This window comes from Dasypus novemcinctus, chromosome 19, assembly GCF_030445035.2.
Source record: "Dasypus novemcinctus isolate mDasNov1 chromosome 19, mDasNov1.1.hap2, whole genome shotgun sequence".
NCBI classification, from domain to species: Eukaryota; Metazoa; Chordata; class Mammalia; order Cingulata; family Dasypodidae; genus Dasypus; species Dasypus novemcinctus.
Genome location: NC_080691.1, coordinates 78999818 through 79134312, shown reverse-complemented (window position 1 = coordinate 79134312; position 134495 = coordinate 78999818). Strand labels below are relative to the sequence as shown.

Here is a 134495-nt window from a genome sequence, read left to right as displayed (position 1 = left end):
GTGAGGTCCCATTCAACCCCATCCCCCCACCCCCCCTTTCCCCCCCCCCAACAACACTCGTTCCCATCATCATGACACATCCATTGGATTTTGTAAGTACATCTTTGGGCACCTCTGCACCTCATATACATTGGTTCACATCATAGCCCATACTCTCCTCCATTCCATCCAGTGGGCCCTGTGAGGATTTACAATGTCCGGTGATTGCCTCTGAAGTACCATCCAGGGCAGCTCCATGTCCCAAAGACGCCTCCACCTCTCATCTCTTCCTGCCTTTCCCCATACCCTTCGTCCACTATGTCCACTTTTCCCATTCCAATGCCACCTCTTCTATGTGGACATTGGATTGGTTGTGTCCATTGCACCTCTATGTCAAGAGGAGGGTCAGATTCCATCTGGATGCTGGATGCAATCCTCCCATTTTCAGTTGTAATCACTCTAGGCTCCATGGTGTGGTGGTTGTCCTTCTTCAACTCCATCTTAGCTGAGTGTGGTAAGTCCAATAAATCAGATTGTAGGTGCTGGAGTCTGTTGAGGCTCAGGATCTGGCTATCACATTGTCAGTCCAGAGATTCAAATCCCCTAAATATATCTTAAACCCCAACATTAACTGCACCTCCAGCACATTGGCATGAAAGTCTTATGAAGGGAGATCCCATCTGAGTCCAGATTCATCACACATAAACACCATTTCCAAAGAGGGGCCATCTGCCCTGGTAGTTAACCCCATCGGCCATGACCATAACTCCCGTGGGTCTCTTTAGCCCTCAAAGGAACCAATATCTGGGGGTTGTATCTGCTTTATCTGTCTCTCTGACTCAGCTCAGTTGTGCATGAGGGCAAACCTTCTGCCAGCCTCCAGACTCTTTTTTAGAAACTCGTAGCCATATAAACTCATTTCTCCTTTCCATTTCCCCCTTACTTTAGGTCAAACAGCATTTTAAAGTCATGGTATTTTATGTAGACATGGATATTCTGCTGATCCGCATTGAACCTTCCGTATAAGGTCATTTTCCAGTTGCATCATCAGTTGGTAGTTGATAGTGGTCCCTCGTTGCCAGGGAGGCTCATCCCCGGGTGTCCAGACTCTTTTTTAGAGACTCGTAGCCATATAAACTCATTTGTCCGTGGGTCTCTTTATCCCTCAAAAGAACCAATATCTGGGGTTGTATCTAGTTTATCTGTCTCTTAGACTCTGCTCAGTTGTGCATAAGGGCATTCCTTCTGACAACCTCCAGACTCTTTTTTAGAGACTCGTAGCCATATAAACTCATTTCTCCTTTCCATTTCCCCCTTACATTAGGTCAAACAGCATTTTAAAGTCATGTTATTATATGTAGACAGGGATATTCTGCTAATCCGCATTGAACCTTTAATTCAAGGTCATTTTCTAGTTGCATCTTCAGCTGGTATGTGGTAGTGATCCCTCAGTGCCAGGGAGGCTCATCCCCGGGTGTCATGTCCCACGCTGGGGGGAATGCACTGCATCTACATGCTGAGTTTGGCTTCAAGAGTTCCAACCTCAACTCTTGTACACCTTGAGAACTTAAGCTGAACTGTGCCAAGGATCAACAAACTCCTGTCCTGTGGGCCAAATCTGGCTTACCATATTTTTCTATGGAATCAGTGTTTTTTACAGTTTTTAAATTTTCGAAGAAAATAGAAAGAAGAATGTTTTTTCTTGACATAGAATTTAAATGAAATTCAGATTTCAGTTCCACAGACAAGGTTTTGGAACACAGACATGCCACATTTGTTTATTTGTTCTCTATGGCAGCTTTCTTTCTGCTACAGCAGAGTTGAGTAGTCACAATAGACTATGTAGTCCACGAAGCTACACATTTACTATCTGTATTAGCTAGGGTTCTCCAGAGAAACAGAACTGAAAAGACACACACACACACATCTAAATATTAATGGATTTATTATAGCAATTGGCTTATGTTTTCATGGGGATTGGCAAGTCCGAATTTTGTAGGGCATGCTGAATGACACATTGCATTCCCCAAGAGAAGCTGGCTGGCTGAAGGAGAGATAGTATTTTTTCCCCTACCCCTCTGAACTGGCCCCCTCATCTGCCTACTCTCTGCTTTTGCTTATTTTCTGCTCGTGGTTTGTTTGTCTTCTTTAGGAGGTACTGGGAACTGAAGCTGAGACCTTCCATGTGGGAGGTGGGAGCTCAACTGGTTGAGCCACATCTGCTCCCCTGAAGGAGAAATAGAAATTCTTCTTTCTAACTTTTGAAATCCTCAGTTCTGGCTTTAAGATCTTTAACCAATTGGATGAAGAAAATTTCCTCATTGCTGAAGTCAATCTCCTTTGTTGACTGTAGATACAATTAGCTGTGGATGCAATCAAATGCTTAATGGTATAAATCTGTTAGCAAAAACCCTCATGTAACAATCAGACCAGAGCTTGGTTGACCAAACAACTGGACACAATAATCTAGCCAAGTTGGCACATAAAATTAAGGCCACACTATCAGAATCTCTACAGAAAAAGATTACTGACCCTTGAGCTAAGGAATAACCAAGTTGGTTTTTATTTTATTTATTTATTTATTTATTTTTTAAAAAGACATATATATTTTATTTATTTCTCTCCCCTTCCCACCCCACCCTGGTTGTCTGTTCTCTGTGTCTATTTGCTGTGTCTTCTTTTGTCCGCTTTAGTTGTCAGCGGCATGGGAATCTGTGTTTCTTTTTGCTGCAGTCATCTTGTTGTGTCATTTCTCCATGTGGGCCGCGCCATTCTTAGGCAGGCTGCACTTTCTTTCGCGCTGGGTAGCTCTCCTTATGGGTGCACTCCTTGCGTGTGGGGGGTCCCCTACGCGGGGACACCTCTGCGTGGCAGGGCACTCCTTGCGCGCATCAGCACTGTGCATGGGCCACCAAGCTGGTTTTCAGATATCCCCTTCGCAAGTCTTGCATGGGTGATATGATAAGGTATTTTAGTTTCCTTGACTGCCCAAGCAAACACCATGCAATGGGTTTGCTCAAACAATGAGAATTTATTGGCTAATGGTTTTGAGGCTAGGATAAAGTCCAAATCCAGGTATCATCAAGGTGAAGTTGTCTTCCCAAAGCCTGGTGTTCTGGACTGGCTGCTGGTGGTTCTTGGTGCTGGGCTCCTCTGTCACATGGCAATGCACATGGCAGCCTCTCCTTACCTCTCCATTCTCTTCTGGGTTCCATTGAATTTCAGGTTCTTGCTTCCTGTGGCTTTTTTCTGTCTGAATTTCATTCTGCTTATAAAACACTCCACTAATAGGATTAAAAGGCCTATCCTGACTGAGGCGAACCACACCTTTACTGAAGGAAATTCATCAAAAGGTCCTACTTACAATGCATTTACACTCACAGGGATTGATTAAGTTTAAGAACATGTTTTTCTGGAATAACTAGGTCCAAACCACCACATAAGGCTACATAGTTGCCTCTTGTTATTAAGTTCTTGGCATTTAGAGGTTACAGCCATAACTGAGAGCTACCACCCCATGGTAACATCCTGTTACAGTAATAATGTATAATAACAATGATGATAATGAAAATAATAAATGACCTATAGTTACTGAGCTCCTATTATTTTGCAAGTCAATTATATGAATTATATCACTTAATCCTCATGATAATGATGCAAAGTAATATGTATTTTTTTAAAGATTTATTTATTTTTCTCCCCTCCATCCCCCACCCCAGTTGTCTGTTCTCTGTGTCTATTTGCTGTGTCGTTTTCTTTGTCTGCTTCTGTTGTTGTCAGCGGCACAGGAATCTGTGTCTCTTTTTGTTGCGTCATCTTACTGTGTCAGCTCTCCATGTGTGCCGTGCCTTTCCTGGGCAGGCTGCGCTTTCTTTTGCGCTGGGCGGCTCTCCTTACGGGGCGCACTCCTTGCGTGTGGGGCTCCCCTACGCGGGGGACACCCCACACGGCACGGCACTCCTTGTATGCATAAGCACTGCGCATGGGCCAGCTCCACATGGGTCAAGGAGGCCAGAGGTTTGAACCGCAGACCTCCCATGTGGTAGAAGGACGCCCTAACCACTGGGCTAAGTCCGCTTCCCTGTATTTTTAATAGATGAGAAAAAGGACAGTCAAGGAAGCTATATCACAGGTCAAGGTCACAAATTAAATGGTTGGTGGAGCTGGGATGTAAAACTAGTTCTGTTTGCAAGAAAATCCAGCACTCTAAACTCACAGAATTATATCACCTCTTTTCTTTCAGTTTTAAATTTTTTTATTTAATCACCTTTTAAAAAAAGATACATAGATCATAGAAAATCTTACATTAAAAATATAAAAAGTTTCCATATACCTCATGCCCCACCCCACCCCACTCCTCCCACATCAATAACCTCTTTCATTATTGTGACACATTCATTGCATTTGGTGAATACATTTTGGAGCACTGCTGTACCACATGGATTATAGTATATATTGTAGTTTACACTCTCCCCCAGGCCACCTAGTGGGTTATGGCAGGATATATAATGTCCAGCATCTGTCCCTGCAATATCATTTAGGACAATTCCGAGTCCTGAAAATTTCCCCACATCACATCTCTTCTTCCCTCTGCCTGCCCTCAGCAACTACTGTGACCACTTTCTCCACATCAATGATACAGTTTCTTCCATTGCTAGTCACAATGGTTCTAGAGTAGAATACCAGTAAGTCCACTCTAATCTATATTTTATTCCTCCATCCTGTGGACCCTGGGATGGTGATGTCCACTCCACCTCTAAATCACCTCTTATTTGGACTGTATCCTTCTGTCGTCCTCCTACCTCTAGAACTTGCTTTCCTCTGAGTCTATGGCCTGGAAGCTCATTTTCTCTCTTCTCCGGATTCTCTGAGACTCTCATTCCTCCAGTGAAGTCCCCCATCTGCCCGGGCTCAGGAGCTCTACTCTTGGTGATCACATTATGATGATTTATTAGTTTTTTCTCTCAAAGCTTCTGAACTTGCACATCCCCTTCTGGTTCTTTTGTGATTATCTGAATGAGGTCTAACATAGAAGTTCCTCTAGCTGTTTCTTCCGCCTTTTATGAGATGGAATGATAAGCATTTGGGGAACTGGCTTGGAACTCAGCCAGAAACACTTTGCAGAAATCTGCTGCTGGGAGTTTATGTGACCCTCTATGATGTCAAACACCTAGCATCCACTCTAAGAGGAACGGATAAAAAAATTATTACACATCCACACAAGGAGATACTATGTAGATGTTCAAAAGAATATGGCCAACCTCCAAATATAGATGAGGATTTCCAAGATGTATTTCTTTTAAGTCAAGGTGCAGTTAGGAAACAGAAACCACACCAGTTATTTTGTTTTGTTGTGCTTAAACATTTTTTAAGGAAGTGTATATTTAGATTGTTGCTTAGCTTTTAAAGGTCAAATGGATATTTCATTGTGATATGCCATCAACTGTGTATGAAAACAAAACATTTCCTTGGAGACACTTAAAACACATATTCTTAGATCCTCTTATATAGCATGCACAATAAAATAATTTGGTAGACTGCTGGCTGCTTTTTACTGTAGAGTAGTTGAGCAACTTTAAAAAAGTATAATAAACTTCATTCTTAAAGAGGTTTTGGATTATAGAAAAGTTACATCAAAAGTATTAGGGATTCCCATATGCCCCTTTCCCCCTCCCACATCTAGCTCCTATTAATGACATTTTATAATTGTGTGGTACATTTGTTACAATTGAATAAATATTGAAGCATTGCTATTAACTGAGGTCTATAGTTTACATGGTGATTTACACTTAATTCCAATGCCTTAAAAATGCTCTATGTTCCAACTATTATTTCCTCCCTCTCCCTTCAGAAACTATGGTAACCATTAACTTTATGTCAGTGTTACATGGTCTTTCATTACTGGAATAATAATTTTTAGTTCATGTGTACATTCCTCTCTTATGTTTGCTCATTCCTCAGCTTTAGGATTTTGGGAAGGTGATGCCTGCTCTGCCTCAGATTAAGATGGGTCTTAGATCTTTTGGGCTGATGGAAGTAACTGTTTTGCTTGTAGTTGTAGATATTCTTTTTTGGGGGGACATGGATGCTGTCTGTCATTATCTTGTTAGTTGTCCTGGGTGAGTTCAGTGAACTGGAGAGTAGATGTTGGCTACAATTCTGCTGTTTCAGGGCTCAACTGGCATATGAACAGACTGAAGATTTAAGTCTCTGGGACATACATTGAGTGGGTATAATCTTAAATACAGGCTCAAATAAAAGGAGCAGAAGAATCATGTAGGGAAATTATAAATGAGTCACCTCTGCTACATTGGGGAAATATGTTGTCATATATTCCAAGGTAAGGCCCATCTTGCTGATTTCAAGGCGTCGTGTGTCCTGCCCATAGTGTCTGCATGGTTCTAGAGCCCTCAGGAGCATCCCTATTTGAGGCTTTTTTTTTTCCTATTTTTTTTAATTGATTTTGTAAAAATATTACATTAAAAAAAATATGAGGTCCCATTCAACCCCACCACCCCTACCCCACCACTCCCCCCCCCGCCCCCAGCAACACTCACTCCCATCATCATGACACATCCATTGCATTTGGTAAGTACATCTCTGGGCATCTCTGCACCTCATGGTCAATGGTCCACATCATGGCCCATACTCTCCCACATTCCATCCAGTGGGCCCTGGGAGGATTTACAATATCCGGTGATTGCCCCTGCAGCACCATCCAGGGCAACTCTAAGTCCAAAAGGCGCCTCCACATCTCATCTCTTCCTGCCATTCCCCATACCCATCAGCCACCATGTCCACTTTTCCCACTCCAATGCCACCTATTCTCTGTGGACCTTGGATTGGTTGTGTCCGTTGCACCTCTATGTCAAGAGGAGGCTCAGATTCCACATGAATACTGGATGCAATCCTCCTGCTTTCAGTTGTAGGCACTCTAGGCTCCATGGTGTGGTGGTTGTCCTTCTTCAACTCCATCTTAGCTGAGTGAGGTGAGTCCAATAAATCAGATTGTAGGAGCTGAAGTCTGTTGAGGCTCAGGGCCTGGCTATCATATTGTCAGTCCAGAGATTCAAATCCCCTAAATATATCTTAAACCCCAACACCAACTACAATTCCAGTAAAGTGGCATGAAAGTCTTATGAAAAGAGATCCCATCTGAGTCCAGTTTGTTCATAGTGGCAGTTAATGAGATCTGCCTGAGACATGCATAAGTGTAACCTCTGGAATGACCTTCCAACTCATTTTGAAATCTCTTAGCTGTGAAATTTTTTTGTATTTGATGTTTCCCTTTTTGGACAAGGTCTTTTTCTAAATGCACCCCTGGTTAGTGCTTGGTATTAATTCCTCAGTGCCAGGGAGGTTCAATTCTGGGAGCCATGTTTCACTCTGGGGAGAAGGTAGTACATTTATTTGCTGAGTTTGGCTTAGAGAGAGGCCACATTGAGTAATAAGGAGGTTTTCAGAAGGAACGCTTAGGAAATAGCATTATTAGTCTAAGTTTCAATTTTACAAGAATAAAGTTCATAGTTACATGAATTAATACTGGTCTGTTTTCTTTTATTAGGCACTGCCGATGTTCTCGAGATGTTTTTGCTCCTCTACTTGAGGATGTAGCAGGACTCCCCAGTATGGGAGTTTAACATTTTCTTGTTTATTGTGTGTTTCTCCACCCAGTGAGATAACACTCTGCCAAGATGAACACTTTCATATTCCAAAGAGGCATACCCTAGGTGTACCCTTCCCCACACATTCCCCGCATCACCAACACCCTACATCTATGACCCTTCTCTGCCATAGCTGCCTAGAGGACACTCCCACAGTTGTAATCTCAACCACAGTCCTCAACTTACCCAGAGCTCACCTGTTCTTTCCTCCAGCCCTAACCCCAGCTTTATGGATAGCTCAACCCACCCTCCTCAACCCTGCTCATACTCACACCCCATTCACATCCCTGCACCACCACCCCTTCCACTATCAAACCACCTCCATCCATCTTATCATAGATTCTACCCAGATTGAGTATTGGCTCAGCTCTCTCTACTTCCTTTCTATCTCCTACTAACCTATCTTCCAGACTCTACTTCTGTAAGTCTGCTCAATACTTAACATAAGGTCTTTGAGATTAACCACATTGTTGCATATGGCAATACTGCATTCCTTCTTGCAGCTGAGTAATATTCTATTATATGTATATACCACTTTTTTTGTTTACCCATTCACCTGTTCATGGACCCTCACCACCCTCTGCCACACCTCCCTTTGCCCAGGGAAGAAGACACCTGTTCCCTTCAGCCAGCTGTAGTGAGCCAGGCTGTGTGCCTTGAGGGTGGGTGGTGGGTGCCTATCCCAGCTGCCTTGGGGTTTGGTAACTCATGTTGTCATCTCAGGTTCTTTGTCTCTCTGTCCTTCTTTCTCCTGGGGGTTGTGCACCTCTTTCCTTGTCTGCTGACCCACAAAGCTGATCCTTCAGACAACTTTTTGCACTTTTTCCATTGTTCTTTTGGGAGAGTTGAGCTCTGCCTACCTACTCAAACACCATCTTTTTGGATGTCCTGTAGTGTAAAATTTGATGGGTTTTGACAATCATGGCCACAATCAAGATACAGAACATTTCCATCACGCAGTAACTTCCCACATACTCCTTTGTAATCCATCTCTTCCTCCACCCTGGTCCCTGGTAACCACTGGTGTGCTCCCCAGACCCCTTCTTTCTGTACCTATATATTGGTTTGCATTTTCTAGAATTTCACATATGTGGTTGCTTACAGTATTTACTCTTTTGTGCCTGGCTTTTTTCCTTCAGCATAATATCTTTGAGATTCATCACATTGTAGATTGTAAAAGCAGTTCATTTTTTCATTGTATAGACACATCACTTGTTGATGGACAGTTGGGTTCTTTCCAGCATTTACAATTGTGAATAAAGCCTTTGTGAATATTGTATGAGTCGTTTTGTAGATACCTTTTCATTTCTCCTGGATAAGCATCTAGGATGAGACTGGCCAAAATCTGGAAATACTTCCAATGTAGTTGGTATATAGTCATGACTCCAAACCTGTTGGAGATTTGGACCCGAAGAGTATCGGGAATGAAAGAGAGAAACAGAGAGTGAAACAAAGAAAGAAAGAAAGAGAGAGCTGGGATCAGGGGGTCTGCGAGTAGTCACTCCTCAGACAACTTTATTTTCTACATGTGGCATTATATATACTCCAACTATCGAGATAACAAGCAGTGTAACTACCCATTAACAAGACTCGTAAATTAAAGAACTTATCTCAAAGTACAAAGATTTAGTATTCCTTTCAAACTACAAAGTGTGTTTGCTCATATTTCTCCCTGGCCGGGACAGCTCTATCCTGCTGACTGGAAAGGCTTAATTGCTGCATTCCTATGTTAAAAGCGTAGCCATGGAAACAGCATGTCTCCCTTTGCGAGACCACCATGCCTCAGTTTCCAACACAAACCCACTGCACGTGCCAGCTCTACCTTGGGATCCCTAAGATATACCATGATCCAGTTACTAACGAGTCAGTGCCAGACACCTGGAAGGAGGAGGTGGCAAGGGGGCCTGGAGTGGGTGGGGTAACACTTAAGACCTTACCTTAGGACCATAACCAGTGTTTGTTCTGACTGGTCATTTCCTCACCTGTGTTAGTTCTTATACCTTTGGGTGCCACCTGTGCAGTAAAGTGTTAACATAGCATGGCTGAGGCCACTATCCTTGGAAAGTTCTGCTTACAAGTTTGGCCTTTGGCCGGGACCTGTGAACCTGGATTTTAGGATGGTTCCTCTTTGTTTTAGTTTCCTCAATACTAAAGAAAAAGTCATGCAGTGGGTTGGCTTAAATAATGGGAATTTATTGGCTTATGGTTTTGAGGGCAGGAGAAGTTGAAATCAAGGCATCATCAAGGTGATGCTTTCTTCCAAAAGACTGGTGTTCTTGGGTTGGCTGCTGGCCATCCTTGGTCCATAGCTTGTCACACAGCAGTGCACATGGTGGCCTCTCCTTTCTCTTGTAGGTTCCATTTATGTTCAGCTCTGGTTGCCCCACTCTGTGATGTTTCTTTCTCTGTGACCTTCCTTATATGCCTTTCAGTAATAGGATTAAGACTCACCTGCACCACACTTTATCTTAAGTAACCTCATTCAAAGTTTCTATTTACAGAAATGGATTAAGTTTAAGAACATGTTTTTTTGGGGTGGATAACTCCAAACCATCATGCTACCATCCAAACCATCATGCTACCCTTCCCAGAACTGTGCCTAAACTGAGTAAACAATGTGGTTTACTCTGAACACTTTACTTCTGGGAAAACCTCCGGGCACTGATCTTACGAGCTTCCTTGATAGTTAAGATTGTCATATCTCTTTCCTGGAGGGGACTTCACTGGGAAAGGATCTTGCAAGTTGGTACCTGGTTTCCTCTGGCCTTAGCCCCATGAACCTTTCCCTTTTGCTGATTGTGCTTAGTATCCTTTTGCTGTAATAAAGCATAGTTGTGAGGACAGCTGTATGCTGAGGTCTGCAAGTCTTTCCAGTGAATCATTGAAACTGGGCGTGGTCTCAGGGAACCCTGATGCACCCTGCCGCCTGCAAAGTATCTTAGGGGCTCTAGATAACTACAAACCCCTCTGAGGAAGTTGTGGTTCTGCCACTGTGCATCCCCTCCTTATCAGGAACACTTCCTCTCTGTCCAGGCAAACAAAACCCCTGCACGCAGGAAGCTCTCGGTCTTTGAGGGAAACAGAAATTCAAAGAGGTATAAATAATATGGAATATTGTAATGGGGATGGCACAAAGTAGGCTCTAACCCTGAGGTGGAGGTCAGGGAAAGCTTCCTGTATGATATTTACACAAGAAGGCTGCTTAGGAATGGAGGTGAGTAAGCGTTTCAGGTCTGGGGGTCAAGAGGCAGAGCGGTGTTTTGAAAACTTTTTGTGTTGAAAAAATCTCAAACTTAAAGAAAACTTGCAAAAATAATTCAAAACCTATACACAGAACTCTTACAAAACTCTACCCAGATACCCTAATCCACCAACTTTTAACATTTTACCACATTTGCTGTATCATTCTATCTACCTACCTCCCTACCTACCTATCTATCTATCCTATATCCACCTACCTACCTACCTGTCTCTCAATCTCTCTCCATATCTATCTTTCTGTATACATATACATATACATATACATACACATCCCTCCATCTATTTTCTAAACCTTTTGGAGTAGATTGCATACATTATGTTTCTTTTTTTAAGATTTATTTTTTATTTATTTCTCTCCCTCTCCGCCCCCATTGGGCTCTCTGTGTCCATTCGCTGTGTGTTCTTCTGTGTCTGCTTGTATTCTTGTCAGCGGCACCAGGAATCTGTCTCTTTTTGTTGCGTCGTCTTGCTGCGTCAGTTCTCTGTATGTGTGGCGCCACACCTGGGCAGGTTGCGCTTTTTTCACACAGGGTGGCTCTCCTTGTGGGGGTGCTCTCCTTACGCTTGGGACGTTCCTGTGTGGCATGGCACTCCTTGTACACATCAGCACAGCGCATGGGCCAGCTCACCACGTGGGTCAGGAGGCCCTGGGTTTGAACCCTGGTAGGTGGTTGCTCTATCAGTTGAGCCACATCCTCTTCCCACATCATGTTTCTTGAACACTTAAAACTTCCACATACATTTCCTAAGAACAAGTATATACACTTATGCAACCATTTTACGTGCAGATATCAAGTTCAAGAAATTTAAAATTGATATAAAGGTTATGGTCCATATTCCCATTTTTCCATGTGTCTCAATAATATCCTTTTGGAAGTGACAGCTTGGGTTTTAATAACCAGGAGGCATTCTTAGGTCTTCAGGAAGCAGAGCCTGAGGCAGGGATTCTTGCTCATGGGATTTATTGAAGAAAGATTCTTGGAAAACAAGTGAGGGAAGCAGAGTCTTCCGGTTATTCTACTATAGACTTACTATTGTTCTAGCAATGGAAGAATCTGTATCATCGATGTCGAAGCAGTGGCCCTGGAGGTTCTGAGGGCAGGGAAAGGAATAAAAGCAGGTGCAATATGGGGACTTTTCCAGGACACTGGAATTGTCCTGAATGAAGTTGCAATGATAGATACAGGCCTTTATATATTTTGTCACAACTTACAAAGTTGTGCCAGACAGAGTGTAAACTATAATATAAACTATAATCCACACTTAGTGGAAATGCTCCGTATGTGTCCATCAATTGAAACAAATGTATGACACTAATGAAGAAGTGGGAGCGGGGAGGAAGGGGGGTACATGGGAATCCTTTGTATTTTTAAAAATTTCTTCCCCCCTCTGGCTTTTTGCTTGTTGTCTGCTCTCTGTGTCCATTTGTTGCATGCTCTTCTGTGTTTTTTTTCTTCTTTTCTCCCTTTTTGTTGCTTCACCTTGCTGAGTCTGCTCTCTGTGGGCTTGTGGGCAAGCCTGCCTTCACAAGGAGGCCCAAGGACTCGAACCCAGGGCCTCCCATATGGTAGATGGAAACCAACTGATTGAGCCACAGCCACTTCCTAATCCCTTGTATTTTGGACATAACATTTATGTAATCTCAAGTAGTTTTCCTAAAGATTTATTCACCCCCCATTCCCCTCCTCTTGTTGTTTTTTGCTGTCTGTGTTGTCTCCTCTTCTCATTTTCTCTCCTCTAGGATTCACTGGGATTTGATCCTGGAGACCTCTGATGGGGAGAGAGGTTCCCTGTCAGTTGTGCCACCTCAGTTCCTGGTCTCTGTTGTATTTCACCTTGGCTCTCCCCTTATCTCTCTTTTGATGCATCATCATCTTGCTGTGTGACTCAGTTGCACGGGGCACTGGCTCACTACTCAGGTACTGGCTCACCGCACAGGTACTGGCTCACCGCACAGGCACTCATGTGGGCCCTGGCTCACCATGCAGGCATGCTTTCTCTTCTTCATTTTCACCAGGAGGCTCCAGAGATTGAACCCAGGCCCTCCCATATGGTAGGTGGAAGCTCTATCACTTGAGCCACATCTGCTTCCCTCAAGTACTTTTTAAAAAATAAAAAAAGTCTTAAACTGAAAAAAAGAAGGGCAGGGCAGGAGGTCTCAGCTGGAGTCAAGTCTCACCTTGACCCCATGGGAACTCTGGAGCTTGGGTTGCACTATTGAGCTGACCCACCTTGGGGTGAGGGCTGACCTTTCTGTTCAGTTAGTTATTGGCTGTGGTGGCTGTTGGGCTGAGAGCTCTGAAGACAGCGGTAGGTGTGAGCTGCTGGGAGCCAACACTCACAGCTGGGGGAGGGTGCACCAGCCGGAGAAGTGTAGCCGACCTCCAATTTATAGGGTGTTCAAGGAGTTTGGGATAAGTAGAGTGTTGGGGACAGTGGGGGGCAAGGAGGTCAAAGGGGGCAGCAGGAGTAAGACTAGGCATGGCTTTGTGCACCATGTCAAGGAGCCTGGGCTTTCTCTTGAAGGGAATCGTGAGCCATGGAAAGGTTTGGAGTCCAGGCAGTACATGGTTAGGTTAGGTATGGCTGATCAGGAGCTCCCTGGGATTCCCCAAGTTTCCTGCTCCCTTTCCTCAGTAGGAGTGTGCATGACAACCTTGGGGCTCCTCCAGGCTGACTTTAGTCTTGGGTATCCCTTTCTTTTCCCTTTTCTGGGAAAGCCACAAAAGATTAGACTCTGACAAGCAGCTTTTCTAGGATTGTGCATTTCCTCCATGCTGTTGCTCTTTTCCTTCCCTCAGTCATTGTCCCCACAAGTTGTCTGAAGTTCAGATCTGATGGCCTTGGTCATCTCTCTTGGACTTCAGAGGTGTCTTGCATCTTGTGTCTTCAATCATTCACTAGGACCCCAGACTCCACCTAGGATAAGTAGAACAATGGGCCCCTCAGGTCCCCCAAATGCCAATGCCCTAATACCCATTACCTGTGAATGTCTCCTTACATGGAAAAAGGGACTTTGCAGATTTAAGTTAAAGATCTTGAGATGGGGAGATTGTCTTGTGTTTTCTGGGTGGGCCATTTTAATCACAACAGTCCTTATAAGAGGGAGAGGGGGAGGGGGAGAGAAAGAAGAAAGAAGAGAAGAAGAAAGAAGAGGAGGAGTGTAAGGAGAAGGGGCAGGGGGAGAGATAGATTGAGGGAGAGAAGGAGGAGAAGAGAGAGACGTGGAGGGAGAGAGAGATGGAGATGAAGGAAAAGCAATTTCCTTTGTTGATTGTAGATGCAATTAGCTATAGATCCAATCACGTGATTATCAATACAAATCTATCTATGAAATGCCCTCATAGTAACATTCAGAATAGTGCTTCCTTGACCAATCAATTGGATACCATAACCTAGCCAAGGTAACTCATGGAATTAACCATCACCCATGCCTGTTGGCAAGAGGTGGTCTGTTCCTTACCATGTTGGCCTCACTATAGGGCTGTTTGAGTGCTTCAAAATATGGCAGCTGCCTTCTCCTATGGTGAAAGTTTCTAGAAAGAGACAGGAAGGAAGAAGCCACAATGCCTGGCATGATCTAGTCTTGGATGACATATAATGTCACATCCAACTTTTTCTGTTCATTAGTGGCAAGTCATTCAATCCAATCTATACCCAAAGGGAGAGGTTTTAACTCCATGTGTTTATTCTTCGTATTTAGTTCATGTTAGTGAGACTATCCAGTATTTGTCCTTGTGTGTCTGACTTATTTCACTTAGCACATGTTCTCAAGGTTCATGCGTGTTATCATACGTCCCACTTTCATTTCCTCTTACTGCAGCATAGTATTGCATTGTATGTATATACTGCATTTTGTTTATTCATTCATCAGGTGACGGACACTTGTGTTGCTTCCATCCTTTGGCAGTTGTGAATGACTCCGCTTTGAACATTGGTGTGATAATGACTGTTCACATTACTGCTTTCAGTTCTTCTGGGTATATTCTTAGCAGAGGAATTGCTGGATCACAACACCATTCTATATTTAGCTTCCTGAGCAACCCTCAAATTATCTTCCAAAGAGGCTGCATCATTTTGCATTTCTACCAACAGTGAAGGAATGTTCCTATTTCTCCACATCCTAACACTTGTTTTCTTTTTTATTAAAAAATAATGATCATTCTATGAGGTGTGAGATGATATCCCATTGGAGTTTTGATTTGGACTTTCCTTTTAGCAAATAACTTAAAAAATATTATTTATTTTGTTTTTGAAGACTGTACTTTTTTTGTTTTGCCTTCTTTTTATTGTCTTTTTAAAGTAAGATACATAGGTCACACCAAATGTTACATTAAAAAATGCAAGAGGTTCCCATATACCCACTCCTTACCTCACGCCCACTCCTCTCACATCAACAACCTCTTTCATCAATGTGGCATATTCATTGCATTGCATTTGATGAATATATTTGGCACACTGTTACACAGCATGGATTATAGTTGATGTTGTAGTTTACACTCTCTCACGGTCCATTCAGTGGGCTATGGCAGGATATATAATGTCCTGCATCTGTCCCTGCAATATCATTCAGGACAACTCCAAGTTCCAAAAATGCCCCCATATCACACTTCCTTTTCCCTCCACCTGTCCTCAGCAACTCCCGTGGCCACTGTCTCCACCTCAGTGATACAATTTTGAAGGGCTGTTGATGTATGAATATCCCAGCTCCCTGGATCTTCAGGATAACTTTGAGGAGCATGCTCTTTGCTGACCCCCCGAGGTTCGCAGTGAGATGAACCTCCAGTAACTTGCTTGAGAACACAACTATTGCAGGCAAGTTCTCTTCTCTATGTCATTTCTCCCCTTTGCAGTTGGTGTTTACGGGGGTCACCTCCCTGATAAACTACCTGTTCTCAAATCTTTGCCTCAGTGCCTGCATCTGGGGGACATTAACTAAGACACTACTGGACTCTCACATTTATGCAATTATAGGTGTGTGTGTGTGTTTGGTTTTGGGAGACATTGGTAATGGCTTGGGAATGTTGCTGTGAGTAGGAGTTAGATATAGCTGACAGGTCAAGGAAATTGAAAAGGATACAGCTCTAGACCCTTCTGTCGAAGGGTCCTGTGTTCAAATCTCAGTTCTTTAAATTTGAGTGGTCTTGGACAAGCTGCATCACCTGTCCCAGCCTCAGTTTTCTCTTTTGTAAAATGGATGGGGGAAAAATCCCTACCTCATGGGGTTGATGCAATGATTAGATAAAATTTTGTCAACAATGTGCTTAGCACAGTGTCCAGTGTGAGGTGGTTATTTTTATGGGGAAGACTAGGAAGGGGTACTTGAGTTCATCATCATAGTGGGGAGGATGGAGGGAGGGAGAAGAGGAAAGAAGAGAAGAGAAGAGAGAGTAGAAATGGAATCCTGTTTACTGGGCTCAATGAAAGAAGGTGATGATGGGGAAAGAAAAAGAGTGGGACACATACTCATACACACACACAAACCCCACACAGTGAGCAATTTCTTCTCATATTTGAGAAGGGCAAAAATCAGAGGCTTGCCACACTGTCCTTATCATTCAGTGGTGGCAACTCAGCAAAAAAAAAAAAGGCTATGATGTTCTGACAATATTGAGCAACTCTGGCTCCACCCCCCCTCCCCCTCCCTTCACATACACGCTGTTACTGAAAACGGGGGGAAAGAAGAAAAGGTTCCCGTCTTCGAAACTCAGAACCTCAGCAGGATGTGGGGCTTCTGCCTGATCCTTCTCTGTGGTGAGTATGAGCCTGAGTAGAGGGCTGGAGTTGGCCTGAGCTGGAAATAGGCTACAGGGAGAAGTGGGGGCCTTGGAGTGCCTAGTCAAGGGATCACGATTCTAGGATGGACAATGAAAACAGCTTCACCAGGGACTTTTGACAAAAATCACTCAGCAAAGGGAATTTCAGCTGTTGGGGCAGATTTTCTTTATAGTCATTCATTTGACATATATTTCGGGGGCTCCAACTGTGTGACAGGCATGGTACCAGGACCTGGGGATATAGCAGTGACAAACTTCTCACTCTCATGGGGCTGATATCCTGGGGCGGGGGGGAAGATAGAAAAGAAGCCACTGTAAATATTAATAATTACAATCATTTAGCACTGTTATAGGATCTTTAAATCTTCACAAAATTTATATGATATTGGGTCACTATTATACCCATTTTACAGAGGAGAAACCTGAGGCACAAACAGATTAAAGAAATTGCCCAAGGAAATTTAGCCGGTAAGGAGTAGAGCCAGGGTTTAAAACCAGGCAATCTGGCTCCAGAGTGCATACAGTCTAATGCTATTGACTCTGAAATAATAACCAGACAAATTTCAGGAAGGGATAGTGCTGTGAAAGCAATGATCACAGAATGATTGTAGAAGAGGGGCACTAGGTAATTCTTTTCTGAGGTAACTTGAACAATAAGATAGAACCTTCATCTGTTCTTTTATTTCTCTTTCTTCAGGTGTCAGTTTGTCCTCATCTTGTTTATCTTTTTTTAAAAAGATTTATTTTATTTATTTCTCTCCCCTTCCCCCACCCCCCTTGTCTGCTCTCTGTCCATTCGCTGTATGTTCTTCTGGATCCGTTTGCATTCTTGGTGGTACTGGGAAACTACTTCCCTTTTTTGTTGCGTCATCTTGCTGCATCAGCCCTTTGTGTGTGTGGCGCCATGCTGGGTGGGCTGTGCTTTTTTCACGTGGCTTGTCTCTCCTTGTGGGGTGCACTCCTTGTGTGTGGGGCTCCCCTATGCAGGGGTGCCCCTGCATGTCATGGCACGCCTTGCGTGCGGCAGCACTGCATATGGGCCAGCTTACCACATGGGTCAGGAGGCCCTGGGTATTGTACCCTAGACCCTCCATATGGTAGATGGATGCTCTATCAGTTGAGCCGTGTCCGTTTTCCTTGTTCATCTTTGATGTTGCTGGTTTTCTTTTTATGTCTTGCATGTCTTGGTTGTCTGTTCAAACTTAAGAACGGGGGACTTTTCTATTGCACAGTGCTGTTGTACAGTGGGTCGGTTTCCCCTAATTTGAAGAGAAGGAAATTGAGTCACAAAGGGATTAAATAACTTACCCAAGGCCAAGAGCCAGTAATTGGTGAAGCCAGATTTTAAACCCAAGCATTTTGACTCCAGGGTCTGTATGCTTAAGTGTAATTTAACACCAACTGAGAAATAACAAACTAAGCTTCAAGGCAACAAAAGTGTTTATTCGGGATATTAGAATTGAAATTTTGGGCAGCAATGCAATTGTATTCCATCTTGGCACTTCCAGGCAAGGGTTTATAATGAAAAATAATAAGATTAGATAAATTGCTTGTGATTGGTGGATATTTGGGGTAATCCAACTGTCTTTCAGCTCAGATAATTTACTGAGTTCTTTCTTTCTTTCTTTCTTTTCTTAATTTTTGATCTTGTGGTTTGTTTATGGTGTCTGGATGTCCTTATGGTTTGAGAACATTGTTGCTTGAGGCTTTGTAAATTTTGGTGGTTTGCGGTATCTGGCTGAGATTCACTAAGAGAAACCTCCAGCATGATCTCCCAACTCCATTTTAAATCTCTTAACCATAGTAACTCTATTATATTTCTTTGTACAACTCTGTGTCTCTAAAATAATTAATGTAAGAGTATTTCCACTAGGGATAACGAATGGGAATGCTCTGAGTCTGTATCTGTGGAACTTGCTGATTGTCAGGCGTCATTGGAAGGAGCACATGAGGAGATGAATTTTAGGCTTGTGGACCCTAATTGTAGGAACACAAAATTGTTACATTGAGATGTCAGCACTGGAATTAACCATTATCAGTCTTTATTCTCCTTGAAGCCTTGAAGTTGACCAGCAAAGAGTTGTGATAATGATGGTGGTGGCGGTGATGATGATAATGATGATGTAACGACGAGGGAGGAGAACTAAATGCCGAGGGTCTGTACTGCTTTATAGACATTCTTTTAGTAATGTCTTGCCTCTGATGAAATTTTAATACCAGAGACGTATCTATATCTGTCTAGATATTATATATGTGTATCTATGTTTTATATATAAAAGGGTAAGATTTTTCCACCTGCTTTAGCTTGCTAGGCTGCTGAAATGCAGATACCATGAAATGAGTCAGTTTTTAACAATGGGGATTTATTAATTTACAAGCTTACAGTTTTGAGGCTGAGAAAACGGTGTAAATCCGGCATCATTAGGCGATGCTTTTCACTGAAGCTGGCCGCTGGTGATCCTGGACTGCTCTGTCACAGGCAAGGCGCTTGGCAGCACCTGCTGGTCTCTCCCTGCTCTTCTGGGTTTGCTGTTTTCAGCTTCTTGCTTCTGTGGCTTCTCTCTCCTCCCTTTCTGAATTACAGTCTCTTATAAAGGACTCCAGTAAGAGGACTGAGACCTGCCCTGGACGATGTCTTAACTGAAATAACACAGTCAAAAGGCTTTTCTTACAACAGGTTTACACCCACAGGAATGGATTAGCTTTAAGGACATGCTTTTCTGGGGTCCATCCAGCTTCCAACCATCATACCATCTTTCCTCAAGAACCAAATTTTGCCCCCTTAGGGGAGATATTGCCTCTGTTGAAAATGCATGCTTTAATGTATATTTTTTGAAAACCAACTAGAAGTATTTTTATAATTGAAAGAAAATGAAGATAAAATAAGCCAAAAAAAAAAAAAAAGTACAGAAAAGAAAGAATGGTTGCTTTGAGGATTATATGAAATAATGTGTTTGCCCCTCCATTGGATTTTTCAACTGAGCTCATCAAATCTATTTCTCTGATGTCAGGCCAGGGATAATTTTTCAAGTTGAGCCCCATGAGCCTTTTAGTATTCTTCTCTTTTCTCTCTTCACAGGGTATTGTGGTGTGCACAGCCAGCTTGTGGTACCTATACTGGAGTCCACAACAGCAGGTAAGTTGGCTGAAGAGAATTCATATGATGGATGAGGTGGAAGAATGTTTTCTAGGAAGAAGAACTCTTCTGCCTCAGGAGGTTGAGCCACAGTTAGATGCTGACTGGGAGCTAGTTGGTGGAAGAGCAAAGATTAACTTCCAGGTCTCCTGATTCTCCCTTTTGCCTTGGACTTGCTGTGTGACCTTGGAAAATTCACATAGCCTCTCTGATCTTCAGTTACCTCAACTGGGAAATACAAATAACAATGATTACTATCTTACAGGGAAGGCTGTAAGGTAATTTTGGAAGATACCCGGGATATGGTAGGACTTAATAAATTGTAGTGTAGTGGTAATGGGGATGGAATGTACTCAAACTACAACCCAGACATGGGAAAAGGTGGCTTTATTTTTCATGCATATAATCTTCCACATAAGCTGTTCTGGTAGAGGAGGAAATACATGGCTAGTTTTTTTTATTTTTTTATTTTTATTATTAATTTTAATTTTATTTTATTTATTCATTTTTAAGAAAATATTACATTCAAAAAATATGAGGTCCCTGTTTACCCCCACCGCCCCCACCCCACCACTCCCCCCATAGTAACACTCTCCCCCATCATCATGACACATCCACTGCATCTGGTGAGTACATCTCTGGGCATCGCTGCACCCCATGGCCAGTGGTCCACACCATAGCCCACACTCTCTCTCGTTCCACCCAGTGGGCCATGGGAGGACATACAATGTCCGGCAATTGTCCCTGCAGCACCACCCAGGACAACTCCAAGTCCAGAAAATGCCTCCACATCTCATCTCTTCCTCCAATTTCCCACACCCAGCAGCCACCATGGCCACTTTTTCCACACCAATGCCACATTTTCTCGATTATTAACCACAATAGTTCATGAATAGAATATCATTAAGTCCACTCTAATCCTTACTGTATTCCTCCTTCCCGTGGACCTTGACTTGGTTGTGTCCATTCCACATCTATGTCAAGAGGGGGTTTAGATTCCACATGGATACTGGATGCAATCCTCCTGCTTTCAGTTGTGGGTACTCTAGGCTCCATGGTGCGGTGGTTGACATTCTTCAACTCCATGTTAGCTGAGTGGGGTAAGTCCAATAAATCAGAGTGTAGGAGCTGAAGTCTGTTGAGGCTCAGGGCCTGGCTATCATATTGTCAGTCCAGAGATTCAGATCCCCTAGATATATCTTAAGCCCCAGCACCAACTACAATTCCAGTAAAGTAGCATGAAAGGCCTGTGGAAAGAGATCACATCTGAGTCCAGCTCCATCATGCAGAAACACCAGCTCCAAAGAAGGGCCAACTGACATGGCAGTGAACCCCATCTGCCATGACCATAGAACCTGTGGGTCTCTTTAGCCCTCAAAAGAACCAATACCTGGGGTTGTATCTACTTTATCTGTCTCTGAGACTCTGCTCGGGTGTGCATAAGGGCAATCTTTCTGACAACCTGCAGACTCTTTTTTAGAGACTCATAGCCATATAAACTCATTTGTCCTTTCCATTTCCCCCTTACTTTAGGTCAAACAGCATTTTTAACTCCTGTGATTGTATGTAGACAGGGATGTTCTGCTGGTCCACGTTGAGCCTTTAATTCAAGGTCATTTTCTAGTTAGGTCATCAGTTGGTACTTGGTAGTGATCCCTCAGTGCCAGGGAGGCTCATCCCTGGGTGTCATGTCCCATGCTGGGAGGAAGGTATTGCATTTACATGCTGAGTTTGGCTTTGAGACTGGCTTCATTTGAGTAACACGAAGGCTGTCAGGAGGGAACTCCTAGGCACAGTGCTGCTCTAGGCCTTGTTCTTATTTCAGGTGTATAGGCTCACAAGCATAGTCATTAGTATCAGGGGCTCACTGTTGGACCCTCATTCCTTCCTGGTCCTTGCAGGCTAGTTTTAGCTCTGTCTCCTCATTTAAGCATTCTTACTGGGCAACTCAGTCTATATTGTATGAAGAGTTAATCTTACAAATACTCTCACACTTCTCTTACTCTTACCAAGATGGCATCTGGGTGTTTGGAATAGGTAGAGTTATGGGGTCTTGGAGCCTTGAGGTGGGGAGCAGCTGGGCCCTCAGTGGCTCTCTTGTCCTTCCTTTCCAGGGGTTTCTGAGGTGACCCACTTCCACCTAGGCTTAGCCCTGAGGTAAAGTGCCAGGGAGGGAGAATCTCAATGAGTCTCCTCACCTCCACTCCCTCTCCATTAGCCTTCCTTTGTGATAAAGATTTCCTCTATATTATACTCTTTGTCCTCTCTATGTTCCACTCCTCTAAGTCTGGGCTCTTGAAATGGTAAATGAAATGGGTATAAATGCTTTAAAACATCTCTTTCTCTTTTACAAGACTTTGCTTCCAAGACCATTGTCTTCTCAGGAACTCAAAAATCCAATCTGATATTTAAAAGCTGGATACCACTGCTTTGCTTTCATTGTGTGTCTGTTGTTAAAATAGTTCTTGTATCTTCCTGAGGGGGATGAGATCCTTTGGCAGAATGAAGTTGGGATTTGCATCGTTGGTAGAAAAGACAGAATCACATCAATCTATTTCCAAAAGGATCATCCCTGATAAAATAGTTATTTTTATTCACAAAACACCAGAAATGGATTGGCTTTTTTAAAGGGGATATGTTTTTTGGGGTAAAAGTTTACAATTCCAATGCCATGAAAGATCCAACTCAAGGCACAATAAGAGGCGTTTTCTCACCAAAATCTGCTGCCATGTGGTGAAGCAAGATGGCAGATGATGTCTGCCTGGTCTCTGCCTTCCCCTCTCATCTGTCTCCTAGAGCTCAGCTGTGGGCAACCAGGCATAGGGCTTGTCTCTTACCGAACCTCCTTTCTCAGGTTTGGCTACTCTACTTTTTTCCTGAGTTCCGCTGCAAGCTCTCAGGGTTCAGCTCGCCCTGGTCCTCAGCTCCCTGAGCCTCTCCTTTCTCTAACATGGCAGGATCAGATATGGTGGAGCCCCATTTTCCTGCATGTCTCTGTTCATATCAGACCCAGCAGGAAGGCAGAGGCTTACCCTGAATCATGCCTCACTGAGATAGTCCAGTGGGAAGGTCTCATACCCACAGGAATGGTCCAGCCCACAATCTATTTCTCTTCGGGATTCATAAAATAATTTCAGACTGCCACACTTGATAAACAGTTACCATTTTTAGTGAGCCCAGGAAGCCCTTGGAGGGTGAGGAATTCAAAGGGCTTAACATGTGAGAATAATTTGGCACTATCAGGATTGAAAATGCACAAAAGTGAAAGTTCACTGAACTTTATATGTATGATATGTGCACTTTTCTGTGTATATATGCATATTTACATACCTTAATAAAATGTTATAGAAATACACATACACATTGACATCACAATTCCACATTCAGAAATATATCCCAAAGAGATATATATAGAACGCACACAAATAACTTGCTATACACCCAAAGATGCACATTTTAACACTTTACTGGCAAAAACTTGGAATAAACTAAAAGTCCATCACTGGGATATTGGTCAGATGAATTGTTGTATTTGCTAGAGTAATCCTAGCTGCTGTAACAAATAAACCCCACACTGTCAGTGTCCATTTTATTTTCCTAGGGCTACGATAGCAAAATACCACAACTAGGTGGCTTAAAACAACACTTTTCTTGTCCCACAGTTCTGAAGGTTAGAAGTCTGAATTCCTGTAGAGGATAATCCTTCTTGGCTTCTAGCATCTGGTGTTTGCTGACAGTCCTTGGCATTTGTTGCCTTGTAGAAACATCACTCCAATCTCTACCTACTCCATCTTCACATGATATTCTCCCTACTGTCTGTCTGTGTTCAAGTCTCCCTTCCTATAACAACACCAATCATACTGGATTATTAGGCCCACTCTAGCTCAGTTTGGCCTCATTTCAACTAATCACATCTTCAAAGACCCTATTTCCAAATAAGGTTACAGTTATAAAAATGGGGGTTAAGAATTGAACATACCATTTTGGGGGACACAATTCAACCCATAAAGGTGGCTAAATGTGGTAGCAGGTGTAGATCAGTGGTTGAGTGCCTGCTTTCCATGATGAAGTTCTGGGTTCAATTCCCAGTATCACCTAAAAAAAATTAAAAATAAATTTAAAAAGTGGCTCAGTGAAAAGAAGTTTAGTTCTCATTCATTTATGGGGTCCAAAGCAGATGTTTCTGACCACTGGGTGTCTTTCCTCCATGTAGTAACTCAGGGACCCAGGATCGTTCTGCCTTGTGGCTCAGATGTGCTACAGCCTCAGAGTCTTCTGCAGACAGTGGACAAGACATACCTGCTTTATAAAAACCCAGGCCTGGCACTAACACATATCTTGCCACCCAAAATCAATAGCCATATCTGGATGCAAGGGGGCTGAGAAAAGAAGTACTTGGTAGGACAGTTGCCTCCTAGTGACAATTCTGCATTAAGGAAAGGAATGGATATCAACTTTTTGATTGTTCTTTTTAACCATCTCTGGCACAATTGTAGTCCATGGATACAATGGAATACTATGCAACTGTTAAAAAGCATGAGTTAAGTCTATATATACTGGCTTGGAAAGATGTCCATGACACATTCTTAACTTTACATTATAGGACTATTTTTTTCTTTGTTTCTTTATTAGAGAAATGCAGCTTTACAGAACAATGTATAAAATATTTAAACATTCAAAAGTAAAGAAAATAGTGTAATAAAACCCCAGGTACCTATTACCCTGCTTCAACACTTGACAAGTTTTGCTGCTCTTGTTTTGCAAAATAAGTAAAAAAAGCAAATAGGAGGGCAGTCCAATAGAATTTTCTACAATGATGAGAATATTCCACATCTGAGCTATCCAATTACATAGCCACTAGTCACACGTGGCTGTTGAAAAGTTGGATTATGGCTAGTATGACTGAGGAAGTGAATGCTTAATTTTTAAAAAATTTATTATATTTAAGTGTAAATAGCCATATATGCCTAGTGACTACCATATTGGACAGTACAGAAGAAAGTACATATTGCATGATCCCATTTATGTTAAGAAAATTACATGAACTTGTAAATCCTTATTTGTAATCATATATTTACCTGATTGTGTTTTAGATTAGAATCTAGCCTTGAGATATTCTAAGCTTTTGACAGTGGTTACCTCTGGGTATTAGGATGAGGTGGGGAGAATTCACTTTTAACTATCTAGATGTCTGCATTGTTTGAATCTTTTTACAATAAGCAATGATAACTTTGTAAAAAAAAGATGAAAACAAACAAGACAAAAATGCACAAAAATCAGTATTCTTAAGTGTTTTACATCAGTTTCCCTAGAAGCACTGTATGAGATGGGGATTCTAATGTGAATAATTTATTGAGGGAGGCCTTTCAGGAGATACATGTAGGGGAGAGAGGGTAGCAGAGCAGGGCAGGGGGAGAAACTAGTTTCCTAAATGTGGTTTCAGGAGAAGTTCAGGCTCAGCCTGATCCCACTGGGGAGCTCTGGAGTGGGAGTTGCAATGCAGAAATCAACCAGTTCAGAGGCAAGGGGTAAGCTGGGCGGGTATATTCCCTTATGGCTCAGTCATTGCTCCCAGACACCCAAAGCAGCTGGAGAATGGGTACGCTGGTTTAGGAAAGTGGATTGGTGTGTGTGTGTGCGTGTGTGTGTGTGTGTGTATGTGAAGAGCACCTGGTAGCCTGCCTCTTCCTTTACAGGGTGTGAGATCTCATGAGCCAAAGTAGATAAGTCTCCAGGAGGAGATAGGCCAGGTCCACACGGGTCAAGGAGGCCCGGGATTTGAACTGCCGACCTCCCATGTGGTAGGCAGACGTCCTATCCATTGGGCCAAGTCTGCTTCCCTCTCTTATAGATAGGAAGTGGCAGTCGAAATGTTCGACTGTCTCCGGTAAGACCCTCCCCAGGGCTCAAGCTCTTCATTTTCTCGTTTGATTCCTGGGCGTCTGAGAATCCTCTGACTGGATCTCCTAATGCAGGGGTTCTTAACCTTTTTTGTTCCATGGACTCCTTTGCCTGTCAGGTGAAAACCATGGATCCCTTCTCAGAATGTAGATGCAGATCGTTATTTTATTTTTTAGTTTCTCTATTTTTTAAAATTTATTTTTAATTGTCTTTTTATAAAAAAGATACATAGATCACAAAACATGTTATGTTAAAAAATATAAGAGGTTTCCATATGCCCCACACCCTACCACACCCACTCCTCCCACATCAACAACCTCTTTCATCATTGTGGCACATTCATTGCATTTGGTGAATACATTTTGGAGCACTGGTGCGTAATGCATGGATTACAGTTTACATTGTTTTATGACATTCAACATCGGCATGTCTTTAAATTAAATTTTAAGATTATTCAAAATTAGGTTTTACAACTTTCCCGTCATTTGCACACCTGAAAATCTAACACTGCCCAACATCTGTTCAAACTGTCATTTTCTGCAAGCATATAGAAATTAGTTTTCCCCCGCCATCATAAAACCATCTCCTCCATCCTTACCAACCTTTTTGCAGGCAGTTATCTACGGCACTCATAACACGTTACATTAAAATAAAAAAGTCATACTAAGTTCACACTATACTGTGCATTATTTAATAAATACATCACCCTTGCACCAACAAGTCCCCCAAGAATAATGTTGTTTTGCATTTTCAATTCAAACTCATGGACCCCCTGAAATCTCTGGTTAAGAACCCCTGTCCTAATGGGATTGTTGTGAGGATCCTACTCCGGTGGAGTTGTTGAGCGTGTGGGATTTTGTGTCCCACTTCTTCCTGGGTTCGAATCTTCCTTCTGGTACTCAGTACCACGGTGGCTGCAGGTATTGAGTAACTTTCCCAGGACCTCAGTTTCCAAAGCTAAAAATGAAGGCAAGAAGAGTTCCAACCCAATACAGGGTTTCAGCAAGGATTAAATGAGATATGAAACAGGCAGTGCTTTGAGTGGAGACCGGAGCATAGCGTCCAACGGTGTTAGCTATTATTATTATTTTTCTGGGGAGGAGAAACATGATCTGCTCTTACTGGCTGAGCCGCAGCTGAGTGGAGGCTGACAGCCAGTGAGGGACAAGGGCAATGACCAGGATTTCTAGATCGCCTCCCAGCATTCGACCCTTCTGCTCTGCCACTCGCGCCTCTGACCCTGGCAAGACCCAGGGCAAGAGACACAAGCTCTTCGGGCGTCCAGTTTCCACATCTGCAACATGAAGCCGTAACGTTTACCTGGAGGTGGGGCGACTTGCTGTCCTGCTTTGAGCAAGACTGGGAGGTTTTGCCAAGACGGGGAACTTTCGGTTCTAAAAGCAGAAGAGTCTTGGGTAATCTAGGAGCTCGCCCTACCTTGTAGGTTATCTGTGGGGACTGCAGAAAATGCGTCGAAGGAGACGGGTGCATGGGAGTTGCCTACGTAATGGAATCTTGCTATGGTTTGAAAAAAGTCACTTGCCTCTCTCAGTCTCATTTTCTGTTCAGGTTACATTGAGTGACCTTGCCCTAACTGTTTGGCTTAGGATCGAGGATTATGTGAATTCGTCTTAGAGTGGCCTGGGTCTTGGTCCCCCAGCTCCTGCCCTCGCTCCCCACAAACCGTCCTCCCCTCCGCGGCCAGAGGGCGCCTGTGAGCACCCGAGTCAGGTCCCGTCCCTCCTCCCTCCACAGCCCTCCACGGCTCTCACCGCACTAGGGATAAAGGCTCAAGTTCTCCCCTCAGCCCACTAGGCCCTGCACGATCTGTCTTGTCTCTCCTGACCCTCCCCTACTCCTGCTGCCCGCCTCACTCCCTCCTCTCCAGCTACCTGGACTTTCTCAATTCCTCCAACTCGCCAGGCAGAGTCCTGCCTCAGGGCCTTTGCACTGGCCGTGCCTGGAATGCTCTTCCCCTCCATTTGCACATGGCTCCTTGCCTTTTTTTTTTTTTTTTTAAATAGGTTTCTGCCCTTCTCCAAGAAGCCTTCTCAAAATAGAGGTATTTTAACACGGTGTCTTCTCCGCACTAACCTCCAGATTATCAACTCAGCTAGGGTAGAGACTTTTGTCTGCTTTGAACCCCAGTGCCTGGCACACAGTAGGTGCTCAATAAGTGTTCATTGAATGAATGACTGACCATTTTGAGCATGGATGACTTGGAATATTCATGTGACTTGAAATTTGGACTGAATGTCAGTTGACCTGATTTATTTCATTCTTTATATGTATGAGAGAAAAAATGTAGAGTATCTCACTTACTTCAATGGCTCAATAATCACCCCCAATCCGTTAAGTCCCCCCCTTAGTGCCAGACATTGTTCTGAGCTCTTTATTTATTTATTTATTTTAAAAGATTTTATTTTATCCCTCCTCCTCCCCTCCCCAATTGTCTGTTCTCTTGTGTCCATTCGCTGTGTGTTCTTTTGTGTCCGCTTCCATTCTCGGTGGCACCGGGAATCTCTGTCTCTTTTTTGTTGTGTCATCTCCTGTGGTGCCACTCCAGTGTGCGCTGCACTTTTTTTGCATGGGGAGGCTTTCTTTGTGGGGCACACTCCTTGCATGTGGAGGTGTCCATGGGGGACACCCCTGAGTGGCATGGCACTCCCTGCATGCACAGCACTATGCCTGGGCCAGCTCACCACATGGGCCAGGGGGCCCTGGGTTTGAACCCTGGACCTCCTATATGGTAGACAGATGCCCTATCAGTTGAGCCAAATCTGTTTTCCTGTTCTGAGCTCTTTAATTGCATCTCAGCAACCCTGCAGAGAGGGTACTATTACTGCCCTTATTTTTAAATTTTTACTGGGTTTATAAAAGTGTAACATCTTTTTGAAGGTGATCTTTGCTTTTTATTTTTTTCTTCTTTATTTTCTTTTAAATGTTACATTAAAAAAATATGAGATCCCCAAATCCCCCCATCTCCCCCTCCCACTCCTCCCACATCAGCAACCTCTTCCATCATTGTGACACATTTACTGCACCTCATTTTATAGAAGAGAAAAGTGACTCAGAAAGAGGAAGTGATATGTTCAAGGTTACACAGCTAGCAAGTGCCCAAACCCTGTACTTTCAGTACTTTCAAATGCATAGTGTTCATCTATGAGATATTGAATAAATAATAGAAGGCAGTTGGCTGGATGCTGGGATGTTTTGGATCTTGGAGACCTGGTTCCTTTTATACTCAGCTTCAGTGTCATAGCCTGTTTTAGTTTCCTAAAGCTGCTCAAAGCAGATATCATAAAATGCATTGGCTTTTATAATAACAATGGAAATTTACTTGCTTACAAGCTTACAGTTTTGAGCCGAGAAAAATGTCCAAATCAAGCCATCTTCAAGGTGATGCTTTCTTCCTGAAGACCAGCTGCCGGTGATCCTGGACTCCTCTGCCACATGGCAAGGCTCATGGCAGCATCTCCTGGTTTCTCCCCTCTTTTCCAGGTTTTGTTGCTTTCAGCTTCTTGCTTCCATGGCTTTCTCTCTCTTCGTCTGGATTTCATTCTCTTACAAAGGACTCCAGTAAGAGGTTTAAGACCCAGCTGCATGAACTAAGATCTTATTCACCAGAAATCCTACTTACAATGGGATTTTATATTATTTGTAATAGGGTCCAAACCCACAGGAATGGATTAGCTTTAAGAAGACACTTTTCTGGGGGTACATACAGCTTCAACCCATCACACAATTTTCTCCACACATGCTCAATATAATGTGTGTGTATACTCTTGTGCTTTGGTTGTAGGAATGATTGATTTATTAATTCAAAAATGTTTCTTTGGGCACCTTATATGCACCAGGGAAAAACACTAGACCCCACATGGCTGATGGATGTGATTCTTCTCCCCGCAGTTGCAGACACTCTCTGTTCCCTGTTGTGGTGGTTGACCATCCTCACCTCCCTGTCAGCTGAGAGTAGGAGCTGCAACTCTGCTGAGGCTCAGGGTCCAGCTGGCACATGGATAGTCCAGAGATTCAAGTCTCCTGAGTATACACCAACCCCAGCGCCAACCACAGGGTCAGTAAAAGTGACAGAAGAGACATGTGTAGAAAGGTCACGTCTGAGTCCAACGCCATCACAATCAGGAGGAAAAACACTACAGATAGGATTTTATGTAAGGCTCGCCTTTTCCCTGCCCTTATGAAGATGGCATTCTAATGTAAGAGGAAAAAATAAGGGAAAAAATCCTCCAGCCACAGATCTCCAATTTCTTTGGGGTGCTTAAGGAAACATTATGGCATTCTGTGGGAGTGGGCAATAAAAAGAGATTGAGTCTAAACCTGGCTAGGAACTGGAAAACATTCTTGAGGAAGTGACGCTTCAGTTGACACGTAAGGATGCCTTGACATTAGCCAGGCAAAGGAGTGCGGGTGGGAGAAGCATGCCCAGTCGCTGGCGCAGGAGGTGCAGAGGCCCTGGGGCCGAAAGGAATTTGAGGAGCTGAGAAAAGGTGGCTGATGGGTGAGTGTGGGAGATGTGCCAGAAAGGTTGGCAGAGGCCAGGGCACAAAGGGCTGGCTCGTTTTTCTGGTTTTGGGTGAATTTGAGTTATGAGCAATAGAACTAGAGGAGGAGGGTGATGGGAAGCTCGCGATGGAGAGACCACAAGCGGTCATTAGCCGGAAGCCTGCAAAGAGAAATGTTGCCTCTACAGATGAAAGAGGAACCTGGAAATGAGAAGAGAGATACAGTCTGAGCTGTTGTGAAAGAAAGGGGGATGGACACTGTGCTTGTAGGGGGAAAAGCCTGGATTACAAAACGAGAGTGAAAACTGATAACAAGGATCTCTTGCACTTTGGAGGCACTTTAGAAAGAACTTTCCCATGCTTTCCCATCCTACCAACCGCTTCTGCCAAAAATGTTGGCATTATCCTTGGATCCTCTTTTTCCTTCACACTTTGTATCCAAACCCACTGGCAAATTCTGAGACTGTTAATTTCAAAATAAAATCTACAGTCTCATTCTCTACACTGCTTTCACTTAGGTTATATTCCGCCTCTCATTCACTTGGGGAAATGCAGTCACCTCCTCCCCTGCTGTCCTGCTTCTTTCTCTCTCTAGTGTACTCTTCACCCAATGGCCAGAAAGATCCTGTTAACATCTAAGTCGTGCTGTCTTTCCTCTGCTCAAAACCATCCATGGCTTCCATCACTCTCTGATAAAAGACCAAAATCTTCAATGGTCTACCAGACTCTACGTGATCTGTCTGATTCACCTCCCTTCCCTCATCTCTTCCTGCTCTTTCCTCACCTACTCTGCTCCAACTGCGTGGGTTATTCATGAAATCACCAGGCATGGTCCTGCCCCAGGGCCTTTGCACCTGCCATTCCCCTCTTCCTGGAATGCTTTTCCCAAGATATCTTCATGGATCCCTCCTCACCTCCTTCAGATCTTTGCTTAAATGTCATCTTCTCAGCGAGGTTCTCCTGGCTGTACCTTCAGAAATTGTATTTTCTTCCGCTACCTTGCCCATGCCATGTTTAATGAAAGGTTCTGGGAATTAGGATGTGGGCATTTCGGGGGGGGGGACATTATTCTCCTTGTCACAAGAATTATATTACCCAGTGGGTCTTTCCTTTCACAACTAAGGGGCTGGCCCTGTATTCACAGAGGGCACAGTGTGGTGGAGGAGATGGCCACTGCAGGCTAATCACGCAAATAATCAATCAGTTACAATTGTGTTAAATGTCATAGGGGAGGCACATAAGGGGCTATGGGGGAGCCAGGGGAGGCTTCCTGGAGGCAGTGGCATTTAAGAAAGACCTGGAGAATGAAAAAGATCTGGACAGGTAAAGCAGAGGCAAGAGGGAACAGAATGTGCAAAGGCCCTGTGGTGGGAAAGGATAGAAAGGGAGATTGACATGAGATGGGACTTAAAGATGTGATTGGGCCTGGTGGTTGAGGGCTTTATGGGTTATATTAAGTCATTCTACTTGGGTTTTAATTCTAAGTGGAATAGGAAGCATTATATGAAGGAGTAGGTGATTGAATGTGCATTCGGAGGTGGCTGCTCTGCCAATAAGGGACTGCAGGGGAAAGCGGAGTGGGGAGTGCAGAATCCAGTGGAAGATCTTGACCAAATCATAGATATAGAGATGGGGAGAAGTGGGGTGATATTGAGGAGGGAGAATCACAGGGCTTGGGGACTTGGGGTCCAATCAGATGTGAGAGTGAGAGGTAAACAGGCAAACAGAGGTACAAAAAATGAAATCACCTGTTCAAGGGATGAATGATTTAGGATATAGTTTTGTTTTCATCTATCCTTTGGCCAATACTGTACTGTTTTTCAGTTTTTTATTGTGGTAACATATGTACAATTCATACCTTCCCATTTTAGCTATGTTTAGGTATAAAATTCAGTAGTATTAATTACGTTCACAATATAATCTTCCTATTACCAAAAATCCATTACCCGATTTTTTCATTACCTCCCACAGAAACTTTGCCTCCATTGCCATAACTCCCCATTCCCTCACCCCCTAGTATGTCTCTGTGAATTTGCTTATTTTAGGTATTTCATATAAGCAAGATCATACAATATTTGTCTTCTTGTGTTTGGCTTATTTCACTCAACATGATGTCTTCAAGTTTCATCCACACTGTCACATGGTATCAGGACTTAATTCTCTTTTATTTTTTTAAGATTTACTTTTTATTGATTTCTCTCCGTTTCCCCCCTGTTGTCTGCTATCTGTGTCCACTCACTGTGTGTTCTTCTGCATCTGCTTGTATTATCAAGTGGCACTGGGAAACTGTGTCTCTTTTTGTTGCATCATCTTGCTGTGTCAGCTCTGTGTGTGTGCAGTGTCACTCCTGGGCAGGCTGCGCTTTTCTTGCAAGGGTGGCTGTCCTTGTGAGGCACACTCCTTGTGCATGGGGCTCCCCTCTGCGGGGGTGCCTCTGCGTGGCACGGCACTCCTTGTGTGTGACAGCACGGCGCGTGGGCCAGCTAACCACACAGATCAGGAGGCCCTGGGAATAGAATCCTGGACCCTCCATATGGTAGGCAGATGGTCTATCAGTTGAGCCACGTCTACTTCTCTAATTCTCTTTTGTGACTGAATAATATTCCATTGTGTTTATATACCACATTTTATCTGGCCATCTGTTGATGGACACTTGGGTGACTTCTACCTTTTGGCTCTATAGTTTTGACTGTTTTAACAGAAATTAAATGACAATGGCTTAAATAATGAGGAAGTTTCTCTTTTCTCTCACAGCAGTCTCCAACTCCTAGGTGGAACAAGGTGGGTGAGCCTGTGAGGTCACCCTGATTCCCAGGGTCCTTCTGTCTCACTGCTTCTGCATCCCTAGTTTAAGCCTCATGCCCCTGGTGGAGGATGGCTCACCTCACTCTGTCTATATTCCAGGACAAGCAAAGGCGGAATGGAGAAGTTGGAGAGCAGCCTCCTTCATTTGAAAGCCACACATCATTTATGCTCCTTCCACTTGGCCAGAGCTTAGTCATGTGGTTATATCTGGCTGCAAGAGAAGTCAGAGAACACAGTCTTAACTGAATGACTGTGTTATTACAAGGAAAGGGAAGGTTTACTGTGGCAACCTGTCAGATCCCCTGAGATGTTCATAAGCATAACCTCTGGAATGGCCTCCTGACTCACTTCAAAATTTCCTAGCCATAAAAACTCTTTTGTGTTTAATATTTTCCCTTCTTGGTCAAGGTCTTTTTCCAAACGCATCACTAGTTGGTGCTTGGTAATAGTCCCTCAGCACCAGGGAGGCTCATTCCTAGGAGTTATGTCTCTTGCTGGGAGGGAAGGCAGTGAGCTTACATACTTAGTTCGGTTTATGGATCTGGGGGCACAGGTACCTTTGCCTGCCTTGAAGGATACTGTAAGAACTTTAACCCAGGCCTGCTTGGCTCCAAAATCTGCACTTTTGACTCGTACTATTCTGTCTGGATCTATGCTAGTGTGGTCCATCAAGCAGTAGCAGCAGTCAGGGGCTTGTCAGAAAAGGAGACTCATGGACTCCCCCTCCTCTGACCTGCTGAATCAGAGTGTGATATGCCAAGATCTCCTGGGAATCCCAGGTGAAGCAGGTGTTACTTACTGGTCTGCAGAATTGAATAGCAAGTGTCTAGGTGAGCATTTCTCAAGCTTTCAGGTGTACACACATACCCTAGGGATATTTTTTTAATTTTTAAAATTTTTCTAAAATATATTTAGATTACGTAAATGTTACATAAAAAATGCCCCCATATGCCCTTCTCCCCACACTGCCCACATTTACCCCTGCTAACAACATTCTTCATTAGTGTGGTACATTCATTGCAATCGATGAACATATTTTGGAGCATTGCCACTAAGCATGGATTATAGTTTACAATGTTGTTTACACTCCCTACCACACCATTCTGTAGATTATGGCAGGATATATATAATGGCCTGTATCTGTCATTGCAATGTCATTCAGGACAATTCCCAAGTCTTCAAAATGCCCCTACTTGTTTTCCCTCTAGCTGACCTCAGAACCTCCAGTAGTCACTGCCTCCATATCAATGATATAAATTCTTCCACTCTTAGATTCACAATGAGTCTATGGTAGAATACCTGGAGATCTTTTGAAATTGCAGAGAAGAGTGGGTGTTGCTCAGTGGTTGAGCGCCTGCTTTGCATGTATGCAGTCCTGGGTTCAATCCCTGGTACTTCCTTAAAAATTAATTAAAATATACAGATGCTGATTCAGTAGACCTGGGGCAGGGCCTGAGATTTTACGTTTCTGTCAGACTCTCACATGATGCTAACACTGCTGGTCCTTGGATGACACTGCGAGTAGCAAGTGTTGATGATCTTCAACTTCCTTGTTTAAGGACCTCAGCTGTCCTTGCTCTCAAAGGCTGGGTCCCTTTGAAGGCCCACTCTGGAGTTTTAACCTTGCCCAAATTCTCCCTTCCAGGTGTGAACGAATGTTCAGATAGCACTGTATGCCCAGCTTATGCGACCTGCACCAACACTTTTGAGAGTTACTTCTGCACTTGTAAAGAAGGCTTCCTGTCCAGCAATGGACAAAGGAACTTCAGAGGCCCAGGGGTGGAATGTAAAGGTGAGTTCATAGCCCCTCAAAAACTCCCAGCATTTGGTCGGAAAAGCAGGTGGAATCTGCTGGTAGCAGGGTTTTTTTCTTAAGAGTTTTATTTTGAGATAATTTCAAACTTACAAACTTATAGGACAGTTGCAAAATAATATAAAATCATAAAGGAAACTTCTCAATACTGCTCCCTCCAGATATCCTTATCCATCAATTTTAACATTTTGCCACTCTTGCTCTATCTATCTATCTATCTATCTATCTATCTATCTATCTATCTATCTATCTATCTATCTATCTATCTATCTGTCTGTCTATCTATATATATGTCTGTCTATTTAATCTGTCATCTAGTTATTTATCTATCAAGCTATCCATCTATCAATCCATTTATCCTATCTTTTATCAATTTTCTATCTATCTAGCTATTATCTATCATCTCTATCATCTATCTAGCCATTTAATCTGTCATCTTGCTTTATCTATTAATCTATCCATCTGTTAGTCCATCTATCCTGTCTTTCTATCAATTGTTTATCTATCTATCTATCTATCTATCTATCTATCTATCTATCTATCTATCTATCTATCTATCTATCTATCTATCTATCTATCTATCTCTCTATCTATCTGTCTGCCTGTCTGTCTAATCCATCATCATCATATTTGTACACAGACATAATTTTATTCTTTTATTTCTGAGCATGAAAATGATTCCTGGTCACTGCAAAAAAAATTCCAATGATTAAAGAATAACATTAGGATGAAAACAAAAATAAAATTCATGCTATATGTCACTATCTAGAAATAACCACTGACTTAATTTGGGGAACTTTCTTCCAGTCACCTCTCAATGAGGATAATAAGAACGTGGAACATTAATTGAGTGCCAGATCCTGTGCTAGGTCTTTAGATGCATTTCTTTTTTTTTTTTTGATTCTATGATCTCTTTATTTACTATTTTTTAAAATATTACATTAAAAATATAGCATTTTCACATTTAACTTGAATATAGGCATTGGCATTATCTCCATTGGACAGATGAGAAAACTGAGGCTTGGAGAGATGAAATGGCTTGCTCAAGGTCACACCGCTGAGCTGGACTTTAAACGCAGGCAGGTCTTTCTGACTCTGACAGCAGGTCTCTCACACATGTCACCTCTTTAGTATATTTTAATTGTGAGGCATTGGGAGAAATTTAGTTAATCTCTCTAAACCTCAAAGTTTTCATCTGTTAAATGGTTGTAGAAGGGTACTGACATCAAAGACAGTTGGGAGGATTCAATGTCAAAATGAATGCAGCATGCTAGACACATGGGCAGTCTCAAGAGCTACTATTAAGATAAATAATAGAAATTAAAATAATTCCTAGAATGAATTAAGTTCTTTGTCTGTATCTAAATTTAAATACTCCTCTTGCTGGTAAAGACCCAGTTATGTCTATGAATGAGACTGGGAGTAGCAAACATTTTGGTCAAAGGCCAGATAGTAGCTATTTGGGGTTTGTGGGCTGATGATTTCAACACTGCCATTGTAGTTTGAAATCAACCATAGATGATATGTAACTGAATGGATATGTATGTGTTCCAATAAGACTTTATTTTTAAAAATAGATGGCAGGCTGAATTTGGCCCAGAATTTCAAAAACATGGATTTGGTCCATGAATTTTGACAACCTTTGGATAAAAGAATTCATTTCTATTGTGGTGATGAAAGAGTAGCACATCTTTCATCTTTAAAAAAATTTAATGTTAAAACAATTTTTAAGCATTCATGTCAGTGGTATTTAATTAATTTCACTACATTGTGCTACCATCACCACCATCCACTACCAAGACTTCTTCATCACTCCAAACAGAAACTCTGTATCCATGAAGCATTAAGTAACCTCCCATTCCCTTCTCACTTCAGGCTCTGGTAACCTCTAATCTATCTTATGTCTCCATTAAGTTGCTTATTTTATTAATATATATTTCATATAGCTTGAATCATGCAATGTATTAGTTAGCCAAAAGGGTGCTGATGCAAAATACCAGAAATCGGTTGGTTTTTATAAAGATTATTTATGTAGGGTAAGAGCTTACAGATGCCAGGCCATAAAGCATAAGTTACTTCCCTCACCAAAGTCTATTTTTGTGTATTGGATCAAGATGGCTGCTGATGTCTGCAAGGGTTCAGGCTTCCTGGGTTCCTCTTTTCCTGGGACTTGCTTCTCTTTCCTCTGTGTGCTTACTTCCTGGGGCTCCAGCTTAAGGTTTCAGCATCAAACTCCAACATCAAAACTTCAACATCAAAAAACCTTCAACTCTGTCCTTTGCCATGCCTTTTATCTGTGAGTCTAATATAATCTCATATGCCTAGAGAAAAAGACCAGTTTAAAAACATAATCCAATATTTCTTTTGGGAATTCATCAATAATATCGAGCTGCTACATGCAATATTTGTCCTTTTGCATACGGCTTATCTCACTCAACATAATCTCTTCAAGATTCATCCATGCTGTCACATGCATCAGAACCTCACTTCTTTCTATAGCTGAATAATACTCCATTTATATGTATATTGCATTTTGATTATCCACTCATCTGCTGATAGACTCCTTCATCTTTGAACTTTAGTTCATGGGTTATTCCATGAGCTCAGTACTCTGGTGGAGACTTGGTTTTAAACTTTTATTTTTAAAGAAGCTTTAGATTATGTAAATGTTACATTGAAAACAGGAGATTCCCATATAACCCACCTTCTACCCCTCCCACATTTTCCCCCATTAACACCATCTTTCATTATTGTGGTACATTTGTTACAATTGATGAATATATATTGAAGTTTTGCTATTAACTGTGGTCTGTAGTTTACATTACGGTTTACACTTTGCACCACACAATTTATAGTTTTTGATAAAATGCATAATGGCCTGTATCTGCCATTGCAATGTAGTTCAGAACAATTCCAGCGTCCCCCAAATGCCTCTTGTTATACCTATTCTTACCTCTCTCTCCCCTGAGAACCTCTGATAATCACTGACTTTATGTCAATGTTACAAGTTCTTCCATTGCTAGAATAATCAGTCTACTTTAGTCCATAGTTGCATTTCCCCCTTTATGTTTATTCATTCCTCAATTTTGAGGATTTTGGGATGGCGATGCCCACACTGCTTCCAACTGAGAGGGGGCTTAAATCCCATGGGGCAGATGAATGGAACTGTCTTGCTTGCAGTTGTAGATACTCTTTGTGTTTTGGAATGGGCATTGTCCATCGTCATCCTTTTGTTAGTTGTTCTGGACAAGTCTGATAAATTGGAGAGTCGGGGCTGGCTGCAACTCTACTAAGATTCAGGACTCAACCAGCACATGAACAGTCAGAAGAGTTAAGTCTCTGGGACACATATTTAATGGGTATAGTTATAAATATAGGTTCAAATAAAAGGGGTTAAGAACCATGTGAAGGAAAATTATAAATGAGTCTAACTCCAATACATTGGGGGATAGGTTGTCTTTAATTTAATTTAACTTACTTTACTTTACTTTAATTTAATTTTAATTTATTCCCCACCCCCTTGCACCCGCACTCACTGTCTGCTTTCTGTGTCCATTTGCTGCATGTTCTTCTGTGTCTGCTTGTCTTCTCTTCTCATCTTCTCTTTAGGAGGCACTGGGAAGTGATTCTGGAACCTCTGATGTGGGAGAGAGGCATCCAATCAATTGAGCAACCTCAGCAACCTGGTTTTTGTTGTGTCTCCCATTGTCTTTCCTCTGTGTCTTTTTGTTGTGTCACCTTGTTGTGTCAGCTCACAAAGTGGGCCAGCTCACTTCCACTAGAAAGCCCCAGGAACTGAACCCAGGACCCCCCATATGGTAGATGGGACCTCAATCACTTGAGCCACATCTGCTTCCTGATAGGACATATATTCCAAGGAAAGGCCCACTGAGAGGGTGCTGAATTCCAGGAGTTGCCTGTGCTGCCTATAGTGTCCAGATGTCTCTAGAGCCCTCAGAAGCCACCCTGCTTGAGGCACTGTTTACTGTGCACACTCAGTCAGATCCTCCTGAGATGTGCATGAGTATAACCTCTACATTGATGTTCCAACTCACTTTGAAATCTCTTAGCTATAAAAATTCATTTGTATTTAATGTTTTCCCCTTTGGCCAAGATCTTTTTTCCAAATGCATTGCTAACTGACACTGGGTAACACTCCTTTGGTGCCAGGAAGGTTCATTCCTGGAAATCATGTCCCACAACAGGGGAAAAGTAGTATATTTATATGCTGAGTTTGGCTTAGATGGAGGCCACATTTGAGCAACAAGGAGGCTTTCAGGAGGTAACTCTTGGGCAATATATATTACTAGGCTACATTCCAATTTCTGAAGAACAAGGTTCATAAGTACAAGCATCTATATCAAGGGCCTGGCATATTGATCTGTCCTCTTTTGCTAGGCACTGTCCTTGAACTCTAGGGATCCTTGCCACTCCGTTAGAGAAGGTAGCAGGACTCTCCAGGATGGGAAATCAATATTCTTTTGGTTATTGTATGGGTCTCCACCCATCGAGACAATATCCATTGAACACTTGACCACATTTATATTCCATAGAGGCATGCCCCAGGTGCACTTACTCCACACATCCCCATACCACTGATACTCCACACCAGTGATCCTCCCCTGCCACAGTTGCAACTCTTCTGCAATCCAAAACCTCCCTCAAAACAAAGCCAAATAAAAAATACAAGTAATAAAAATAAAACATTAAAAAATTAAAAAGTAATTTGTTGCATAGTTTCCTTCATCACTGTATGATCTGTTATCATTTATATACAGTGACAATTTCTTCTGTATGCTCTGTATGTTCCCCAGTGTCTTTTTTTTTCACTTTATTTTCAAAGAAATATTATGTTACAAAAAAGTCAAATAGAAAACAAAGGAGATTTTCATATACCCCACCCTCTTCCCCTCTCACATTTTCTCCTATTAATAACATCTTACATGAGTAAGGTACATTTGTTACAATTGATGAATAATTATTGAAGCATTGCCACTAACCGTGGTCAATGGCTTATATTATAGTTTCCATTCTGCACTGTAAACTTTTACAGATTCTAACAAAATGCAAAATGGCCTGTATCAATCATTGCAAGTCGGGCAGAACAATTCCAATGCCCTAAAAATGCTCCATGCGCCACCCATTCTTCCCTTCCACTCCCCTCGGAACCAACGGTAACCACTAAGTTGCAATTTTTGAAGAATAACTTCATAGATACATGAATTAATTTTGAGGGCTTGACATATTGGTCTGTCTCCTTTTATTATGCACTCTCTGTGTTCTGAAGAGACTCTTACCCCTCTATTTGAGAACATAGAACGACTCCCCAACATGGGAGTTTAATATTTTCTTGTTTATTGTGTGGGTCTCCACCCACTGAGATAACACCCTATGACAAGAAAGAACACTTTCATTTTCCACAGAAGCATGCCTGAAGTGTGCCTTTCCCACATCCCCCTACCCCTGATGCCCTGCATTAGTGACCTTCCCCTGCCATATTTGCTAAAAGGACGTTCCCACCATGGTAGTTTTAACCACAGACCTACAAATCCTCTGACTTCAACTGTTATTTCCTCCAGCCCTCCTCCCAGTTCCATGAACAGTCCAACCCAGCCCCCTCACCCTGGGCACACTCACAGTCCAGCGCCGTCGACCCCACTCACATCCCCGCAACACTATCACCTCCACCCACTGCCAAATTTTATCATAGACTTTGCCCATGTTGAGCACTGACTCACCATGCTCTACTCCCTCCCTGTCTTCTGATAACCCATCTTCTAGACTCTAGCTCTATGAGTCTGCTCAATTTGCTTAGGTCATATTGTGAGGTCATGCAATATTTGTTCTTTAGTGAATGGCTTGCTTCACTCAACATAATGTCTTCAAAATTCATCCATGTTGGCTCATGTGTCAATACTTCCTTCTTACTGCTGAGTAATATTCCACTGTATGTATATTACACAATTTGCTTATCCATTTATCTGTTGATGGACACTTGAATTAATTCCAATTTTTGGTCATAGTGTTATGAACATTGGCATACCTATATCTTTTTGTGTCACTGCTTCCAGTCCTTTGAGTATATACCCAGCAGCGGGATTGATGGATCATATGGCAGTTCTATAGTTAGCTTCCTGAGGAACTGCTGAACTGTCCTCCACAGTGACTGCACCATTCTACATTCCCACCAGCAGTGGATGAGGGTTCCCATTCCTCCACATCCTCTCCAACACTTGCAGTTCTGTTTTTTTTTTTTTTAATAGTCGGCAGTCTAATGGTGTAAGATGATACCTCTTTGTAGTGTTTTTTTTTTTTTTTTTTTAGGTACCAGGAGATTAACCTAGGACCTCCTATGTGGGAAGCAGGTGCTTAACCGCTGAGATACACCCACTCCCCAATGAGAGTAGGATTTTCCGTTTGTTTGTTTGCTTGCTTTTAGGAGATGCCAGGGATTGAACCTGGGCCCTAGCACATAGGAAACAGGTGCTCAACCACTTGAACTACATATGCTCTCTCATTCTCATTACAGTTTTGATTTGCATTTCCCAAATAGCTGTGATGTTGAGCATCTTTCCATGTGTTTTTTTAGCCATTTGTATTCCATCTTTGGAAAAGTGTCTATTTGAATCTCTTGCCTAATTATAAAATGGGTTATTTGTCTTTATTTTCTCGATGTAGAATTTCTTTATATATGCTGGATATTAGGGCTTTGTTTTTTAATTTGTGGAGGTGAGGTTAACACTCCCATCTAGAAAATGATAGATACTACAGAAGTACACGCATGTCTTTAAATTCCCTTTCTCCTGCCCCCCATATGGTGCCTCTCAATAAATATTGAGTATTTTAATAATTTTTGCTAAATGAAGGAAGAAATGCATTATATTCTTTTTTTAAAATTTTATTTTATTTATTCATTTAAAAAAAATACTACATTAAAAAAATATGAGGTCCCCATTCACCCCCACCGCCCCGACCCCACCACTCTCCCCACAGTAACACTCTCCCCCATCATCATGAGACATCCATTGCATCTGGTGAGTACATCTCTGGGAATTGTTGCACCCCATGGCCAGTGGTCCACACCATAGCTCACATTCTCCCACGTTCCATCCAGTGGGCCATGGGAGGACATATAAGCGTTATATTCTTAATGTCAACCCATACTTGATCATTCTGCTATTGGCAGACACCTAGGTTGTTTCTAATCTTTTACTACTCTAGACAAAGATGGAGTGAACATCCCCACACATGTATCTTTATGCAGAGGGGCAGCTCCAGACTCCTTTCTAGAAAAGAGAGTAACAGTCTGTTGGGAGCTAAAGGATACTCACTTTGAAGTTGCATTTGCATGATCAAGTGCATGGCACATTTATTTGAGGTGGCTTGGCAGAACAGGGCTAAAGAAGATTTGGAGAGATTCACCCTTGGTTCCATGACTACACAACCCTATGGGTAATGGGAAGCATAAATTCCTAGTGGTAGTTTTGCATGGCATTCTAGTTACTTATTGCTGGCAAACTGAATAGGTTAAAACAACAGCAGTTGTCTATTTTGCTCAGATGATTCTGCAGTATGAGGTGGCATTGGTGAGATGGTCTTCTTTGCTCCACAAAGGGTTAGTGAAGTTGACTCATTTGGGGGCTAGTGCATCTACCTTGAAGAAGGCTCACTCCAATGGCTGTCCAGTTTGTGCTAGCTGTTGGTTTTCTGCTCCATCAGGGAGATGTGGTTTCCCTCCAGCTGGACAGCTGGACAATTTCCCTCCAGCTTGGGCTTTCTTGCAGCTTGGAGGCTAGTTTCTAAGAGTATGCATCTCTTGAGAACAAGGTGGGAGTATATTGTATTTTTATGACGTAGCATCACTTTCACTATAATCTCAAGCTTGCTTAGATTATTCAAGAGGAGGGAACGCACACCCGACCGTCACCTTGTAAGAGGAGCCTATGGAATGGAATATTTGGAAAATACGTTCTGCTACACAGGATGAGGCAAATCTGTGACCCTGACTCTTTCTCTGTACAGATGTAGACGAATGTTCTCAACATCCCCCACGTTGTGGTCCTAACTCGGTCTGCACCAACCTGCAGGGGAGATACAAGTGCAGCTGTTTGCGTGGTTTCTCTTCTCCAACTGGAAATGACTGGATCTCAGGAAAGCCAGGTCGTTTTGCCTGTTCAGGTAATTATCTCAGACAGGGGGTCTCTGGTGCACACCTCCCTTTGGGTTGGCTAAACGTGTTGCCTGCTCACCGTCCTCTGCTGTTCCTTAGATGTCAATGAGTGCATCCTCAGTGGGGTCTGCCCTGAGCATTCTGACTGTGCTAACTCCGTGGGAAGCTATAGTTGCACCTGCCAAGCTGGATTCGTCTCCAAGAACTCTATCTGTGAAGGTATAGAGGAACTCTTCTTCATGATTCACCTGACTAAATAATTAAGAACCTCCTCATTTGACCATGATATGAGGTAGAGATTATGATTCTCATTTTAGGCATGAGGAAACTGAGGCTTAGAGTGCTGAAGTGACTTGCTGAAAGATACACAGCTAATTAGTGGAAGATCTAGGATGTGAATTCCTATTAAGGACCTACTATGACTCAAACAGAAGGTCAGCCTGTACTTGAGAGAACAGGGAGTTCTTGTCCCTAGAGTGATTCTCTGGCGGGACATTTGTAATATCTGCAGATGTGTTTGGTTGTTACAACAGGGGACAGAAAACTGGCTACAGGCACCTAGTGGGTAGAGGCCAGGGAAGCTGTTAAACACTCTATAATGCACAGGACAGCCCTTCAAGGCTAAGAATTATCTGCCCCCATATGTCAATAGTGCCAAGGGTGAGAAAATCTGCTGTAGAGAGAACTTCAGAACTTCTTCCTGGAGGTATTTGAATTAAGACTTTATTCTTTATCAAGAGTTATTCTTTGGTTGTGTCATGATGATGGGAACGAGTGTTGTTGGGGGGGGGAGAGGGGGGGTGGGGGGGATGGGGTTGAATGGGACCTCACATATATATTTTTAATGTAATATTATTACAAAGTCAATAAAAAATAAAAAAATTAAAAAAAAAAAAAGAGTTATTCTTTATCTTCCTTCCCCTTTCATGTCAAATTAGTCATCAAGTCTTGGGGAATTTACCTTCTAAATATCTCTTTTTTATTTAAAAATTTTTTTATTGTCTTTTTTTAAAAGATACATAGATGACACAAAATGTTACATTAAAAAATATAAGAGGCTCCCATATACCCCCCTACCCCCCCCCACTCCTCCCACATCAACAACCTCTTTGATTACTGTGCCACATTCATTGCATTTGATGAATACATTTTGGAACATTGCAATACCACATGGATTATAGTTTATGTTGTAGTTCACACTCTCCCCCAGTCCATTCAGTGGGTTATGGCAGGATATATAATGTCCTGCATCTGTCCCGGCAATACCATTCAAGACAACACCAAGTCCTGAAAATGCCCCTGTATCACACCCCTTCTTTCCTCTCCCTGCCCTCAGCAACTATGGTGGCCACTTTCTCCACATCAATGCTACAATTTCTTCCATTACTAGTCACAAGGGATTCCACCTTTTGATGGAGGATACAAAGTCACATTGCAACCAATCTGTATGAAAGCTGTGTGTACAGGGAGGGGCGAAGGACTGTGGCCATTCTTGAAATCTATGGCAATGACATTTTGAACCTATTTAGCACCCTTCCGTTTATATGCCATTGGCCAGAATTTATTCTCATGGCCATACCTCACTGCAAGAGAGGCTGAGAAATGTCTTCCATTGTGTGCTCAGTTTTAAGGGGGGAACATGGAAACTGAGGAGCACAATAACCATCTGCCACAGGTTACCCACATGCAGAATGAACCTCCTGTGCTAGTTCCTCATTCCTTGACCTCGGGTTTTCTCCCACTTGCCAGATGTGGAAGAATGTGCCAACCCCAGAGCTTGCCCGGAGCACGCAAGTTGCCATAACACTTTCGGAAGCTACTCTTGTTCCTGCAACTCAGGATTTGCATCCAGCAGTGGAAACCTGAGTTTCCAGGGTCCAGGAGGGAGGTGTGAAGGTAAGCAGAGGTGCCCGTTGGGAACTCAGATCCAAAGCTGTTTGCAAAGTTAACAGTAGGAGGTGAGGATGCATCTCAGCAGAGTTCAGGACCCTCATCTGCTGAGCTGAAGTTAATGCCATTCATTCACTCATTTAACACAAACCTCTTCAACACCTGTTATGCACCAGGCACTATTTTGAGGACCGGGGATATAGTGGTGAATAAATAGGCAAAAATACTTGCTTTTCTGGGACTTATCCTCTGAGATTGGGTGGTATATAATAACAAGAAAAAAGTGAATATATTATATGTCAGGTATAGTTAAAAGGGACGAAGAAACATAAGGTAGACTGAGAAGAGATGTCTAGAAATAGTGGTATACAGTAGAATAGAGGTCACCAGGGAATAGGGTGGAGGTGAAACTGTATGTTTGGTGTATGTGGAGTGTTTGTAAATAAACAGAGGGAAAAATAAGGCAGGAAAGATGGATAAGGAATCCTGATTTTGATAGAGTGGCAAAGAGAGACCACACTGAGAAACTGACATTTGAGAAAACACCTGAAGGGAGTGAAGGGAGAGCTATTGGATATCTGGGGAAGGCTGTTTGAGCAGAAGGGAACAGCAGATATGAAGGCTCAGAGGCAAAGTCCCCACCAAAGGAGCACAATTCTTTTTTCTTCTACACATAATCTTTTTTCTTTTTTAAGATTCATTTTTTATTTATTTCTCTCCCTTATCCCGCCCCCCCCCCCCGCCCCGTTGTCTGCTCTCTGTGTCCATTCACTGTGTGTTCCTCTGTGTCTGCTTGCATTCTTGTCAGCAGCACTGGGAATCTGTTTCTTCTTGTTGCATCATCTTGCTGTGTCAGCTCTCCATGTGTGCAGCACCACTCCTGGGCAGGCTGTGCTTTTCTTGCATGGGGCAGCTCTCCTTGAGAGATGCACCCCTTGTGTGTGGGGCTCCCCTATGTGGGGGACACCTCTGAGAGGCACGGCACTCCTTGTGCGCATCAGCACTACGTGTGGGCCAGCTGACTACACGGGTCAGGAGGCCCTGGGTTTCAACTCTGGACCTCCCATGTGGTAGGTGGATGCTCTATCAGTTGAACCAAATCTGCTTCCCTTCTACACATATTCTTATTCAGTTCCCCAACAACCTCATGACATCAGTGACGTTGTATATCTATTTTCAAAATAGGAAACTGAGCCTCCAGGGCGATGGCATTTTTGCTCAAGGTCGAACAGATAAGAAATAAGAGAATCAGGATCTGAAACTTGGCTTTCTGCATTTGAATGAAGTTTAAATGAGGTTGAAAGTTCTGGCAACTCAAGAGGGCTTGCAGAGGGCTGACATTGATTTAAATGCCAATCCCCAGACTGTGACACTCAAGGATATGCTAGAAGCTCAGAAGCTGTCAACCAAAAATTCCATAGGACAGGACCTGGGTTTAAATCCTGATTTTGCCTTCCACAAGTGATGTGACCTTGAGCCTTTTTCAAATTAGGGAAGTTGTGGATTTACAGAGCAATCATGTATAAAATACTGGATTTCCATATACTACCCTATTATTAACACATTGTGTCGATGCGCTACATTTGTTATAGTTGATGAAAGCACATTTTTATAATTTTGCTATTAACTATAGCCCATGGTTTAGCTTAGTGTTCACTGTTTGTGCAGACTCACACTTCCCGGTCTTAAAACTTATTCTAAAGTCAGAGTTATCAAAAGAGCATGGTACTGGCACAAGGATAGATATCTAGACCAATGGAATCAAATTGAGAGCACAGAAATCAACTCTCACATTTATGGCTATCTGACTTTTGAAAAGGGGACAAAGACCACTCAATTGGGAAAGAATAGTCTCTTTTTTTTTTCTTTAAAGATTTATTTTTTTATTTATTTCTCTTCCCTTCCCCCTGCCCAGTTGTCTGCTCTGTGTCCATTTGCTGTGTGTTCTTCTGTGACTGCTTTTATCCTTATCGGCGGCACCAAGAATCTGTGTCTCTTTTTTTTTCATTGTTTTTTAAAAACACCTTATTTTTTTATTTTTGTCTTTATTTTTTTAAATATTACATTCAAAAACTATGAGGTCCCCATATACTCCCCACCCTCCTCATCCCACTCCTCCCATGGTGACAATCTTGTCCATCATCATGAGACATTCATTGCATTTGGTGAATACATCTCTGAGGACCGCTGCACCTCATGGTCAAGGGTTCACATCATAGCCCACACTCTCCCACGTTCCATCCAGTGGGCCATGGGAGGACATATAATGTCTGGTACCTGTCCCTGCAGTATCACCCAGGACAACTCCAAGTCCCGAAAATGCCTCCACATCTCATCTCTTCCTCCCATTCCCCACACCCAGCAGGCACCAAGTCCACTTTCTCCATCATCTTGCTGTGTCAGCTCTCCGTGTGGGCAGTGCCACTCCTGGGCAGGCTGTACTTTTTCGCGCTGGGCGGCTCTCCTTATAGGGCGCACTCCTTGAGTGTGGGGCTCCCCTACGTGGGGGGACACTCCTGCGTGGCATGGCACTCCTTGCACGCATCAGCACTGCGAATGGGCCAGCTCCACATGGGTCATGGTGGCCCGGGGTTTGAACCCCTGACCTTTCATGTGGTAGGCGGATGACCTATCCATTGGTCCAAGTCTGCTTCCCAGAATAGTCTCTTCAACAAAGGGAGTTGGGAAAACTGGATCTCCATTTGTAAAAAGAAACAAAAAAAAAAAAAAAAAAAAAGGAGGAACCCAACCTTACACCTTATACAAAAATCAACTCAAAATGGATCAGAGACCCAAACAGAAGAGCCAGAACTATCAAATTCCTAGAAGGAAACATAGGAAAGCGTCTTCTGGACCTTGTGTTAGGCAATGGTTTCTTAGACTGTGAGCATTTTTAAAGTCTCAGGTTTCTCCTCCAAAAACTAGAGTTTATATTAGTATGCACCCCCTAGGGCTGCTGTGAGTATTTGTATGTAAAAGATTTAGCTCAATGCCCACCACAAAGAAAGCTCAATGTGTTAGCAATTAATTTTTTATTTTAGTTAACTTACGTAAAGGTTGACATGCCTCAGGCTTTGTACTCAGTGATTTGCGGATATCAGATCATTTATTCTTCTAAGCAAGCCTTTGAGGAAGATACTGTTGTTACCCCCACTTGACACATAAAGAAACTGAGGCACACAGAGATGACTTTTTTTTTTGCCCAGGGACACACAGCCATAAATGACAGGACCAAAATTTTGAACCCAGACTGTCCATGCACCTTCCACTCTGCTGCATCTCTGCTATCATCATCATCATCACTTAAAATTTTTTATTGTGGTAATGCATATATAACACAACATATCCCATTCCTACCATTTTAAGTGTACAATTCAGTGGTATTAATGGCATTTACAATGTTGTAAATGCCACCATCCCCACCATCCATTACCTAAACATTTTTGTCAACCTCAACAGAAATTCTGGACCCACTAAGCAATAACTCCCCGTTTCCCTTCCCTTGGCCCCTGGTGACCTCTAGTTAACTTCCTATCTTTATGAATTTGCTTATTCCAGATATTTCATATGAGAGGAGCCACACAATATTTGCCTTTTTGTGGCTGGCTTATTTCATTCAACATACAGTTTTCAAAGCTCATTGACCTTGTAGTATGAGCCAGAAATTCATTCCTTTTTATGGCTGAATAATATTCAATCATATGTGTATACGGTGATATCTTAGGGATGAATTGAGATTGATCAGGGAAAGAGGAGAGTAAATGGGTTAAATGCTGAAGGAACAGAGGAAGAGAGAACAGACCGACAGATAGGTTTTTAATGCAATAGAATTATCAAGCACCCAGGGATTAGAAGTGAAGGATTAGCCAGGAGAGCATAGTTAGGGCAAGATTTTCAGGACCTTGTATATCCCAGTAATAGTTAGGATTTTATCCTGAGCCCTGGGGAGCGCTATCAGAGGATTTGTCTGGTGTCTCAGTTTCCCAGGCTGCTAAGACGAATACCACACGATGGGTTGACTTAACAACAGACTTTATCGGCTCACGGTTCAGAGGCAAGATGACTCACTTTCTTCTGGGGTCGAGAGTGTCCTGGCTGACTGACAACCCTTGGGTTCCTTGGCTTTCCCATCACATGGTGAGATCCTGTCCTTTGTCTTCTGGTTTCTGGTTCCTCCCCATGGCTTTCTCTCCTACTGTCTGAATTTCTTCTGATTATAGAGGGCTCCGTTAATCCAGGTTAAGACCCATCCTCATTCCATTGGGCCATATCTTCAATAGAAATGAGGTCTTCAAGAGATCCTGTTCACAATGAGTTCATACCCACAGGAATGGGATGAAGATGAAAACCATGTTTTTTCCCCGCTTGGGTATATAACTCAATCTACCATACATGCATCATGAATATGCCCCAAAACATTTGTTTTCACTGTAGCAAGGAAAATGTGTTTAAGAAGGCAAGACGGGAGCCAGGGAAGCCCATTGGCTTCCATCAGTGGGGAGACAATGGTGAGCAGCGATAGCCTTAGCATCCTTCATTCTTTTGACTTAGACCAATTTTCTCCTTAGATGTGGATGAATGTTCCAGAAACTTGACTCTTTTTTTTTTCTTCAAATTCTACTCAATTTATTCATTTTTTAAAAAAGATATTACATTAAAAAAATATGAGGTTCCCATTTGCCCCCACCGCCCCCACCCCACCACTCCCCGCCAATAACACTCTCCCCCATCATCATGTCACATCCATTGCGTCTGGTGAGTACATCTCCGGGCATCGCTGCACATGTCCCGTGTTCCACACCATAGCCCACACTTTCCCACGTTCCATCCAGTGGACCATGGGAGGACATACAACATCCGGCAATTGTCCCTGGGGCACCACCCAGAACAATTCCAAGTCCCGAGAATACCTCCACTTCTCTTCTCTTCCTCCTCTTCCCTGCACCCAGCAGCCACCATGACCACTTTTTCCACATCAAGGCCACATTTTCTCGATTATTAACCACAATAGGAACTTGACTCTTTGTGGCCCCAATTCTGTGTGTATCAACATCCTGGGAAAATACAATTGCTCCTTCCTACCTGGATTCTTTCCAACCTATCCATGGACCCCTGAAAAACCAGACGCTTTCCAATGTAAATATAATTCTTCCAGCCACACTGAGGACTTCTCAATAGATATCAAACTACCCCAGAACTTATTGGCTGACAGTAAAAACTGTATGTTATTGTGCACGAGTCCATGGGTTGAACCACATGGTTTTTCTGTTTCACTTGGTGTCAGCTGGGGCTCTGGGATGACTGGTAGACCCAAAGAGGCTCAGCTGGGACCCTCAGCTTTCTTCATGGGCATTTCCATGTGGCTGCTTGGGTTTTCTCATAGGATTGTAGCTAACATCCAAGAAGGAATATTCCAAAAGGAAGAAAGCAGAAACTGACAGTCCTCCTAAAGCCTGAACTTGGAATTTCCAGAATGTTATTTTTCCCACAATCAGCCTAGTTTCAGAGGAAGGGGAAATGAACTCTGCTTCTTGGAGAATATCTTTAGAGGCTGTCTATCATAATGCAGAGCCTATTTTACAGTCTTCAACCTCCTAGAGGAAGTACATACTTGCTTTCCTTAAAAATGCTTTTGAGTGCCACTAGCGGCTAACATTGCTAGAAGAAGGATAGTAGAGGGGTAAAGTTGAAAGGCACATTGGAGATTGACTGATACATCTCTAGGGGATCTCAGGAACCCATTCAGGATCCCCAACAAAGACAAGAGCCCGGCCAAACAGGCAAGGCCATGGACTTTCCTCTCCCTATCTGTCAAATTATTACCTATTTTATTTGAATTACCTGTTCAGGTTTCACTTCATGTGAAGAAAATCTTCTTGAGCCCAAAAGTATTGAAAATCAGGCAACGAACTCAACTTCATGGGCAGAGTGTAAATTCCTTCTTTACCATCCCTGACAAGAGACCAAGTAGTTTATGCTTGAATAATTCTGGAAGTGGGGAGCCCACTATCATTACAGAAGCCCCTTCCTTGGTTAGAGTTCTCTTTAATGGTTCTAAGTGTAAACTACTCTCCTATAACTTCCTATCATGGATCGTTCTTGTATCCTCTGGAGACTCCAAATTATTCTACATTCATATCACAAGGGTTTCTCATTCCAGCTCTCCAGGGCCGTATACCATATACCCACTGGAGTCCGTAGTGGGCTTTGCCTGTTTACTCCTCATGTTTAGTGAGTTGGTATGAACCATGACAGTTTTTGTCCTTGACCTCTTTCCTAATTATTTTTTCCTCAGAATGTTCTGTTCCATCAACTCCATATTTCAAGGTTCAGAAACCCTCATAGGGGGTGGGACCCTGTCCTGGCACAGTGATCTGTGTTCGTTAGGTCAGACTTTCTCAACTTTGCACAGTTGGCCTTTGGGCTGGATCATTCTTTTTCATGAGGGTCCGTCCTGTGCAATGGAGATTGTTTAGCAATATCCTTCAAAATCAATATCAGCAACAACCAAAAATATCTCCAAGCATTGTCAGATGTCCCCTGTGGGGTGAAATCACTCTCACTTGAGAACGATGTGTTAAACTTGAGAACCAGTTTAACACAATAGAAATTTCTCGCTCTCACACAATCCAGTGTGGATTTTCTTCATCAGTGGGCAGCTTGGGATCTAGTCTCCTCTCATCTTTTGGCTCCTCTGTCCCTTAGGATCTTGGCACCCCTGCTTTCATCAAGTGGAGGGGAAAGACAGAAGAGAGAAAGCACACCCACTTTTTAACCCTATCAGGCCAAATGTGACATAGACATATCCTCTCACATTCCACCTAGATGCAGGGAGGTTGAGAAACATAACCCTTGGCTGGACCACTATTTTTTTTTTCTAATGGCAATTCTATGCTTTGGAAGGAGAAACATGACTTTTGTTGGCCCATCGGGCTGACTGCATCACACCCATTGTCTATACCACAGATATTGATGAGTGCATTGATACATGCCCCTTCAATTCAACATGCACCAATACTCCTTGGAGCTTCTTTTGTACCTGCCTTCCTGGCTTTGCACCAAGCAGCGGACAGCTGAACTTCAAAGACCGAGGGGTGGAGTGTAAAGGCGAGCAGATGGTTTGCGGGCCAGTCCTGGAAAGAAATGCCACATTGTTTTTCTGGGTTTCTTGATTTTCTTGAGTTCTTCACAGATATTGATGAGTGCTCCCAAGATCCATCACCGTGTGGTCCAAATTCTGTATGCTCCAATGCTCTGGGATCCTACAGCTGTAACTGCACTGTGGGCTTTCGTCCAAGTCCAGAAGGCTCCTGGAAATACGGCAACTTCAGCTGCAAAAGTAATAACCTCCTTGTGTCTTTTTTTAAAAGATTATTTATTTATTTATTTCTCTCCTCTTCCCTCCCTCTCCGCCCCCTTTGTCTGCTCTCTATGTCCATTCACTGTGTGTTCTTCTGTGTCTGCTTATATTGTTGTCAGCAGCACTGGGAATCTGTGTCTCTTTTGGTTGTATCATTTTGCTGCATCATCTCTCCGTGTATGTGGCACACTCCTGGGCAGGCTGTGCTTTCTTCGCGTGGGGCAGCTCTCCTTGCAGGGCACCCTCCTTGCGTGTGGGGCGCCCCTATGCAGGGGACACCCCTGTGTGGCATGGCACTCCTAGCATGCAGCAGCACTGCCCGTGGGCCAGCTCACACATGGGTCAGGGGGCCCTGGGTTTGAACCCTGGACCTCCCATATGGTATAGGATGCTCTATCAGTTGAGCCAAATTCACTTCCCTCCTTATGTGTCTTTGCAATGGAATCTGTCTTTGACTTTGGTAAAAATCCTCACTCTTAACTTCTGGATGCTTCTCTAACTTTCATCTCTTCCCAAGATTTTCCTTCTCTTTACTCACTTACTTACTGATTCATTAATTTACTCATTCAATGGATTCTTTTCTTTAATATTTATTTATTTATTTGTTTATTTATTTTTTAATTATTTATTTATTTTTAAAAATTACATTAAAAAAATATGAGGTCCCATTCAACCCCTCCACCCCCCCCCAACTCCCCCAACAGCAACACTCTCTCCCATCATCGTGACACACCCATTGCACCTGGTAAGTACATCTCTGAGCATCACTGCACCCCATAGTCAATGGTCCACATCATAGCCCACACTCTCCTACGTTCCATCCAGTGAGCCCTGGGGGGATCTACAATGTCCCGTAATTGTCCGTGAAGCACCACCCAGGACAACTCCACATCCCGAAAACACCTCCACATCTGATCTCTTCCTCCCATTCCCCAAACCCAGCAGCCACCATGGCTACCCTTCCCACACCCATTCCACATTTGCTCTGTGGACATTGGATTGGTTGTGTCCATTGCACATCTATGTCGAGTGGGGGCTTAGATTCCACATGGATACTGGATGCACTCCTCCTGCTTTCAGCTGTAGACACTCTAGGCTCCATGGTGTGGTGGTTGACCTTCTTCAACTCCATGTTAGCTGAGTGGGGTAAGTCCAATAAATCAAAGTGTAGGAGCTGAAGTCTGTTGAGGCTCTGGGCCTGGGTGTCATATTATCAGTCCAGAGATTCAAATCCCCTAAATATATCTTAAACCCCAGCACCAACTACAATTCCAATAAAGTAGCATGCAAGTCTTGTGAAAAGAGATCCCCTCTGAGTCCAATTCCATCATGCAGAAACACCAGCTCCAAAGAAGGGCCATCTGCCATGGCAGTGAACCCCATCTGCCATGACCATAGAACCCGTGGATCTCTTTATCCCTCAAAAGAACCAATACCTGGGGTTGTATCTACTTTATCTGTCTCTTAGACTCTGCTCAGTTGTGCATAAGGGCATTCCTTCTGACAACCTCCAGACTCTTTTTTAGAGACTCATAGCCTTATATTCTCATTTCTCCTTTCCATTTCCCTCTTACATTAGGTCAAACAGCATTTTGAAGTCATGTTATTATATGTAGACAGGGATATTCTGCTGATCCACATTGAACCTTTAATTCAAGGTCATTTTCTAGTTGCATCTTCAGGTGGTATGTGGTAGTGATCCCTCGGTGCCAGGGAGGCTCATCCCTGGGTGTCATGTCCCATGCTGGGGGGAATGCACTGCACCTACATGCTGAGTTTGGCTGTGAGAGTGGCCACATTTGAGTAACATGAAGGCTGTCAGGAGGAAACTCCCAGGCACAGTGCTACTCTAGGCCTTGTTCTTATTGCAGGTGTATAGGCTCAAAAGCATAACCATTAGTATCAGGAGTCCACTGTTGGGCCCTCCTTCCTTCCTGGTTCTTGCCGTTGCACCTGGGGGACTGCGCTGCTCCCCCAGGGTCCACGACAGTGACCCCCCAGCCAGGGGCCCAGTACCCCCCCAGCTGTTGTTTTTAATTGTTTCCACTATGAGAATATCTAGACATTACTATATACCCTGGGCATATGCCCTATATAACTCCCTGTCACCCATATATATCCTGTCAATAACATCCTATATCAGTATTCCTCCGCTGCCATTGTTGAACCACTCTGTGATCCAAAACTTCCTGTAAAGTGAATCCCAACATAATGAATAGATTCTTTTTAAGGCATATATCATTTATTTAATTTTTTTGTTAGAGAAGTTGTCAGCTTGTAGAACAATTATGCATAAAAATACAGGACTCCATATACCACTGTATTATTAACACCTTGAACCAGTGTAGCATTTTTGTCACAATTGACAAAAAGCATATATTTATAATTGTACTACCAACTATAATCCTTGTTTAATTTAGGGTTCACTATTTGTATAGTGCAGTTCCATAGAGTTTTAAAAATTGTATTGTATTCCCATATATACCATCTAAAATTTCCCACTTCAACCACATTAAAAAATATATTTAATTGCTGTTAGTTACAATCACAGTGCTGTGCTACCATCACAGGCATCCATTGCCAAAACATTTCTGTCATCCCAAATAGGAATTTTGCGTATTTTAAAACTCAGCTTCCAATTCCATATCCCTACCCCATCCCTTGTAACCTATATTCTAGATTCTGACTCTATGAGTTAGCTTATTCTAATTCATATCAGTGAGATCATACAATATTTGTCCCTTGTGTCTTTCTTATTTCACTCAACATGATGTCCTCAAGGAACCACCTAGTCAATAAAGGTTTAACACACAGAATATTTAATTATTTGCCAGTTCCTATGCTAGGCACTTGATATTTGTTATGATGGATATGATTGACATGATATTTGTTATCATGAAACTTATAGAGAAGGAGGCAGATAGCACAAATAATTATTTAATAGTAACCATAATAGGTGCCACAACTGAATGATCACGGTGTGCTTTGGGGTGGCTAATGAGATATTAAACATGCTTCAAGCAAATGGCATTTAAGCTGAGACTCAAAGAACGAGTCAGAATTTTCCAGATGAAGAGTGAAGAGCAGAGTGATCCAGCTTATAGAATATGCAAAGCATGCGGTGCAGAGATTGGCATGGATGAGGAACTAAAGAGAGCTCTGAAATTTATAGAGTGAAGGCGTGGGAAATTGTATTACTTGCATCTGACAATGTGGAGTCAGATTATGCAGGCTTTGTGTGCTGTCAAATAATTTTGGTTTTTCTCCCAAGAACAATGTGGAACTATGAAATGTTTAAATTTTAAAAATTCATGCATTAAAAAGAAGATATGTTAGTTTCATGGAGGCAGTTTAATACAATGATAAAATGAATAGCCCCAAGGTCCTCCTCAACAAAAGAACGATAAAACCATAAATGCAGGTGGTGGACTTGGTGCAGTGCTTAGGGCGTCCGTCTACTACATGGGAGTCCGTGGTTCAAACCCTGGGCCTCCTTGACCCGTGTGGAGCTCGTCCATGCGCAGTGCCGATGCGTACAGGGAGTGCCCTGCCATGCAGGGGTGTCCCCGCATAGGGGAGCCCCACGCGGAAGGAGTGCGCCCCGTAAGGAGAGCTGCCCAGAGTGAAAGAAAGTGCAGCCTGCCCAGGAATGGGGTCGCACACACAGAGAGCTGACACAACAAGATGATGCAACAAAAAGAAACACAGATTCCCGTGCCGCTGACAACAACAGAAGCGGACAAAGAAGATGCAGCAAATAGACACAGAGAACAGACAACTGGGTTGGAGGGGGAGAGGGGAGAGAAATAAAAACAAAATAAAACAGAACAAAACAAAAAAACTATAAATGCAGTTGTGTCTTCTGTGCATTTCTTTTTCATTTCATCTCCATCTCCTTTCCAGAGGAACCACTTGGAACTTTGTGTTTATTATGAACTTACTTTTAAATGTATTTTCCTCTTACGTATACACCCTCAAACAGTATTTATTTAGTTTTGCTTGCTTTGGAGCGTATGATTTACTCTTTTTCATTCAGTATCATGTTTTGCAGAATCTCTCCTGTATTATGTTGCTGTAGTGTGTTCATTTTCACCATTGTGTGTTACAGCCATGGACAAGTTTTATGAGGTGTTGTTGAAGTTTGTCTGCTTTTGTTTTCTTCCTAGGGATTCCCTTCAAATGTAAAGAAGATATGATACCCAACAATGAGCATGTCCAGCTATGCGAAGGGAAAGCAGCAAAGGAGCCAGAATATGTAAGGTTACTAGCTCTTGAGATTTTCCTTAGAAACCACTACTTAGGCCACTGCTTTTTTCCTTCAATGCTAACCAAGGCCAAAAGAGCAATGCCTTAAACCAGATAGAGGTTAGTTTTTATCCAATGTAACAGTCTGAGTATAAGCTCTCAAGAGCTGAGAAGATGGCTCTATAATGCTCTGCTGTCATCCACACAAGACTTAGTGGTCCAAGATGGATGCCTCAGCCCCCTGCCATCACATTTTTATTCCAGCTGGTGGGAAAGGTAGAAGGGGAGGTATAAGGCATAATATTTCCCTTTAAGGGTATGACCTAGAAGTTACATATATCACTTCTGTCACACCTCATTGGTCAGAAATTAGTAACATGGTCGCACCTAGCTATAAAGGAAACTGGAAAGGCAAGGCATTTGCCCGTCTACTCTTTAGAGATTCTTTTACTAAGAGAAAAGGAGCACTCACCACCAGTGAAGGTACTGATGATATATCCAAGTAATAAGGGATGGGTAATAAACAGCCAGACCAGGCAAAGAGGTTTTTGAATTTCCTGATACTCTAATGAAATCATTCCCATGAGTAAAAAGACTCAGTAACCTTTTCAGAAATTGATGTTGGTGTTATAAATCTGGACTTTTAAGTCATATTTGGAATTCCCACAAACTTTAAGTCATTGATTTTTTCTTCTTGTGGTAAAATGCATATAACATAAAACCCACCATTTTAACCATTTTAAAGCATATAATTTTTTGGCATTTAGCACATTCCGAATAAATGCAAGTATTACCAACTATTTAATTCCAGAACATTTCCATTACCCCAAAAGGAAACTTTGTACCCATTAAAAATCACTCTCCATTTCCCCTCCTCACTAATCCCCCTTTGTCTCTATGGATTTACTATAAATAAAATCATACAATAGTCTCCCTTTTGTGACTGCCTTATGTTGCTGAGCATCATGTTTTCAAGGTGTTGTGCCATGTATCAGAATTTCACTCCTTTTCATGGCTGAATAATATTCCTTTTGGGTCACTGTTTTCTTCACATATTTTTTCCCATCCATTCTCCCCACTGAATAGTTTTGCTGTTTGTTGATTTTTTTAAGTCTTGGAAGAGAGAGGCGAGTGATTCCAATTCAGATCAAGGGGTGAGTTTTTATTTCCTGGAGGATTCTAGAGACTCATTAAGGCCTCGGTTGAAGTTTGTTTGCCCCAGCCCCCACACTGGGAGATTACGTGCCTGTGGGATGGATGCTTCAATACTCACAAAGCCTCTTCCTTTTGGGGCACAGGCTTCCTTCTGTGAACTAATGAATACCACCTTCGGCATTCTGGATGATGCCTGCAAAAACAAAACCACTACCATTTCTCTGAAGGTAAGGATACAATCTTTGTAATCATGTTTTGAGCTTTGAACACCTTGGGGACACTTTGGGTACACAAAACCCTCTTTTAAAAAAAATTAATGGACCATGAGTTAACATTTAATTTATTATAATTGTAAGGTTTACAAAATTAGCATTTATTCAAATTGGCTTTTTTGGGTGTACATTTCTGTGAGTTTTATCACATGAATAGATTCCTGTAATGCATCCCCACAACTGGAATGTAGAATAGTCCCGTTACCCTGAAATACTCCTTCGTGCTGCCCCTTGATTGATGGATACTACCTCCTCCCCTAGTTCCCATAAATCCTTAAGCCTTTGTCTGTCACTATAGTTTTGTCTTTCCAAGAATGTCATATAAATGGAACCACACAGTACGTAGGCTTTTTTTTGAACAAATCAATTTTATTGATGCATATCAGTAAAAGGTACAATCCATCCAAAGTGCACAATCAATGGTATTTGCTATAGTCACATAGTTGTGCATTCATCACCTCAATCAATATTATTTTCATTATTTTAATAATAATAAGAATATAAAAAAAAGACAAACAAAAAAATTCTTCACCTCTCAATCATATTAAAAAAAACCCCACATTTGTTATTTCTCCCCAAAACCTGTCATCCCCACATCCAGGCTTTAGTAAGTCAGATGTGTAAAAATACAGACCCTGTCTGTGTTGGTCACTGATGCCTGGAATAACCGCTTGGCGTATTTGGTGCTTATTACATGTACGCAAACAGGTAAAGGTAGAACTGTGCATTGTATTGTAGTTACATAAATTTATCTATAGAGACTTTTTTAAAAAATTGATTTTGTAAAAATATTACATTAAAAAAATATGAGGTCCCATTCAACCCTACCACCCCCACCCCACCACTCCCCCCCCAGCAACCCTCACTCCCATCATCATGACTCATCCTTTGCACCTGGTAAGTACATCTCTGGGCATCTCTGCACCCCATGGTCAATGGTCTACATCATGGCCCATACTCTCCCACATTCCATCCAGTGGGCCCTGGGAGGATTTACAATGTCCGGAGATTGCCCCTGAAGCACCATCCAGGGTAACTTTAAGTCCCAAAGGCGCCTCCACCTCTCATATCTTCCTGCCATTCCCCATACCCATGAGCCACCATGTCCACTTTTCCCACTCCAATGCCACCTTTTCTCTGTGGACCTTGGATTGGTTGTGTCCGTTGCACCTCTATGTCAAGAGGAGGCTCAGATTCCACATGGATACTGGATGCAATCCTCTTGCTTTCAGTTGTAGGCCCTCTAGACTCCATGGTGTGGTGGTTGTCCTTCTTCAACTCCATCTTAGCTGAGTCCAATAAATCAGACTGTAGGAGCTGAAGTCTGTTGGGGCTCAGGGCCTGGCTATCATATTGTAAGTCCAGAGATTCAAATCCCCTAAATATATCTTAAACCCCAACACCAACTACAATTCCAGTAAAGTAGCATGATAGTCTTGTGCAAAGAGATCCCATCTGAGTCCAGCTCCATCACGCAGAAACACTGGCTCCAAAGAAGGGCCATCTGCCATGGCAGTAAACCCCATCTGCCATGACCATAGAACCCGTGGGTCTCTTTAGCCCTCAAAGGAACGAATACCTGGGGTTGTATCTACTTTATCTGTCTCTTAGACTCTGCTCAGTTATGCTTAAGGGCAATCCTTCTGAAAGCCTCCAGACTCTTTTTTAGAGACTCGTAGCCATATAAACTCATTTCTCCTTTCCATTTCCCCCTTACATTAGGTCAAACAGCAATTTAAAGTTATGTTATTATATGTAGACAGTGATATTCTGCTGATCCGCATTGAACCTTCAATTCAAGGTCATTTTCCAGTTGCATCATCAGTTGGTACTTGGTAGTGATCCCTCGGTGCCAGGGAGGCTCATCCCCGGGTGTCATGTCCCACGCTGGGGGGGAAGGCATTGCATTTACATACTGAGTTTGGCTTCGAGACTGGCCACATTTGAGTAACATGAAGGCTGTCAGGAGGAAATTCCCAGGCACAGTGCTGCTCTAGGCCTTGTTCTTATTTCAGGCATATAGGCTCACAGGCATAGTCATTAGTATCATGCTCTCACTGTTGAATCCTCATTCCTTCCTGGTCCTTACCGTTGCACCTGGGGGACTGCCGCTGCTCCCCTAGGGGCCACGACAGAGCACCCCCGGCCAGGAACCCAGTACCCCCCCAGCTTTAGTTTTTAATTGTTGCCACTATGAGTATATCCAAACATTACCATGCACCCTGGACATATGCCCTGTATAGCTCCCTGTCAGCCCTATATCACCTGTCAATAGTGTCCTATACCAGTATTCCTCCGCCGCCACTGCCGAACCACTCTGTGATCCAAAACCTCCCGAAAATTGAAGCCCAATGTAATGTCAGGATCCCTTACTAGCAAGATGGGATAAGGCGATGGGTTTAAAGGTCAGGTACAGAATACGTGTTGACTTGGAAAAATTCTATATCCTACCTTTTTCTTTTTTTTTTTTTCCTAATTATTGAACTTCTCTTCACAAGAGCCCTAGACCACAGCAATTCATATATACAATATACAGTACTCCCACACATCCACCATAGAACCTTTTCCCTTCCACAGTGATATTCTTATAACTTATTCATATCATATTTACTTAAAGTGATGTACAGACTCTGAGACAATAGCTTTCAAACAAGGCAACATCCGCGCTTACATTGTGGTCCATACTTTAGGATATACAGTTTTCTAAATTTTTAGTTATCCTATGTTTTACATTATGGTTTACATTATTAGTCTGTCATCCCCTATATGTTTATGGTGTAATATTACATGTTTTATATCCATCCCTGTGCACTATTGCGAAACTCCTCTCTTACCCCACATTTACTTTGCTTTCACACATTTAACATCCATTTTCCCATCCCCTTGGTGCCCACAGTGACAGCCAACCTCCATTTCCCGAGGAGCCACATCCAGAGACACTTGCAACAGTGTTCAGGGCCCAACTTGCTCAACTGCCCCAATGCCCTGGGAGCCACCCTTTCTCTCGAGAGATACGGTTCCCTCTATTTGATGGCATTAGTCCTCCCCAGGATGTGGGTCCACCCCCACTCTCTCTATAGAGACTTATAGACAGGTATTTGCTCTGTCCCCCTCCCCACGTATTCCTCACCTCCCAAAATGCACCGCATTGTTATTTGGAGATTGGAAGGATAGAAGTAAGAATAGCAGTCCTGGCGGTTTTTTTTTTTTTTAAGATTTATTTATTTATTTCTCTCCACTTCCCCCACCCCATTGTCTGCTCTCTGTGTCCATTTGCTGTGTGTTCTTCTGTGTCTCCTGTATTCTCACTGGGCGGCATTGGGTATCTGTGTCTCTTTTTGTTGCATCATCTTGCTGCGTCTGCTCTCTGTGTGTGTGGCACCACTCCTGGGTGGGCTGCAGTTTCACACGGGGGTGGCTTTCCTTGTGCAGGGGCCATTCCTTGCGTGGGGGGCACCCTTACATGGGGGCATCCCTGCGTGGGCTGGCACTCCTTGCACGCAGCAGCGCTGCGCATGGGCCAGCTCACCACATGAGCCAGGAGGCCCTGGGTATCGAACCCTTGGACTTCCTGTGTGGTAGGTGGACCTTCGATCTGTTGAGCCACGTCCCCTTCCCAGTCCTGGCTGTCTTAAGGCTTAACTGAAGTAGCAGTGCCGGCATACTCAGCTTGTGTTTGCATATAACATCCAAGGACAGTCCTAAGGGGCAGCCTTTTGAGCCTGGCTTCTTTCACTCACTAATGCACTCACTAATGCATTTGAGAATCGTCTATATTGCTCTGTCAGTAGTTCCATTATTATTATATTTACTGTTAGTGACATTTACTACATTCACAGTTTTGTTTTTTTTAAAAGAGTTATTTATTTTTCTCCCCTTCCTTCCCCTCCCCCCCCGCCCCCGCCCCGGTTGTCTGTTCTTTGTGTCAAATTGCTGCGTCTTTCTTCTTTGTCCACTTCTGTTGTTGTCAGCAGCACGGGAATCTGTGTTTCTTTTTTTTTTTGTTGCGTCATCTTGTTGTCAGCTCTCCATGTGTGTGGCACCATTCCTGGCAGGTTGCATTTTCTTTCGCGCTGGGCGGCTCTCCTTATGGGGCGCTCTCCTTGCACATCGGGCTCCCCTACGCAGGGGACACCCCTGCATGGCACGGCACTCCTTACACGCGTTAGCACTGCACATAGGCCAGCTCCACACGAGTCAAGAGGCCCTGGGTTTGAACTGCAGACCTCCCATGTGGTATGCGGGCACTCTATCCATTGAGCCAACTCTGCTTCCCTGTAAATACTTTCAATGTACTTTTGGATTCAGTTGGCAAGTATTTTGTTGAGGATTTTTGCATCTATATTCATTGGCGATATTAGTTTGTAAACTTCTTTTCTCATTGTATCTTTATTTGATTTAGGTGATGTTGACTTCATAGAGTGAATTTTGTAGCTTTTCTTTCTAGGTCAGTTTTTTGGAAGAGCTTGAACAAGATATTATGTCATCTCTGATTAATTGGTAGAAATCAGCTGTGAAGCCTTCTGGTCTTGGCTTTTCATCTTTGGAAAGTTTTTGATGAATATTTCAATCTCTTCGCTTGTGATTGGTTTGTTGAGGTCTTCTATTTCTTCTAGGGGCAGTGTAGGTGGTTTGTGTGCTTCTAGGAGTTTGTCCATCTCATTTACATTGTCTAGTTTTTTGGCATACAGTTGTTCATTGTTTCTTCTTATGATCTCTCTTATTTCCGTGGGGTCAGTGGTAATGACCCCCTGACCATTTCTGCTTTTATTTTTTTTACATCTTCCTTCTTTTTTTCCTTTATCTGTCTGGCTAAGAGTTTATTGATTTTGTTGATCTTCTCCAAGAACCAACTTTTGGTTTTGTGGATTCTCTCTATTATTTTCTTGTTCTCAATTTCATTTATTTCTGCTCTGATCTTTACTGTTTCTTTCCTTTGCCTTGGTTTGGAATTAGTTTGCTGTTCTTTTATTTCCTCCAGGCATTTAGTTAGATCTTTAATTTTAGCTCTTTCTTCTTTTTTAATGTAAGCCCTGAGGGCTATAAATTTCCATTTCAGCACTGCCTTTGCCATGTCCCATAGGTTTTTTTTGGTCTGTTTTTAGTTTATTATTATTATTGAAATAAGGAAGTTGCTCTAATAATGATTGAAGTGCTGAACACACAACTATGTGATTATAGCAAATACCATTGATTGTACATTTTATTTGGATCGATGTTTATTAATATGTATCAATAAAATTGATTTGGTAAAATATTATCATTATCAGAACAATTTTTTAATAAAATTTTTGACCAATTTATTATTCTTTTTTCTTTCTTTTTTTAAAAAACATTACATTAAAAAATATGAGTTCCCCATGTACCCCCTAACCCCCTCATCCTACTCTTCCTACATTCTCATTGCTTTCATCTTAAGGTATTTACTGAATTCTCTTGCAATTTCTTCTTTGACCCACTGACTATTTAAGAGCTTGTTGCTTAATCTCCATATATTTATGAATTTCTCCCTTTTCCAGCCATTATTGATTTCCAGTGTCATTCCATTATGATCAGAGAAAGTGTTTTGTATAATTTCAATCTTTTAAAATTTACTGAGACCTTTCTTGTGACCCAACATGAGGTCTATCCTGGAGAAGGATCCATGAGTGCTTGAAAAGAATGTATATTCTGCTGTTTGGGGGTGTAATGCTTTATAAATGTCTGGTAGGTTTAGTTCATTTATCATATTATTCAAGCTCTCTGTTTCTGTCTGTCCAGATGTTCTATCCAATACTGAGAGTGGTGTATTGAAGTCTCCAACTATTATTTTAGAGATGTTTATTTTCCCTTTCAGTTTTGCCAGTGTATGCCTCATGTATCTTGGGGCACTCAGGTTAGGTACATAAATATTTATTACAGTTATTTCTTCTTGGTGAATTTCCCCTTTTATTAATATATAATGAACTTCTTCATTGTTTACAACAATTTTGCATTTAAATTCTGTTTTCTCTGATATTAGTATTGCTGCTCCAGATATTTTTTGGTTACTATTTGCATGGAATATCTTTTCCAACCTTTCACTTTCAACTTGGTTTTGTCTTTACAGATCAAAGAGGCTCTTGTAAACAGCATAGAGATGGCTTATTTTAAAAAAATCCATTATATCAGTCTATATGTTTTGATTGGGAACTTTAAGCCATTACCATCCAATGTTATTGGTGTAAAGGCAAAACTTACTTATTCCATTTTGTCCTATGGCTTTCCATTGTCGTATCTTATTGTCTGTCTTTTTACCCTTTAATTTACCCTTCCTAATAATCTTCATTTCTACACTCTTCTCCAAGTCTCTTGTCCTTGTTTTTTCCTTTCAAGCTGCAGCACTCCCTTTAGTATTCTGTAATTCTGGCCTCTTGGTAATATACTTTCTCTATTTTTGTTTGTGTGTAACGATTTTAAACTCACCCTTATTTTTTTTTAAAGATTTATTTATTTATCCCTCCCCCCATTGCCTGCTCTCTGTGTCCATTTGCTGTGTGTTCTTCTGTGTCTGCTTGTATTCTCATTAGGCAGCTCTGGGAACTGATCCTGGGACCTTTCAGAGTGGAAGAGGGGTGATCATTCTCTTGCACCACCTCAGCTCCCTGATCTGCATCTCTTATTCTCTCTCCTCTGTGTCTCTTTTTGTTGTGTCATCTTGCTGAACCAGCTCTCTATATGGGCCAGCACTCCTGCACGGGCAGCACTGCTGCACAGGGCAGCACTCTGTATGGGCCAGCTTGCCACATGGGCCAGTGTTCCTTTACCAGGAGGCCCTGGGCATCTATCCCTGGACCTCTTATATGGTAGATGGGAACTCAATTGCTTGAGCCACATCTGCTTCCCTCACCCTCATTTTTTTCTTCTTTATTTTCTTTTAAATGTTACATTAAAAAATATGAGTCCCCATATACTCCCCACCCCACCCATGCCACCCCTCCCACATCAACAAACTCTTCCATCACTGTGGCACATCCACTGCACCTGGCGAATACATTCTGGAGCACTGCTGCAGCACATGGACAGTGGTCCACACTGTAGTCCATACTCTCCCCCAGTCCAGCCAGTGGGCCACGACAGGACACACAATGTCCAGCATCCATCCCTGCAGCATCACCTGGGACAACTCCAAATTCTGAAAATGCCCCCATACCATATCTCTTCTTCTCTCTCCTGACCATCAGCAGCCACTGTGGCCACCCTCTTCACATAACTACTACAATTTCTTCCCTTACTAATCACAATATTTCCCCAACAGAACACCCATAAGTCCACTCTGATCCATACTCTATTCCTCCATCTTGTGGACCTGGAATGGCTATGTCCAGTCCCCCTCTACATCAAGAGGGGGTTTAGATTCCACATGGATGATGGATGCAATTCTCCTGCTTGCAGCTGTAGGCACTCTTGGCTCTCTGGTGTGGTGCTTGACCCTTTTCACCTACCTGTCAGCTGGCCAGGGTAAGTCCAAGAAACCAGAGTCACCCTCATTTTTGAAGGACAGTTTTGCTGATACAGAATTCTTGGCTGACAGTTTTTCTCTTTCATTTCCTTAAATACATCATTCTCTTTCTTTTCTCCTCCATGGTTTCTGAGGAAAGGCAGGCACTTAATCTTATTAAGGTTCCGTTGTATGTGATGCTTTGCCTTTCTCTTTGCTTCTTTCAGAATCCTATTTTTATTGCTGATATTTGTCATTCTGCATAGCAGCTGTCTTGAAGTAGTTTTATTTGGATTCATTCTGTTTGGCATGTGTTGTCCTTCTTGGATATTGATATTTATGTCTTTCATAAGGTTTGGGGAATTTCTGGTCATTATTTCCTCAAATATTACTGCTACCCCTTTTCCATTCTCTTCTCCTTCTGGGACACTGACGACATGTGTTTGTGCATTTCACATTGTCATTCAGTTCCCTGAGACCCTGTTCCATTTTTCATTCTTTTCTCTTTCTCTTCTCCTGTTTTTTTTTCAGTTCAGATGTTCTATTTTCAAAATCACTAACTCTGTCTTTGAGCAGTTTAAACCAGCTCTTATGTGCCTCTAATGTATTTTTAATTTTATCTTTTGTGTCTTTCATTTCCATAAGCTCTGTTACTTTCTTTCAGGCTTTCAAATTGTTCTTTATGCTCACCCAGTGTCTTCTTAATATTCTTTATCTCTTTAGTCATATTTTCCTTTAATTCTTTGAATTGATTTAAGAGATTTGTATGATTACCATTGATTAGTTGTTGTAAATCCTGTTTCTCTTCAGGATTATTTGGTTTGTTCCTTTGGATGGACCTTCTCTTCCTATTTCCTAGTATGGCTTGTAATTTTTTTACTGATGTCTAGTCATGTGAATATCTTGCCGATGGTCGATTTCTCTCTCTTGCCTAGTATTTTGTTATTTTTGTTTTGATGTATTTTGATGTATTTTGGTTTGATGTATTCCAAGTTTTTAAAACTGCCTGGCTTAAGTTATCAAAATCAGGCAAGGGACTCACTAACAGGATGCAGATTTTCTCCCAGGTGATTTCAGAGAAACCTAAAAGCAGTTTTTCTCCATGCAATTTCCTGACAAGCCAGCAGATGGCGCTTAACAGCGTACCTTTCCAAGGAGGTGTTTCCTTCAGTCTCTGCTTTCCAGTGTTTCTGGTCTGGCCAGAGCTGAAGTGGGCCTTGCTGGCCGAATTTACTGAAGAGAAACCCTCTGACTCCCCCTTGTTACAACTGACAGGGAGGAAGATCTATGCGCCCCTCTCAGTCAGTTGCAGTGAGCCAGTGGATTTATCCAGGCTTAATGTCTTGAGGGTGGGGGTTGGGAGTCCTTCCCAGCCTTGCCACTGGGGCTTTGGTAACTCACTTTCATTGTTTCAGGTTCTTCATCTCTCTGTCCCTTGTTCTGCTGGGAGTTGCCCAGTACTATCCTGGTCTGCTGACCCCTAAAGAAGATCCCTAAGACAGCTTTTGACCCTTTCTCCATAATTTTTGTGAGGGAGTTGAAACATGCCTGCCTACTCTGACACCATCTCCTGAAACTCCTCTAGCATAATGCTTAAAAAATTATTATTTTAATTAGAGAAGTTGTAGGTTTACAGAAAAGTCATGAAAAAATACAGTGCTCCCATATACTCTCCTATTCTTGACATTTTGCCTTCATGTGTGGTATCTTTGTTACAACTGATGAGAGATGTTAAAATAATACTATTACCTATAGCCCATAGTTTACATTTGGTACATCCCCCTCCATATACAATCCTATTATTAATACCTTATATTAGTGTCATACATTTGTCATAATTCATTAAAGAACATTCTTATATAATATACTATTAACTATAGTCCATTGTCTATATCGTTCACTGTGTTTTATAGTTCCATATTTTACATTCTAAGTTTCATTTCTAGTAAATTACATGACCCTGAACTTCCCCTTTCAATCACTTTGACATATATAATTCAATGCTGTAATTGCGTTCACAACAAAATGCTACCTTCAGCACCATCCATTTTCAAATCTTTACAATCAACATAAATAGGTGTTATACATAAATTAAGCATCAGCTCCCCAATCTTGACACTCTCCAATCTATCCTCTGGTTCCTTATCTACTAGATTCTAATTTTATGAGTTTACTTATGTAATTAATTCATATCGATGAGACCAAACACTATTAGTCTTTTGGTGTCTGGTTTTTTTCACTTAACAAAATGTCAACAGGGTTCATCCATGTTGTTTCATACAGCAGGACGTCATTCTTTCTTACAGCTGAAGAACATTCCATCATATGTGCATGTCACATTTTATTTATCCATTCATTGGTTGATGGACACTTGGGTTGCTTTCATCTTTTGGTAGTTGTGAATATATTATGCTGCTATGAACGTCAGTGTGCAAATACCCATTGGAGTTCCTGCTTTCAGTTCTTCTGGGTATATACCTAGTAGTGAGTTTGTCAGATTGTATGGTAATTCTATATTTTGCTTCCTGAGGAACTGCCAAACTGTCTTCCACAGCAGCTGCACCATTTTGTATTCCTACCAGCAATGAATGAGTGTCCTTATTTCTCCACATCCTCTGTAATACTTGAAATTTTCTTTTTTTTTTTTTAAACAGTAACCATTTTAGTGGGTGTGAAATGATATCTCATTTTGGTTTTTATTTGAATTTCTGTAATAGCTAGTGATTTTGTGCATATTTTCATGAATTTTTTTTGGCATTTCTATATCCTCTTAAGCAAAATGTCTATTCAAGTCTTTTGACCATTTTTAAGTTGGGGTGCTTGTCTTCTTTTTGGTGAGTTGTAGGATTTCTTTATATATTCTGGATATTAAACTCTTATTGCATATGTGGTTTCCAAATATTTTCTGCAACTATTCCATGATTTGGTTTCATTATCACTTATTTAATCAATCTGCTGGACATTTAATGAGGCTTTCCCATTTTTTGCTATCACAAAGCTTACTGAAGCAAACATTTTTGTACAATATCTGACACAATTAAAAATATTTCTGAATGGATTAATTTCTGGAAAAGAAATTGCAGCATTGAAGGTCGTGTACAATTTACATCCTTAAAGGTGGTTTTTGTTGCATTTTATAAAGCGTACGTTAAGCTGCATTTCCAGCACCTCTATCACACCTAAAAAAACATTATTTATTCCTGCTCCCACCCCAAGATGGCTCCCTTGTCTGTCTGCTTGCTGTTTGCTCTCATTGTCTTCTTTCTATGTCTGCTTGCTGTGTGCTCATTGGGTCTGCTTGTCTTCTTTAGGAGGCACCAGGAACCAAATCTGGAACCTCCCATGTGGGAGGTAGGCGCCCAACTGCTTGCACCACATCCTTCCCTGCTTGTTATATTTCCTCATTTTGTCTTCTCATTGTGTTTCTTCATTGTGTCATTTCATTACATCTTCTCATTATACTTGCTTGTTGTCTGCTCATCTTCTTTAAGAGGCACTGGGAACCAAACCCAGGACCTCCCATGTGGAAGGAAGGTGTTCAACTCTTTGAGCCACATCTGGTTCCTATCACACTTTTTATTCTTTACTAGAGTAGACTTCCATTCCATTTTCCTTATAACAGAAAGAGGACCCTTGTTATTTCATTGATGAATGAGAGAGAGAAAAGAGGGTGAGGGAGGGGAAAAAGAAACTTTTTTTTTCTTGCAGAAAACGGCTGAGCGCTTTGACACTGTGATTGAACAAACACACACATGGTCCAACTTGACCAAGGAAGAGACCTCTACCCTGGCCACAGTCTTACTGGAGAGTGTGGAGAGCACCACATTGGCAGCTTTTCTGAAGCCATCAGCGAATGCCAGTCAGACTATTCAGACTAAGCATTTAGGTAGGGCATATCCTTCATGTTAAGGTCATGCCTGGGTGGTGGTTCTGAGGGGTGACCTTGGCAATGTGATTCTCCATAAAATTCCCACCCACCCATTTTTCCAATTGTTCCAAAACCCTGAATACACAAAAGTGCAAGTCTAATCATGTTAACATCTCCCATTAATTGAGTGCTTGTGAGATGCCAGGCACTGTGTTAAGAGTGTGCCATTAAATTTATTCAACAAATATTTGATACCTGCACACTATATGCCAGGAGTTAAAGTATGATTGTCATTTTCTATGTCCAGGTAATTCCAGCTCCCCCTTTTGGGTCCTTGGTGGGATTGTACTTCCTGACTGCTTTGGAGTTGGTTGGGATTTTGTGATTAGGTCAGGCCAATTAATTGTTAGTGGAAACTACTAGAGCTTACTTTCCCTGTACTGTAGTAACTTGCAATATTCCAGATCATGGATTTTCTGTCTTTGTTGGTCCCAGAGTGAGGATCAACAAAGCCCCAAGTTGACTTATATTGGACACAAAGCATTCATGAATGATAAATAGGTATCTTTAAGACTCTGAGATTTGGAGATTGCTTGTTACTGCTGCATGATTAATTCTGTCCTGACTGATGCAGCTGTGGTCTTACAACCCTGAATGTGTTTAATGGGTGATCACTTGGAAATACTGGATGCCTTAGGCCTTTTCTGGGAACTCCTCTCTCCTGGTAAAGTACCAGTCACATAGCCCTATCCTAAAAGTGCCCAGAGAGCTAAGAGGTAGAAGTACAATATTCGGTGGACTTTCACCAGCAGTGAACACAATCACTTTTATGAAACTTATCTTTTAGATTAGTAAGTCAGACAACAAACAGGCATCTGGTATACCAGATGGACATAACGAAACTGAGAAAAATAGGGAGAATAAGGGAGTTAAAGTGGGTCAGGATAGGGGTTGGGGAGAGGATTGCTATTTAATAAAGTGTGGTCAGTAGAAGTCTCATTGATAAGGTGGTTTTGGGGTAGACACCTGAAAGAAGAGGGGTATGTAAATGTCTTGGAAAAGAACAAGGGTAAGAACATATGGTGATTTCAAGGAACAATGAGGAGGTGACTAGTTAAAATGGAGCTAGTTAAAATGGAGCTAAAAGGGAATGGCGAGAACAGAAGGAAGGAGGGGGAAGGCATAGTTCATAGATAAATGTATGAAATTTGGATTTTATTTGTATTAAGATAGGGTGGGAACATTGGAGAGTTTTGAAAACAAACGTGGCATCATCTAACATATTTTAAAAGACTCTTCTGGTTATATAATCTATTTTATTCCTAAGAAGAGCCAATGGGATTGGTACTTCAATTATTGCCATATTACAGGTGAAAAATCTGAGACTCAGAGAGCTGTAGTCATGCTCACATTTAAGCTGCTGGATGGTAGAGCTGGGACTTTTAGCTCTGTTGACTCCAGAACCTGGGCTCTGCCCAAAGTGCTGGGCTTTCCTCAGTGCCTTCTTCTTTCCTATGGCTTTGAAAAACTAGTCTAAATTTGTTACAACCTTGTCATCTTCTACCACTGCTGACTTCAATCCCATCTGTCCTGGTATAACTTCCTTCGCTAAGATGTGAGAGCTCATTTCTCAATCTCCAAATGGATTTCTCATTTGGTGCTATTATCCCCTTATCCTTCAAGAGAGGTTTCAAGAACTGTCCCCTGATGGATTGGCCTTTCTGTTCTCTCCTTTCCTTGCAATTGTGGCTATGCAACTTTCATGGGCAGAATCCAAACTCAGTATTCGCTTTCCGGGTGACGCCTTGCAAATTCTCCCTTTACCTTTTCAGCTATTGAAAGCAAAATTATCAAAGAAGAGTGCATCCAAGAGAACATGGCCTTTTATTTTAAAGCCAAAGGAGATACAATGAAGATCGGATGTTCCACAGTTGAGGAATCTGGATCATCAGGTACAGCCCCACTCCCAAGAATCGATGAGACTGATTGTGGTACATTCAATGAGCATATATTTACTGATCACCTCCCAGGTGCTAAGACCTATATGAGATGGTGGGGAGACAAGGATGGTCAGGGCATAAATAACCCATGACCTCAGAGAATAACCCATAAGGTTTCAGCTGAGGTACGAGGGTCATGCCAGTTATTAAAAATAGGAGATGCAGGTTAAAGAGCATGGTGAATGTTCCTATTTCTCCACCTTCTCTCTAGTACTTGCAGTTTTATGCTTTTTTGTTTTTTTAAAATAATGGTCATTCTATAGGGTATGAAATGGTATCTCATTTTAGTTTTAATTTATACTTCCCTAACAGCTAGTGATTTTGAACATCTTTTCATGTGTCTTTTGGCCATTTGTATTTTCACTTTGGAAAAATATCTATTTAATTCTTTTGCTCATTTTTTTCTTTTCATTTAAAACTTATTTAAGCTTTAATTGCATAAATGTTACACTGAAAATATAAAGGATTCGCATATACCTCACCTCCTTCCCCCTCCCACACCTTCCCCTCAATAACAACATCTTTCATTTAGCATCTTTTGCCCATTTTAAAATTGGGTTTCTTGTCCTTTTATATTTGAGTTGTATGGTCTCTTTATTTATCATGGTACTCAAACCCTGTGGTTCCTAAATATTTACTCCCATTGGGTAGGCTTCCTTTTTATCTTGACAAAGTCATTGGAAGCACGAAAGTATGTATTTATTTATTTTGGTATTTTTATCTTTATTTTTAAAGGAACTTTAGATTACACAAATGTGACATAAAAAATATAGGGGATTGATTCCCAGATATCCATCCCTCCCCCCACTTTCCCTCATTAACAACATCTTTTATTATGTGGTAGCTCCCATTTATTTATTTTTCCTTTTGTTGCTCATGCTTTTGTTATAAGGTTTCAGAGACTTCCACCTACCACAAGATCTTGAAGTTGTTTCCCTACATTTTTTTCTTAGAGTTTTATGGATATAGCTTTTATATTTGGGTCCTTGATTTTCAGTTAATTTTTGTATAAGGTGTGAGATAGGGGTCCTTTTTCTTTCCTAAGGAATAAATATCCAGTTTTCCCAGTACCATTTGTTTAATAGGCTGTTCTCATCATGCTGGGTGGACTTGACAATCACTTGACTGTAGATGTGAGGGTTTATTTCTGAGTTCTCGATTCAGTTCCATTAGTCAAGTACAATGCTGTTTTATTTTATTTTTCCATTGTAGCTAAGTAATATGCTTTAAAGTCAGGAAGTGAGAGTCCTCCAAACTTTTTCTTCTTTTTAAAGATATTTTTGGCTATTTAGGGCCCTTTGCTCTTCCAGGTAAATTTGATCATTGTTTTTTCCAATTCTACAAAGGATATTAGAATTTTTTTCAGGATTGCATTGAATCTATAAATCAATTTGGGTAGAACTGACATCTTAGTGATATTTGGTCTTCCATTCCATGAATGCAGAATGCCATTCCATTTATTTAGGTCTTCTTTTATTTCTTTTAGTAATGTTTTGTAGTTTTCGGAAAACAGGCCCTTTACATCCTTAGTTATGTTTATTCATAAATATTTGATTCTTGTAGTCATTATTGTAAATGGAATTTCTTTCTTTTTTGGGGGGGGAGGTACATATATTTTATTTGCTTTATATTTTTCACAGATTCCAGAAAGGGGGACTCAATAGGCTTCTTCAGTTTGAAAAATCTAACACACTTACTTAAGTACTAATTATATAAAATAACTCATTTGATTGCAGTTATTTATCTAGAAATCTGATTTTTAAATTTTATTTATTTTATTTTATTTTTCTTTCTTTCTTTTTTAATATTACATTAAACAAATAAGAGGTCCCCTTATGCCTCCTACCTCCTCACCCCACTCCTCCCCCCCATAACAATAATCTCCTCCATCATCATTAGACATTCATTGCATTTGGTGAATACATCTCTGAGCACCGCTGCACCACATGGTCAATGGTCCACATCATAGCCCACACTCTCCCACGTTCCACCCAGTGGGTCATGGGAGGACATACAATGTCTGGTAACTGTCCCTGCAGCATCACCCAGGACAACTCCAAGTCCTGAAAACGCCTCCACATCTCTTCCTCCCATTCCTTACCCTCAGCAGCCACCACGGCCACTTTCTCCACATCAATGCCACATTTTCTTTGATTACTAATCACAATAGTTCATGAATAGAATATCAGCAAGTCCACTCTAATCCATACTCTATTCCTCCATCCTGTGGACCTTGGAATGGTTGTGTCCACTCCACATCTATATCAAGAGGGGGATTAGATTCCACATGGATGCTGGAAGCAATCCTCCTGCTTTCAGTTGTAGGCAGTCTTGGCTCTCTGGTGTGGTGGTTGACCTTCTTCACCTCCATGTTAGCTGAGTGGAGTAAGTCCAATAAAACAGAGTGTAGGAGCTGAAGTCTGTTGAGGCTCAGGGCCTGGCTATCACATGGTCAGTCCAGAGATTCAGGTCCCCTGGGTATATATTAAACCCCAGCACCAACTACAGTTCTGGTAAAAGTAACAGGCGAGGTTTGTGAACAAAGATCACATCTGAGTCCAGCTCCATCACACAGAAACACAAACTCCAAAGTAGGGCCAACTGACGTGACACTGAACCCCATCTGCCATGACCATAGAACATGTGGGTCTCTGTAGCCCTCAGAAGAACCAATACCTGGGGTTGTATCTACTTTATCTGTCTCTGGAACTCTGCTGAGGTGTGCATAAGGGCAACCCCTCTGGTAACCTCCTGGCTCTTTTTGGAGACTCATAGCCATATAAACTCATTTGTCCTTTCCATTTCCCACTTGATTCAGGTCAAAAAACATTTTTAACTCCTGGTATTATATGTAGATTGAGATATTCTGCTGGTCTGAGTTGACCCTTTTATTCAAGGTCATTTTCTGGTTATATCATCAGCTGGTACTTGGTAATAATCCCTCAGTGCCAGGGAGGCTCATCCCAGGGAGTCATGCCTCATGCTTGTGGGAAGGCAACACATTTACATGCTGAGTTTGGCTTCGAGACTGGCCACATTTGAGTAACACGGATGCTCTCAGGAGGTAACTCTTAGGCACCCTGCAGCTCTAGGCCTTGTTCTTATTTCAGGTGCACAGGCTCACAAGCATAGTCATTAGTATCAAGGGCTCATTGTTGAAACTTCATTCTTTTTTGGTCTTTGCCGTTTTACTTGGGGGATTGTTGCTGTTCCTTTAGGGACTGTGAGAGAGCTCCCCTGGCTAGTACTCCCTCAGTTGTTGTTTTTAATCGTATCCACTATGAAAATATCCAAACATTTTTGTGTACCCTGGATATATGCCCTGGGGAACTCCCTGCCAACCATGAGTCCCCTGTCAATAACATCCCATACCAGTATTCCTCCGCTGCCCTTGTTGAACCTCTCTGTGATCCAAAACTTCCTGAAAAGTGAAGCCCAATATATTGCCAGGTTCCATTAATAGTAAAATGGAATATAGCGATGAGTTTAAAGGTTAGATATAGAATACATATTAATTTGGAAAAATAAATTGGGGTATCAAAAAATTAAAAATGCAAAAGCTTTGTTTTTGATGTTTTGCCTTCCCAGACTTTATTTCTTGATTTCCTCCTCAGATTGCTCATTACTAGTGTATAGAAACAATACTGACTTTTGCATAGTAATCTTGTATCCTGCCACTTTGCTGAAGTTGTTTATTAGCTCTAGTAGCCTCATTGTAGGTTTTTTGCAACTTTCTTGATATAGAGTCATATCATCTGCGAATATCAAAAGTTTTACATCTTCCTTTGTAATTTGAATGCCTTTTGAAAAAGATTTCCCCCATATAGTAACTTTACTTATAGAGCAGTTTTTAAAAAAATTTTAATTTTAATTTTTAATTATTTATTATTTCTCTCCCCTTCCTCCCCCCCCCCCCCATTGTCTGCTTTCTGTGTCCATTTGCTGTGTGTTCTTCTGTGTCCGCTTGCATTTTCAGCAGCACTGGCAGTCTGTGTCTCTTTTGGTTGTGTCATCTTGCTTCGTCAGCTCTCCGTGTGTGTGGTGCCACTCCTGGCAGGCTGTGCTTTTTTTCGTGTGGGGTGGCCTCTTGCAGGGTGCACTCCTTGCACATGGGGCTCCCTTACACAGGGGACACCCCTACATGGGGGACTCCCCTGCATGGCGTGGCACTCCTTGTTAGCATCAGCATTGCGCATGGGCCAGCTCACCACACGGCTCAGGAAGCCCTGGCTTTGAATCCTGGACCTCCCATACGTTAAGTGGATGCTCTATCAGTTGAGCCAAATCCACTTCCCTAGAGTAGCTTTAGATTGCATAAAAGTTACATCGAAAGTATAGGGGATTCTCATATACTCCACCCCCTCCCATATTTGCCCCCATTATTAACAGCTTACATCATTGTGGTACATTTGTTACACTTGTTGAACAAATATTGAAGCATTGCTATTAAGGTCTATAGTTTACATTAGAGTTTACACTTTCACTGTACAGTTTTATAGAATTTGACAAGATGTATAGTGGCCTCTATCTGTCATTGCAATGTCATGCAGAACAATTCCAAAATCCCCAAAATGCCCCATGTTACACCTGTTCTTTCCTTTCCCTCCCCTCCACTGTCTTTATATCAGTGTTACAAGTTCTTCCATTACTAGAATACTAATAAGTACTTTAGTCATAACTGCATTCCCTGCTTATGTTTGTTCATTCGACAATCTTGAGGATTTGGGCATAGTAATGCCCACTCTTTTTCTGATTGAGAGGGGGCTTAGCTTCCACGGGGTAGATGGATTAAACTGTCTTGCTTGCAGTTGTAGATACTCTCTATTTTTTTGGGATGAGCTTTGTCCATCATCATCCTTTTGTTAGTTGCCCTGAGTGAATCTGATGAGCTGGAAGGTAGTTTTTGGCCATATCTCTGCTGAGATTTATGTCTTATCCAGCATATGAACAAACTGATGATTTAAGTCATTGGGGCATATATTTAATGGGTATAGTGTTAATTGTAGGTTCAAATAAAAGGAGTTAGAAGAATCTTGTGCCGGAAAAGTATAAATGAGTTTAAATCTTAGGCAGTAGCTATTATTAGTCTAGATTTCTATTTTACAAGAATAAGTTTCATAAGTAAAAGCATTAATACCAAGGGTGTAGCATATTTGTCTGTTTTCCTTTTATTAGGCACTGCCTAGATACTCTAGAGATTCTTGCCACTCTATTAGAGGATGTAGCAGGGCTCCCCAGGATGGGAGTTTAATATTTTGTTCATTATTGTGTGGGTCTCTACCCCTTGAGATAACATCCTGTGATAACATGAACACAGTGATATTCCATAAGGCATGCCCCAGGTATACCATTCTCCACACATCCCCTCATCACTGTCACCCTGCACCAGTGACCCACCCTTGTACCTTGTACATTCGTACAATTACGTCCTCAATCACAGTCTGCATCTTCCCCATAGCTCTCCTGTTCCTTCCTCCAGCCCTCCCCGTCAGTTCCATAAATGGCCCAACCCTTCCCTCCCAACCCTGCTCACACTCAGAGTCCAGTACCATCAAGCCCACTAACACCGCTGCGTCCCCATCACTCCCATTCCTTGCTAAACAACCACCACCCACCTTATCATAAATTCTGCCCAGACTAAGCATTGGCTCAGTTCTCTCTACTCCCTTTCTATCTCCTAGTAACCTATCTTTCGGACTCCTGTGAGTCTGCTCAATGTCCTTAGTTCATATAAATGAGACCATGCAGTATTTGTCCTTTATTTTTTTTTATTTTTTATTTTTTTTATTTTTTTTATTTATGTTTTTTTAAAATATTTATTTATTATTATTATTTTTTAATTACATTAAAAAAATATATGAGGTCCCATTCAACCCCACCGCCCCCGCCCCCCACTCCCCCCACAGCAACACTCTCTCCCATCATCATGATACATCCATTGCACCTGGTAAGTTCATCTCTGAGCATCACTGCACCCCATAGTCAATGGTCCACATCATAGCCCAGACTCTCTCACGTTCCATCCAGTGGGCCCTGGGGGGATCTACAGTGTCCCATAATTGTCCGTGAAGCACTATCCAGGACAACTCCACGTCCTGAAAACGCCTCCACATCTCATCTCTTCCTCCCGTTCCCCACACCCAGCAGCCCCCATGGCTACCGTTCCCACACCCATTTCACATTTCCTCTGTGGACATTGGATTGGTTGTGTCCATTGCACACCTATGTCAAGTGAGGGCTTAGATTCCACATGGGTACTGGATGCACTCTTCCCGCTTCCAGTTGTAGACACTCTAGGCTCCATGTTGTGGTGGTTGACCTTCTTCAACTCCATGTTAGCTGAGTGGAGTAAGTCCAATAAGTCAAAGTGTAGGAGCTGAAGTCTGTTGAGGCTCTGGGCCTGGGTGTCATATTATCAGTCCAGAGATTCAAATCCCCTACATATATCTTAAACTCAGCACCAACTACAATTCCAATAAAGTAGCATGCAAGTCTTGTGAAAAGAGATCCCCTCTGAGTCCAATTCCATCACGCAGAAACACCAGCTCCAAAGAAGGGCCATCTGTCATGGCAGTGAACCCCTTCTGCCATGACCATAGAACCGGTGGGTCTCTTTATCCCTCAAAAGAACCAATACCTGGGGTTGTATCTACCTTATCTGTCTCTTAGACTCTGTTCAGTTGTACATAGGGGTATTCCTTCTGACAACCTCCAGACTCTTTTTTAGAGACTCACAGCCTTATAATCTCATTTCTCCTTTCCATTTCCCCCTTACATTAGGTCAAACAGCTTCCCGAAGTCATGTTATTATATGTAGACAGGTATATTCTGCTGTTCCGCATTGAATCTTTAATTCAAGGTCATTTTCTAGTTGCTTCTTCAGCTGGTATGTGGTAGTGATCCCTCGGTGCCAGGGAGGCTCATCCCCGGGTGTCGTGTCCCACGCTGGGGGGAATGCATCACATCTACACGCTGAGTTTGGCTGTGAGAGTGGCCACATTTGAGTAACATGAAGGCTGTCAGGAGGAAACCCCCAGGCACAATGCTACTCTAGGCCTTCTTCTTATTGCAGGTGCATAGGCTCAAAAGTGTAGCCATTAGTATCAAGAGCCCACTGTTGGGCCCTCCTTCCTTCCTGGTTCTTGCCGTTGCACCTGGAGGATTGCCGCTGCTCTCCCAGGGCCCACAACAGTGACCCCCCGGCCAGGAGCCCAGTACCCCCCCAGCTGTTGTTTTTAATTGTTTCCACTATGAGTATATATAGACATTACCATATACCCTGGGCATATGCCCTGTATAACTCCCTGTCAACCATATATATCCTGTCAATAACATCCCATATCAGTATTCCTCCGCTGCCATTGTTGAACCATTCTGTGATCCAAAACTTCCCGTAAAGTGAATCCCAACATAATGTCAGCTTCAGAAGAGTCTTAGATCACCAAGATTCATATATACAATATACAGTATTTCCCCAGATCCACCATAAAACTTTTTCCCTTCCACAGCAATAATCTTTTAACTTATTCATATCATATTTCCTGAAACTGATGTACAGATTCCGAAACTATAGTTTTCAAACAAGGTAACATTTGTGCTTACTGTGTGGTCCATACTTTAGGTTGTACAGTTTTCTAACTTTTTTAGTTATCCTATGTTTTGTCTTATGGTTTTCATTATTAGTCTGTCGTCCCCTATATGTTTTTGGTGTAATATTAGCTGTTTTATATTCATCCTCGTGTACTCTCACATAACTCCTCTTTTGCCCCCTTATTTACCTTTGTTCTATCCATTGCACGTCCATTTTCCCCTCCCCTTAGGGCCCACAACGCCTGCCAATCTAATGCCCTGGGAGCCGTCCTTTCTCACGAGAGATACAGTTCTCTCTATTCGACGGCATTAGTCTTCCCCAGGATATGGGTCCACCCCACCCAATGGTAGAACCCACCTTGGCAAAATGAGCCTTCAGCTATTCCCTCTGGAGTCCGTCCCGCATCAGACCATACCCCCTGAGCGTCCTAACCAGGTGACCCTCCTATTTATACTTTGATACGTTTTACTCAACATTTAGTTCTCAACGAACTTCTGGCACTCTCCCATGTTAGTGTGTTGCCCCTCCCTCCCACCTATTTCTTGGACCATATTACCCCTCTTCCCATCCCCAGCCCCCTCAAAACTTCGGGTGGGGTAACCCCTTGCCCCCATTTTGTCCCTTCTTTGTGCTCATACTTACCCCCAGCTCATCACAGATTCCACCCCTACAGACATTAACTCACATCCTTCCTCCACCCCCCGGTTTCCAGTAAGCCACTTTTCCAGACTCTAGCTCTCTGAGGCAGTTAACTTATTTCATATCATTGAGGTCATATAGTATTTGTCCTTCAATGCCTGGGTTGCTTCACTTAACATAAGATTCTCAAGGTTCATCCATGTTATCACGTGCGATTGTAGTGTATTGGTTCTTACAGCTGAGTAGTATTCCATTGTGTGTATATACCACATTTTATGATCCACTCATCTGTTGATGGACTTTTGGATTGAGTCCAACTTTTGGCGATGGTGAACAATGCTGCTATGAACATTGGTGTACATATATCGGTTTGTGTCCTTGTTTTCAGATCTGATGGGTATATACCCAGCAGTGGTATTGCTGGGTCATATGGCAAATCTATGGATAATTTTTTGAGAAACTGCCAAACTGTCCTCCAAAATGGTTGGATCCTTCTGCATTCCCACCAGCAATGGATGAGTGTTCCCCTTTCTTCACATCCTCTCCAGCATTTGTATTCTACTGTTTTTTTCATGGCTGCCAATCTTATGGGAGTAAGATGGTATCTCATTGTAGTTTTGATTTGCATTTCCCTGATAGCTAGGGATTTGGAGCATTTTTTCATGTGCTTTTTAGCCATTTGTATTTCTTCTTTGGAGAAGTGTCTGTTTAAATCTTTTTCCCATTTTTTAAATGGGTTGTTTATCTTTTTGTTTTCGAGATATATGAGTTCTTTATATATGCAAGTTATAAGTCTCTTATCAGATATATGGTTGCCAAATATTTTCTCCCATTGTGTGGGTTCCCTTTTTACTTTCTTGACAAACTCCTTTGAGGTGCAGAAGGCTTTAATTTTGAGGTAGTCCCATTAGTCTATTTGTTCTTTTGCTGCTCGTGCTTTTGGTGTGATATTCATGAAGCCATTTCCTATTACAAGGTCCTGTAGATGTTTCCCTACACTGCTTTCTAAGGTCTTTATGGTCTTGGCTCTTATATTTAGGTCTTTGATCCATCTAGAGTTGATCTTTGTATAAGGTGTGAGATGGTAATCCTCTTTCATTCTTCTACATATGGCTATCCAGTTCTCCAGGCACCATTTGTTGAATAGGCCATTCTCTCCCAGTTGAGAGGGTTTGGTGGCTTTATCGAATATTATATGGCTATATACATGAGGTTCTATATCTGAACTTTCAATTCGATTCCATTGGTCTGTGTGTCTCTCCTTATGCCAGTACCATGCTGTTTTCACTACTGTAGCTTTGTAGTATGTTTTGAAGTCAGGAAGTGTGATTCCTCCTATTTCGTTTTTCTTTTTCAATATGTCTTTGGCTATTCGGGGCCTCTTTTTATTCCAAATAAATTTCATAGTTAGTTTTTCTAGTTCCTTAAAGAAGGCTGTGTTGATTTTTATTGGGATTGCATTGAATGTGTAGATCAGTTTTGGTAGGATAGACATCTTAATAATATTCAGTCTTCCTATCCATGAACAGGGAATATTCTTCCATTTATTTAGGTCTTCTTTGATTTCCTTGAACAATCTTGTATAGTTCTCGATGTATAAGTTTTTTACCTCTTTAGTTAAATTTATTCCTAAGTATTTGATTTTTTTATTTACTATTGTGAGTGGTATTTGTTTCTTGATTTCCTCCTGATCTTGCTCATTATTGGTGTATAGAAATGCTACTGATTTTTGCGCATTGATCTTATAACCTGCGACTTTGCTAAACTCATTTATGAGTTCTAGGAGCTTTGTTGAAGATCTCTCAGGGTTTTCTATATATAGGATCATGTCATCTGCAAATAATGAAATTTTGACTTCTTCCCTTCCAATTTGAATGCCTTTTATATCTGGTTCTTGTCTCAGTGCTCGAGCCAGTACTTCCAGGACAATGTTAAATAGGAGTGGAGACAATGGGCATCCTTGTCTTGTTCCTGATTTTAGAGGGAAGGATTTCAGGACTTCGCCATTGTAAACAATGTTGGCTTTAGGTTTTTCATATATACTCTTTATCATGTTCAAAAAGTTTCCTTGTATTCCGATCTTTTGGAGTGTTTTTATCAGGAAGGGGTGCTGTATTTTGTCAAATGCCTTTTCTGCATCTATAGATATAATCATGTGGTTTTTTTCTCTCAATCTGTTTATATGGTGTATTACATTGATTGATTTTCTTATGTTGAACCATCCTTGCATACCTGGGATAAATCCCACTTGGTCATGGTGTATAATTCGTTTAATGTGTTGTTGAATACGATTAGCAAGTATTTTGTTAAGTATTTTTGCGTCTAGGTTCATTAGAGAAATTGGTCTGTAATTTTCCTTTCTTGTGGTGTCTTTGTTTGGCTTTGGTACTAGGGTAATGTTGGCATCATAGAAGGAATTAGGCAGTGTTCCTTCTGTTTCGATTTTTTGGAATAGTTTCAACAGGATTGGTGTTAGTTCTTTCCGGAATGTTTTGTAGAATTCACCTGTGAAGCCGTCTGGCCCTGGGCTCTTCTTAGTTGGGAGATTTTTAATGACTGATTCTATCTCTTTGCTTGTGATTGGTTTGTTAAGATCATCAATTTCTTCTTTCGTCAGTATGGGCTGCTTATGTATTTCTAGGAATTTGTCCATTTCCTCTAAATTGTCATTTTTGTTGGAATATAGTTTTTCAAAGTATCCTCTTATGATAGTCTTTATTTCTGTGGGGTCAGTGGTGATATCACCTTTCTCATTTCTTATTTTGTGTATTTGCATCTTTTCTCTTTTTTTCTTTGTTAGTCTCGCTAAAGGTTTGTCAATTTTGTTGATCTTCTCAAAAAACCAGCTCTTGGTCTTGTTTATTTTTTCAAGTGCTTTCTTATTGTCTATTTCATTTAGTGCTGCTCTTATCTTTGTTATTTCCTTCCTTCTTCTTCCTGTTGGGTTACTTTGTTGTTGTTTTTCTAATTCCTTCAGATGTGCAGTTAATTCTTCAATTTCTGCTCTTTCTTCTTTTTTGATATATGAATTTATGGCTATAAATTTCCCTCTCAGTACTGCTTTTGCTGCATCCCATAAATTTTGGTATGTTGTGTTATCATTATCATTTGTTTCAAGGTAGTCATTGATTTCTTTTGAGATTTCCTCTTTGACCCACTGTTTTTCTAAGAGTGTGCTGTTTAATTTCCAAATTGTCGTGTGAAGTCTGGGTCTCTGTCCCTTGCAAATTTCCAGCTTGACTCCACTGTGGTCAGAGATATTGTTTTGTATGATTTCGATCTTTCTGAATTCATTAAGCCTTTCTTTGTGGCCTAGCATATGGTCAATCTTGGAGAATGTTCCATGTGCGCTTGAGAAAAATGTATATCCTGCTGTGTTTGGGTGTAATGATCTATATATGTCTATTAGATCCAGCTCTTCTAATATACTGTTCAAATGTTTTGTTTCTTTAGTGATTCTCTTTTGAGATGTTCTGTCCAGAGTTGATAGTGGTGTATTAAAATCCCCCACTATAATTGTAGATGCATCTATTCTTTCACTTAGTTTTTCCAGCGTTTGCCTCACATATTTAGAGGCGCCCTTGTTAGGAGCATAAATATTTATGATTGTTCGATCTTCTTGACAAATTGTCCCTTTCACTAAAATATAGTATCCTTCTTTGTCTCTCACAATTGTTTCGCATTTAAAGTCTATTTTGTCTGATATTAATATAGCTACTCCTGCCTTTTTTTGGTTGTTGTTTGCTTGTATGATTGTTTTCCAGCCATTCACTTTCAACCTCCATGAGTCTCTGGGTCTAAGATGTGTCTCTTGTAGGCAGCATATAGATGGGTCGTATTTCCTTATCCAGTGCCCCAGTCTGAATCTTTTGATAGGTGAGTTTAATCCGTTGACATTCAGTGTTATTACGTTTAGAGAGTTATTTATGGTAGCCATATTTTGGTTGGATTTGTGTTTGTTATATTTTGTTTGTATTATTTTATTTTCCCCTTCTATTTTTGTCTTTCTTGTTGCTTTTACACTCTCCTCCATCTCTGACTGTCCTGTTTTTTCCTTTCTTCCTGCAGAATTCCCTTAAGAATTTCTTGAAGGGGAGGTTTCTTGTTGATATACTCTTTCAGTTTCTGTTTATCTGTGAATATTTTGAACTCTCCATCATTTTTGAATGCTAGTTTAGCTGGATAGAGTATTCTTGGTTGGAGATTTTTTTCCTTTAGTACTTTGATTATATCATACCACTGCCTTCTTGCCTCCATCGTTTCAGATGAGAAATCAGCACTTAATCTTATGGAGTTTCCCTTGTATGTGATGGTTTTCTTTTCTCTTGCTGCTTTTAGAATTTTTTCTTTGTCTTGAGCATAGGATAATTTGACAAGTATATGTCTTGGGGTGGGCCTGTTGGGGTTTATGACCAGTGGAGTGCGCTGTGCTTCTTGGATATGTACATCTGTCTCTTTCAGTAGATTTGGGAAGTTTTCATTCATTATTTCCTGCAACACTCCTTCTGACCCCTTTCTCTTCTCTTCTCCTTCTGGAATGCCTATAATACGTATGTTTGAGCGTTTTGCGTTATCATTCAGGTCCCTAAGTCCTATCTGGATTTTTTCTACCTTTTTATTAACCACTTCTACTCTCTGTTTGATTTCCAATGCACTGTCTTCCACATCACTAATTCTCTGCTCTGCCTCTTCTAGTCTGCAGGTATTTGCTGCAAGTGTATTTTGGATTTCTTGAATTGTGGTGTTCATTTCCATCATATCTGTTATTTTTTTGCGCATGTCTGCAATTTCCCCTCCAAGTGTTGTCTTCACGCTGTTAACCTCTTTCATTACTTCATCAAATTTGTTGGTGATAAATGTTCTGAGATCTTTCATTGCTTGTGCGAAGTCCTGCCCCCCTTCCTGATTTTCAGTTTGTTGATTGGATTCAGCCATGTTTTCCTGATTACTGGTTTGGTTTGTAGATTTTTGTTGCTGTCTTGTCAACATTTTTTCTTGACGGGTTTAATCAGTTCCTTAGCTTCTTTGTCTAGTGTTGGAGATTAATTAGCTGTTGTTTTTGCGTAAGTGTTATATCTTCTCTTTGTCACTTTGTTCTTCTTATTCCAATTTCTTATTGCTAGTTAAGCTCACTTTAAAGGAAAGTATTAGTGCTGGGGAAAGTCAATTGTGTAAGGAAGGAAAAAGTGTGAAATAGTATTGGTGATATATGTTTACAAAGCAACAATATGAGTTCTGGGAGGATGGAGGTTAGATCATGTAAATTGTGTAGAGTTATAGTAGTAGGAAAGTACCTATAATGAGGTAGACGACTGAATATGGGAGGAATGTGGTACGTACTAAGAGGCTATTGTTTTCGTGAGAGAGGGAAAGAGAAAAGAAAGGTAATAGTTTCAGGGACGAATACCAGATGGAAAACTAAACAAAGGTATTAGAAATTAAGAGTTAGACACTTTGTGGATCAAAGAAAGGGAGATGGAATATAGGAGAGATAGCAGATGGTGGAGGATATCCAGTTGTAGGGGGAAGGGGATAGTGTAGATAGGCTAAATCTATTCACAGAGAAATGAGGCAGTGGAGGGTGAGGAAACCCAGCTAATGTGAGGTATTTCCCGTAGGACCTATTGTATTGTTAAGGTAAAATAGTATAAGAAGAATATTGGGGACAAGAAAGAGAGGATTGAAAAAAAAAAAAAAGAACAACAAGAACAACAACAACAACAAAAAATAAAAAAGAAAAGGAAAAAAAAAAAAACAACAAAGAACAGAAACCCCGCCGCCAGGCTCGGCTGGGCTCAGCTGGGCTCGGGTCCCCCGCCCGCCGCCCGCCGCGGCTCGGCTGGGCTCGGCTGGGCTCGGCTTCCCCTCCCGCCGCGGCTCGGCTGGGCTCGGCTGGGCTCGGCTTTCCCGCCCGCCACCCGGCGCGGCACAGCGCGGCTCGGCTCGGCCCCCCCCGCCCGCCGCGGCTCAGCCGGGCTCGGCCGGACTCGGCTTCCCCGCCCACCGCCCGCCGCTGCGGCACAGCGTGGCTCGGCTCTCCCGCCCGCCACCCGCCGCGGTGCTAGCTGCCTCGGCTCCGCCTACCCAAGGAGGGAGTCCTCCACACGTAGCTGGGATCTCCGTGTATATTTCACAGATGGATCCTCTCTGTTACCTTCCCTCCAAATCGATGTCCAGACACCTCCGGACCAGGAAAAATCCCGAAACAGCCGGTCCCAGAGTCTCCGATGCCTCCCAGCCGATTCCCCCCAGGAGCTAGTAACCGGGAAGTTCACTCAGCCGCCGTCTTGCCTCCCCCTCCTGAAAAGTCCCAAATTATATCTTATAGACCAGTCCTTTCCGTTACCTTCCCACCAAATCGATGTCCAGACACTTCCTGCCCTGAAAAAATCCTGAAAAAGCCTGGTCCCGGAGAACCCCCAGCGGTGCCCAGCTGCCTCTTCCCAGGAGAGACGGCAAGACAAGCTCACTCAGCCACCATCTTGCCGGAAGTCCCCGTATTTGTCCTTTAGTGAATGACTTCCCTCATGAAGGGAAGCTTCATGGATGAAGCTCTTTGAGGTTCATCCATGTTGTCTCATGTGTCAATATTTCATTCCTTCATACAGATGAGAAAAACTCCGTTGTGTGTACATACCACATTTTGTTTATCCATTCATTGGTTGATAGACACTTGGGTTGCTTCCATCTTTTGGCAATTGTAAATAATGCCATGATGAATATTGGTATGAATATATCTGTTCACATCTCTTCTTTCAGTTCTTCTGGGTATATTCTCAGTAGTGGGATTGCTAGAGCATATGGCAATTCTATACTTAGATTCCTGAGGAACTGCCAAACCATCCTCCGCAGAGGTTTCACCATTCTATTACATTCCCACCAGCAGTGAATGAGTATTGCTATTCCTCCCAACACTTGTAGTTTTCTGTGTTTTTCCAAGTATCAGCTAGTGGAGTAGGAGGTTTAAGATGGTATCTCAGTGTGATTTTTATTTGCATTTCCCTAATAGCTAGTGATGTTGAGCATCTTTTCATATGCTTTTTTTAACCATTTGTATTTCCTCCTTGGAAAAGTGTCTATTCAACTCCCTTGCCTATTTTTAAATGGGTTGTTTTTCTTTTTAACATTAAGATGTACAATTTCTTTATATCTGCTGAATATTAGACCCTTATTGGATAAGTGACTCCCAAATATTTTCTACTATTGAGTAGGTTGCCTTTTCACCTTCTTGACAAACTCCTTTGAAGCATAATTGTTTTTAATTTTGAGGAGGTCCCATTTATCTACTTTATCTTTCATTGCTCGTATTTTGGGTATAAAGTTCATGAAATCATTTCCTACTACATGATCTTATAGATGCTTCTCTACATTATCTTCTAGGAGCTTTATGGTCTTGGCTCTTATATTAATGTTTTTGCTTCATGTTGAGTTAATTTTTGTATAGGGCTGAAGATGGTGATCTTCTTTCTTCTTTTGGATATGGATGTCTGGTTCTTCCAACACTGTTTATTGAAGAGAGTATTCTATCCCTGTGAGTGGACTTGGTGGCCTTATCAAATATCAGCTGGCCATATATGTACAGGCCTACATCTGAACTTTCAGTTCGTTCCATTGGTCAATACGTATATTTTATTTTTTCTTTCCTAATTGCTCTAACTAGAATTTCTAACACAATACTGAATAACAGTGGTGACAGTGAGCATTTGTCTTGTTCTCGATCTCAGTGAGAAAGCTTTCAGTCTTTACCATTGAGTACAATGTCTAGTGGGGGTTTTTCATGTATGCCCTTTATTATGTTGTGAAAGTATCCTTCTATTCTTATTTTTCTGATTATTTTTATCAAGAAAGGATGCTCATTTTTGTCAAATGCTTTTTCTGCCTCGTTCGTGGTTTTTCTTCTTTAATTTATTAATGCAGTGTATTACACTGATTGATTTTCTTGTGTTGAACCACCCTTGCATATCTGGGATAAAACGCACTTGATTGTGGTATATAATTCCTTTAATGTCCTATTGATTCGAATAGCAAGTATCTTGTTGAGAATTTTTGAATCTATATTCATTATAGAAATTGGTCTGTAATGTTCTTTTTATTAGTTATCTTTCTCTGGTTTTGGACTTAGCATGTTGCTTCATAGAATGAATTTTGTAGCATTCCCTTCTTTTCCAATTTTTGGAAAAGTTTGAGCAGAATTGGTAGTAAATCTTTGAAAGACTGGTAGAATTTGTATATGAAGCCATCTTATCCTGGTCTTTTCATTTTTGGGAAGTTTTTGATGACTGTTTCAATATTTTCACTTGTAATTTGTTCATTGAGATCTTCTATTTCTTTTAGGGTCAGTGTTGGCTTTTTGTGTGTTTGTAGGTATTTGTCCATTACATCTATGTTGTCCAGTTTGTTAACATAGAGAGGTTCATAGTTTCCTGAGCGCCACTGAGTGTACACTTTGGATGGAATGTACAAAACATGGGACTATATAACATAGTGAACCATGTGGTAGATGGTGGACTGTGGTTAAAAGTACAAATATATGAATACCATATCATGAAGTATAACAAATGTACAACAGTATTACATGGTGTTTATAATAGGGTGGTATGGGGAAAAATATATATAATGTAAACTACAGACTATAGTTAGAAGTAATATTCTAATACTCTTTCATCATTTGTAAGAAAATGACCACACTATTGCAAGTGCAAACAATAGGGGAGTGTATGAGAATGTTGCATTTTTTGTGTGACTTTATTGGAAACTTACACCTTTTCTAATAAAAAAAGAACATGGGGAGAGGAAGTGCTCAGTTTATAATGTCTGGGAACCTTCCAGTGGGACCTCCAGCAGGTCTATGGGAACCATCAGTCTGGAGATGGTGAACAAAACCTTGAGGATATATGGCATCTGCAAGGAGTGGGGCAGGAAGCAGGTCTAGGAAGCATCCTGGAGAGTACTGGCATTTAAAAGGCACATAATGAAGGGAAATACCACCAAGGATATTGAACAGGAATAATGGTAAAAGTGGGAAGTGCAACGATTTCCCATTGTTGAGTTGGATTGCCCTTTATTTTTTATTTTTTTCCTCATTAAAAGTCTTTTATTTATTTCTTTATTTGTTTATTTATTTTCTTCTAAATGTTACATTAAAAAAATACGAGGTCCCCATATATCCCCCACCCCATGCACGCCACCCCTCCCACATCAACAAACTCTTCCATCATTGTGGCACATCCACTGCACCCGGAGAATACATTCTGGAGAACCGCTGCAGCACATGGACAGTGGTCCACATTGTAGTCCACACTTTCCCCCAGTCTACCCAGTGGGCCATGACAGGACACACAACATCCAGCATCCGTCCCTGCAGCACCACCTAGGACAACTCCAAATCCTGAAAATGCCCCCACACCGTATCTCTTCTTTCCTCTCCTGCCCATCAGCAGCCACTGTGGCCTCCCTCTCCATATCACTACTACAATTTCTTCCCTTACTAATCACAATAGTTCCCCAGCTGAACACCAGTAAGTCCACTCTAATCCATACTCTATTCCTCCATCTTGTGGACCTAGGATGGCTATGTCCAGTCCCCCTCTACATCAAGAGGGGGTTTAGATTCCACGTGGATGATGGATGCAATTCTCCTGCTTGCATCTATAGGCACTCTTGGTTCCCTGGTGTGGTGGTTAACCCTCTTCACTTCCCTGTCAGCTGGCCAGGGTAAGTCCAAGAAACAAAAGGGTAGGAGTTGCAAGTCTGCTGAGGCCCAGGGCCTAGCCGTCACATGGATAGTTCAGAGATTCAGGTCTCCTAAATATACACCAACCTAAATGCCAACCACAGGTCCGGTAAAAGCAACAGAAGAGGCATGTGCAGAAAGGTTATATCTGAGTCCAACTCCATCACACTCAGGAACACAAACTCCAAAGTAGGGCCAAGTGATATGGCCCTGAACTCCAGAGCCATCTTCCTTGACCATAGAATCTGTGGGTCACTGCAGACCTCAAGAGAACCAGCACCTGGGTTTCCATCTACCTTGCCTGTCTCTGGTACCCTGCTGAGGCATGCATACGCATCACCCTCTGATGACCTCCCAACTCTTTTTTGGAGACTCTTAGCCATATAAACTCACTTGTCCTTTCCGTTTCCCCTTTTTATCCAAAGTCAAAAAGCAATTTTTAACACGTGATATTACATGTAGGCTGCGATATTCTGCTGGTCTGATTTGACCTCTTTGTTCATGGTCTTTTTGTAGTTACATCATCAGCTGGTGCTTGGTAGTAATCCCTCGGTGCCAGGGAGGCTCATCCCCAGGAGTCATGTCCCACAGTGGGGGGAAAGCAATGCATCTACATGCTGAGTTTAGCTTAGAGAGTGGCCACATTTGAGCAACACGGAGGCTCTCAGGAGGTAAATCTTAGGCACCCTGCAGGTCTAAGTCTAGTTCATATTTCAGGCACACAGGCTCATAATTGGAGCCATCAGTATCACGGGTTCATCATCGGACCATCCATCTTTGTTGGTCTTTGCCATTGCACTTGGGGGATTGTTGATGTTCCCTTGGGGAATGTGATAGAGCTCCCCTGGCCAGGAACTCAGTATTCTCTCATCTTTCGTTTCCAACTGAAACCACTATGAAAATATCCAAACCTTTCTATGTACTCTATATACATGCCCTGGAGAACACTCTCAACTGTGTGCCCCCCACCAATGACACCCCACACAAGTGCTCCTCCCCCGTCATAGCTGAACCTCTCGTAGTCCAAAACTTCTTCAAAAGGAAGCCCAATATATTGCCAGGTTCTATTAATAGAAAAATGGAATACAGTGATGAGTTTAAAGGTTAGCTATACAATACATAGAAATTTAGAAAAATTAAATAAAGGAAAAATAAATTGGGGTATCAAAAAAATGAAAAAATAAAAAAGCTTTGTTTTTGACATTTTGCCTTTCATCACTGCTACAGGTGTTGCCCTGTATGTACAGTGGCAAGGCGATTTCTTCCATTTGTTCCTCAGTGTCTACCTCCTTTCTTTCTTTCTTTTTTCCTAATTATTAAGTTTCTCTTGACATATGTTTTAGGTCACAGTAATTCACATATACAATATATGGTACTCCCACATATCCAACATCAAACCCTTCCCTAACAGTGATTTTTTTACATGTTTGTATTATATTTGTTGCAGCTAATGTACAGATATTGAAATGATAGCTTTCAAACGTGGTTCCATTTGGGTTTACATTATGGTTTATATTTTAGACTATACAATTTTCTAAATTTTTAGCTATCTTATGTTTTACATTATGGTTTACATTTTAGCCTATAGACTTTTATACATTTTTGGTGTAATTTAAATTGACCTATATCCATCATGGCATGATCTTGTGGAACACTTCCATTGCCCCACAGTTACCCTGGTTCCATGTATGCAACACCTCTTTCCCCCTACTCTCAGGCTCCACCATGACAATCTTTCATTACTTGAGGGACCATATTCAGAGATACTTGCAAAAATGTTGAGGGCTTGACATACTTGACTGCCCTAACCCATTGGAAGGCACCATTTCTCTCGAGAGATACAATTCCCTCTGTTTGAGAATATCAGTCCGCCCCAGGAAGTGGGTATACCCTCACTCTCATTGTATGGGTCTCCGCCCAATGATATAATACACTATGACAAAATGAGCACTCATACACTCCCCAGAAGCTTTCCCTGTGCCAGATGCCCCTCCTTAAGCATCCCAAACAGGCAACCTTCCATATTACATTCTCTAATGTGTTTTCTGTGCACCACAATTTCAACCATATACCTGACAATCTCCCATGGTGAAATGTTCCCCCCACCATCTCCCCAATTTGTTGGACAATCTGACACATCCTCCCATCCCTAGCACCCCTAAAGCCCACGCAGCCCCACCAAAAGTTATCCCTATGCCCACATTTTATCCCTTCCCTGTACAAATACTTACCTCCAGCTTATCATAGATTTCACCCAAGTAGCCATCAGCTCACAACCTTCCTTCTACCCTTCAACTACCTTAAAGTTTATCATCCAGTCTCTAGCTCTCTGAGACAGCTTGGTTTACTTTTTTCATATCAGAGAGGTCATGTAATTTGTCCTTCAATGCCTGGGTTGCTTCGCTCGACATAAGGTTCTTAAGATTCATCCATGTTATCACATGTGTTTGTACTGTATTTCTTCTTTTTTTTTTATTTTTATTTTTTTTTATTTTTAATTTTTTTATTTTTTATTGACTTTGTAATAATATTACATTAAAAATATATATGTGAGGTCCCATTCAACCCCACCCCCCCACCCCCCCTCTCCCCCCCCCCAACAACACTCGTTCCCATCATCATGACACATCCATTGGATTTGGTAAGTACATCTTTGGGCACCTCTGCACCTCATATACATTGGTTCACATCATGGCCCATACTCTCCTCTATTCCATCAAGTAGGCCCTGTGAGGATTTACAATGTCCGGTGATTACCTCTGAAGCACCATCCAGGGCAGCTCCATGTCCCGAAGACGCCTCCACCTCTCATCTCTTCCTGCCTTTCCCCATACCCTTTGTCCATTATGTCTATAAGCTGAGTAGTATTCCATTGTGTGTATATACCACATTTTATTTATCCATTCATTTGTTGATGGACATTTGGTTGATTCCAACTTTTGGCAATAGTGAATAGTGCTGCTATGAACATTGGTGTGCATGTATCAGTTTGTATCCTTGTTTTCTGATCTTCTGTGTATATACCCAGCAGTGGAATTGCTGGGTCATACGGCAAATCTATAGCTAGGTTTTTGAGAAACCGCCAAACTGTCCTCCAGAATGGCTGGGTCCTTCTGCATTCTCACCAGCAGTGGATGAATGTTCCCATTCCTCCACATCCTCTCCAACAATTGTAGTCTTCTGGTTTTTTGATAGCTGCCTGTTTTATGGGAGTAAGATGGTATCTCATTGTTTTGATTTGCATTTCCCTAATAGCTAGGGATTTTGAGCATTTTTCATGTGTTTTTTTATCCATTTGTATATCATCTTTGGAGAAGTGTCTGTTCAAATATTTTCCCCATTTTTAAATTGGCTTGTTTGTCTTTTTATTTTCAAGATATAGGAGTTCTTTATATATGCAAGATATAAGTCTCCTATCAAGATATATGGTTACCAAATATTTTCTCCCACTGTGTAGGCTCTCTTTTCACTTTCTTGGCAAAACTCCTTTGAGGTGCAGAAGGCTTTAATTTTGAGGATGTTCCATTTATCTATTTGTTCTTTTGCTGCTCGTGCTTCTGGTGTGAAGTCCACGAAGCTGTTTCCTCTTACAAGGTCTTGTAGATGCTTCTCTACTTTGCTTTCCAAGGTCTTTATGGTCTTGGCTCTTATATTTAGGTCTTTGATCCATCTTGGTTGATTTTTGTGTAAGGTGTAAGTTGGTAATCCTCTTTCATTCTTTTACATATGGATATCCAGTTCTCCAGGCACCATTTTTTGAAGAGGCCATTCCCTCCCAGTTGAGAGGGTTTGGTGGCCTTGTCAGATACCATATGGCTGTATATATGAGGATCTATATCAGAACTCTTAATTCGGTTCCATTGGTCAGTGTGTCTGTCCTTGTGCCAATACCATGCCATTTTCACTATGTTCTTCTTCCCTTGGGGTTAGTTTTTTTTTTAAACCAATTCCTCCAAGTGTGCATTTAGTTCTTCAACTTTAGTTCTTCTTCTCTGATGTATGAATTTATGGCTATAAATTTCCCTCTCAGTACTGCTTTTGCTGCATCCCCTAAGTTTGGATATGATGTGTTATTATCTTCATTAGTTTCAAGGCAGTTATTAATTTCTTTTTAGATTTCCTCCTTTTTCTAAGAGTGTGTTGTTTAACTTCCAAATCTTGGTGTCACATCTGGGTCTCTGACCCTTGCAGATTTCCAGCTTCATTCCACTGTGGTCAGAGAAATTATTTTGTATGATTTCTATCTTTCTTAATTCATTGAGACTTTTTCTGTGGCCTAGCATGTGGTCTATCTTGGAGAATGATCCGTGTGCACTTGAGAAGAATGTATATCCTGCTGTATTTGGGTGTAATGTTCTGTATATATCTATTAGGTCCAGCTCCTCTAATATACTGTTCAAAGTCTTTGTTTCTTTATTGATTCTCTTTTGAGATGTTCTGTCCAAAGTGGATAGTGGTGTATTAAAGTCCCCCACTGTAATTGTAGAGGCATCTATTCCTTCACTCAGTTTTTCCGGTGTTTGCCTCATGTGTTTGTTAGGTGCATAAACTTTAATGATTGTTCTTTCCTCTTGAAAGATTATCCCTTTCACTAATATGTAGTGTCCATCTTCGTCTCTCAGAATAGTTTTGCATTTAAAGTCTATTTTGTCTGATATTAATATAGCTACTCTTACTGTGTTTTGTTTATTGTTTGCTTATAAGATTGTTTTCCGGCCATTCACTTTCAACCTCCTTGAATCCCTGGGTTTAAGATGTGTTTCTTGGAGACAGCATATAGATGGATCATATTTCCTTATCCAATCTTCCAGTCTGAGTCTCTTGACAGGTGAGTTTAATCCATTGACATTCAGTGTTATTACTTTCAAGGAATTACTTATATTAGTCATATTTTATTATATGTTTGTCATATTTTGTTTGATTTTCTTTTTCTGTTTTTATCTTTTTAGTTTCTCTTGCACTCTCATTCAACTCTGCCTCTCCTGTTTTTTTCTTTCTTCCTGCAGAACTCCCTTTAGTATTTCTTGAAGGGAAGGACTCTTGTTCGCATACTCTCTTAGTTTCTATTTATCTGTGAATATTTTGAATTCTCCACCATATTTGAATGCTAACTTTGCTGGATAGAGTATTCTTGGCTGGAAATTTTTTTCTTTTCATACCTTGACTATGTCATACCACTGCCTTCTTGCCTCCATGGTTTCAGATGAGAAATCACCACCTAATCTTATGAAGCCTCCTTTGTATGTGATGGCTCTCTTTTCACTTTCTGCTTTTATATTTTCTCTTTGTCCTGAGCATTGGATAATTTGACAGGTATATGTCTTGGGGTAGGCCTGTTGGGATTTATGCTGTTTGGTGTGTGTTGTGCTTCCTGGACATGTACATCCATCTCCTTCAATAGGTTTGGGAAGTTTTCAGCCATTATTTTCTCCAACTCCATTTCTGTCCCCTTTCCCTTCTCTTCTCCTTCTGGGATACCTATAATACGTATGTTTGCACATTTTCCATTGTCATTCAGGTCCCTAAGCCCCTACTGGATTTTTTCTATCTTTTTATCGACCAGTTCTACTATCTGTTTGATTTCAGATGTACTGCCTTCCACATCACTAATTCTCTCCTCTGCCTCTTTGAGTCTGCTGTTATTTACTGAGAGTGTATTTTTGATTTCTTGAATTGTGCTGTTCATCACCATCATATCCATTTACTTTTTGTGTATGATTGCAATTTCTTCTGTATTCTTTCCAAGTGTTTTCTTCATATTCTTAATCTCTTCCTTCACCTCATCAAATTGGTCCCTAATATATATTTTGAGATCTTTACTTGTTCGATGTTCTGCTCCTCTTTCTGGTTTTTAGTTTGTTCATTGGATTGGGGCATGTTTTCCTGATTATTGGTTTGGTTTGTAGTTTTTTGTTGCTGTCTGGTCGTCATTTTATCTGGACTGGTTTAGTCAGCTCCTTAGCTTCTTTGTCTAGTTTGGAGTTTAATTAGTTGTTGTTTTTGCATGTGTGCTAAGTCTTCTCTTTGTCACTTTGTTCTTCTTATTCTATTTCTTTGTTGTTGGCTAAGTTCACTTGAAGGAAATTATTAGGGCCAGTGAAAGCAAAAGGAGTAAGACAAGAAAATGAATAGTACTGATATTGATAGTAAATATTAACAGAGGAACCACGTGAGATATAGGAGAATGGATATTAGACTCATGTAAGGGATGTAGATTTATAACAGTAAGAAAAGTAGAGTATGTAAAATGAGACAGTAATCTGAATATGTGGAGGAATACAGTGTGAATTAAAAGGTCTGTGTGTTCAGGAGAGAGGGAAAGAGAAAAGAGAGGACAATAATATAAAGAGTGAATATAAGGCAGAAAGCAGAATGAAGTTATTAGTAATAAAAAGCCAAAAAAAATAGGGGGGCAAACAAAGAGAACTGTAATGTAAGAGAAACAATCAATGATGAAGGATTGAAAAATGTAGAGGAAAGGGAATAGTGTTGGTGGCCAAAATCAATATACATGGAAAGAAGTAAATGGAGGATGAGGAAATGCAGCAAATGTGAAACTCTCCCTGCAGCACCTAGTGTAAAAAGAATAAGAAAGCAGAGAAAGAAAGAAAGAAAGAACGAGAAAAAAAGATATGAAAGAGAGTGGGGAAGTAAGCAGGAAAGAGAAAACGAGAAAGAAAGAAAGAAAAAAGTGAAAAGGGCCTTGGGGGCATAAAGAGGAAGGAAAAACAAGGAAAAACCAACCAAATACTAGGGAAAGTTTCAAGCAAGGAATCCTGTTTGTAGTTAAATAAAGTGCTTAGGGATCTGATGTTCCCCCTTTTCTCCCTTCCTCACTTCCTTCTCTCCCAGGCAGCAGGAAAGCTGCCTGAGGGGTCTGGTAGGAGATTCAAGTGGGTGCTTCTTGAATCAGATACACACAGAAAAGAATGACTCTTAATTTCCAGAGAGAGAGCATCCACACCTCACCAGGAACCCCAAGTATGCTACTGGAGGCTTGGAAAGCACCACCTACAGTCCCTCTCCTTTAGGTGTGCTATGAGAGGGCTTGTTGATTTTCTGACTCCACCTTCTCCCAGGCCAAGTTTCCTATCCCAGGGTATTTAGGTGAATTGGGCTTTCTCAGCAGATTCACCACTCCTCTCTTCCCAGACTCTCCCCAAGCCAGCCGGTATGCTCCTCCAAGTGCAAAAAAAGGAAAAAAGCAAAGAAAACAGCGGTGGAAACACCAGAAAATTGAACCCCCACTAGCCAGGCCCCTGTACTGCACCCCCCACCGAATCCCTCCCACCCATGGAGTCAGTCCAAACCCGGAGGGCCAAGGCAGTCCTGGACCTCCCGGAGCGCTGGACTCAGGAAAGGGAAGTTCAGGACTCTGCAGACCCAGGGCATGTAGGTTTGTGGAATACAGGCTACGGGGGTTCAGGGGACAGTGACCTGGGAACCACTCATCTGGGGACCATGGGGCCCAGGAATGCCACCGCACAACTGACAAATCTCAGGAAACACCATGGCCACCCCATGGGGAAGCCCCAGGGGGAAGGGTCCCGCCAGTCCACAGCTTCTGTCCTCTGTACTTGTAAGCCAAAATTCTACCTTTAGCAAGCACCACCTCCACCACTCTCTGCAAATTGATGTCCACACACCCTCCACCCTGCAAGCCCCCAAGACAGTCCACTTCGGCCAGACTCCAACCCCACTTGGCCACCTCTTCACAGGAGAGACCGTAAGGTGCACTCATTCAGACACCATCTTGCCCTGCCTCTTTGGATTTCCCTTTAAAAACACAAACTCAAAATTATTTCTAAATGTTTCCAATATTTGTCCAGGTAATATCACCTCAGAATTATGTTTATGATTCTGTTGAAGGTCACTGACTGGGGAGTCTCTTGTATTTCAACTCTCAGAGCAGGACAGTCAGGTGCATGGAATGTTAATGTGTGCGTGTATTGGATCATATGTTATTACCACTAAGCAAATGTTTTCCATTTTTTTTCTTTTGGGGGAACTTGCAGGGACTACTGGGGTGGCGTTTGTCTCCCTTGAGGGCATGGAATCTGTTTTAGATGAGCGCTTCTTCCAAGACCCTCAGTTCCCCTTGGCCAACTCCAAAAGGAAGCTGAAGATGAATTCTCGCATTGTCAGGGGCATCATGACTGGGGAGAATAAAGACGGCTTCTCAGATCCAGTTATCTACATTCTGGAGAATATCCAGGTTTGTGATGAGGTGTCCACAGAGGGCCATGGTAATCCATTGGGAACTTTCCCATCCAGTAGGCTTAACTCCCAGTTTGGATGGGGATCCACCATGACACAATTTCTAGAAGATCAAGCCAATTCAACAAGCCACTTTTGGAAGAATAAGCTCTCTTATTTCTATATGATGTTCAATGAGAATGGTTTTGGCTAGATTAAGTAACGCTGATGTGACAGCATTTACAAATGAATGGCATATTTGTATAGGCTATGCCAATGTTGGTGGTAAGGACAGATATGAAATCCAAGCCATTCCTCTGATATCATGAACCTAGAATTTGCTATTTGTAGTAATGAGACCCAATACAAGTTAACTCTTCTCAATAATACTCCCCAATATAACCAATGCTCTGTATTTTTTTTGTGAATTTCCTATCTTCTTACCTCTGAAATTTTTCTAAATATGATTTTCCTTTTAAACAAACCCCAGGTAAGTCTTTATTAACTTGAGGGAATGTTCTGTAGAGTTCTCCATCAATTTACATGTTTGATTCTAGGCCAGCATCCCCATCTTTTACTTTTTACATTCTCTCTCTCATTGCTCTCAAGCCATCCTTGACTTATTTCAGTTCTGGAAATATATCAGATTCCTTTATGCCACAGAACGTTTGTACATGCTGTTCCTTCTGTTCCAAACACTCTTCCCTCACCCAGTCTTCCCACCCCAACATTATTAATCTGGATGACTCCTGTACATATTTTTTTTAATGTCCAAAATACCATTTTTTCCCAGAAGTCTTTCCTACTCCTCTACCACACCATAAATTAGTCTAACTTCTATTATACATTCTTAAGACATGTTGACATTTTATAACTCTTATTAACAGTATTTCTCTGTTTACATTTTTCATATGTTTCTTCTTCCCCTGGACTATGATATCCTTGGAGGCAGGAATCATGTCTGTTCTATTTCTTTCTTTCCCATAGACAGTGCAGATAATATCAGGGGATAGGTGCTTAGTAAACACACATTGAGTGAATGAGTGAATAAATGCAGGAGGTTTTATCCTGGATTTGATGAAAGTGCTTTCCTCTAGCAACCTGAATGTGGCTTCCCTGTTGGATTGGCCATCACTACATCTGGAAATACCAGCATTTCCTCAATTCCCTATAGAGCATAACCTCATCTCTTTGCCTCAAATGGCTCTTGAGTTTGGTCAATGAATCTATCTGAGGAGGTTTCTCAGGTGACCAGGTTCTTTGATATTCCAGCCAAAGCAGAAGTTTGAGAGTTCCATCTGTGTTACCTGGGACACAGATGTGGACGGCGGGAGGTGGACATCCTTGGACTGTGTGATCCTCAAAGCTTCTGAGACCCACACCGTCTGTAGCTCTAAGCGTTTGGCGAACCTGGCTATCATCATGGCTTCTGGGGACCTCACGGTCAGTACTGATGGGCTGTGCTCTGGATCCCGAGGGTCTGGTCCTAAATCTAATGGGGGAGGGATAATTACTAAACATTTGCATATATCCATTGTAGTGCTGGGAGTTGGGAGATGGAGTCATGGGGACTAAAGGGGTGTGTGAAATACCTCTGCTCTTAGGGAATTTATGATTTCTTTGGGAATTGACGAAACTCACATAAAATGAGAAATGACCCTAAACAGACTAGGCACAATATCAATCACAGATCTTATTTACATACTGCGTGCTGAACCCTTTAGTTAACATTAGTGCTAATCCTTATCAAGTAACCTGCACATTTAATTTTTTAAAAGCCAATTTATAGTATAAGAGAGTGAGGCTCAGCACCCTTTTAGTCAAGAGTGGTGGTGGTGGGATTTGAACCCAGGGTAGTCTGGGTCAGAGAGTCATGCTTTTTCCACTAAACCATGAAAACAGAGCAAGAGGCTGCGATGTACAAATTTGAGGTGTTTGGTGGAAAATATGGGGGAGATTGGGAAGAAGATGGGATAGGAATTGGGCTTTCATGACTTGGTGGACTTGGAGGAGAGGAAAACTAGTTATCAGTGATCATTGTTGGGGTTAGAATCCTCACCTATCACCACATTCACAATATTCAATACCATGTCAGGGAGGCCCTAAATGCTATTTAGAGAGTAATACGTCTGAGGTCTGAAGAGTTCCAGATCTAGGGAGACACTGGTCTAGTTTCAAGTCCTATTTCTCTCACTTCAAAACTGTGTGACTTTGGGAAAGTCACTCAACCTGTCTGAGCTGTGTTCAGTTCTCATGTTTCAAAAAATAGGAACAAGGGAAAATGATAACTAACACTTAAAATAGTGCATAATATATTTCTGGAATATTGCAAATATTTTAAGTATATTCACTTATATCTCCTCAAACCACACTTAAGATAGTATGATTATCCCTTTCTAACATGAGGAAACTGAGGCCTGGAGAAGTGAATTGTCTTGCCTAAGCTTATACAGTTAGAATCTGGCAGAACCATAGTCGATTCTCTTAGCCACTGTTACGGTATACTAGAAGGGCCATGAGATGGTTCCTGGCATACCTTTACTATATCTTTAACATTCAGAAAACACTATATACATTTTATATTACTTATGAATAATGGCATAGGGAAAGGACTCATGTTCCACTCCCAGAAGTTGGGGACCTCCTTAATATCTGCCTATCACTTGAGGTTTAGTGCAGGAAATAGAAGTCACTCAAGGTATTTCAAGCAGGAAGGGTTTAACACAGGGAATTGGTTGCTCACTAAATCACTGAAATTGACAGAGACGTTGAAGTCAGTTGCTTGCCACTTGGATTTTGGTTTTAAGATCAACCCCTCTGCAGCTGTGATTTGAATGTCAGAAGCTGTAGTTTCCATGTTGCTCCACACCTATGAAATTGGGGACTATACAAGTGGAAGGTGAAATCCAGCTTCAGGTAACTCCTGACTGTTGGAGCCCACTTGTTTGCAAAACTGCTGCAGAAAAGACTGTCTCCCTTCTGTCTTCCTTCCTTCTGACATCCAAAATGGCATGAATGCATCTTCTCGTAGAACCTAAATTCCATCCAGGATCTTAGCTCCAAGATATTTTGGAAATGTAGCTTGCAGATATACTCCCCCAGGAATTCATGGGGGATCTAGGCAGGGGTGGGAATGTGTGCTGGAAGAGGCTGTTTTAGTTTGCCCAAGGGCTGCCAATGCAAAGTAATAGATATAGGTTGGCTTTTATAAAAGGCTTTTATATGGGGGTGAAAGTTTACAGTTCCAAGGTCATGAAATTTCCAAATCAAGGCACCATCAGAGGTGCTTTCTCACCAAAGTCACCTACTGTTGATCCTATTTTCTGGCCATGTGGTGAAAAAAGAGATGGCTGTGGATCTCTGCTGAGGTCCTTGCCCTCCTCTCCAGAATCTACTGTCACCCAGAGCTCAACAGTAGGCAACCAGGCATAGGGCTTGTATCTTTCTGGGCCTGCTCTATCAGTCTCAGTTGCTCTGCTTTCTTCCTGAGTTCAGCTGCAAGCTCTCAGCAGATGGCTTATCTTTCCCTGGGCCTCAGCTCTTTGAGCCTCTCGGAAGTTTCTCTCCTTGCAGTTCAGCTCTGGGAGAAACCAGAGTCCTTTTTCTCACATTGTGGGACCAATGTGTCTGTGTGTGTCTCTGTTTATATCAGACCCAGCAAGAGGGAAGAAACTCAACTGAATCATGCCTCACTGATGTAGTCCAATTGGAAGGGTCTCACATCCACAGGAATGGATTTGTGCAAAGCATAATCGTTCTCTTTTTGGGATTCATAAAATAATTTCAAACCATCATGGAGACCAATGGATAAGGGATGATGATAGACAATGTCTTGTTCACGCTGAGTGTCAGGACACAAGGCCTTGAGTCCTTGCCGCCTAAGCCAGGGGGTCGAATCTTCCTCTCTACTACCTGTGGAATGTTGATCCACCTCTGGGGCCAATTGTGTTCTCCTTCCTGACAGATGGAGTACTCCTTGTACCTAATTAGCCACGTGGGCTTGATCATCTCGCTGGTGTGCCTCGTCTGCGCCATTGCCACGTTCCTACTGTGTCGTTCCATTCGCAACCGCAACACCGACCTACACCTGCACCTCTGTGTGAGCCTCTTCCTGGCCAAACTTCTCTTCCTCACTGGTGTGGACAAGACTGACAACCAGGTCTCAAATTCCCCAGCCTGCCCCCTGTATCCCATCCAGCCCCATCATCTCCATATCTGCCTCTGAGCATCCCTACCAAACGCTCTCTATGCTCATCTCGACTTCAGGACATTTGAACATGCTGTGCCTTCTGCCAGCATCATGTCCCCCCTACTCATCTGGTTGACTTCCTCTTGAGATAACTATCAGTCTAAAGTCACTTTTATGATTAACGTATGCAACGTTATTCCTCTTATTGTTTCTTTGTAATCCAGTGGTTCTCAACTGGAGGGCTTCTGTCCCCTGGGGACTCTTGACAATGTCTGGACACATTTCTGGTAATTGCTACTGATGGAGGAGGTGCTAATGTAGTTTACTGGGTAGAGGCTAAGGATGCTCCTACATTTTTTTTTGTCTTTATTTTTTTTAATGTTACATTAAAAAAATATGAGGTCCCCATATACCCCCCACTCCCCTCACTCCACTCCTCCCCCCATAGCAACAACCTCCTCAATCATCATGAGACATTCATTGCATTTGGTGAAGAGATGTATTCACTGGATGCTGCTCCTAAACATCCTGTAATGTGTAGGTTAGCCCACTACCTCAAAGAAATAGCTGTCTTCAAATGCCAATAGTGTTATAGTTGAGAAATCCTACTGTTACTGTTCATTTATTTTGTTTTTCCCCAGCATTTAATTGATTATAGATCACGGATTATTTGTTGTTTTACCTGTACATCTCCTTCCCCTACTAGATTCCCCTTGTGGACAAGGACTTTGGCCTGTTCATTCCCTATAACCATGCTAGGCACATAGTAGCCCCTCCGGGTTTCTCAAATGTCATTCTGTTGACGTTTTGGATGGAATGATTGATCTTTGTGTAAAACTGACCCTCTCACTGTGGGATGTTTGTCTTCCCTGATACTTTTAGAACTAATGGCAGTAGTGGCCCTCATTTTTTTTTGACCAATGTTTGGCAAACATTTTCTGTAAAGTGCTGAGAGTAAATAATTTTGGCTTTGTGCACTATATGGTTTCTGTCTGTCACACTCCTTAACTTTGCTATTGCTGAGTGAAAGCACCCACAGGTAATTCATAAATTGATGTGGCTGTGTGCCAATAAAACTTTATTTATGCAAACAGGTAGCCAACACAAGGGTTGTAGTTTGCTGATGCCCCTATTTCCAAACATCCCTTAAAGTAGGGTGATCGATTATCTACTTTGCTTTGCCCTAAACCTCTCAGTTGTAACACTGACTTTCACACATTCAGGGAAACCTCAGTCCCAGGCAACCCAGGATGCATGGGCAGCTGACCAAAGGGAAAGTCTCACTTCCCCCTAAGAACCACTGTGTCTCTCTAAATGTCTGTGGATGAGTAAATGGCCAAGTTTGAGGAACTGCAATCGAGGCAGTCAGCTCCCTGCCCTCCTCCCCTCAAGGGTGCTCCCTGGATGGGGACACTGAAGGAGCGTGTTTCTTCTCTCCAGCTGGGCTGTGCCATCATCGCAGGCTTTCTGCACTACCTTTTCCTCGCCTGCTTCTTCTGGATGCTGGTGGAAGCTGTCATGCTCTTCCTGATGGTCAGGAACCTGAAGGTGGTGAATTATTTCAGCTCTCGCAACGTCAAAATGCTGCACCTGTGTGTCATTGGCTATGGGCTCCCAGGACTGGTGGTTGTTGTCTCTGCCATTGTCCAGCCAAAGGGCTATGGGATGCATGATCGGTGAGTGTTGCCCCTTTTCCTGAAGACCCATCAACCAGGGTTGATGATGGTAATTACATGAATAAGAAGGAGAGCAATAATGGAAGCAGTGGCCATGGCTACCATTTATTGAGGTCTTATTTCATCTATTCTTGGTCTTAGGACTACCATGTACAGCAGCTCAGGTTGTGCACTACACAAACTCAGAGTAAACTTTTTATACTGCAGTAGAGGCAAATGAAGCTGCTGTACTCAGGAGACTTGATTGTACAGTTTTAAAACCTGCTTGGTTTGACTCCTGACTCTACCACCTTTAACTGCTACCTTGGGCAAGTTACTTAATTTCTATGTACCCCTCTTTCCTCACCTATAAAATGTGGGCTAATAACAGTGCCTACATCATTGAGTGGCTATGAGTATTAAATGTATATCATTTGGGTTATAATGAGTGTGCATTTAATATAAATTCCTTTCCCTCTGTGTCTTGTGACCTCACCTGAAGTACAGGCCATTAACACGCAGGAAGGAACCTCGGGTCTTAAACCCCAAACACAGCTCAGCAAAGTGCCTGTAGCACAGAGACTGTCAGCAGGATCCCAAACCTGGAAAGGCAAGGCTTCAAATGTTCATTCTGCTCTTTTCTCACTGGATAATGGTGGAAAGACTTTCTACTACTCAGTGCCTCAGTTTCTTCACCTGTAAATTGGGATAATAACACTGTCTCAAGGGTTTGTCATAGAGTTAGATAAGTGTGTTCATGGGAAGATGGGTGCTTTTGGCAGTTGAGGATCTCAGGAGGCTGCATTAGGGTTAAGATTAAGGGAGTGGGGTTAGAGTTAGTGTTAGCATTTCAGTTAAGGTTAGGTTTGGGGATAGGGAGACTCCATAGAACATACACTTCAGTTATTCCACTCAAGGGGTGCGGGAACTGGTTTATTTAGGGTTAGAGTTAGGATTTAGGTTAAAGTTATGGTTATGGTTGGGGTTGGGGTTAGGAAGACAGTTTAGATGCAAGTTGTGTGAGGCTGTGGTATTTATCCTCTGACACCCTCCCATTAGTCATTGGTTAAGAGTCTCCCAAGGAGAAATAATCCTCCAGGGCTTTAGTCTGCTACCCTTAGGCAGAGATGCAAGTTGCTCACCTTCACTAAGATCGTAAGTCCTGAAGAGATATGGAGAACAAAAGGACAAAATGCAAACATATTCCACCTTTTTATCACTCTGGTACTCAAGTCTCACATTCCAGGGAAAGAACATATGGTTGGTCTAACTTGGTTCTTTTCCTTCTGTTAGGAGGGGAAGCCATACTCCTGCTAAGGAAATGCTGGAGTACTGACCATGGAAGAATGGGTGTTGGGAGGTGAAAACAGAAAATATCCATTAGAAATATGATGGAAAAAGACAACTAGGGCAATTCGTTATTTAACTCTCTTTTCTCTCTCCCTCCCCTCTTCTCTTTCTCTTATCCTTTCTTCATTCACTCTTTCTTTTCTTCTCTGTCTCTTTCTTTTTAATAAAGAAGAAGACTGTCTGGTCCAGGCCAATGTTGTATGCTAGGTATATACAGAGATGAACAAGACAACTGATGTCCAAATTCTTATCCAGCTCATAGTTTAGAAGGAGAAGACAATTTACAAGCAAACAAACAACTGAATGATATAATTTGTGATAGGGGTAGGTAGGTGATATTTAGGAAAGAAAGCAGTGAATAGTAGTGACATTTGGATACTTTAACTAGGGACAGTCAGGATTAGCTTCTCAGAGGAGGTGACATTTTGAGCTACTTGATTGACAGTAGCTATCAGTGGAGATCTGGACAGAGGGAAAAGGGATTCCAAAGGCTCTGAATTGAGAATGAGTTGGATCTAGGGTATTAGATGAATATTTCATGTACAGTTGCCCAGGAAACAGGTCAATTTCTGGACAGAGGAAAATGAAGATTCACTTGGTCCAAAGGAAACCAAACTGGGACCTGCTCTACCATGAGAATTTTCATTGGAGTCTTACCTTCCAATATTCTCCTTCACTAGTGCCTCTGTTGGGGCATGGTTACTGTAGTCAGGACTTTGGAACAAATGATGACTTCTCTTGTTTCTCTCCATAGCTGCTGGCTGAATACAGAGACAGGATTTATCTGGAGTTTCCTGGGGCCCATCTGCACAATCATAATGGTGAGCAAGCAAATTGCTTGGTGAAGTGTGTTTTGGAGAGGACCAAGGAGAGGATCAGGAAATGTCAGAGGAGGGTACACGGAAGTTCTCCGTTCTGATCTGTGATTCTTGAGATTTCAAAATTAGAATGTAACGTATTTAACTTGTGACTTCCTCATGTACAAATGCAAATGCTACTGGAAGGGACACAATCTTATCTGTCATTTGTTCTTCAATAAGAGGAAATTAAGAGCAAATGAGAGGGGAATGAGTGAGATGGGGAAATGGTGGGAGGAAGACAAAGGGAAACCTGGGGATATTATACACCATCTTCTTGTTTCCAATACAGACACTACAGTTCTGTTAGAGGTTTATCTCCTGACTCTCACTCATGGTTGCTTATTTCCCTGTGTCATTTGTAGTTTTAATGTTGTGAGCTCACATTGACTGACCTAAGTCTTGGGGATGCTAAGGGTATATTCCTCCAAAGATGTTCTACTTTTATTTCTTTTCGTTTCCTTGGGTGCAATACCAACCTGAAACAACCTTAAATGATTTTTTCATCTCAGGGCTTCCTCAGTTATGAAGATATTGTCAGTTTGAACTCCCCACTCAGGGGAGGTCAGAGCTGAGCTTCTTTACTCCTTTCCTCCTTTCCCTTCCTTGCCCCTTCTTTCCCATACCCCTGCTCCTCTTCTCTTCCCTTCCCTTATTCTCCTCCCCTTTCCTCCCTCATTTCCTCTTCTCGTCTCTTCCTCCTCCGCTTCCTTCCCTTCCCATCACATTTTCCTTTCATTTCTCTTTTTCCTTCATTAGAATCCAAAACCTACAGAGAAAAGATACTTTCTTTTCTCTGTCAGGATTTTGGTTTCTAGTTTACCCTTTCAGTGAGAGTGTGGTCCTACTTTTATTTGGTGGTCTCCCCATCTTATGTGGAGTCAAGGGGTTACCCTCTGTTCTCATGACTGACCATTAAATCCCCAGAGTCTAGACTTCTGCTTTCAGGAAATATCCTCTGGGCAGCTACAGGGTCAGTTTTAGCTCATGACTCTGGTTTCATAATTACTCATTTGTAGTCTCTCAAGATTTTCCTATTTTCTTATAATGTCAGCTATAAACTTAAGAGGATGCTTGTTGAAATTCAACTAGCATTTTTGGTGTTTTGCAGTGAGAGAGTTTTTCAGAGGGCTCTTCCTGAAACCCAAAACTGGGCTTCCTACCCCTCAGCTTGAAACCCTTCTGTGGTCTCTCCATTGCCCTCAGGGTGGCACCCCCTTCCCTTACCCTAGTGCTCAAGGTCTCCAACTACCTGGTCTTACCAACTTCCCAGCTTCGCTCTTGTGCTTTTCCTCACACCCTGTGCTTTGGTTGTAGCAATGAACTTCCTGCTGCCAAAATACACCAAGTTCTCCCCTCCAGACTCTCCTCATGAGGATGGTGGTGATGCTCAAACCATATGTCTGAAATACTTACCACAATGTTCTGCTAAACATTTGAGCCACAGTATATGTAAGAATGGGAATAATAATATTTTTATCCTATCTATCCCTAAACCTTCAAGGGTGTTTGATTCCCTTGAAAATTTTACAAATTTGGAAAAAATAATTGCATTACCCAGGGCCGTGGCTCTTCACCAAGAGATTCTTCCCTCCTGGGGTCAACTGACAATGTCTGGAGACATATTTGATTTTCACAACTGAAGGGTGTGTGGATATGCTTCCATTCAAGGTCACAGTCTTTGTCCTCAACTCTGGTCTTGAATGCAAACTTCCCCAAGGTGTCTCTTCTGCTTGACTTTGCAGATCAACTCCATCCTCCTCACTTGGACATTGCTGATCCTGAGGCAGAAACTTTCCAGTGTCAATGCCGAAGTCTCGACCCTTAAAGACACCAGGTGTAAACCCTTTTCCTTCCTTCCCTCTTCCAGTCTTCCTTCTTTCTTTCCACAAATGTTTATTGAATGCCAGGTTATGTGCCCAGAACAGAGGGTGATGAAGCCTGCTCAGAATGGTCGTTTCTAGGACTGGAACCAGATTGGAGCTCAAACACCAGCAGTACCACTTCCTGTTGTGTGACCTTAGGCAGGCTACATAACCTCTCTGATGTTCAGTTTCCTCATCTATAGAATACGAATATTAATATTGTACACTTTATGTGGTATATGAATCCTTTAGTTCAGTGCCTAGGAATAGTAGGTGTTGCATGTATTACAGTTATCAATATTATTTCCAGTTTTTCTCCTGTGCATATTTACAAGAAATGAAATTATATTTTATTTTTTATAATGATTTTTTCTCTTAATAGTTGCTATTTCATTAATATTTACCCACTTAATTAGAAATTCTTCTACAATACCATTTTTTTACATGACATTGCAGTGCATGAATGCAGCAGAACTTATTTAAATTGCACCTTATTCATGGGCATTTAAGTTGCTTCTGTTTCCTTTATTTGCTATTATAAATACTGGCTTGAGTGCCCTCATAGGAAAATCTTCCACATTCGTGGTTATTTAGTTATGATAATGCTAAGTGTGATATTGCCTAAGACAAAGGGAGGTTGAATTGTAACATTTCAATTATATAGTGTGCATTATTTTCTGGAAAACTTGTTTTAATTTATGTGACCATCAAGTGTGTGAGTGTGTTTGTTTCTCTGCGGCTTTGTCAACACTGGGGTTTATCCTTATTTTTTTGTTGGCATTTTAATAAGTGTCATATACTGTTTCATTTTTTTAATTTCATTTAATTTTTTTCTAAAGGATGTGAGACAGTTTTTACATTCTTACAGACCATTTGTGCCTCTTAAGTTCATCAACCCACTATTTAAGAACTTCCTAGAACCAGACATTGTCTAGTGTTGTACTGATGTCCTTTGCTTGTTCTCCCAGTGGTGTCCAATTCACTGTCCATTAAAATTGTGAAAATTTAATGCAAAATGTTAAAACAAAGTTAATATGTGTAACGTACAAAAAGAGCAGTAAAAGGGAAAACAAGAGAAGCAGTCCCCTAGGTCCAACTGATGCAACCATTATCACTTGATTTATGCTTCCTTCCAGAATATTCTATGCCTATACATGTGCCTTCTTTACATCAATGACAGGATGCTGTATATGTCATTCTGCATTTTGCTTTTTCCTTATAGTGTATAATATTTAATACCTATACTTATGGCTAATAAAAACTAACAAAAAAGGTTATTTCATGCCAGACCTTGTTTTAGGCACTGTAAAGGTCTTTTTAGCTCATCATTTAATTTGTAGAACAAGCTGATGGCAAAAGTATTTTATTATCCCTATATCAAAGTGAGGAAACTGAGTGAGGTTAAATAACTCACGAAGGTAGTGAATGTTTCCGTCAGAATTTGAGTGCAGTAGTTTGTATCCTCACTACTACAGTATATCCTTATTCTCTCCTCACTTTACAACATGTCTATAATCTACTTTCTGTCTCTATGGATTTGCCCATTGTGGAAATTTCATATAAATGGGTTCAAACACTCTATGTCTGACTTCTTTCCCTTAGCATAGTGTTTTCAATATTCATCTATGGTGTAGCATGGATCAGGACTCATTCTTTTTTTTGTGGCTGAATAATATCCCATTGTATGGATAGACCACATTTTCTTGATCCACTCATCAATTAATGGACATTTGTTTTGCTTCATTGGGGGAATGGAGAGTTACTGATTTATGGGTACAGGTTTCTTTTGCTTTTTAAAATTTTATTGTAATGAATAAATAATATACAATTTTCAATTTTATCTACTGTTAATTGTACAATTCCATGGCATTAATTAAATTTACAATATTGTGCTATCATTAACTTCATCCATTACCAAGACTTTCATGACCCCAAACAAACTCCACACCATTTAAGCAAGAGCTCCCCATTTCCTCTTCCTTCCTCCTGGTCCTGGTGACTTCTAATCTACTTTTTGTATCTAGGAATTTTCATATTCTAGGTTTTCCCTGTAAGTGGGAGTTTATGATATTTGTCCTTTCATTTCTGCTGTATTCTTTTCAGCATGATGCATGAAAGTCCATCATGTTGGAGCATGTATTAGAACTTGATTTTTAAAAAGATGAATAATATTCCATTGTATGTGTGTTCCACATCTTGTTGATCCATTCCCCCGTTGATGGAGTCTTGGGCTGCTTTCACCTTTTATGATGCTGAATAATGGTGATGTGAACATTGGTGTACAAATGTGTGTCCCAGTCCCTGCTTTCAATTATTTTCGGGGTATACCTAGAAGTGGAATTCCCAGGTCATGTGGTGCTTCTATGTTTAACTTTCTGAGGAATTGCCAAATTTTTTCCACAGCAGCCACACCATGTTACATTTCCAACAATGTACAGCTTTGCCAATCCTGTGATTTTTTTTTTTAATAATTAACCATCCAATTGGGTGTGAAGTAGTATCCCATGGTTTTTTTTTCTGATTACAACAATAATAATGTTTATTTCAAGCTACTCTGAACCTATAGAAATATATTTTTTATTTAAAAAATTAATCATAGACTCCATACTTAGAGATAGCCACTGCTTATATATAATTTTTCAAAACTTTATTTTGTACATTTAATAATTGAAAATATAAACAATTAAAAATAAAAAGAAAACACAGTTGACTAAAACATACATTTCTCAATTAAATGTACTGTATACATACATAAAATTTTTTTTTATTGTACAATGTGTTACACAATACCTTTGGTTCATAGTAGCACAATCATACAGTATTTGTCCTTTTGTGTCTGGCTTGTTTTGCTCAACATAATGTCCTCCAGGTTCATCCATGTTGTCATATACTTTACGACTCCTTTTCTTCTTATAGCTGTATAATATTCCATTGTGTAAAGGCACCACAGTGTGTTTATCCATTCATTGGTTGATGGACACCTGGCTTGTTTGCAACTTTTGGCAATTGTAAACAATCCTGCTGTGAGCATTGGCATGCAGAAGTTCACTGCCCTCAGTTCTTCTGGGTATATACCCAGTAGTGGTACTGCAGGGTCATGTGGCAAGTCTGTATTAAGCTTCTTTAGGAACTGCCAAACAGTCCTCCACAGTGGCTGTACCATTCTGCATTCCCACCAACAGTGAATAAGCATTCTTATCTCTCCACATCCTCTCCAACACTTGTAGTTCTCTGTCTTTTTAATAGTGGCTATTCTGATAGGTGTGAAATGACATCTTATTGTAGTTTTGACTTGCATTTCCCTGATCATTAGTGATGTTGACCATTTTTTCATGTGCTTTTTTGCTATTTGTATTTTTTCTTTGGACAAATGTCTATTCAAGTCTTTTGTGCATTTTTAAATTGGGCTGTTTGTCTTTTTATTATTGAGTTATAACATCTCTTTGTATATCCTGGATATTAAACCCTTATTGAATATGTGATTTCCAAGTATTTTCTCCCATTGAGTGGGCTGCCTTCTCACTTTTTTCACAAAAGTCCTGAGGAACATATACTTTTTTGCTTGAGATGTTGTTGGTTTACAGAACACCCATGCATAAAATACAGGATTTCTGTATACCACCCTGTTATTAATCCCTTGTATTAGTGCAGTATATTTGCTACAATTGATGATAGCATATTTTTATTATTGTACTATTAATTAGAGCCCATGGGTTAACTTAGAGGTAACTGTTCTTGTATACTTGTAGTTTGATTTGCATTTTCCTGATGACTAATTGACTAACATGTTGAACATTTTCTCATGTGCTTATCTCTGTGTATCTTCTTTGGAGAAATGTCTATTCAAGTCCGTTGCCCGTTTTTAAATTAAGTTGCTTTACTCTTGTTATTGACTGACACAAATACGTGCGGGATTTAATTTCCTGCATTGTCCCTTGGAGCCTCCACAGGTGGGGACTCACCTGGTGGCAGCCTCAGACGATTCCTGGGCCTGGGAGGGGGTCCACCAGGAAACAGCCGCATCCCAGCAGCTTATCCTTTGCATCCTTCCCCCACAGGTTACTCACGTTCAAGGCCTTTGCCCAGGTCTTCATCTTGGGCTGCTCCTGGGTGTTGGGCATTTTCCAGATTGGAGCCATGGCCAGCGTCATGGCCTACCTGTTCACCATCATCAACAGCCTGCAGGGAGCCTTCATCTTCCTCATTCACTGCCTGCTCAGTCGCCAGGTGTGTGGCTGCTGCCCTCCTGCCTCCCCACCCCCTTCCCTGGCTGGGCCTGTGCAGGGTCCTCTCCCTGAGCCTGGGAGTCACCTGTCCATGTGACGTGTCTCCACCTCCAGGTGCGAGAAGAGTACAGGAGGTGGTTCACCGCAAAGACCAAGCCCAGCTCGCAGTCCCAGACCTCAGGGATCGTACTGTCATCCTTGCCCTCCTCGTCCAGAACGGTGAGAGCCCGCGTGTTTGCACAGGCTCCTTAGTGCAAGCTGAGGGCATCCACACTGGTATCCCACTGAATAAGGGGTGGGTCAAGAGTGGGGGCTCGTGAGCCAGACTGCCCGGGTTTAAATCCCAGCTCTGTCCCTTAATTGATGTGAAATCATGTGTAATTTATTTAACTAGACTCTCATGTAGAAAACATTAATGCACATCTTAAAAATTATTTGACTTGTTAATCAATGACAGGAAGCAGGCCAATGCTATAACTGGTTTAAAAGAGAATCTGAAGAGCTATCTATCTACCTGCCTATCATCTTTTCATCTATTTATCAACTATATATAGATATAATCTCTGTCTATCCATCTACCCATCTATTTATCAACTGTATATGGATGTAATCTATATCTATCTATATCGATCCATCCATTTATCAACTATATATAGATATAATCTATATCTATTATCAGTCATCAATCATCTATGCATTTATCTATCATCTATCATCTATCTATCCATCTATTTATCAACTATATATAGATGTAATCTACCTCTATTATCTATCATCTTTCTATCTGTTATCTATCTATTTCCTTCTTTCTATCTATCTATCCATCCGTCTATTATCTAGCTAGCTTGCTATCTTAGTTTACCAAAAGGCTGCTGATGTAAAATACTAGACATGGGTTGGCTTTTATAAAAGGGCATTTATTTGAGGCAAATGTTTACAGTTCCAAGGTCATGAAAAGTCCAACTCAAGGCACCATAAGAGGTGCTTTCTCAACAAAGTCAGCTGCCATGTGGTGAATCAAGATGGCGGGTGATCTCTGCCTCGTCTCTCCTTCCCCTCCTGGCTGTTCTGTCTTCCGAGCTCAGCTGTGGGCAACCAGGCACAGGGATTGTCTCTTACTGGGCCTCCTTTCTCAAGCTTGGCTGCTCTGCTTTCTTCCTGAGTTCAGCTGCAAGCTAGCAGGCATATGATTCATCTCTCCCTGGGCCTCAGCTCCTTGAGCCTCTCCTTTCTCTCACATGGCAGCATCAAATATGGTGGAGCCCCATTTCCTGTGTGTCTCTGGTCATATCAGACCCAGAAGGGGGCAGAGACTCAACCTGAGTCATGCCTCACTGATGCATTCCAATTTGAAAAAGTCTCACACTCACAGGAATGAATTTATTTCACAATCTTTCTCTTTTCGGGATGCATAAAAAAATTTCCAAACTGCCACATAATCTATGTAATTTATCTCTTTCTATCTACTGCGATCACCTACTTTATTTTTTTCCCTAAAGATTTATTTATTTATTTATTTATCCCCTTCCCCTCCTCCCACTCTCCTGTTTTTACTGTCTGTGTTGTCTTCTTTTCTCATTTTCTCTCCTCTAGGATTCATTGGGATTTGATCCTGGGGACCTCTGATGGGAAGAGAGGTTCCCTGTCAATTGTGCCACCTCAGTTCCTGGTCTCTGCTGTGCTTTACCTTGACTCTCTCCTTCATCTCTCTTTTGTTGAGTCATCATCTTGCTGTGTGACTCACTTGCACGGGCACTGGCTCACCATGTGGGCACTCTCATGGGCACAGTCTCTCCACATGGGCCTGCTTTCTCTTCTTTTTCACTAGGAGGCCCCAGGAATCGAACCTGGGTCCTCCCATATGGTAGGCGTAAACCCTATGACTTGAGCCACATCCGCTTCCCTATTTATGTATTTATCTAATTGTCTATCTATACGTTTCTCTCCATCTCCCTATCTTTCTATACCTATAAGATATATTTATATATATGTTTTATATAGATTTATTTTATATGTTTGTATTTATTGTTAAAATTTAAAAGTAAATCTATATATGTAGACTTATATATGAAATATATATACACACATCTACACATATGCTTATAGATGGAATATACATGGAATTTTGAATGAATGTGTCAATGGAGGCAAAACTTTTTTTCATGGAATTATTTTTCACCACTACCAGTTATCTACAATTAAAGAGTTATGAAATAAATTTAGAGGTGGAGCAGGCATCGCCACCCAGGGCCCTCAGGATGAAGGAATAAAATATGGACTAGAGTGGACTTACTGGTATTCTACATAGAATTTTCGTGATTTTAGCAGTGGAAGAAATCATATCATTGATTGATGTGGAGACAGTTGCCACTGGAGTTGCTGAAGGCACAGAGTGGGAAAAAGAGGTGTGATATTAGGGCATTTTTGGGACTTGGAATTGTCCTCGATGATATTGCAGGGACAGATGCTTTAAAATGTATTCATCAAATGCAGTGAATGTACTGCAGTAATGAAGGAACTTGATGTGGGAAAAGTGGGTATGGGAGCGGGGCATATGGGAACCTCCTATATTTTATTTATTTGATTAAAAAATTTTCCCTCTATTTTTAAAAAAAATATAAGAGATCCCCACATACCTCCTGCCTCCCTCACACCACTCCTTCTAATCAACAACCTCTTTCATCATCATGGGGCATTCATTGCATTTGGTGAAAACATTTTGGAGCACTGCTGCAACACGTGGATAATGGTTTACATTGTAGTTTACACTCTACCCCAGTCCACCCAGTGGGCCATGGCAGGACATACATTGTCCAGCATCCGTCCCTGCAGTACCTCCCAGGACAACTCCAAGTCCTGAAAATGCCCCCACTCTTCTCTTCTTCCCTCTCCCTACCCTCAGCAGCTACCGTGACCCTATATTTTTTAAAGTAACATTTTATGTGATATATGTATCTTAAAAAAAAAGATGAAAAAAAAGAGTTATGAAATAGCTCACATTGATCAGAATCACATAACCTGGAGAGGTATCCTCTGGAAATGCATAGTTTCTAACCAAGGCACAAATTTTCCTCTATACATGTGATTTCATCCAATTGCACAGTTTAAAATGCCACATATTAACAAGGACTCCCAAATTTTAAATCTGTACCCTTGCCTCCACCCCTGAATTCTAGACTCATATCCAACCAACCACCAAATATCTCCACTTAGATATCTAATAGATTTCTCAAATTTAACATATTTAATCCTGAATTTCTGATCTCCCACTTTCCATTTCCGTAAATGGAGCTTCCATTTTTCTGCTGCTTTGTGTGAAGCCCTGAGGTCGTTCCTTTTAAAAAATATATATGTATATTATTTTAAAAATATGCATAGATTACATAAAATGTTACATAAAAAATATATGTGATTCCCATATGCCCCACTCCCCTACCTCCCACTTTTTCCACATCAACGATGTCTTTCATTAGTGTGAGACATTCATTGCAATTGATGAACACATTTCAGAGCATTGCTACCAAGCATGGATTATAGTTTACATTGTAGTTTACACTCTCTCCTACTCCATTCTGTAGGTTATGGCAAGATATATAATGTCCTGTATCTGTCTTTGCAATATCATTCAGGACAATTCCAAGTCTTAAAAATGCCCCCATAGTACACCTCTTTTCCCCTCTCCCTGCCTCAGGAGCTCCAGTGACCATTGTCTCCACAACAATGATAAAATTTCTTCCATTGCTAGAATCACAATAAGTCTATAGTAGAATACCAGTAAGTCCACTCTAGTCCATATTTTATTCCCCAGTTCTAAGGACCCTGAGATGGTGATGCCCACTCTACCTCTAAATTGAGAGGGGCTTCGATCCTACATAGCTGATGGATGGGTCTCTCCTGCTTGCAGTTGTAGACTCTCTCAATTCCTCGGTGTTGTGGTTGTCCATCTGCACCTCCTTGTTAGTTGTCTCGGGTGAGTCCAATGGTCTGGAGAGTAGGTGTCACAACTTTGGTGAGACTCAGGGTCCAGCTGGCACATGGACCGCCCAGAGATTCAAGTCTCTTGGATGTACATCTACCAACTCCAGTACCAACTATAGGTTCAAGTAAGAGGGACAGAAGAGGCATTGCAGAAAAGTCACATCTGAGACCAATTCTGTCACACTCAGAAGCACAAGCTCCAAGGTAGGACCCACTGACAAGACACTGAACTCCAGAGCCATCTGCCATGACTGTAGGACCTGGGTGTCTCCATAGCCCTCAGGAGCCCCTCTATTTGGGGTAGCATCTACTTTAGCCATCTATGAGATCCTGCTGAGACATGTGTAAGCATTGAGGTCATTCTTGACTTTACTCTTCTCCTCACCCTCCATCTCTATTTAGTTCATTAGCAAATCTTGTTGCCTCTATCTTCAAACTATACCTAGAATTTGACCACTTCTCTTCCCCTTCATGGCTGCCACCCTGGAACACGCCCCATTTTCTCTTGCCAGGGTTATTTACTTTTTATTTTTTCAGAGAAGTTGTGGGTTTACAGAACCTATGTTCCCCTATATTCTAACTTCCGACTCTATGAGTTTATTTATTCTAATTACTTCTTTCCTTGATTATGAAAGTAGCCTCATAAATGATCTCTCTGATCCCCTCTTGGTTTCCCCAAGCCCCACCTTGGTCTGTTATCTCTGAAGCCACCAGAGGGCACCTGTGAGCACCTGAGTCTGGTCCTGGCCCTCTGCCCACAGCCCCCCATGACTCCCACCTCACTCAATGTCCTCTCGAGGGCCCTTAGGGCCTTTCATATGCAAACCCTCTCTACTTGTCTGACCTCATCTTTCATTACTCACATCCCCTTTTCACTCTGCCCCACCCACATTGAATCAATTCTTCAAACATAACCAGGCTCACTTTTGCCTGAAAGCCAGTGCCCTGGCTGCTTGCTTTACCTTGAGTGATCTGCCTCAGTGTCCACCTGGTCAGCTCCCTCACACTTCATTTTTTTAAAAACCTTTTTTTCTCCCCCTCCCCCGCCCTGCTGTTCTTGCTGTCTATGTCCATTCGCTGTGTGATCTTCTATATCTATATCTCCTTTTGCCTTCTCTTCTTGTTTTTCTCCTCTAGGATTCACCAGGATTCGATCCTGGGGACCTCTGACAGGGAGAGGTTCCCTGTCAGCTGCGCCACCTCAGTTCCTGGTCTCTGCTGTGCTTCACCTTGACTCTCCCCTTCCTCTCTCTTTTGTTGCATCATCATCTTGCTGTGTGACTCACTTGCATGGGCACTGGCTTACCAGCGGGCGCTCGGCTTGCTGCATGGGCACTGGCTCACTGTGCGGGCACTGGCTTGCCACATGAGCACTCACGTGGGCACTCAGCTCATCACATGCACACTCGGCTCGCTGCGCGGGCACTCAGCGGGCACTTGGCTCGTCACATGGGCACTTGGATCACCACACAGGCACTGGCTGGCCATGTGGGCACTCACATGGACTTGCCGTATGGACACTTGGCTCACTGTGTGGGTACATGTGTGGGCACTCGGCTTGCTGCGCGAGCACTCATGCGGGCACTAGGCTTGCTGTGCGGGCACTCGGCTTACCGTTTGGGCACTTGGCTCGTCATGCGGGTGCTGGCTCACTGTGTGGGCATGCTTTCTCTTCTTCTTTTTCACCAGGAGGCCCCAGGGATCGAACCCAGGTCCTTCCATATAGTAGGCGGCTGTCCTATTACTTGAGGCACATCCACTTACCCCTCATACTTCTTGATGGAATTTCCACTGACAATTCTCCTACTCTGGCATCCCTCACCCTCCTCCCTGCATTAATGATTCAAAAAAAATTCATAAGTTTCCACTTTTTAACATACTATACTTGGTTATATTTTTAAAATTTTATTTATGGTATGCCTCCTGTATCATTCTGTCAAAGGAGTGCTGATGCAAAATACCAGAAATAGGTTGGTTTTTATAAAGAGTATTTATTTGGGGTAGAAACTTACAGTTACAGGACCCAAAAAAGTCCAGCTCGAAGCTAATGCCTCACCAAAGTCTCTTGCCACATGTTGGAGCAAGATGGCATGCGACGTCTGTGAGGGTTTAGCCTTCCTCTTCCTCCTCGGGCTCCATGGTCCCAGCTTCTTCCAATATCAGCTGTAGGCTGGCATAAGTCTTGTCTCTCTTCTGGGGCTCATTTCTCTCTGGGCTGAGCTGCTCTGCTTCCTCCAGGTGTAGACTATCAGGTGAACAGCTTGTCTCTCTTCCCGGGGTCTCTGCCATGTCTAATGGAGCCTTCTCTCCTTCCTCTGTGTGTTTACTTCCTGGGCTCCAATATCAAAACTCCAACTCCACCTCTGCCTTGTCGATTTCTCTGTGAGTTCCTGTCAAGGGGGGTGGGGACTCAAGTCCTACTGATATGGCCCAATCAAAGCCTTAATCATAATTTAATCAAGCAAAAGTGAAACCTCTGAATCCAATCCAATCTAATATGCCCAGAGAAGCAGACCAGTTCAAAAACAGAATCCAATTTTTATTTTTGTAATTCAAAAACAATAGCAAACTGCTACACTTCCCCTATCTGATTTCTTCAATCGTGTTTTCCAAGCACCTAGAACATATAACAGGCATCAAAAAACATCCTCAAGTAATTATTTGTTTAGTGATCAAGAAATCAGTTCCTGTATTTCCTCATTGGTATAATGGGGATATGATAATTTTTACCTTGCAGGGCTGAACTGATGATTAGATGACTGTCTTTGCTTGCCAGAGCTGCTATGACAATTAGCATACGTTGAGTTGGTCATATTGTCTTGTGGTTTTGGAGGCTTGAGGTTTGCTTCTTCTGGTCAGTAGTATTCTGGTACTGGCTGGCCGCAGTCCTTGGGCTTCCTTGATTTAGGTCTCTTCCTTCTATGATGTCTTCTCCTTTCTCCTCTGAATTCTGTTAACTCCTGTTTCTCCTTGTAACACCCTCAGTAATCTGAACTAAGACACACCCTCATTTATCTGGGTTTTACCTTAACCGAAAATAGCAACCTTAAGAATTTCTGTTTACAATGGGTTCACATGCACAGGACTGTGGGTTAAGGTTAAGAAGATGTCTAAGTTGGGAAACATGATTCAATCTACCAAAGATGAATTACTATGAAAAATGTTTAGATGAGTTCTTAGGGCAGAATAAGAACTCAGTCTTAAGTCTTGAAAATATTATTAGTCCAATTTAATTGATAAATATTATTAGTCCAATTTACATCTTGAGGAAACTGAGAATCATAGAGGTTATTTCCATATGAGGCACAAGAATCACCATATTGGAAATATTGCCCAAATGCTAGACTATGTATCTTTGTACCAATATATTTTTAAGAATAATAATTTTTACTGTATTATAATGACAAAGTTTCCATAGGAGTAGAAACTTTTAGGAAACAGTCATAAGTAACTCTAAAAACAATTGGGATGGTCCAGTGTCCTACCACATGGGAATATTAGTTAGATACTTTTGCCTGCAAGTAAACAAGATCTTGATCACCAATGGCTTTGTTAAATAGGTAACTATTTTTCTTGCAAGAAAGGATATCCAAAGTTAGGTGTTGTTGGTTTTGGCTTCATTGTTCAGTGGTATTGTAAAGGACTTATGCTATTCCTGGTTTCCGTTACATTTATCAGCATGCATGCTTTTTACCATATTGTTTTCATGGCTGCAACATGGCTGTCACAGCTCCAGACATCACAATCATATCCAAAGCAGGAAGAAGTGGGATAGGGCAGAGGCAACCCATTCTCCTTTCATGTCTTTCCTTTTAACAGGAACAAAGATTTTCCCAGAAACTTCTCAACAGTTTTCCCTTTCTCATAATTCACCAGAACGGTATCACATGGCCACTTATTGTTGTAGAAGAGTCTGAGAAACAAGTGTTTGTCTTAGTAGCTTCCAGAGTGGGAGATATGAGTGGTGAAGTGTTTGAAAATGCCTTTTGAGTTTGACACCAGTGCCTGTCACACCAGGGATAATCACTGTTAACATTTAAAAAAATTTATTGACTTTTTTAAAAAGAGAAATAGATCACACAAAACGTTATGTTAAAAAGCATAAGAGGTTCCCTCACTGTTAATATTTTGATGTTTATCTTTCCAGTCCTTTTTTGTTATATTTATCTCCCTTTCCCTGTATGAGACCCATATTCTTCAGATATGACACCTGGAATCATATTTGTCCTAATCCTGCCACTGACTCTGAGGAAATACTCTTTTCTCCACCACAGGGTTGAAGTCCTTTTCCGCTCTCAAATATGTGATGGATGAACACTTGAGAATAGCAGTCGCCTGCAGGAGCTGACCCTGAAATCGCTTCAACTCTGTGGACGATTCAGAGCGAGGGTGATGGGGCTGTTTTCCCATGCTTTCTTGCATTGGTGACAATTACTATTTTATCTTCCGTGTTGTGCAACTCTTTGAATTTCCAGAGTTTTGTGGAAATGACAGATACAGTTCAATGGCATGAGCAAGCACATCCGGCTACCATTTTGTTTTTCCCTCAGCCTGTTGCTGCATTACTCTTGAGAGAATCTCTCCAGCACCCATCTCGGTTCCTGATAAAGACTGGCAGTTAGTAGATAATATGTCTTCTGACAGACTGTCTTTCCTTATGATGAGTGCTCTTCTTGCTTTAGAAAAAAATGGTCAATAAAACTCTAATTTAGAGAGCCCACAGAGGACAAAAAGTGCATATAGACATTTAGGTTCCTTTACCTCAAACACTTAAAGTAATGACTTAAAATTATTTTTAAATGTAATTGCCTTTAAAAAAAATACATAGATCCCCAAAAATATTACATTAAAAAGTATAAGAGGTTTCCATATAGCCCACTCCTCCCACATCAACAATCTATTTCATCATTGTGGCACATTCATTGCATTTGGTGAATACATTTTGGAGCACTGCTGCACCACATGGATAATAGTTTACATTGTGGTTTACACTCTCCCCCAGTCCATTCAGTGGGTTATGGCAGGATACATAATGTCCTGCATCTGTCCCTGCAATATAATTTCTCAGTAGACCTGTTGATGGAGCAGAATCTTTGCATTTCATGGACCCTTGTAGCACTTGATAACAAGTGCTTTGGTTCCCTGGATCTTTCAGGTAACCAACATCTTCCTTTTTCTGGGTACTGTTTTATGACTTAGATCACAAAGTCATCAATGCCCCTCTTGACTCCTCATCCCCATGCTATCGTTTTTTTTTAAATGAAAAAATTTACTGATACATATTCATAAAACATAAATCCATCCATATATACAATTAATGGTGTTCGGTGTTATCACATATTTGTGCATGCATCACTTCAGTCATTCCTAGAGCACTTTCATTATTTCCATAAATATGTAATATAATAATAACAATAATGATCAACAAAAACCAAAAAAACAAACCTCATCGCCACTCAATCTCTCTATGCTGTACAAAGCTGCTATTCTTTTTCCTTCTATCTAGTATATTTGTATTTATGTTTTGTACAGCTGTATATCCCCATGCAATCTTGAATTTCAGGGAGAGAAGGAGATGAACATTTAAAGTGTGGATACCCTTTCTTTCACAGATGCTCTAAAACCTCACAACCCAAAGTGTGAGCCTCATCGTATCACAGGGTACTTTGTGAGAAAAGCCCGCTCTCAGATCCCCTCCCAGCCTTATTGAATCAGAACCTACATTTAACGAGATCTCCAAGGAATTCTTGGACATAGGAATGTTAGAACATACTTCTGATGTATAAATCTGCCATGCTGGTAGCAGAGTTTGTCTTTAAAACCAAGAAGGAAAGCATCTTCGTCTTGACCTTGATCCTTTGTACCTGCCATTCCCTTTTTCTAGGTCACCATTCCTCAAAACCTGGCACATTTCTGCCTTTTCTTTGAGGCTCACCTTAGTCATCATTTTTACCAGGAAGTCTTCTGTGAACCTACTGCAGTGAATTAGGTGCCATCTCTGTGTGCCCCCAATGCCTCTTGCTTCTTTTATTGTAATTTCTCATTTTCTTGACTGTCTCCAAGGAAACAGAATTGTATTTCCCGAATTCTCATAAAATCTGTTGAATAAACGAATGACTGAATGTTTACTCTATATTTTGAAGATGAGCAAACTGAAGCTCAGAGAGGTTGAGTAATTTGCCCATGGTCACTGAGCAATAGGTGGCTAATATGGGTTTCAGCTCCTGACTGCAGAGCTCCTCACCTAGTCCCTTTGTCCCTCTCCTTCTCCTCTTTTGACCCCTGGAATGCATCATTTGAAAGTGCAAAGACAGGATAAGTATTTAGGTTTTATTTTTTTTTTTAAGACAGTCCTTGACTTAAAAAAAATTATTTATTTCTCCTCCAACCCCTTATTGCTTGCACTTATGTCTGTTTGTCTTCTTTGTTTCTTTGGAGGCACCAGGAACTGAACCCAGGACCTCTGATGTGGAAGCGAGGAGCCTTATCACTTCAATCACCTCCATTCCCTGCTTTGTTGTGTCTTACATTATGTTTTCCTTCTTATGTGTCTTGTTGTGTCATCTTGTTGTGTCAGCCTCCTATATCTGCCCATCTAGCCAGCTCACTGTCTTCTTTAGGAGGCACCGGAAACTGAACCAAGGACTTCCCATGTCGTAGACAGGAGCTCAATCACTTAAGCCACATCCACTTCTCAGTATTTACTTTTGTATGATCATCTTACCAATCTGGATTCATTAGCTCTTTAATGGTCATGTATTGGGCAATTTTATAACATTAAACTCTGTTACCATCAAAGCCACAGCCTCGGGCAATGACTGTTTACAAACTGAAGTTCATTAACGATAGGTTGATGTTCAATGTTTGCCTTGTTCAGAGTCTCCAATACAGACATGAGAGTTCTAAGAGATATCGAAGGACGAGATGGCACAGCTCTCACCCAAGGCCAATTGTGGCCCCAAGAATGCCTCTGTTTACCACCCCCTTCCCTGTAACTTTATTATCCTCTCCAACGCTAACCCTGGGCCATTGCTAGAGCCAATGCAGTGTTAGCAAACGAGACTCCAACAGCGGCTCCCAAAGCATGTGTGCATTTCTTCTTGCCCTTTACATGAACAGGCTTCCTCTTGCACTTCTGCTTCCACTGTGAGAACATGCCCCGGCTCGCCAGCTGGCAGGATGTGAAAAACACCTGGAGGAGAGGTCAGCCCCCTCAGCTGTCCCAGCTGAGGCCAGTGTGCCGCTGGCTGCAGTCAAGTGAGGGTCCAGCAAAGATCTGCAGACCTGCCCCACAGTCTGTAGACTTAGGAGCAATAACAAAATTGCATTGTTTTAAGGCACTGAGTTTAGGGGACGGTTTGTTATGAAGCTCTATTTGTGGCAATAGCTAACTGATACACCTGATGGATTGTCAGTGTTTTACACTTTATTTCAATAAAGTGGAATGTAAAGGGAGAAGGATGTGAACATTTCCTAGTAGCTATCAGGATTTATAACTTCCATACTGCTTAAATACAGGTTTTTTTTCCTGACAGATGGCTTACATACTGCTTTATTTCTAGGATAGTGTTTATGTGTTGACTTAAAATACACTTGCCTTAAGAAAACCTACATATATATTTTTTGCAGCAAAATTTTTTATTGTCTTTTTAAAAAGATACATAGATCACACAAAATGTTAAATTAAAAAATATAAGAGGTTCCCATATATCCTACTTCCCACATCCCCCACTCCTACCCCATCGACAACCTCTTTCATGATTGTGGCACATTCATTGCATTTGATGAGTACATTTTGGAGCACTGCTACACAGCATGGATTATAGTTTACATTGTAGTTTACACTCTTCCCAGTCCATCCTGTGGGTTATGGCAGGATATATAATGTCCAGCATCTGTCCCTGCAATATCATTGAGGACTACTCCAAGTCCTGACAATACCCCAATATCATATTTTTTTCCCTGTCCCTGCCTTCAGCAAGTACTGTGGAAACCTATATCTTGAAGTTAAGAGAACAAATGTGTGACTTCCACAATAAGGATTTTTCGAACTTATAAACTTCAAGCTGCTCTTGGTATGTTACTTCACACTTGCGGTCTCATATACCCCCAGTAGAGGTAGAAAAAACACTCAAAACATCCCATAATATAATGTGAGATAGCATTGCCCTTTTATCATCCAAGAAATTTAAGTTATCTATAAAAATACAGATAGGGAAGCAGATGTGGCTCAAGGGAAAAATACAGATCCCTTCACTCAACACATATTTACTGACTGCTTTTTTCCCCTCAGGGAAAAAAAAAGGTAAATTTAAGGGTATTAAAACCTGCAACACTATTTTAAATTTAAATATATTATTCAAACAAAAATCAGAATTATTATAATTTTGCTTCTCTGTTATTTATTGATTTTACTGAAACATATTCATACACTGTACAGTCCAAATAAAGTGTACAATCAACGGCATTTGGTAAAACCACAGCATTGTGCACTCACCACTGCAATCAATATTAGAGCATTTTCAGTACTGCAAAAAGAAGAGACCCCTTACTAGTTACCTCTTAGTCCCTCAGTCCTTCCCCTGCCATACAAAACTGCTAATTTATTTCCATCTCTATAAATTTATCTATATTCATGTTTTGCATAGATGGAACCTAACAATACGTAGTACTTTGTGTCTAGTTTCTTTCACTTATCATACTCCCCCCATTTTTTTCACCAGTGATGGAAGAATATGAATATATTGCTATATGCTACAGACCATAGTTGGCTTTGGTTGTATTTTTACCCAAATATCACCCAATTATTACTATTACCTTGTACCTTAACATACATTTGTTCTGTTTCAGAGAAAAACCTGCACTATTGCACTACATTAAAATTTTTAATAATTTTTTCAGGAAGTGGCTGTGGCTCAATCAGTTGGGTGCCGTCTACTATATGGGAGGGCCTGGGTTCACGTCCTGGGGCCTCCTTGTGAAAGCAGGCTGGCTCGGGTACTGGGGAGTGCTGCCCGGCCCACAAGCACTGCGGAGAGCTGACTTAGTAAGGTGACACAACAAAAAAAAGGGAGACAAGCCAAAAAAGCAGAAGATCATGCAGTGAATGGACAGTGAGCAGACAGCAAGCAAGCTACAAGGGGGGATAAAAAAAGATACATAGACCACAAAAAATGTTAAATTAAAAAATATAAGAGGTTCCCATATACCCCACACTCCCCCCCCCCCCCCACTCCTCCCACATCAACAACAACTTTCATCACTGTGGCACATTTATTGCATTTGATGAGTACATTTTGGAGCCCTTTTGCACTGCATGGATATAGTTTACATTGTAGTTTACACTCTTCCACAGTGCATTCAGTGGGTTATGGCAGGATATATAATGCGCTCTAAGGTCCCTTTTGATTTAGAGGTGGAGTGGATGTCACCATCCCAGGGTCCACAGGATGGAGGAATAAAATATAAATAGAGTGGATTTACTGATATTCTACTATAGAACTATTGTGACTCTAGCAATGGAAGAACTTGTAGCATTGTAGCATTGATGTGAAGACAATGGCCTTGGTAAGTGCTGAGGGCAGGGAGAAGGAAGAAGAGGTGTGATGTGAGGGCATTTTTGGGACTTGGAGTTGTCCTGAAAGATATTACAGGGACAGATGCTGGGCTTTATATGCACTATTTTTTTTCTCTCCCCTTCCCCGCCCCCCCTCCCCAAGTTGTCTGCTCTCTGTGTCCATTCACTGTGTGTTCTTCTGTGTCTACTTGTATTCTTGTCAGTGGCACCCGGAATCTGTGTCTCATTTTGTTGAGTCATCTTTCTGCGTCAGCTTTCTGTGTGTGCGGCACCACTCCTGGTCAGGTTGCACTTTTTCGCGTGGGGTAGCTGTCCTTATGGGGTGCACTCCTTGCGCATGGGGCTTCCCTATATGGGGGGCGCCCCTGCATGGCATGGCACGGCACTCCTTGTGTTCATCAGCACTGCACATGGGCCAGCTCACCACACAGGCCACCACACAGGCTCCCATGTGGTAGGCGGATGCTCTATCAGTTGAGCCACACTATTGACTACACTCATTTTCACAAAAAGTTTTGCTATTTGCTATAGTATAGAGTCCCATGCTTCATTTTTTTAGCTTTCCTTCTAGTGAACTTTCCTGTTCAATCATTATCATATCTGAACATTAGTGCATCTAATTAAAGACACTACAATGTGCTTTCAACATTTCTACCTACTTCCAAAGATTTCCAAAGAACCCTTTTACTAATTCAGCACAGTTTAAGCCTCAGCTTTCCATTCTCTGTCCTCATTCTGGTTACCTGTATTCTGGCTATGAATCCCACTAGTTTGCTTATTATAGTTAGTTCATAATAGCAAAAGCGTACAATATTTGTTGTTTTGTGTCTGGCTTGCTTCACTCAACAGAAAGTCCTCCAGGTTTGTCCATGTTGTCATATGCTTCACGACTTCATTTCTTCTTACAGCTGCATAACATTCCACCACAGGCATAGTCCACAATTGTTAATTCATTCGTTGGTTGATGGACACGTGGCTGGTATCCATCTCTTGGCTTTGTGAACCCCGCCTCTGTGGACATCGGTGTGCAGACGTCTGTTCGTGTCCCTCCTCTCAGTTTTCCTGGGTATATACCCAGTAGTGGTTTGCCCTGTCACATGAAGGATCTATATTTAACTTCCTTAGGAGCCACCAAACTGCATTCTGCGGTGGTTGTGCCATTCTGCAGTTCCACCATGCTGTTCTAACACTGAAGCTTTGTAATATTCTTGAATGTCTGGGATCATGATTCCTCCGAATTCACTCTTCTTTCTTTAGGATGTTTTCCCTATTTGGGTTCCCCGTAAATTAGGCTCTTGGAATTTTGATTGGGATTACACTGAATCTGAAAATCAAGTTGGGTTCAATTGACATCTTAACAATATTCAGTCTTCCAACCCATGAACATGGAATGTCCTTCCATTTAGTTAGGTCTTCTTTGATTCTTTTACAACTGTTTTGTAGTTTTCTGAGTACAGGTCCTTTACATTCCTGGTTAATTTAATTTCTAGATATTGATTCTTTTTGTTGCTGGTGTAAATGGAGTTTTTTCTTGATTTCCTCCTCAGACTTTTAACTACTAGTGTGTGGAAACTCTACTGACTCTTTGCATGTTGATCTTCTATCCTGCCACTTTGCTGAACCTGTTCTTTTAGCTCTGATGGCTTTATTGTAGATATTTCAGAAATTTCTAAATATAGGATCATGTCATCTGCAAATAATGAAAACTTTACTTCTTTTTTTCCAATTGTGATGCCTTTTATTTCCCTTTCTTGCCTAATTGCTCTAGTTAGAATGTCTAGCACAATGTGGAATAACAGTGTTGACAGTGGGCCTCCTTGTAGTGTTCCCAATATTAGAGGGAGAGCTTTCAGGCTTTCACCATTGAGTACAATGTTGGTCGTGGGATCTTCATATATACCCTGTATCATTCGAAATGTTTTTTATCAAGAAAGGATGTTGGATTTTGTCCAAAGTCTTTTCTGCTTCAATCGAGATGATCATATGGGTTTTTATCCTTTGATTTGTTATTGTGGTTATTACGTTAGTTGCTTTTCTTGTGTTCAGCCACCCTTGCGTACAAAAATTAAAATCCACTTAATCATGGTGTAAAATTCATTTTCCCCCATTTAAACATTTTCTTTTTCTATTTGAAAAGTTGTGAGTTAGCAAAACAATCATGCATATTGTGCAGGATTTCCATACATAGCCCCACACCAATACCTTACATTGTTGGTGTATAATTCTTTTAATGTGCTATTGGCTTAGCTTGCAATGATTTTGTTGAGAACTTTTGCATCTATGTTCATTAGAGAAACTCATCTACTATTTCCTATACTTGTAGTATCTTTGTCTCATTTTGGAAATAGTGGTGATGTTTGCTTCAGAAAGTGAGTTGTATAATTTTCCCTCCTCTTCAATTTTTTGGAAGAGTTTAAGTAAGTTTGGTAATAATTCTCTTCAAAATGCTTGATAGAATTCTCCTGTGAAGCCATCTACCCATGGGCTTGTCTTTATTGGCAGATATTTTTTTTTCCATCTGTAAATGTGTACTTTAAAAAAATTAGAGTCTGGCTCCTGATAAGTTCCTAATTTCAGCTTCTGCTTTCTTTTCTTCCAGCTGCTTTTTCAATGCAGCTTTCTCTCCGTCTCTTTTGCGCTTTTGCTATCTGAGGCTGCTGACTCTCAAGAACCAAGTTTGAAATGTTAACAGCAACAGAAGCTAATTCTCCTTAGAAGTCAGCTTCAATTGCTCCAATTACTCTCTATGTTTTTCTTCTATTTCTGCTCCCAGTTTAGCAACATAGTCAATGAGTGGCTTCCTCTGCTTTTTGTCATTCTTGGGAGCAGCATTCTTCATACCCTGTATTTTGGACTGTAACTCCTTCTTCTCTTTGAGATACCTTTTCATCAGCTGCTCTTCCTCATAAAGCTTCTCCATCAAGACTGCCTCCGTGACAACCTCGTGGTCAGCCACACGCACTGGAACTGAAAACGTTTTTAAGCGAACTGAGCTGATGACTGCAAAACTCTGTGATGAAACGGAGAGCCACTGAAGATACACTTTGGATGGATTGTACAAGGCAGGTAGTCACATAACAAAGTGAACCCATAGTGAATGAGGGACTGTGCTTAACAGTATAAATATGACCACATTCTCTCATGAACTATAACAAATATATTTTAACACATGTTAATATGATTTGTGGCAATAAAGTACCAAACATAAGCCGTGGCATATAAACAGCAGTAGTACTGTGACTATGGTTTTCCATCAATTGTATTAATAACAAATGTGCCATAAAAAAGTAAGATGTTGCTGGTAGGGTAATGTATGGGAATCCTGAATGGTATACATGATTGTTTTCTAAATTCACAACTTCTCAAATAAACATATAAATAAAAATGAAAAAAAATTAGAGATGTTAGTTTCTAAACTCAACTTCTCAAATAAAAATATAAATAATTTAGACATTAAAAAATGAAAAAAAATTAGAGATGTTAGTTTACAAAACAGTCATGCATAGCACCCATATTCCCACACATCAGTCCACTACCAATGCCTTGTAGTTTGGTGGAACAATTGATGAACATGCCTCAATATTACTACAGCTATAGTCCATAGCTTACATTAGTTGAGTTTTCCCCATAAATCACCCTATTATTAATACCATGTGTATTAGTCAGTGTTCTCTGGGGAAACAGAATCAACAAGAGGTATCTGTCGATAGTAAGAGATTTATCAGAGTCTCTCACGCAGCCATGGAAAGGCACAAGTGCAGGTTCCACAGGCAGGCTGAAACCAGGAACTCTGATGGAAGTACAATGAAGATTCTTGATGAGTTCTGGGGGATGTTTGTTGTCCAAAGATAAGCTGGCAAATGCTCTCTCAATGCTGGAATCTCTTCCCCTTTTAAGGCATTCAACTGATTGGGTTAAACGTCACTCATTGCAGTTGGCAATCTCCCTGATTGATGTAATTGTAAGCAACTATCTATGATTTACTACTGCAGTAAAGTCAATGGTGACTAAAGTTCATAAATGCCCTTGTTTTACAGCTAACCCAGTGTTTGCTTGACCAAATGACTGGGCACAATTACCTGGCCAATTTGACACAATAGCCTAACCATCACACCATGTAATATTATTGTACATTTATTAGAGTTCATGAAGGAGCATTCTCATCTTTGTACTGGTAACCACAGTAAATTATCCACCAGAGAGCTCACTGTGTTACACAGTCCGTGCCTTGAACAATCCATTCAAAGGGCACACTCAGTGGTTCTCAGGATCGTCACAGAGTATACTGACATCACCTCAATCAATTTTACATCATTTTCTTTTTTTAAGTTTACAATTCAGTGTCTTTATTATATTCATGGAGTTAACATTATCTAATGTTAGAATATTTTTCTTTTTTTTATTATCCAAAAATAAAAATCCCAAGCCTCTTTATTATACTCCCCTATAGCTGACCCTTAGCATTGATATAGTACCTTTGTTGACATTGATGCAAAAATGTCACACGATTACTGTTAACTTTAGTCCACAAGTTACCACAAGTTGTTTATTTTCACACATATATCACCACATTGTTAACACCTTGTAATAGTGACCTACATTTATTCTAGTTCATGGAAAAATGTTCTTGGATTTGTACTATTAACCACAAGTACTGAAATCTAGTAATGAAATCACTACATTATACAGTCGAAATCACTCTATTATGCAGTCCAGAGGTTACCTTCCAGCTTGCTTTCTATTGTCATTTAAGACTCTAGACTACCCATTTCACCCACAAATACATTTATATATCATTAGTGCTAGTAATACTCATTATATTGTGTGACCATCATCTGCACCTATTTGCAAATATTTACAATCAACCTAATAAAAAATTCTACAGACATTTGGCCCCCACTTCTTAACCCTCAGTCTATCTCCTAGTAACCTATACTCCATGACTTTACTAATTGTATTTAGTTCATATTAGTGACACCATACAATATTTGTCCTATGTTGTCTGACATTTAAATTTTTTAAGCAAATTTTTGTTGTCTTTTTTAAAAAAGATAAATAGATCACACAAAATGTTACATTAAAAAACATAAGAGGTTCCCATATAACCACTGTCCCCCACCCCCTGGTCCTCGCATATCAACATTCTCTTTCATCAGTGTGGCACATTCATTGCATTTGGTGAATACATTCTGTAGCACTGCCATGCCACATGGACCATAGTTTGCATTGTAGTTCATACTCTCCCCCAGTCCATCCAGTGGGTTATTGCAGGATATACAATGTTCTGCATCTGTCCCTGCAATATCATTCAGGACAACTCCAAGTCCCAAAAATGTCCTATATCATACCTCTTCCTCCCTCTCCCTCTCCCTGCCCTCAGCAACTCCCATGGCCACTATCTCCACAACAATGATACAATTTCTTCCATTGCTAGGGTCACAGCAATTCTATAGTAGAATACCAACAAGTTCACTCCAATCCGTATTATATTCCTCCATCCTGTAGACACTGGGGATGGCGATGTCTAGTCCACTTCTAAATCAAGAGGGGACTTAGATCTCACATGGCTGATGGATGCGATTCTCCTGTTGGCAGCTGTAGACTCTATCAGTTCCCTGGTGTGGTGGTTGACAATCCTCACCTCCCTGTTAGCTGACCTGGGTAATTCCAACAAACTGGAGGATATTAGTTGCAAATGTGCTGAGGCTCAGGGCCCAGCTGGCACATGGACAGTCTAGTGAGTCAAGTCTCCTGAGCATACACAAACCCCAGCACCAATCACAGTTTCAGTAAAAGTGACAGAAGAGGCATGCGTAGAGAAGTCACATCTAAGTCCAACTCCATCACACTCAGGAGCTCAAATTCCAAAGTAGGGCCCACTGGCAAGGCACTGAACTCCAGAGCCATCTGCCATGACCATAGAAACTGTGGGTCTCCATAGCCCTCAAGAGGGACAATTACCAGACAGTGTATGTCCTCCCATGGCCCACTGGATGGAACGTGGAAGTGTGAGCTATGATGTGGACCTTTGACTATGAGGTGCAGTGGTGCTCAGAGATGTATTCACCAAATGCAATGAATGTCTCATGATGAGGGAGGAGATTGTTGCTATTGGGGGAGGGGTGGGGTGAGTGGGGTGGGGGATATATGGGGATCTCATATTTTCTGAATGTAATTTAAAAAAAAAGAGCACCATTAACTGTGGTTGTATCTACTTCGGCTGACATTTAATTTAATGTCCTCAAAGTTCATCCATGTTGTAATATGCATCCCAACTTCATTTCTTTGATACAGCTGCATAATATTCTGATGTGTGTATACACCACATTTTTTTGTTTATCCATTCGTCAGTTGATGGACACCTGGGTTGGTTCCATCTTTCGGCAATTGTGAATAATTGTCTCAATGAACATAAATGTGCAGGTGTCAGTTTTTCTCCCTGCTTTCAATTCTTCTAAATGTTTTCCTAGCAGGGGAATTGCTGGGTCATATGGCAGTTCTATATTTAGCTTCCTGAGGAAATGCCAAGCTGTCTTCCACAAGGGTCGTGCCATTCTACATTTCTACCAGCAGTGAAGGAGTGTTTCTATTTCTCCACATTGTCTCCAAAACTTGTGGTTCTCTGTGTTTTTTAAAATTAGTAGCCATTCTGTAAATTGAGGAATGAGAACTCATTGTAATTTTTTTGAATGTTCACAGCTGTTTTATTTGTAATAGCTAAAATCTAGAAACACCCACACAACCATGAACACATGAAGAAATAAACAAATTGTGGTATATCAATATAATGAAATATTGCTCAGCAACAGAAAGAAATGAACTATTGATTCCCACAAAAAGATTCTCAGATTATGCTGAAAGAGGTAGATAAAAAGAATAAATGCTGTATGATTCCAATCATATGAAATTCTAGAAAATGGAAATTAAAGTACAGAAAGCAGATCAGTGATTGCCTAGGGATGGAGGGATCATATAGAGACATTAAGAAATTTGAGGGTTTGTGGATATGTTTATAATCTGGATTGCAGTGATGGTTTCGTTGTCTAGTTACAACTTTGAGATGATAATCACAATCTGATAATCTGATATTACTATTAGTAGATATAGTTATATCATGTACATTTATAAACACAAAATTATTATTTTTTATGTCAAATGGATGCTAATGGCTAATGATATATACCAAAATTGCAATTATTTCTAGATAATAGTGTTAAAAGAATAATTATTGCAATGTATAAAACATTTGAAAAATAATAAAATAACCAACCCAATAGCAATAGAAACAAAGTAGCTAAAGAGATAGTTAACAAAAATTTGAACCACAAATGGTTCTTAAACTTATGGGGAAAAAATGCTCCATTATAAGAAAAATAGAAATTAACATTTTATCCTATCATATTGGGAAAGATCAAAATGCTTAAAAAGGCAATTATCAGAGGGGATGTGGCTCAAGCAGTTGAGCACCTGCCTCCCACATGGGAAGTCCTGGGTTAGGTCCCCAGTGCCTCCTAAAAACAAATACAAACAAATGAGCAAAAAAATGAACAAAACAACTCAGGTTTTTATTCCTCCATCCTGCGGATCCTGGGTTGGTGATGTCTGCTCCACCTCTATATTGAGAGGGGGCTTAGATCCCACATGCTTGATGGATGTGATTCTCCTGCTTGGAGTTGTAGGCACTCTCGGTTCCCAGGTGTGGTGGTTGCCCATCTTCTCCTCCCTGTTAGCTGACCTGGGTAAGTTCAACAAACTATTAAGTAGGAGTTGCAACTCTGTTGAGGCTCAGGGCCCAGCTGGCACATGGCCAGTCCAGACATTGAAGTCCACCAAGCACAGTTTCAGTAAAAGTGTTAGAAGAGGCATGTGTAGAAAGGTCACATCTGAGTTCAACTCCATCACAATTAGGAACTCAAATTCCAAAGTAGGACCCACTGACAAGGCATTGAACTCCAGAGCCAACTGCTATGCTATTAGATTGTCTTTGAATGATTGGTAGAATTCACCTGTGAAGTCATCTGACTGGGCTTTTCATTTTGGGGAGGTTTTTGATGGCTTTTTCAATCACTTCACTTGTGATTGGTTTGTTAAGGTTTTTTATTTCTTCTAGGTTTGGTGTAGGTTTTTTGTGTGTTTCTAGGAATTTGTTCATTTTATCTAAATTGTCTAGTTTGTTGGCATATAAAATTGTTCCGAGAATCCTCTTATGATTTCTCTTATTTCTGTGGGGTCAGTAGTGATGTACCCCCCTCATTTCTGATTTTGTTTGTGTCTTCTCTCTTTTTTTCTTTGTCAGTCTAGCTAAGAATTTGCCAATTTTATTAATCTTCTCAACAAATCAACTTTTGGCAGAACTATGAATATCTGAGAAGGACAATGCTCCCTAAACAGAATAAATCTGAATAGACTTACTTTGAGACACCTGCTATTCACAATGATAAATGCCAGAGATAAAGAAGGAACTCTGAAAGCAGCAAGAGAAAAGCAATTCATCATGTACAAAAGGAAGCTCAATAAAACTAAGCGCTGATCTCCCATCAGAAATAATAGCGGTGACAAGGCAATGGTATGATGCCTGTAAGGTACTGAAAGAGATAAACTGCCAGCCAAGAATTCTTAATCCAGCAAAACTGTCCTTCAAAAATGAGGGTGAGTTTAAAATCTTCACAGACAAACAAAAACTGCAGTTTCCTCTTTGACTCACAGATTGTTTAAGAATGGTATTTGCAAACTTTCTGGTTCTCTACCTGTTATTGATTTTAGCTTCATTCTACTATGGTCAGAGAATGTGTTTTGTCTAACTTCAATCATGTTAAATTTATTGAGACTTTTGTTGTGACCCAATATATGGTCTATTCTTGAGAATGGTCTATGTGCTCTTGAGATCCATGTTTCTTTTTTCAGTGCAATGTTCTGTGTATGTCTGTTAGATCTAGTTTGCTTATATTTTTCGAGTTCTCTCTTTCCTATTAATCCTCTTTCAAGACGTTCTCTCTATTGCTGAGAGAGTTGTCTTGAAGTCTCTCACTATTACTGTGGAAGTATCTCTTTCTCTCAGTTTTGCCAGTGTTTGCTTCAAATATTTTGGGGCACCCTGAATAGGTTCGCAAATATTTACAGTTATTTCTCCTTGGTTGATAGCCCTTTTTGTTAAAATATGGTGACCTTCTTGTGTCTTTTATAAGAGTTTTACATTTAAAATACATTTTATCTGATATTACTATAGCTACCCAGCTCATTTTGGTTATAATTTGCATGGAATATCCTTTTCCATCCTTTAATTTTCTACCTATTTGTGTCTTTGGGTCTAAGGCGAGTCACTTGAAAACAACACGTAGTTGAATCATGCCTTTTTATCCAT

At 41.4% G+C, this 134495-nt stretch overlaps 1 protein-coding gene across 1 annotated transcript; it reads left to right on the top strand.

Moving 5' to 3' along the window:
* The first annotated feature begins 16525 nt into the window (after positions 1-16525).
* On the top strand, positions 16526-121679 carry LOC101417758 (adhesion G protein-coupled receptor E1). Its single transcript, XM_004447627.4, has 20 exons — positions 16526-16658; positions 19761-19817; positions 34692-34838; positions 42882-43037; positions 43129-43248; positions 44779-44925; positions 52112-52258; positions 56446-56534; positions 57823-57906; positions 69119-69296; positions 71111-71230; positions 97257-97456; positions 98710-98880; positions 101402-101596; positions 103067-103302; positions 105386-105452; positions 107234-107325; positions 111412-111580; positions 111694-111798; positions 119832-121679. Exons 1-20 carry the CDS (start codon positions 16628-16630, stop codon positions 119835-119837), a joined length of 2517 nt encoding a protein of 838 aa, XP_004447684.1. The 5' UTR covers positions 16526-16627; the 3' UTR covers positions 119838-121679.
* Positions 121680-134495: the final 12816 nt, after the last annotated feature.

What these genes read in the sequence shown, in the direction of transcription:
- LOC101417758 (XM_004447627.4), top strand. Translation starts at nt 16,628, where the DNA reads ATGTGGGGCTTCTGCCTGATCCTTCTCTGTG. An exon ending in TGGACAAGACTGACAACCAG is followed by an intron (nt 101,597 to 103,066) that starts GTCTCAAATTCC and finishes TCTTCTCTCCAG; the next exon opens with CTGGGCTGTGCCATCATCGC. An exon ending in TCGACCCTTAAAGACACCAG is followed by an intron (nt 107,326 to 111,411) that starts GTGTAAACCCTT and finishes CTTCCCCCACAG; the next exon opens with GTTACTCACGTTCAAGGCCT.